The sequence below is a fragment of the Macaca nemestrina genome, chromosome 5 (assembly GCF_043159975.1).
Source record: "Macaca nemestrina isolate mMacNem1 chromosome 5, mMacNem.hap1, whole genome shotgun sequence".
Classification (NCBI taxonomy): Eukaryota; Metazoa; Chordata; class Mammalia; order Primates; family Cercopithecidae; genus Macaca; species Macaca nemestrina.
In genome coordinates this window covers 151785808-151907703 of record NC_092129.1, presented here as the reverse complement: position 1 = coordinate 151907703, position 121896 = coordinate 151785808, and the positions used below count along the sequence as shown (strand labels likewise).

The 121896-nt window shown below is 43.0% G+C and overlaps 1 protein-coding gene, 2 non-coding genes and 3 pseudogenes across 3 annotated transcripts; 3 read left to right on the top strand and 3 right to left on the bottom strand.

The window, feature by feature from the left end:
• Positions 1-6591: 6591 nt before the first annotated feature.
• LOC139363187 (dihydrofolate reductase-like) lies at positions 6592-7181 on the bottom strand (annotated as a pseudogene).
• Positions 7182-8990: 1809 nt separating this feature from the next.
• LOC139363529 (U6 spliceosomal RNA) lies at positions 8991-9097 on the top strand. The gene has a single exon (XR_011624147.1). It is a non-coding gene; the product is annotated as a U6 spliceosomal RNA (small nuclear RNA).
• Positions 9098-14870: 5773 nt separating this feature from the next.
• On the top strand, positions 14871-66052 carry LOC139363238 (uncharacterized; annotated as a pseudogene).
• A 1052-nt stretch (positions 66053-67104) lies between these two features.
• On the bottom strand, positions 67105-70410 carry MANE-B (class I histocompatibility antigen, Gogo-B*0101 alpha chain-like). The gene is given in 10 exon segments (XM_071097319.1): positions 67105-67521; positions 67687-67734; positions 67841-67873; positions 68313-68429; positions 68533-68808; positions 69382-69689; positions 69691-69811; positions 69814-69913; positions 69915-70171; positions 70301-70410. Coding segments are annotated over 9 exon segments (1329 nt in total). The 5' UTR covers positions 70374-70410; the 3' UTR covers positions 67105-67521; positions 67687-67690.
• A 15941-nt stretch (positions 70411-86351) lies between these two features.
• LOC139363186 (dihydrofolate reductase pseudogene) lies at positions 86352-86912 on the bottom strand (annotated as a pseudogene).
• Positions 86913-88721: 1809 nt separating this feature from the next.
• Positions 88722-88828, top strand: LOC139363528 (U6 spliceosomal RNA). The gene has a single exon (XR_011624146.1). It is a non-coding gene; the product is annotated as a U6 spliceosomal RNA (small nuclear RNA).
• Positions 88829-121896: the final 33068 nt, after the last annotated feature.

Genomic DNA, 121896 nt, shown 5'->3' with positions numbered 1-121896 from the left:
AGGGTTTGTTATTAATGAAGCCACTAGAAATAACTGCTTACAAGTGTGGCCTTACATTTTTATTTCTTTAGGATAAATACATATTTGTGGAATTGCTAGGTCATGTGGTAGTGGATGGGTAGCTGTATAAGAAATTGCCATACTACTTTACAAGTTGACTGCTACATTTTTTGCATTCCTACCAGCAATATCAGACATTCCTTTTTTTTTCCATATTCTTGACAGTATTTAGACTTATCATATGTCTTTTTAACTTTACCTATTCTAGGTGATGTGTGATGGCTTCTCATTGTGGTTTTAACTTGCACTTCTTAGATAACTAGTATTGTTTAGTATCTTTTCATGTTTGTCTAAGTGACTTATTACATATATTTTATGAACTATTTTGTAAATTCAATGATTAATTCCGGAGACTTTTTCAGAATCTCTTAGTGTTTTCTACATATGCAAGGAAGCTGGTGACAAAAAAAAGACTTTTGTTTCTTCCTTTCCTATCTATTGATCTTTTTTCTTTTAAAATTATTTTTATTTGGTAGACATGAGATCTCACTATCAGGCTGGTCTCCAACTCCTGAACTCAAGTGATCCTCCCACCTCAGCCTCCCAAATTGCAGTGATTACAGGCATGAGCCACCATGCCCTGTCCTTCTATTGGTCTCATTTCATTTTCTTGCCATGTGGCACTGGTTAGGATGTCTGTTAGGTGTTTAAACAAGAACGATGAGAGCTCACATGTTTGTTTACAAGGAACTTAAACAAATTTACAAGAAAAAAAACCAGCCCCATCAAAAATTGTCAAAAGATATGAGCAGACACTTCTCAGAAGAAGAAACATATGAAAAAAAGCTCAATATCAATGATCATTAGAGAAAAGCAAATCAAAACCACAATGATGTACTATCTCCTGCCAGTCAGAATGGCAATTATTAAAAAGTGAAGAAGCAATAGATGCTGGCGAGACTGTGGAGAAAAAGGAATGCTTTTCCACTGTTGGTGGGAATGTAAAATAGTTCAACCATTGTGGAGGATGGTGTGACCATTCCTCAAAGATCTAGAACCAGAAATACTATTTGACCCAGCAACCCCATTACTGGGTATACACCCAAAGGAATATGAATCATTCTACTATAAAGACACATGCACACGTATGTTTATTGAAGCACTGTATTCAATAGCAAAGACATGGAACCAACCCACATACCCATTAATGATAGTCTGGGTAAAGAAAATGTGGTAGATATACACCATGGAATACTACACAGCCATAAAAAGGAATGAGTTCATGTCCTTTGCAGAAACATGGATGAAGCTGGAAGTCATCTTCCTCAGCAAACTAACATGGGCACAGAAAACCTAACACTGCATGTTCTCACTCCTAAGTGGGAGCTGAACCATGAGAACACATGGACACAGTGAGAGGAGCAACACATACCAAGGCCTGTTGGGGAGTCAGGGGTGAGGGGAGGGAACTTAGAGGACGGGTGAATGGGTGCAGCAAACCACCGTGGCAGACTACACGTATGTAACAAACCTGCATGTTCTGCACATGTATCCTGGAACTTAAAGTAAAATAAGATAAATATAAAAAGAAAGTGCATGTCTTACATGTACACATATGTTTATTGAAGCACTATTCACAATAGCAAAGACTTGGAGTCAACCTAAATGCCTATAATGGTAGACTGGATAAAGAAACTGTGGCACATATACACTGTAGAATACTATACAGCCATAAAAAAGAATGAGATTATGTCCTTTGCAGGAACGTGGATGGAGTTGGAGGCCATTATTCTTAGCAAACTAACGCAGGAAGAGAAAACTATATATCACATGTTCTCACTTATAAGTGGGAGCTAAATGATGAGAATACATGGGCACGTAGCGGGGAACAACACACACTGGGGTCCACTTGAGGGTGGATGGTGGGAGGAGGGAGAGGATCAGGAAAAATAGCTATTGGGTACTAAGGCTTAATACTTGGGTGGGTACTAATGGGTATAGAAATAATCTGTACAACAAAACCCATGACACAAGTTTACCTATATAACAAACCTGCCCATATGCCCCTTAACTAAAAATAAAAGTTAAATTAAAACAAACACACAAAGTGCATGTCTGGAAAGAGCATATGGTTGGGTTCCGTGTTTTCTAAAACCAAGTCACACAATCTCTGCCCTTCATTAGAGTGGTTGATTCATATAGGTTTTTGTCATTATTGATAAGACAAGTTTTAGGTCTACCATGTTATTTTCCCAGTTCTGGTTTCTCTGTTTCTCTTGTCCTGATCCATGTCTTCTTATTAGAAACCATAGAAACAAAAGAAAGTAGAATAACATCTTTAAAGTGCTGGAGGACAAAAAGGTTAAGTAAGAATTCTATATCCAGCATAGATGTCCTTCAAGGATAGGCAAATAAGGAGATATTTCAGGTAAAAGAAAATTAAGAGAATTTCTCGCCAGCAGATCTGTACAATTACAACTGGTAAAGAAAATTCTTCAGACTAGAGACAAATGATACCAGGTGGAAAATGAGATTATCAGAAAAGATGAAGATGATCAAAAATGGTAAATATTGAGCTAAGTTCAAAGGCTATCTTGCTCCTGTCATTTACTCTTACTTTATATTCATAGAACTGTTTAAAGATAAGAAAAAAACTTTTCTCTGGGACTTATAACCTATATAGATATATTGCATATAATATCTATACTATAAAAGATGGATATTTTGCAGAGGATAAATGATTGCAATATTTCTATATTTATGGGTACTAGTACATTAATAACTGAAAGTAGACTGTGAAATGTTAAGAATGAGTTAAGTTCTGAAGGAAATTGCAACACTAAAAACCATTCGAAAGATCAACAAATCTTGGAGATGGTTTTTTGAAAACAAATCCCAGCCAGTCTTGAGTCTCATCATCCTACGATTTCAGAACTATTGTGAATACAAAAGTAATCACAGAACAGTCCTGCCCAGAAAGCGGAGTTATCCTTAAATATGGTGGCCCTGGGTCAGTTGGCCCTTCCTGCTGGACCTCTTCCACATGGGCACTTTCTGCAGTGACTTTGTTGTCCTGCTATTCCACTCTACCCAGTGTCCTGACCCAAGAGACAAGGGGCATCTGCTGCTGTGTCCACACTTGGAGAAGGAAACCTTGATGGTGTCAGTCAATTACAAGCCAGGCATGACAGCTCACCCCTGTAATCCCAGCAGTTCAGGATGCTAAGGCAAGAAGATTGCTTGAGATCAGAAGTTGGAGACCAGCTTGAACAACATTGTGACACGCTCATCTCTAAAAGATATAAAAATAAGTAAACTTAGCTGGGCCTAGTGGTGGGTGCTTGTATTCGCAGGTATTGGGAAGGCTGAGATGGGAGGATCCCTTGAACTTATGGGTTCAAGGCTGCAGTTAGCTGTGATCACACCACCGGACTCCAGCCCAGGCCACTGAGTGAGATCTTGACTCAAAAATATACATTGTAAACCTTTGCTCACTATGGGTTATTTTATTTATTATTTATTCAATATGTATTTTGATTTTATTTTACTGGCAGCACAATAAACCAGGATATACAGAAACTAGAAATCACATCCACTTTCCAGTGGTAAAAAGCCCAGTCCAGGGAGGTGAGAAGGAGACAGTCCTCATTAGCGCTGAGGATTCAGGGAGAATGAGATGGGCTGGGCAGGAAGGGTTTTTGTTTGTTTGTTTGTTTTCTGTGAATGAATGTAACTTTTTATTATGATAGAGTTGTTTTATTAAAGAAATAGATGAAAATGGTTAAGTAAAATCAAATGGCTCTAAAAGTCTTACAGTGAAAGCAACAGTCCTGCCATTTGTTCTTTCCAGAGACAAGCACTTTTCATTCTCTCAGTTTTTCCTTCTGGTCATTGTCTTCATGGGTTTTTCCAAATTATTACTTTTTCAGTTTTTCAAGTGGGTACATATATTAATACATGTAATTTTTAAAAGCCTCTTCAGTTTATAATGCATCCTAACCGTCCCCTGCCCCATCCCTCTGAATCCTCCAGAGCAATGACTTTTAACTGTTTTAGCAATGTCTTCTATTTTTTTCCTCACGTAACTACTTAGTCATTTCTTGATTATTTTATACATTCTATAGTGATTTCTTGATATGATAGATGAGGATTTAGCTCTTACACCATCACTATCTTCACTTTTCCTCCCATATTGTCCCAAAGTAGTTACCGGAGTTAGGGGCTAAGCAGTCACTGCATCATTATGACTAAGTACGTATTACTCATTGTTGAGAAGACAGAGTATTATGCTCTCACTTCCTATCCTGTACTTCCTTCTGCCCTAGAATTAATGATTGCCTAACCACCCTTCCCCCTTGTTTTTTTCACTTTTGCTTTATCGTCAACGAACTTCTTTCCAAATGCCCCAAATCTGGTAATAACTTATTATTATTTTCAAGAGAAGGGACCTCAGTATGGTGGCTAGGCTGGTCTGGAACTCTTGGACTCAAGCCAACATCTTGCTTTTAGCCTCCTGAGTAGTTGTGACTGCGGGCATGAGCCATTCCACCCAGCTAACCTACTAATATTTTTACTCTTTTTTTTTTTTTTTTTTTTAAAGCCAGCTCCTTAAGAGCTGGAATATTTCCTGTGTTGGATCCCATTTGCTGGATCCATGTCATTCTCTGGTTTGTCTACTCCTTCATTTTGCTGGAGTATTTTCTCCAATAGTTTCCCAAGAAAGGGTACATGGAGGCAACCCCTGAGTCTTTGCTTGCCTAAAAATGTATTATTTTACCTTCATCCTTGATTATTTGGCTGAATATAGACTTACCTGTTGAAAATAGCTTTCTTTCTAGAATTCTGAAGTCATGCTTCCATTGTTTTCAGCTTTCTTTTTGAGACGGGGTCTCTTCTGTCACCCAGGCTGGAGTGCAGTGGCGCAATCACAACTCCCTGCAGCCGTGACTGCGTGGGCTCAGTTCATCCACCTCAGCCCCTGAGCAGATGGGACTACAGGTGGGCGCCACAGGGCCCAGCCAACTTTTGTATTTTTTGTAGGGATGGGACCTCACCATGTTGCTCAAGCTGGTCTCAAGGGATCTGTCTGTCTCTGCCTCCCAAAATGCTGAGCCAATGTGTTACAGGCGTGAGCCACTGAGCCCGGCCAGTTTTTCTTGTATTCTCTCTCTTCTTCCTTCATTTCTTAAAGGCATCTCAAACTCAGTGGGCCCCAAACCAAAGTCAAACTCCATCCGAATATCCTGCTACTTCCAACCTTAAAATATATCTTAAATCACAGTTTTTTACTACATGCAACCTTCTGGTTCAAACTACCATGATCCCTCACTTGAATTTAGAATTGGTTTTACTGCTTCTGTATTTTTTAAAATCATAAAATATTTCAAATAAACCATGTGTGACTTTATACTTTTTACTACATAAAAAGAATAAAGATCTGCCAGGTGCGGTGGCTCACGCCTGTAATCCCAGCACTTTGGGAGGCTGAGGCAGGCGTATCACTTGAGGTCAGGAGTTTGAGACCAGCATGACCAACATGGTGAAACCTCGTCTGCACCAAAAACACAAAATTAGCCAGGTGTCGTGGTGCACGCCTGTAGTCCCAGCTACTTGAGAGCCTGAGGCAGGAGAATCGCTTGAAGCCGGGAAATTTGAGGTTGCAGTGAGCTGAGGTCGTGCCACTGTACTCCATCTGGGTAACAAGAACGAAACTCTGTCAAAAAAAAAAAAAAAAAAGATATGAAGAGGTTATATACTTAAACATGGAATTGCTTTAAGTGTTTGCCATTCACGGTTCCCATGCATGCCAGCAGCTTCTTACTGCAAACACCTGGGACTTGCTATAGAGCAGCTGGAGTACATTCCACCCACACACAGGATAGGGAGCTGACAACCAAGGAGTGGAGGATCAACACTCCAGCTTTCTCCCCTCTGTTTTCCTGTATCTCAGCAGTATGGAGCTTGTTACCGATGAGAACCTGCTCACTGACTTTAAACTGGTTTCCTTACCTTCTCAGTTCCATTTCTCCATACCTCAATTGATGATTTCTGGTAAGAGCTAGCAAATAAACTGCTTTCACTGAAATTTCAGTCTTGGAACCTGCTTTGGGTTCCCCAAAAGACCGAAATATATTAATTTTCCCATCACTGGACTTCCAGGTTGCTCTCAATTTTTCAATCTTACAAACAAGGCTGCAATATATGTCTACAAACCTCTAGATATACAGGTAGGAAGATTTCGGTATTTCCCACTAGTGAAACTGCTCAGTTGGAAAGTATGTGCATCTTCATCATAATAAATACTACTGACATTTGAAAAGCCTGACAATGTCAAGGACTGGCCAGAGTCCCATATGCGATGGGTGTGGAATGGCAGCTCACTGTAGCAGGTGCGGGATTTCAGTTGGGGTCTTGCAGAGGCACTTAGTTATAGCAAGAATATTTCATAAGTGGTATCTGATATATTCAAGACTAGTGCGGAATAAAAACACGTTGCTTAGAAATAATTATTCATAGATCCAAAGTCAACAAAAGTATTTTTCTTCTCATGTAAAAATATATCATTTTTTTTCCAGAGGGAGGGAGAACAACTTAAAATAAACCAGAAAATCCCTTCATATTAATCATTCTTCTCATATACTTCAAATTTGAGCTTAATGTCTTTCTCCTCCTGGACATCAGAGAGAACACCTGGGTATTCTGGCAGAAGTTTATATTTTTCCAAATCAATTTCTGGAAAAAAACGTGTCACTTTCAAAGTCCCACATGATCCTTGTCACAAATAGTTTAAGATGGCCTCGGTGATTCATGGCTTCCTTATAAACAGAACTGCCACCAACTATCCAAATCATCTCTACTTTATTTTCTAATTTTGGTTGTTCAGTAAGTTTTAAGATATCATCCAGATTTCTGGCAAGAAAATGAGCTCCTTGTGGAAGTTCCTTGAGTTCTCTGCTGAGAATTGAATTAATTCTATCCTTTAAAGATCGATTCTTCTCAGAAATGGAGAACCAGATCTTCCTACACATAACACCAGATTCTGTTTACCTTCTACTGAAGAGTCTGTGTCATTCTCTGGAAATACCTAAATTCACTCCTGAGTGGCGGCCAGGGCAGGTCCCGGTTCTTGCCAATGCCCGTGTCTGGGACACAGCGACGATGCAGTTTAGCAAACGAACCATGACAGGAGCGGTGAGCACCTCCGACCCCGCTCACTACACCAGAACGCGCGGCCGAGATTGGCCGGAAGGTTTTTACTCTGAACCTGGAGGATGAGCAATGACATCCCTGTCTCCACCTCAAAGCCCCTCCTGAGCATTCACCTCCTGGGAGCAGGAGCAGCGCAGCAGCGCCACCTGGTGGTCCATGCGCTTCCCTTTGCAGATCACTCGCAGCCCTGAGGTCCTCCTCTCCTTTCCATGCACCTGGGATTTCTTCACTGGACACCATCCTGGATCAAGTTTCCTGTAAAGCAAAAGAAGCGCACAGGGCTTGCTCATGGAGTCCCTGCACAAAGTGGCCGTGGGGGCTGCGATGGACACTGCATGGGTATTTCCGGCAGGCTGTCATTGGTGTACTTTGAAGTGGATGTTGTTTACCCGAGTATTCACTTTGTGAAAATCCACTGCTCACTTGTGGATTGTCCTCTTTTCTCCACGCATTCTGTCCTTCCCTCAAATATACATTGCTGGTGTTTTGAAGCAACTCTATGTACACTAAGAAGAAACACTCCTACTGCATAGCCTTGGAAATGCTGAATTGAAAAATTTAGTGCAATTGTTTTTAATTCCAGGAAATAAATACACGTAAACAGGAAAATCTACAACAACAGCAGTAGGCTTGGGAGCTGACACCAGAATAGCTTCGGAAATGGCTCTCAAGCCAGGAACTAGGAATCAAACCCAAACAAGCCCATGGGAGGTGTGGGGTGTGAAATGATGCCCAGTAGTGCATGATTGAATGAGTCATGGGCAGTGGCTCATGCCTTGGCTGGCTAGTCACGAAGTTGGGGAAAATAGAGTTGGAAAATTGGGAGGTAGAGGAGAGAGGTACACATAGACCTCTTGCTATAGGCCGATTGTGTGACGATAGTGGTTGTGTGTGGATGCCTACCAGAGGGTCTTTAGGGGGCTGGGGCTGCCTGTAATCAGGTGAGTGAGATGGCTTGATGGACGATGCCACTCAACCATACAGGGCTTGCTCATGGAGTCCCTGCACAAAGTGGCCATGGTGGCTGCGATGGACACTGCATGGGCACAGTGATTGAGTCGCCACTCACCAGGGCTGACCTGGCAGCTGCCACTGTTGAGGGCCCAGCTAACCAAAAGCAGCTGCTTTTTTTGGACGGAGAAATAAAACAGGTAATGTTAATTAAGAATAAAATACATTATGATAGATAAAAATGCCACTAAAAATATAGTACAGGTTTAAATAATTTTGAGACTATGAACAAGATTATGTCAATGGGGAGAACTTATTACAAGTATGTAAGTTAAAATGGTTGTAAAACTTTATTTCCCTTCAGGCATATCCAGACTGTTTTACAGATAAGTTCTACCAAAACTTCAAAGAAGGCTACTGAATTTATACATAATATTCAAGAGAATGAGGAAACATAGTGAAACCAGTAAACTCATTATTGTTTATGTATAAATAACATTGATTCTAAAGCCAGCTAGGGAATACATAAGAGAAAACATGATAGGATAATCACTTCGCAGCAATTAGAGGTAAAAATACTGAGAAAAACAGTACTAGACTGTGTCCACCAGTGAGCTATAAATAAATTAAATATCCTGCCCAGGTTATTCATCCCCTGGATACAAGAATATTTAAACTTTAAATCTGTAATGCATTTTACCACTTAATTAAAGAATAAAAGACAGAGATAATCACATTTTGTTAGATGCAGAAAATACTGCAGATGAAAGTCAACACTCGTTCTCACCCACAGTTCTTCACTTATCTCCACTTCTAAGAACTTGTGGTCAGTACTCGCTTTGGCAGCACATATATTAAAATTGGAAAGATACAGAGAAGATTAGCATGGCCCCTGCTCAAGGATGACATGCAAATTCATGAAGCATTCCATATTTTTAAACTCTCAGTAAACTAGATATTGAAGGAACATACCTCAAGATAATAAAAGTCATCTATGACAAACTCACAGCCAGTATCCTACTGAATGGACAAAAGCTGAAAACATTCCCTTTTAACACCAGCACAAGACAAGGCTGCCCTCTCTCACCAGTCCTACTCAACACAGTATTGGAAGTTCTGGTCAGGGCAATCAGGTAAGAGAAAGAAACGATATTCAAACAGGAAGAGAGGAAGTCAAATTGTCTTTGTTTGCAAATCACATGATCCTATATCTAGAAAACCCCATTGTTTCAGCTGAAAAGCTTCTTAAGCTGATAAGCAACTTCAGTAAAGTCTCAGGATACAAAATCAATGGCAGAAGTCACAAGCATTCCTATACAACAAGAGACAAGCAGAGAGTGAAATCGTGAATAAACTTCTATTCACAATTGCTACAAACAGAGTAAGATGCCTAGGAATACAGATCACAAAGGAATTGAAGAATCTCTTCAAGGAGAACTACAAATTGCTGCTCAAGTAAATCAGAGAGGACACAAACAAATGGAAAAACACTCCATGCTCATGGATAGAAAGAATCAATTTCGTGAAAATGGTCATATTGCCCAAAATAATTTATAGATTCAATGCTATTCTCATTAAACTACCATTGGTATTTTTCACAGAATTAGAAGAAATGATTTTAAAATTCATATAGAACCAAAAAGAGCTTTATGGTCAAGACAATTTTAAGCAAAAAGAACAAAGCTGGAGGCATCATGCTACTTGACTTCAAACTATACTACAAAGCTACAGTAACCAAAACAGCATGGTACTGGTACAAAAACAGATGCATAGACCAATGGAATAGAATAGAGAACTCGGATATAAGGCCACACATCTACAACTATGAGACTTCAGTGACCACACACAATAAAGAATACAATCTATACAAAAATAGTTTAGAAAATATAATTTTCACAGTTACCATTGACATTGAAAATGTCTAGTTTTCAACTTCAAAAAACATGAATTATGCATGTATGAAAGTATGGCTCATTCACAGGAAAAACAATGGAAAGAAATTGTTCCTGAAGAAGAATGGACTGACTTACTAGACAAAGACTTTGAATCAACCGTCTTAAACATAGTCAAAGAGCTAAAGGAAACCATGGACAAATAACTAAAGAAAATCAGGAGAACTACATTTCACTAAATAGCAGATCAATAAATAATTGTGAAAAGGAAACAAATGGAAATCTGGAGCTGAAATGTACAGGAAGTAAAATGGAAAATTCACTGGAGGGCTTCAAGAGCAGATTTTAGTTTGGAGAATGAAGAATCAGTAAACTCAAACATAGGCCAATTGAAATTGCCCATTCGAGGAGCAGAAGGGAAAAAGTATGAAGAAAAATGAACAGAAGAGATCTGAGAGACAACATCAAGTATATACATTTTGGGAGTCCCCAAAAGAGAGAAGGAAGAAGAGGGAAGAAAGAGTATTTAAAGAAATAATGACTCCAAACTTCGGAAATTTTATTAAAAACATGAATCTGGGTATCCAACACACTGAAACATTTAAAGTAGCAGCAATTCAAAGATGTCCACACTGAGAAACATTATAATGAAACTGTCAAAACACAAAGACAAACAGAGTATCTTGAAAACAACAAGAGAACGGACTCATCGAGTACAAGGATCCTCCATGAGATTAACCACCAAATCTTCTTCAGAAACTGTGGAGTTCAGAAGACATTGGCATGACAAACTTAAAGTTCAGACAGAAAAAAACAGCCTGTCTCAACTGACAGTTGCATATTTGACAAAACTCCCTGTCAGAAATAATGGAGAAATTCAGACATGCACAGGTAAATAAAAGCTGATGGCACTTGTCTCTGGTAAACCTATTCTACAATTAATGCTAAAAGGAATGCTTCACACTGAAATAAAAGGACATTAGATAGCAACTTGAAGCTATATGAAGCAAAGAAGTACACAACTAAAAGTAACTTCATAGGTAAATAGAAAAGCAAGTATTTTTGGGGGGGTGGTAATTTGTAACTCCTCTTTTGTTTTCTCTATTTAAAAGAAAATGCCCATCAACTGATGAATGGATAAACAACATGTAATCTATTCTGCAATGGAATATTATATTACCATAAAAGGAATAATGTACTCATACACGCTACAACTTGGATGAACCTTGAAAACATGTCAAATGAAAGAAGCCAGTCACAAAAGGCCATATATTGTATGATTCCATTTTAATAAAATATTCAGAAGAAGCAAATCTAGAGAGACAGAAACTGGGTTAATGGTGCCAGTGGCTGGTGGCAGGGGAGAGTGGAAGGTAACTGCTTAACAGGTACAGAGTTTCCTTCTACAGTGGTGAAAATGCTCTGGCACTTGATAGTGATGATGGCTGCATAACGTTCTGCATCTACTAAATGTTACTGCATTGTACACTTAGATGGTTACAATGGCAAATTTTGTGTTGATGTGTATTTTATCACAACTGAAAAGAGGCTGGCAAACATATTCCAAGTTTGCTTGGGAATCTGCCCATCTGTCTTTTCCCCTCACAATGTCATCTCCTATTCAGAGCTCACCCTTGCTCTTCTGCAAGTAGAAAGCTTCCTTTTCAGAACACGGTCCAAGATCAGCCAGGTCCAAACCCCAAAATGACTTTCTGTCTTGGATCCAAATGCTCAGATGCAACTCTGGGGCTAACTTCAGGGGAAGTCAGGAGATTATCCAAATAAGATGATTCACTGGGAGAAAGAAAGTTTGGCTATAATGTTAGGAAGTTATGTTTGCCTTTCTAAAAAGGATCCTGCTTACCAGTGAATATATGGTTTTTGTCTGTGCAGGATGGAGTTCTCAGCAGAGGAATGAAAGACAACCCTAGGAATATGATACACCTCGTGAGTAGCTGACTGACCCACCCATCTGCCACCCCCAGCTGAAGGAAACAGCTAGACTCTACCCTTCGCCCATCCTTCAGTTGTATTCCACTGGATATGGACCCTCTACAAGTGTGGACATTCCTGGATCTCAGTTGCTCTTCCTGCTGTTGAGGAGTCTCCACTGGTGCGGCTCATGCCTAGGTGGGCTCTGCAGGAGGCTGAATGTCTCCCAGTTCTCAAGGCTGACATTCAGTGAACCCAGAAAAAGCCTCAAAGATCACAGGGGCTCACATTTTCATCTATGAAATAGAAGAATACATCTCCCTCTTTCAGGTGTAGTGGTAATTATATATATATACACACACACACACACACGCATACATTTATACACAAACACATACACGACAATCAGTAATCTATATATTGATGGTGTTCTTAGTGTTGCCTTTGTTGCTCAGCTGAACTCTGTAACCAAAAATTGGATCATGGATTGTGAAGGAAGAACTCATTTCTTTTCTCTGGTGGAGCACTCAGTAGGCATTTCTGCCCTTTGGGTTCAAATGAGAAAGTAGCTTTAGCTTGAGGCAGAAAGAAGATTGTGAATACTATTATTATTATTATTATTATTATTATTATTATTATTATTATAGAGATAAGGTCTTGATATGTTGCCCAGGCTGGAGTGCAGTGACTATTCACAGCTGTGATCATAGTGTCCTACATTCTTGAACTTCTGGTTTCTATTAATGTTCCTGCCTAAGCCTCCTGAGTAGCTGGGACTACAGGTGCACGCCACCATATCTGGCCTCATTTCATTGTTATTTTACTTCAAATATTTTATTTTAAATGTTAAAATATATGTTTTTATATTGGAAAAGTGAAACCCTATTTGATCACAGAAGACTTTAAAATGCACAGACAGAAACATCACCTAGGCCTTTCTTTAAAAAATCACTGCTATCATATTGTTGAACCTTTGTAGACTGCAGTGCAAATGGTGGTCCCTGGAGCTGTTTTATGCAGTGGTGCTCATTTTCATTTTGTTATTTTCTCTCTATATATATTTATATATGCTATCATTTTACAAAGTTGCATTCATATGTTATGGGTTATCTTGGATGTTGCTTTTTGAATGTATTATTATACAAGTAGTTTTCCATGCTATAAACTTTGCCTAAAGTTTATACACTTTTACAAGCTGCATCCCACTTCAGATAAGATGTAACCCAACTTCTTTTGGATCCATCTGCTTTCATTTTGTCTTGTTGTAAATAATGTTTTGACAAGCATCTTTATATAGAGAGATTCTTCTATGTTTAGAATTTTAGAAAATTCATAAGCTACTCAAAGGATAAATATTAAGACACAGACTTTTAAACATTTTTAATTATTTTCATCACATTGTCACACTGCTTCTCTAAATCATCTTACTGACATATTCCACCACACCTTTCAGGACATGCTAGGACTCAAGGCTATTTATGGATCTGGAATCACAGAGGGGTGTTGGGGGTAAATGTGGAGTGGAATCACAGGGTCTTGAGGGCAACTGCCTCAAAGAAGACCATTTATTACCTTTTCATTAGGGAAAACTGGATTAACTTCGCCAAATGTGGTTGAATGTAACTGGAAAATAATTTTCAGAGGAATTTAGGAGTTCAGTGTCTTTAGTTTCATCAGGATCTGCCCAGATGTCCCCATTCTGATTTTCAGGATCCCATTTATTCCCAATCAATGACTTCACTTAAATAACAGATATTCTTTGAGTTTGGGATTTGTTTTGTGTTGCAATTTAGCCACCCACAGAATGAGATTCTGTGTTTATTTTTCAGAAAGTTCAGCCCTGCAGCTACAGGAGATTAGGATTTCATTCAAAGGAAACAGAAACTTTTAGGTGACTTACATGGCTCATGAGCTAGAAGTTTGCAGCCCTGAGTTCATCTTTTTTTCCCCATTTTGTCCAGCACAGTTGGCAAAAATCAGCCAATCACCTTATACTTGCTAGTTTAACAAAGTCTTCTAAGGTGTCAAATACATAGTCACCCAGATCTTATAAGTATTTGATTAGGTCTATCCAGTGGTGATATTCTGAGTATTCACACTCTCTGTACTACTGGAAATAGAGTCATTTGTGCCTTTAAATCCAAATGAATTAGAGAAACAAATCAAGAAATCCCCCCACCAAATTCAGTGAACTCATTCTTAAAATTCTGTTCCAGTGTCCCTGTGCCCCAGCAAGCTGGGCTGGTCATGGTCTGAGGCCTGGTGGGTCAAGGACAGCTGGCTCAGCTGGGGTGCACTGTGCCTTGGTGGGTCAGCAGCCCACAATGGTGCTGGGTTTATGGGCACCAAGCCCATTTGGGAGTTGCACACACTGAGTCAGGCTCCAGTGACCCCCAGGCTTCTAAGGGACACTCTCCTCCTGCTAGTGCCAAGCTAAACTGTGGGGAGCAGCACGCCTGTTCACACTGCCTGACAAACTGCAGCCCCAGCCCCTGTCACAGACACCCTGGCCTGTACCCTAGTGCTTTTCATGGCTGTGGCCATTCAGGCACTACTTCAGATCCCCTAGGACTGGGAGCAGCCTGTCTGGGGGAGACCAGCAGGATGTCTATGGAAGGCTGCTTCATGCTACAAGGGCAGAGGTAAGTCTTTGGTACAGAGACTGGTTGGCAAAGTTGAAAATGTTGCCCCAGGTCCTTTTGGGGATTATTTACCAGCCCCTGGTTTGAGTGTTGTCTGGCAGGACCCCAGGCTCTGGGAGCCGATCCTCCTTCACTCAAGACCTGCTGCAACCTCCCGCTGAGGTCTTGAAACCAGCAGGAGCAGTTGTTCTTTGGCATCAGGGACACCGCAGGGCTGAGTTGCTCCCTGCCTGGAGGTGGTCCCATGGGGCCTGCTGTCTGGGCCAAGGATGGTGCAGAGCTGGTGTCCTCAAAATGCATCCTGGTGGAGCCCCAGCAGCTGCAGGTGGTGACTGCCTCTCACGACGACCCTGGGGGCCTACAGCTGCAGCGACTCACCCAGCAGGAGTGGTGCCACTCAGTGTGCACATGACAGATGCTCCAGCCTCAGGAGATGACAAAGATGGGGAGCACAAGGCTGAAGACCCAGGTGCATAACCTCCTACTCACCTCATCTGGCACATTAGAAACCTGTCCTCGGCTCATGCACAAATCCACCTTTGGGTGGCCACAGGCTCCAGCTTACTACAAAGGCCATGTGTACTCCATGTCATCAACACACCCCAGCTTCTTCCCACCTCCAGTCATCTCACTGTATGTGACATGGTGCCAGCAGTGGGGGCCTGAGCCCTTGAGCAGACTGTCTCAGCTCAAATTTCAGCTCCACTACTTACTGCTGTGTGACCTTGACCAAATCACTTAACCTCTCTGTGCTTCACGAACTTCCATTGTAAATGTGTGTGTTCACATATGCCAAGTACCCAAAAAGATGCCTGGCACATGGCAGCACCCACCACAGAAGTGGTAGCTGCTATTATTGCCTTATTAAATCAGTGGAGATGTCACCCATCAGGGCTAGAGACAATTTGGGAAATCCTGATCTGCTTCTGGTTTCAGGTGGCGAATCCTGTAGGACCAGCAGGCACACGGCTGCCTCAGTGCAGCTGGCACAGGGCACCGCCAGCCCAGAGCAACTCAGAGCTCAGAACACTCTGGCGTCCGAAGTTCAAGTTTTTGTGGCTCAACTGTGGCGTCAGTCATAGAATGTGGACCCCTCCCTATGGAGTCTCCCAGGCTCAGAGTCTTCCCTCAACTCTGGAAATGCAAATCCAATATGGACCTCACGGAGAGGTTCTGAAGGTTAAGTAAGAGACACGTGAAAAGTGCCTGGTGGACACCAGGGATGCCAGTGTGGCTGGGGGACAATGGTGAGGCAGAGTGGAGGGGCAGGTGCCCCCTCCTCAGTATGTCTCCCCAGGCCCTGTGAGGACAGATGGAGGCCCTCTCCAGGCTCTCACCCGGCCCCGCCCCAGCATGTATGCAGGTTCCTCTCAGCCCCGGTTACCACCAGCCCTGCAGTCAATCCCTGAGCTGGGAAGGGGCCCTTGAATCCACCCTGTCCTGCATCACAGTGTCGTCCACTCGGGCTCACATTGCCACTAGGCCGCTTGGCAGCCACTTGGCAGCCAAGGGATGGGGCCACGTTTTGTACTTTCTGAAACACGGCTTCGCCTTCAAGTGCGGGTGATGACAGTGCCACACAGAACAAATGCTACTGCCTATCCTCATCGAGTGTAATTTTCCAGTTTTCCAACCCTCAATGAGCAAGAGAGCATGGCTTCCACCAGAGGGCATGAGGTTAGCAGTCACAGGGGCAACCAACAGGCAAAGACACCAGAAAACGATCCAGCAGGGAAGCGCAGGTCTTCACTGAGAGTGGGAACCCCACAGATCTGACCGTCTTCAAGCACATTAGAGAGATGCCATGAGTAGTGGCTGAGCCAGAGAGACTTATTTGCCTCCTCAAAAAGTGTAAAATTATAACACTTTAAAATTTTCTATCAACACAAAAGTAATCTGGGCGCTGTGACTTCTGGTGAGTCACTGGGACAGACAGCATTGTCAGGAAGGCTGGCTCTGTGGTGTCCCAACCTGCCAGAGCCCAGGATGGTGGTGGCCTCCCCAGAAGCACCTGGCAACTCACCTGCACAGGGTCAGGGTCCCAGCTCCCCACACCCCAGCCACCACTCCTTCTCCTGCTTCCTTCTTTTCTTTCTTTCTTTCTTTCTTTCTTTCTTTCTTTCTTTCTTTCTTTCTTTCTTTCTTTCTTTCTTTCTTTCTTTCTTTCTTTCTTTCTTTCTTTCTTTCTTTCTTTCTTCTGTCTCTCTTTTTTCTTTCTTTCTTTCTTTTTCTTTCTTTCTTTCTTTCTTCCTTTCTCTCTCTCTTCTTTCTTTCTTTTTTCTTTCTTTCTTTCTTTCTCTCTCTCTCTCTCTTCTTTTTTTTCTGTCACATCTCAAAGAGAAATACACAGTTGCAAGAGGGTGGAAGGTCCTGTTCATTCACATTGAAAAGCTCAGGTATTTCTATTAGAATCACATGTTTTAATTTAGGATGCTGACTCCTGTGTCCATCTCAGCCTGGGCATTGTGCTGCCACCTTCCAGAAGAGAAAAACTAGGTAGTGCCTTGTGAAGGGGCAGCGTTTCTCATTTCCGACAATGTCAGCCCTGTAGCCATCCAGATGAGAGATGGGGGACACAGGTGAGGACCCAGACCTGCCCTCCTCCCACAAGACTCAAGAATGTCTTGAGTCTTGGAAAGAGTTGTGAAAATGCCACAGGTACAAACACCTACGGGCCACTCTCACAGGGACAGCTCCATGAGGCACTGCCGCTCATTCCCAGAACCTCCTGCCACGGGCAGCACTTAGACAGTGACCCAAGGCCGACCAGGGAGGATGCCAGCCAGGATGTGTCATCTTCACCTCTTTAGGACATAATGCCAGCAGGGGCAAAGTGATCCCCAGCAACAAGACAGAGGAAGAAAGGAAAACGGAAGAAAGGACAATGTCACAGTAGCCACCAAGACCAAGAGAGATGGTTCCAGAACTGCAGGACGGCTTCACATGCAGATGCTGTGGCTGTGCAATTACACTCCGAGAGGGGAGTCCAGGCCACTTTCAGGGTGCTCGCTGCCCTCAGCTGGGGGCCTGCAGGGCATCAAGTCCTGAGAACGCCGTGTTCTAGTGGAGTAGAATGAACTGACAGATACACAGCAAAGCTCCACATACTTTTCCTTTTCTTTGTGCCTACAAAGTTCTTCTTCAGTGTCCTCTCTCTTTTCAGCTACTACCGCTGTGTTGGTTTAAAAAAACAGGACAATAGTAAAAATTGGAGACAAGTGTTTGACGATGAAGAAAAATACTGGCTATCTCCCGTATTTTCAAGCGTGGGTGATGGTTGCAGTTTTCCAGCTCACCTTGTAGGTGATGAATCCAGATAAAGCTTCTGTTACAAATTAAAACGGACATGCCAGAAGTATTAGCTCAAATCAACCTTGTCCTGTCAAATCACCTAGTGACTCAAAAGACCACCTGGACTGTTAATTTCAGTGGCCAGAGAGTGGAGCTGGAGAAGGAGTTGTTAGATCAGGGACAAATAACCATTTTATAGTGGCAACAGAAAATGGAACAAATGGTTGTTTGTTCAAAACCATTTGAATCACAGCAAGGTGTATAAACACATTATTGAATGACAGTTTCAGTTCTGTGCCCAAGAAAATGATCAGTGGAGTGAAGTGACTGAAGTACCACAGAAGATATGTTTGTATTTTTTCTTTTTTCAACTTTCAGTTTCAGGGAGTGTGTGTATATATAATATTTGTGTATATAAAATAAATATATATATAATTAAAGAAAGCCTTCGCACCATTTGCTGGAGCCACAGAAGCACCGCTCCAGAGCAGAACAATGCCTTACATCTTCAGTGTTCGTTTGTACAACATTCACTAGCAGCTACAAAAGTGACTTAATTTTCCTCTGGAAATAATGCTTGTCTGTTGTGAGATGTTGGAATATATATGAACCATTATCACATGTTAACACACCATAAGGAGTTTTTTGGGGTTTTTTTGCCCTTTCCCATCTTTTTTCTTTATTATTATTATTATTAATATTATTATTGTTATTATACTTTAAGTTCTAGGGTACATGCGCATAACGTGCAGGTTTGTTACATATGTATACTTGTGCCATGTTGGTGTGCTGCACCCATCAACTCGTCAGCACCCATCAACTCGTCATTTACATCAGGTATAACTCCCAATGCAATCTCTCCCCCCTCCCCCCTCCCCATGATAGGCCCCGGTGTGTGATGTTCCCCTTCCCGAGTCCAAGTGATCTCATTGTTCAGTTCCCACCTATGAGTGAGAACATGCGGTGTTTGGTTTTCTGTTCTTGCGATAGTTTGCTGAGAATGATGGTTTCCAGCTGCATCCATGTCCCTACAAAGGACACAAACTCATCCTTTTTTATGGCTGCATAAGGAATTTTTGATACCTGATTCACACTATTAGAGTGGCTTCTTAGTATCCATGTGAATTTTCACTTCAAAAACACAAGCCAGAAACTTAAGTGAAGGACACCTAGGGCAAATAGTGGCTGAAAGTGAGGAAGATCCAAATTAATGTAGCTTGTCCTGTATAAGGAAAACAAGACAATTCTTTTGTTATTTGCCAATTTAATTCGTAATTTGCTAATTACATTTATGCTTATATACATTTCAACATTTTAATACAGTATTTTTTATTGTTAGTTATAAAATTTTTGAAAGGATTCTGTTCCTCTAGAACCACTCTTCATACCACAGTCTCTATCAGTCTGGATTCTTCAGAGAAGCAGAACCAATAGGGTGTGTGTGTGTGTGTGTGTGTGTGTGTGTGTGTGTGTGTGTGTATTTGTATTCATATGATGCTATTTATTCATGTGATTATTAGGGAGAAAAGTCTGAAGATCTGCAGGATAAGCTAGCAGACTGAAAACGCAGAAAGATGTTCTAATCCTGAGGCAGAATTTCTTCTTCTCTGGGAAACCTCAGTTTCTGCTCACAGAGTCTTCCACTGATTGGATGAGGCCCGTTTACATTATTGATGGTCATTTTCTTTTATAAAGTCAGCTAATTCAGCATGGGGAAGGGGGTCATGGTGGACACGGGGGAGGGCTGGTCTTCCCACCTCCTCACGTTAGGCTAACAGGGTCCCAGACACATTCAGATGCCTTTGCAGAAAGAGAAGCCAGAGGCTCTTGAAGTCACAAAGGGGAAGCGTGAAGAAATCCTGCATCTCAGTCCCTCACAAGACAGCTGTCTCGTGCTGCAGAAAACAACAGTCATGAACAAATTCAGGTCAGTGGCTATAAAGGGTAATGCTCTGAACTCCCCACTACACACTCAACATGTCCCAAAGAATCACCATAATCCAGTCTTGTCCCCTCTACCCCATCCCCCTTCCACATGAGGCCCTCCAGGACATCACCTTTACAAGCTGTGAGAGACACATCACAGCCCTGGCCACTGTCAGGGCTGCCTGGGGTAGAACGAAAACAGGACCTGGTCAGAGCCTGAGGAGATGTGGGAGAGGAGGAGTTATGGCATAGGTGAGCTCCTCCACACCTGTCTCCCATACTTAACACAGCCTGAGCACCTCCTTCTCTACCCCTGGGAAGAAATCATCCTGTGAGGGGCCAGGGAAGAGACAGGGCCATGAGGTCCTAGAGGAACCCCCTAGTCTTGGACCCCAGAGAAGTTTCCAAAACTGTGACTGCAGACCCAGGGCAGGAAACACAAGGAAAGCAGGCGTGGGAACTGAACCAACTGCACAGTATATAAAGATATACTTGGTATAGAATAGACACAAAGTTAGGTTTGGTCTTTGGTGAATTCATGAATATGATTGTATTAAAATGTAATTGCATTGCATAAAAATGATAAAATGAAGAATACCAAAAAAATTAGGAAAGATTTTATTTTATGCAAGGAGTGTACATTTCAATTCATTAATTTATTCCAATAGAGAAAATGTTATATGCTTATCTGTTGAGCCTATGTATTAATTTTCTGTTGCTGCATAACATATGACCACTAACTCGGTGACTTTACACGGCACCCATTTATTTCTCCACATTTCCTTAATGAGAAATCCAGACCTGGCGTGAACCATTCTCAGTTCAGGATTTCACAAAGCTGTGTCCTCATCTTGAGGTTGGGGTCGTCCTTCAAGTTTACATGGAGCTTGGTGGCAAAATTCATTTTCCGGAAGTTGTAGGATTGTAGTCCTGGTTGCTTGGCAGCTGTCGGGTGGAGGTGGGTGGAGCTGCTCTCAGTTCCTGGAGCCCACCAGCATCCTTTGCCACATGGTCCCTCCACTTTCAAAGCTCGCAGTGGAGGAAGCCCCTCACATGGAATCTCGCTCACACTGTGAATCTCTTTGCTGAGGAAGAAACAAGTTGTTTTAAGACCTCACCTGATTAGGACAGTCCAAGCCAGGATAATCATGGCCTTAAAGTCAACTGATTTGGGACCTTCCTTATATCTGCAGAACCCTTCACAGTAGCACCTACAGTAGTGTTGATTGAGTAACCGGGGGAAGGTGAATAACCAGGGGTGGTTATTTGGAGGCCATCACTGAATCATCCTCGCATTGCCAGGATCTTCCTTTTGTGTTTAATTGGGTCACAGTAGGAAACTGAAGTTCAAATAAATAGATTGCTGGGAATGTTAATAAAATCCATCCTATTGATACATGGAAATACTGAAATCTTAAAACCAAATGACAGTGAATATCTTTTAGTTAATTTAGAGTAAATAAAAATTAAAGTGTAGTAATTCTTTTTCTCTTTTGAAGCTCTTTTAGTTGTCTATTGCTGTATAATAAATAACGTAAAGTTCGACAGCTGAAAACAACCAAGAGTTATCATCTCCCAGTTTCCAGTGGTCAGGAATCTGGGAGAGATTTCCTTGAGTGCTTCTGGGTCAGGGCCTCTCACAAAGTTCATTGGGGGACACACCTTTCATAGAATATGGGGAGGGAGCCAGAGAACACTGATAAAAGTGGCAGGCCCAGATGCAAGGCTGACTCCAGTGCTGGACAAAAGGAGAGAAGGTTTGTTAGATGAATCCTAGATCACAGGCAATCTAAGGAGAGTTGAGCAAGGCCATGGAGGAGTCCTCCGGCCACAGATGTCCAATAGAGGGGTCCCCTGTTGTCCAGGAATGGCCTGCCATAGTGTCCATGCAGTTACCTGTCAGTGGCTGGGAACAGCCTATGAGAAGCAAGGCCTCTGCACCAATGCTGCTGAGGATGTCAGAGCACAAGAGCGAGGCCTTGGGAAATTACCTGGGAGAGTGGCTCAAACCTTCCTCCTGAGGGGTCTGGGCCTTTGGAAATCAAACTCTCTCAGACTGGGTTGTTGGACGATTCTGTTCACATTTGCAATGGGACAAGGGGAACAAGGAAGCCCCCAAGTGAATCTGTGGATTCCACACAAACTCCTCCTGCCCCATATTGTGTAACAGCAACCCTGCCTCGTCCTGGGGATCGGGGTCCAGCACCTCTGCCTGGAGAGGAGAGGGGTGCTCTTCTCCTCTGCTCGTCTCTGGGCACATACTGTCCAGACTTCCCTGGAAGCAACTGCAATGTGTAGCTCAATGGGCTCTTGTTTGTCCCCTTGTCTGAGTGCCTCCCTGTGGAAAACCAGGACCTCCCATACTACAAAGCCCAGACTTGGGAGATAAGAAGTGCGAGTTCCACAGCGGGTGAATATAAGGGATGGGACATGGAGCCACGCCCTCTTCCATCCCTTGGTTTCTGAACCCAAGTTTCTTCCTACTGAGAATACAGCACTGTAGTGATGTCTCTGATTCAATAAATGCACTGTGTCCTGAAAGATGGACCCATTCCTCAGTGTTTCCTCCAGGCTGGTTCTGACTTGTGCCTGTTGAAGGCCTGTCCACGGTTCTGTGTGGCCTGCAGCCCCTGCATGGTGCAGATGGTGATAGGATCAGTGGATCCCCTGGTCACAGCCCATGCTGCCCCTACTTCCATTTCCCTGTGAGGTGGGTCCCCCAGGAAGACACTGTGCTGAGAGTAATTCCAAACCTGTGGACCAGGAATGTCAGCAGCTCCTGGATAGTGGTGCTGGCGGAGAGTGTGAGAATAGGGGGAAACAAGCCTACCCATGGAAGAAGTGTCTATCCTTCTGAGGACGAATCCCTGGTCCTTCCATGATGAGGCTCAATGTGGTCAATGTGTCACTTAGTGGCTATTTGGTCACCTAAAGAAATAGCGCCCTAGCAGGGCTCATCAGGGCCTATCATGGCCCTCTAATCCTGACAAGCTGCATATTCAGAGGCAGCAGCAGCTGGATCAGCCTTGTTTGGTGGTAGTCAGTGCTGTGCTGGGCCCATTGTAGCCTCCAAATATGAGGCTACCTATGGGTCCAGCAGCACTGACTTGCACCTGCCAAAGCAGTCGAATGACCTGGCAGGATGGGCACGTGAAGGGAGCTAGTGTGGTTCCTGCATGCACCCACCCATCCTGCCAGGTCTGAGCGACCCACAGTGAAGGCTGGCTAACTTGCATTTGTCCGCTTGGTTGTTCACTGACACCTCACGGGCAGGTATTTTCTGCGTGGATGGGGTGTTAACCTGGGGTTCAGGGTCAATCCACATGGACCATTTCCATGTCATGAAGGACACTGTTGGGCCCATCCAATCTATGACTCTTTAGATCACACAGAAGCCAATTCATATAAGCAGTTGAAATCACATGATTCTTGGTGTCCCACGGTCAAGAATTCTATCTGATCAGGGTCAGTAACACTAATGTTGCTTCTGGAAGGAGGCATATGTCTCTGCTGTGGATGACATGATCTTACTCCAGAATCCAAGGTCCTCCACTGTGACTTTCCCCCGATGCTTGGTTCAGCTCCATCCTGCATCTTTCCCCACCCCTGCCACCTCCAGCACCAGCGGGACTGAGGGACGGTGGCTGCCTGCGCCACAGCCTGGATCTGCTGCAGGGTCCTTTCCTGTGTGGGCCCTACTTGAAGCTGGCATCCTCGTATGTCACCAAAAGTGTGGCCAAAATGATATACCTAAATATGGAATGTAGTGTTGTCAGAACCTGAAGAGATTTACCAAGCAGTGTGCTTCTCTCTCTTTTTTTTTTTGGAAGATAAAAGATGCAACAGGCTGGTTTTTTTTGTTTTTTTTTTGTTTTTTCTATTTTGTTTTGTTTTCACTTGGAAAAAATTTCCCTGCATGCCCGTAGCCACCACACCCATAAAATTTCACTGCAGTGGCCACTCCTGAAGTTCTGTAAGATTTGTCCTCCTCTTCCTGGGGTGCATGTGTTTTACCAAGGCCTCCAGCATACTTTCCACCTTCTTTCTCATCCATCCCAATCTATGAATTTGCCAATGAAATGAACAGTAGAATGTTCATGGTCTCTTAAGGCTCTGTTATAGATGGCAGGAGAGTTCTAATAGCTCTCAGGGAAACTGTAAATAACTATGATATGAATGTGAGTAACTCCATATCCACTTTCTAATTGGAAAGGAAAGCACTCAGCAAATCCCCGGCTGCACACCATTGGCCTGCAGCCTTGTTAACCTCCGCTAGCAGTGATATCCAGCCGGCATGGCGGCTGCAATCAAGACTGCTACTCGGTCAAGTCTGAAGTAATCCTGTTCATTCTTTAGGCCCCATGAGGCTTCAGCAAGGACAGAATACACGGAGATAACAGGCAACTCCAACACCACCCCACTTCCTACAGCTCTCTACTGGTGGTGCTACCCCCACAATACCTGCAATAACCTCCACAAGACCTGCCCTGGGATGTGACATCACTTCTGATTCAGTTGAGAAGGGGGCAGTTTCAGAGGCTTCCCTTTGGCCTTCAGCCCAATAAGAGTCCTTACTCCACAGGCGAGGGACCCAGTGTGGGGGTGACTCCAGCTGCCAGTGCATCAAGACCAATTATGCACTCAGGAAATAAGGAAATAAACAGGGCTGGGACTACGGGATTATGAGCTATAATGTGTCCCGGTCTCTGAAAGCCCCTCTGTGATGGGACATGATGGTGCTGTGGGAATCTGGGCATCAATGTCAGCTCACACCCAATGTCAATCCTCCCCCAAATTCTGCCTATTTCCCTTGCCCAGTGTACAGTCTCCTGAGTAAATGGCTGTAGGTTCCTTTGCAGAAGAGCTCAGGGAATTGAGCCAGCATACACTTCCATGCTGTTCCAGGGTCTTCCTCCTACGGATATGGACTCCTCCTCTGTCACTGGGATCTGAATCTGAAAGTTGCCTGAGGTCTGGACATTGAGAATGGATTATGATTTTTTATTGTGTCAACCACCCTCAGCCTCCTGCTCCTCAATTCTTGCTTTCTTTCCATAGATATCAAGCAGCGCACTTGCTGGCTGTCCTTCTGTTCTGAATCTAAGACACTGCCCTCTATTAACCTTCCCCACACTCCCTGCAGGTCAACCACAACCTTGGCTGCTCTGTTGGGGTTGTCATGGTAACTGTACTCTCTGACTTTTGCAGGTCACTGCCACCACTTGATCTCTATCTTTTCAGGGCCACATCCTCAAACAGATAGTAACTAGCCCAACTCTGGGGCCACATTTCCTATCATCATCCCCATCCTACAGAGGACAGAACCCCGACACTTCTTATTGATGCAGATCTCTCTCACCAGCACGTTCATGAGGGCTCTGGTGCAAGGTGTGCCCTCTGGGCCTTCTGGTGGGACATGACCCTGATGGGCCTCTGGCCTCACATAATGGCTCCATCCACACCTCGACTTTCCTCAGGCTTCTTATTTCATCCTCTGCATGTTCCAGGGCAACTAAGATGTGGCTAACTTGTTGAGAGTTGGGCATTACTTTTTCCCATCTACATAGAGCCACCCAGCAGTGAGTGTGCCTCATGCCCTGGAGTCCCTGATAAACCCATGTCCTGAGAAACTGCCCTCAAGCCAAAAGATTTTTATTCATCCAGTCTGACATACTGATGCTTTGATCAAACACCCTCACATTCCAATCCCGGAAGTGCGCCGTGGGCTCCTACAAGGACATGCCGGCTGGTTCCTGCAGAGCTCCTGAGAGGGGTTCCCGCAGCATCACAGAGGGGAGGCTTCTGCAGCATCTTCCAGTATAGGAAGCGGGAACTATTACCAGAGAAAGGCGAGCCTCCCCTGCATGCCCAGAGGGTCCTGGAGGGCACCAATCAGATAACTCTGTTCCAGTTTGCAGAATCTCAGGTTTCCCCAGCAGGGCCCTGACTTTCCCACAACAGGCGTGCCTTGGCTGAGTGTCAAACACCTCTGAAGTGCTGTGACCCTCACAATGATGTCTTCAGCTGCTATTCCATGCTACCTGCCCTTCCTCTAGAGGAGATAAAGGACTGTCCATGAGACACTGCAGAGGCACTCACACATAGTCACCAACTGCTGTTAACAATCCTCAGATTCTCATTCTCCTTTTATAGGACACCAACACGGCCGAGTAGTATTCAGCCAACTCCACTGTCTCTGTAGGTTTCCCTCTCACCCTGTCGTTATTGTGCAGAGGCTTCTATTATCACACCCGCCAGAGTTTCCCCTAACCAGGGCATCTTCTCAGGTTAGCACTGGGTAGATCCACAGTTACTTGGTGGCACCTTGTGCTATGCACTTTCTGTGTCCTCCACCAACCCAGATGGCATCCTCTTGGCCAGCCAGGCAGTGGGTGAGCTCATCCCAAATCCTCATGCTTTTGCCTGTGTTCTTGGAACACCCCTGATACCACTCTTGTTAGCGTCCCCGGAGAAGACCCTAATATAGTATTAGATGTGCAAGAATTTATTAGGGGAAATGCTTGTGACAGAAATTAGGGAGGAAGATAGAAAACGCTGGGAGAGCCATCAGAGGGTGATGCAAGTCTAAACTCCAGTGAAGAAAAGAGGGAGGGAGAGGCAGCTAGAAGTGCCCTGGACCCACTGCAGGCTAAGGGAAGTTCAGTAAGGGGATCAGGGAGTCCTGGAGCTCAGTCGGCCTTCAGTGGAGGAAAGGTCCTGCCTTAATTTCCCTGCTGTTCTCAACCTTGTCTGGAGGAAGCCTATGGGAACATGGTTTCAGAGCAAATGTGGCGATAGGCTTCAGGCTAGAATAGCTGGGACCATCATCAGTTATACTTCCTCTAGCTGAGGGCCTCAGGTGTGCATTCCTGTGACTGCCACAGTGGTCCAGTAGAGAGAGAAAAAATGATGATGATGAAAGAGAAAACAATAATAGACTGATGAATTATTATCTTTAAGTAGATGAGATAGGATGCGGTTTGGACACCGGCAGAGGAACTGACTCTGGCTGGGACTAGGTTAACCTACAACAACTGTCTATGTGGTGGAAGGCCCATCTAGTGGCACAGCTGCAAATGCATGAGCTGATGGTGGTGGAATCTGTGAAATTGTCTTCTAATCCGTTCACTTCTCTCGGTGAGGTAGGAAGCAAGGTCATCAGTGGAAGTAAGAATGGGGAAGGAGGGTTGGATGTGTGAGCACAGAGAGAAGGTGTGTAAGAGTCACCCAGGCCAGGAGGAGGCTGAGGGTGAGCTATGCAGGGAGAGGGTGATTGCTGAACATGGTGGGGGCTCCCCAAGAGGTTTGGGTGGTGAAGGTAGAGAGAACAGTCAGTGTGCTGTGTGCTGCTCTCCAGCCTCCTGCACCTCATGGGGGCAGGTGAATGTAGGCAGAGGTGGAATTCACCAGCTGTATAGTGTTGCCAAGCAAGTGTGACAACGCAAGGGAGAGACAAGGGAGGGATGGAAATTATCTACCATAGAATTCAAAATGGGTGAGGAGGGAGGAGAGGACACCCAAGGCTCAGGGACAATGGGTAGATGGCAGGATCACTAGATTGAGAATCCCGTGGTCGGGGGTGCCGGGAGGGTCAAAGGACTGCTGAAATTGATGTACTATAGGGTGGACACCAAGCCTGAAAAACAGGTACATATAGAATGAATTATTTGCTGATATCAAATTACAACATATGATAAAATGATAGTATCTGTGTCCTCAGAGCCTGTGGCCACCCTGCAAGGGGATGAGTGGGAAGACGGTCAGAGAGCGGGAAGTGTGAGACTGAGAGTATTTAAGTGCTGGGGTTCTCGGCCATGATGAGGCCTAGATGACAAGGGCACAGGGCCCAGGCACAGCAGAGGAGAAGGTCATGGAGGAGAGGAGTTCTAGGATCTCAGATGCCAGGGAGTGAGGGCATCCTCTCTGCTGTATGGGTGTCTATTGCTGTCATAAAATTACCACAAGCCGAGTGGCTTTAAGCAGCGCCTCTTTGTCACGTCACAGATGTGTGGGTTGCAAGTCCAGTCTCATAGGGCTAAGATCAAGGTATGGGCAGGTCTGTGTTCCTTCCTGGAGACTCTGGGGAAAAATCCACTCCCAGGTTTATTCAGGCTGTTATCTGAATTCAGTTCCTTGCAGATAGGACTGAGGTCACTGTTTCTTTTCTGACTGTCATTTGAGAGCAACACTTAGCTCTTAGCGCCTTGTCTTGTGTCCTTACACGTGGCCCCTGTGGCACATCCAATGCCCCTGCTAGGAACCTGTGGCTTCCTCTCCTGTGTCTCCTCTTCCTCCCTCTTCTGCAACATCTCTGACTCCAGCCAGAGCAGACTCTGTGCTTTTAATGGCTCATGTGATTTGATTGGGCCCATGTAAATAGTCCAGGAGAATCTCCCTATTTTAAGGTCCTTAATCTTCATTACATGAGTAATGTCCCTTTTGCCATGTAACGCAAGCTCTTCACAGGTTCTAAGGATTGAGGCTGGACTACTTTGGGAACCATTACCCAGCCTACCGCATCTGCATATGTTGAAGTCATCAATATCAAGGAGACAGCACTGCTGGAGAGGGAGCCAGGGAACCAGGAGCTACAAGTCAGGATTGAGAGGAACGGCCTGGGGCCCACAGGGAATGGCTACAATGAAGGGAGTGGGGCCCTAATGTGATGACAGGTGAGGGAGGTTTGGGAGGAGGGAGGCAGAAAGATCTCAAAACCACAATGAGAAATGAGTCCAAAGGTACAGGGTGGGGTCAGAGGGGATGGGAGACGCCACATGAAGTGGGCAGTGCAGGGACAGGTTGTGGTGGGAATGAGGAGAATGTCAGGGTGGAAGGGAGCCCTGGAGATGAGCTTCCAGGGAGGGGAGCAGCTGTGCAGAGGTTCTGAGGTGTGGACACCTGGGCGTGCTGGATGAACGACGCCGTGGAGGGCCTCGATCTGGCCCCATTGCACAGCCACATCTAGGTAAACTGGGCGGTCACTGGAGGGGGCCCTGCCAATGAGAGGGATTTTTCATGTAACATGTTTTGAAAGATTCTTCAAAACATTCCAAAGGTATTGCAGTGGAAATTTTCCTCCATTCCCAGACCGCAGGTCCTCTGCCAGAAACGAGCACGTGACCAAGTCTCATGCATCCTTCCTGGAAAGCAGCTGTGCACCTGTTATTATTGTTACATGAAGAAGGAGCACTGAAAAGAAAGAAGCAGAGGAAGAAAATGTTTCTTCTCTTAGGTTTTCCAGAGTGTTGTTATGAAGGGCTGGAGAGAAGGTTTGCAGGGAGGAGACAGAAACCTCAGGGACGGCGCAAGGCTCCAGAGCTTCCCTCTCCTCTCATCGTTGTGGAGTCCCTTGCTGCCCAGAGGCTCCTTCACCCCCACTGATGCTCAGCCCCAGGTCAGCCATCTCTGCCTGACTTACAGCCCACTCTTCTCTTCCGCTCAGAGAATCTGAGAGCAGCGCGGCGGCGTCCCCGGTGTGGCCACAGGGCTAAAGACAGGCCCTGAGCTCCCACCTCACCTGCTCAGCCAAGACCTCTCGGTCTCCCTGGGCTCCAGCCAGCAGGACAGGGGTCTGAACACAAGAGGACGCACCTACCCTACGTCAGGGTTGGGATCAGCCGGGGTCTGTGTGGTTCTATTCATGTACGCTTTATTGTATTCCATTGATTGATGCCTATTTTATGCCAACATCACACTGCTTTTTGTTACTAGAATTTATAGTAAATATTGAAATCACCCACTATGCATCCTCCAAATTTCTTCATTTAAAAAATTATTTTGGCTATTCAAAGTTATTTTTATTTCCGTTGAAATGGTAGCTTCAGCTTGCCAATTTCTTTAAACACTTCTTTTAAAGCTCACCAGTGTTTTAATTCAAATTGCACTTAATTTAATAGTTCAGTCTTGGAGAATTAATAACATTGGAGATCCCAGTTCTTGAATACACTACTTCTCTGTTTATTTCGATCATCTTTACTTTCTGTCGGTGCTGTCATGTAGATCTTAGTGTACGAATCGCAAACACTATTAAAAAATTAATGTCTGAACATGGTATTACTTTAATAAATGTTTTATAAGTGGATTTTTAAATTTCTCGTTATTCTGATTTTACATTACTTATAGAGACTTCAGTTTTGTACAGGAGTTGCACCCTACAATTCTGATAAATTCACTTCTTACTTCTAGAAGTTTTATTTGCCTTAATATTTTCCACTTGCATAATATTGTCACCTGCAAACTAGGACATTTTACTTCTCTTTCATTTATAAGTCTTTCATTTCTTTTTCTTGGTTTAATGCTCTGGCCAGAACCTCCAGGACAATATCTTTGCCATTTTCTTGATCTTAGATAGAGAGTGATCTATTTTCATCATAAAATATGATGTGAGTTGTAGGTTTTACATAGAAGCCCTTTATCAAATTGAAGAACTTGACTACAATTCCTGTTTACTGACAAATTTTGTCACAAATGAGTGTTACATTCTATTTTTCATTATTATTTTTTAACTTTTAGGTTCTGTGGTACATGTGCAGGCCTATTATATATTTAAATTGCATGTCATGGGGGTTTGGTGTACACATTATTTCACAATGCAGGTTATAAGCATGGCACTTGATTGGAAGTTTTTTAATCTTCACTCTTCTCCCATCCTCCACCCTCCAGTAGGCCCTGGTATCTACTGTTCCCTTCTGTGAGTCCATGTGTACTCACTGTTGAGCTCTCCCTTATAAGCGAGAACTCATGGTGTTTGGTTTTCTGTTCCTGTGCTAGTTCTCAGGATAATGGCCTCTAGCTCCATCCATGTTGCTGCAAAGGACGTGACCTTGTTCTTTTTTATGGATGTGTAGTATTCCATGGTGTGTATGTACCACATTTTCCTTATCCAGTCTACCATTGATGGGCATTTAGGTTGATTCCATGTATTTGCTATTCTGAATAGCCCTGCAATGAACATACACATGCATGTGTCCTTATGATAGAATGATTTATATTCCTTTGGGGATATACCCAGTAAAGGGATTGCTGGGTCAAATGGTAATTCTAAGTTCTTTGAAAAATCGCCAAACTGCTTTCCATACTGTCCGAACTAATTAATTTACATTCCCACTAGCAGTGTATAAGCGTTCCCTGTTCCCTGCAACCTTGCCAGCATCTGTAACTTTTTGGCTTTGTGATAATATCCATTCTGATCGTGTGAGATGGTATCTCACTGTGGTTTGGGTTCATATTTCTGTAGTGATTAGTGATGTCGATCATCTTCTCATATGCTTGCTGGCCCTGGGTATGTCTTCTTTTGAAAAGTGTTTGTCCGTGTTTTTTGCCTACTTTTTTAACGCGATTGCTTGTTTTCTGCTTGTTAATGTCTTCACATTCCTCGTAGGTTCTGGATATTCGACCTTTGTCAGATGCATAGTTTGTGATATTTTTTCCCATTCTGTAGGCTGTTTATTCTGTTGACAGTTTATTTTGCTGTGCAGAAGCTCTTTAATTAGGTCCCATTTGTCAATTTTTGTTTTTGCTGCACTTGACTTTTGGCATCTTTGTTTGATACCTTTAAAAATGTTTTAAATGGTATTTAGTTTTTTTACTGTTTATCTTAGTTTCAGGTGTTAACACGTCAGCAGCTGAGGCAGCACAGCTGAGTGCAGGCACATCGGCTGGTGTGGTGTACCGCTGGGAGTGGGGCTGTGGTGTTCCTGTGCAACGCTTGTGCTAGCAGTGGTGGTGGCGTGGCAGAGGCGGAGCTGCTGGTGTCTGCTCTGGCACTCGCGCAGACAGCGGTGACAGCCAGGAAGATTGCTTGAATCTGAGAGTTTGAGGCTGCAGTTAGCTATGATCGTGCCATTGCACTCCGCCTTGGTAACAGAGTGAGACCTTGTTTCAAAACAGGGTTTTTTGAGACAGGGTCTCAGTGTGTCACCCAGGCTGGAGTGCAGTGGCGTGATGTTGGCTCACTGCAACCTCCGCCTCCTGGGTTCAAGAGATTCTCCTGCCTCACCTTTCTGAGAAGCTAGGATTATAGGCGTCCACCACCATGTCGGGCTAATTTTGTATTTTTAGTAGAGATGGAATTTCGCCATGTTGGCCAGGCTGGTCTGGAACTCCTGACCTCAAGTAACCTGCTGACCTCGGCCTCCCAAAGTGCTGGGATTACAGGCATGAGCCACTACACCCATCCTGTTTTTTATTGTATTGAGTGAGTTGTGTTATTTAATTTGCAGGTGTTGAACTAAACACTTCCCCATAAAAAAAAAACAATCTGGCATGACACTTTGTTCTTTTTATGTTTATTTGAATTTAATAAATTTTTGCAAAGAATTTGGGGTCTGTGCTCAAGAGAAATAGTTGTTCTTGATTCTTTTTTCTTGCGATTTTGTTGTCTGGGTTTTCTTCTTCTTTTTTAAATCTGAGTAATGTTTCCTTCATAAATTCACTTGAAAATGGTTGCCTCCTCTGATTTCTAAAAGGGTGTTTGAAAAATTGATGTTATTTCTCAACTATATGTTCCATATAATTCATCATTGAAGCCTTCTGGACCTGGAATTTCCTCTATGGGAAGGATTTCTATTACAAATTCAATTTCTGATATTTATATATAGCTGGTCACATTTTGTATTTCTTCTTGGGTCAATTTTCCTGAGTTTTCTCAAGGAAATTGTTCACTTGGTTGTCAAATGTATTGGCATGAAATTATTAATATTTCTTTTCAGGACCTGAAGACTGTGCACTGATGTTCTTTTCTTCTTGATTTTGTTAATTTGTGTCTTTTTGCCTTGATCAATTTGGCTAGGGGTTTATAAAATTTCCTGATTATTTTACCATACAACCAACTTTTGGATTTATTAATTTTTTTAAATCTTTCTGATTCATTGACTTCTGTTTCATTACTATTTCCTTCCTCTGCATGCTTTGGTTTAATTTGTTCTTTTTTGGTTTTTTATGGCAGAAGCTAAGTTGCTAATTTGAGACCTTCTTTTTTAATAGAGGCACTTAAAAATACCGATTTTTCTCTAGTACTGCAGCTACATGCCACAGATTTTGATTTATTGTACTTTTATATCCTTCAGTTTAGAAGACATCCTAATTTCTCTTGTGATGTCTTCGTTGACAAAATTGTCGATCAGAATTTTGATGTTTAATTTCCAGATACTTGGTATGTTTATGATCACGTATCTTAGTCCATTTGGGCTGTTGATACAGAACACCGTAGTCTGTGTGACTTATAAACAACAGAAATCTATTTCTCACAATTCTCACAATTCCAGAGCCTGGGAAGTCCAAGGTCAAGACAATGGCAGAGAGAGTGTGTGATGAAGGGTACATCCTGATTCACAGATGGTGTCTTTTCTTGGTGCCCTTACATGGTGGAAGGAGCACAGGAGCTCAATGAGGTCCCTTTTATAAGGGGACTAATCTCACCAATAAGGGCCCTGCCCTCGGGACTTAATCACCTCCTAAAGGCCCCACCTCCAAACACCATCACATTAGGGATTAGGTTTCAATATGTGAATTTAGGGGATGACAAATACATTCAGTCCACAGGATCATCTTATTGTTACTGATTTCTAACGTGTTTCCGTACGGTCAGAAAATACATCTTGTATGATTTCAATATTTTCAAATGTATTGTTTTATGGCCTGAAATACAGTTTCTCTTGGTAAATGTATCATTTGCACTTGAGACAATATGTACTTTTTCACTGATGTTCATATGTGTATAAATCAATAAAGACTGTGTGGCTAATGCTTTTTGGTTTTCTAGGTCTTTACTGAAATTTTCTGTAGTTTTAAAATTTATTGCTAAAGAGAAAGTTTTAACATGTCTAATGTTTAACGTTTAACATGTCTAACCCCTGCCTCCCTGGTTCCAGCAGTTCTCCTGCCTTAGCCTTCCTTGTAACTGAGATTACGGGCACCTGCCACTACACCCGGCTAATTTTTTTGTATTTTTAGTAGAGACGGGGTTTCATCTTGTTGGCCAGGCTGGTCTTGAATTCCTGACCTTGTGATCCGCCAGCCTCAGCCTCCCAAAGTGCTGGGATTACAAGTTCAAGCCACCGTGCCCAGCCAGATTCTTTTTATTCTATCCATTGTGATAATCTCTGAATTCTGATTGGAGAGTTTAATCCATTTACATTTAAAGTAATTACTGATAAGGAAGAATTTAGTTCTGTAATTGTGATGTTGGTTTTATGCATGTCTTATAGCTGTTTTGTCCCTCATCTCCTTCATTCCAACCTTCCTTTGTTTTTAGTCGATTTTTTTCTAGTGATATGTTTTCACTGCCTTTTCATTTTCTTTTGTGTATATTTTGTGTCTATTTCTTTGTGATTACTATGGTATTGCATATAACAATACAGTTATTAGAATCTTGAATTGAAGCCAATATGAAACTCTGCTTCTTTACATCTTTTCCCACCCCTCATTTTACATTATTGATCTCACAAGTTACACCTCCGCAGGCTGGCAGGCTGGAAATCACAATGTTGCAGGCTCAGTCTAAACTTTGTAGACCAGGCTGGGAGACTGGAAACCTAAACTGTAGTTGCTACTGTCATCTTCAGGCAGAACTTTTTCTTCTCTGGGAAGCCTCATATTTTGCCCAAAGGCCTTCAACTGATTCAAAAAGTCCCACCTAGATTATTGAGGGCAATTTCCTTTTCATAAAATCAATTGATACCAGATTTTAATCACAACTGCAAAACACTATCATAGCAACATATAAATTACTGTTTGATTAAATAACTAGGTACTATGGTTTAGTAAAATTGACACCTAAGACCCACCATCCCAGTCCATGCTGGTGAACTTGGCACCTCTTAACATTTTCTGAAACCTTACTTCATCTCCAAATAAAAACAAGTATAAGGCCCGGCACGGTGGTTCAAGCCTGTAATCCCAGCACTTTGGGAGGCCGAGATGGGTGGATCACGAGGTCGGGAGATCGAGACCATCCTGGCTAACACGGTGAAACCCCATCTCTACTAAAAAATACAAAAAACCAGCCGGGCAAGGTGGCGGGCCCCTGTAGTCCCAGCTACTCGGGAGGCTGAGGCAGGAGAATGGCGTGAACCTGGGAGGCGGAGCTTGCAGTGAGCTAAGATCCGGCCACTGCACTCCAGCCTGGGTGACAGAGCGAGACTCCGTCTCAAAAACAAAAAACAAAAAACAAAAAAAAAGTTAAAGTCATACTTTTGCCAAAGATGATACAATTAGCTTGCATCCAACTAAAAACACACTAACCCTTTCCTCAGAAAAAGATTGCAACTGAATGCATGATGTGTACTCTTCTCTTTGATGTACTGTAACCTAAATACCATGTGTAATAAAAGTTACACCATCATTAATAAAAGGGAACTATTGTTAGCACGTCTTACGTTTTATTACAAGATGATCAGGAAAAGATGAAAAGAAAGGTATTTGCTCAAAACATGTATGGATACATACATACAGACAGAAATATCATTATAAAAACATAAGGAAGTAATGCTGATAACATTTACCGTCCTTATTTCTGTAAGTGCTCACATGGTTACAGCTGGTTATTTATTTATTTATTTATTTACTTATTTATTTGAGACAGGGTCTTGTTCTGTTGCCCAGGCTGGAGTGCAGTGGCATTACCTCGGCTCACTACAACCTCCACCTCCTGGGCACAAGTGGTCCTCCTACCTCAATCTCCTAAGTAGCTGGGACTACAAGCACACCTCCAAGTCTGACTCATTTTTTGTATTTATTTTCAGTAGACATGGAGTTTCAGCATTTTGGTCAGGTTGGTCTCACATTCCTAGACTTAAGCAATCCACCTGCCTCAGCCTCCCAAAGTGCTGGGATTACAGGCATGAGCCACTGTGCCGGCCACAACTAGTATTTATAAATACTTTTGTTGTTTTTCACTAATCACCCCATATTCCCATTGCTTTCAGCAAGTCCATCAGCTGATCAGGTTTCTTTTCCTGCTTAGGTGACTCAAACCTTCATTTCTGAAGGTCATTTCTAGGTCATTAGAAGTCCTACCTGACTTGGGGTGTTGTAGTTTTTATTGACTTTAATTATAGGGCAGAGTATTACTAAGAGATGCTCTAAAAGAACTCCTGTTCCAGACATAGTTCTATTACTGCCATTGTGTAGTAACAGACCAATTCCCCGTGATGACCAGGACCAATCACCCCAGACGGTGCAGTCACTCCTTCCTTTGTTGATTCAGAATCATGAGGAGCTGAAGGCCCGGGTGTCTGTCTTAGCTTCCAGCTCAGTGGTTCATTTCTGTGACTCCTGAGGGAGCTTAATGTTTCATTTCTGTGTCTCCTCCTTTTGTAAACCTCTAGATCCTGATCCTGTTCCTCCTGACTGGGCAAGACCTCACAGCCAGTGTCTCCACCATCTCCTAGAGGTTTCAGTCTGGCAACAGGGCTATACTTTCCTGGAACACACCTCCCAGAGGAAGGGGCAGACTGCCATCTTTGCTGTTACATAACCTTCACTGGTGATACCTTCAGGTACTGGAAAATCCGAGGCAACTAGGGACTGTGGCAGACCCCAGCAAACTGTACAGCCCTACAGAAAAGTGGCCAGACTGTTAAAAGAGAAAACAAAAGAAGAGAAAAGAAAACCCACTCAAAGGTCAGCAACCTCAAAGATTTAGGGTAGATAAGCCCACAAAGGTGAGAAGAAATCAGCAAAAGAATCTGATAACCAACCTGACAGAGCTGAAAAACACACTAGAAGAATTTCACAGTGCACTCACAAGTATTAATAGCAGAACAGAGCAAGTGGAGAAAAGAATCTCAGTGCTTGAAGACTGGCTTTCTGAAATAAGACAAGAAGACAAGACTAAAGAAAAAAGAATGAAAAGGAATGAACAAAACATCTGAAAAACATGGGATTATGTAAAGAAACTGAATGTATGAATGATTGGTGTACCTGAAAGAGATGGGGAGAATGGAACCAATTTGGACAACATTTCAGGATATCATCCATGAGAACTTCCCCAACCTAGCTAGACAGGCCAACATTCAAATTCAGAAATGCAGAGGATCCCAGTAAGTTGCTCTATGAGAAGATCATCCATCATCCCCAAGACAAATAATCATCAGATGCTCCAAAGTTAAAATGAAAGAAAAAGATGTCAAGGGTAGCCAGAGAGAAAGGCCAGATCACCTACAAAGGGAAGCCCATCAGTCTAATAGTGGATCTCTCAGTGGAAATCCTACAAGCCAGAAGAGATTGAGGGCCAATACTCAACACTCTCAAAGAAAAGAGTTTCCAACCCAGAATTTCATATCCAACCAAACTAAGCTTCATAAGCAAAAGAGAAATCAGATTCTTTTCAGGCAAACAAATGCCAAGGGAATTCATTACCACCAGACCTGCATTACAAGAACTCCTGAAGGAGGCACTAAACATGGAAAGACAATTACCAGCCACTACAAAAACACAGTGAAGTACACAGACTAGTGACACAATAAAGCAACCACATAAGCAAGTCTGCAAAGTAACTAGCTAACATCATGATGATAGGATCAAATCCACACATATCAATACTAACCTTAAATGTAAACGGGGTAAATGCCCCATTTAAAAGACATAGAGTGGCAAGCTGGATAAAGAACCAAGGTCTATCGGTATGCTGTCTTCTATACACCCATTTCACATGCAATGACACACATAGTCTCAAAATAAAAAGAAGGAAGAAAATTTACCGAGCAAATGGAAAGCAGAAAAAAAGCCAGGGTTGCAATCCTTGTTTCTGACAAAACAGGTGTTAAACCAACAAAGATCAAAAAAGACAAAGAAGGGCATTACATAATGGTAAATGGTTCAATTCAACAAGGAGATCTGACTGAAATATATATGCATCCAACACAGGAACACCCAGATTCATAAAGTAGGTTCCTAGAGACCTTCTAAGAGACTTAGAATCTCACACAATAATAGTAAGAGATTTTAATAATACACTAACAATGTTAGACAGATCATCAGGATAGAAAATTAACAAAGATATCCAGGACTTGAACTCAGCCCTGGATCAAATGGACCTGATAAATATCTACAGAAGTCTTTACCCCAAAGCAAAAGAATACACATTTTTCGCATTGCCATGTGGTGCTTACTCTAAAATCGATCACACAATCGGAAGTAAAACACTCCTCAGCAAATGCAAAAGAACTGAAATCACAACAAATAGTCTCTTGGACCACAGTGTAATCAAATTCAAAATAAAGACTAAGAAATTCACTCAAACCATACAATTACATAGAAATTGAATAATCTGTTCTTGAACGACTTTTGGGTCAATAATGAAATTAAGGCACAAATAGGAAGTTCTTTGAAGATAATGAGAACAAAGATACAATGTATCAGAATCTCTGGGAAACAGCTAAGGCAGTGTTAAGAGAGAAATTTATAGCATTAAATGCCCACTTCAAAAAGTTAGAAAGATTTCAAGTTAACAACCTAAAATCACAACCAAAAGAACTTGAGAACAAAGAGCAAACATATCCCAAAGCTAGCAGAAGACAAGACATAATTTAAAAAATTAACAAAGGCATTGTCTCCTGAAGGAGGCAGAGACACGAAAAACCACTCAAAAGATCAACGAATTCAGGAGGGGTTTTTTTGTTTGTTTTTTGTTTTTTTTTTTTGAGATGGAGTTTCACTCTTGTTACCCAGGCTGAAGTGCAGTAGCGTGATCTTGACTCACTGTAACGGCCGCCTCCCGAGTTCAAGCGATTCTCCTGCCTCAGTCTTTCAAGTAGCTGGGATTATAGGCATATGTCACCATGCCTCATTAATTTTTTGTATTTTTAAGAGAGATGGAGTTTATCTATGTTGGTCAGGCTGGTCTTGAACTCCTGACCTCAGGTGATCTACCTGCTTCAGCCTCCCAAAGTGCTGGGATTACAGGGGTGAGGCCATCGCTCCTGGCCTAGGTTTTTTTTTTTTTTTAATTAATAAAATCAATAGACCCCTAGCTAGGCTAGTAAAGAAGAAAAGAGAGAAGATTTCAATAAACACAATTAGAAACAATAAGAGGGATAATACCATTGACCACACAGAAATTCAAGCAACCACCAGAAAATACTATGAACACCTCTATGCAAATAAAGTGGAAAATCTAGAAGACAAGGATCAATTTCCTAAACATACAACTGCCCCCTCCAAGACTGAACCAGGAAGAAATTGAATCACTGAACAGACTAAAAATGAGTTCTGAAATTAAGGCAGTAATAAACAGCCTACCAACCAAAAACAGCCCAGGACCAGATGATTGACAGGCAACTTCTATTAGATGTACAAAGAAGAGCTGGTACTATTACTACTGAAACTATTCCAAAAAACAAAAAATAAAAAAATGAGGAGGAGAGACTTCTCCCTAACTCATTCTATTAGGCCAGCATCATCCTGATACCAAAATGTGGCAGAGATACAACAACAACAAAAAAGAAAACTTCAAGCCAATATTCTTGATGAACATTGATGCAAAAATCTTTGACAACATGCTGGCAAGCCAAATCCAGCAGCACATCAAAAAGCTTATCCACCACAATCAAGTAGACTTCATCCCCAGTATGCAACATTTGCTCAACATATGTAAATTAATAAATGTGCCTCATTATATAAACAGAACTAAAGACAAAAAACCACATGATTATCTCAGTAGATGCAGAAGGGACTTTTGATAAAATTCAGCATCTATTCATGTTTAAAACTCTCAATAATAGTTTAGTGAAGGAATAGACTCCCAAAGTGCTGGGATTACAGGTGTGAGCCACCACGCCCGGCCACTACCACTGATATTCTTCACAGAACTAGAAAAAACTATTTTAAAATTCACCTGGAACCAAAAAAGAGCCTGAATAGCCAAGGCAATCCTAAACACAAGGAACAAAGCTGGAGGCATTACACTACCTGATTTTTTTTTTTTTTTTTGATTGAGACAGAGTCTCACCGTGTCATCCAGGCTGGGTGCAATGGTGAGATCTCGGCTCACTGCAACCTCCACCTCTTGAGTTCAAGTGATTCTCCTTTTCTCAGCCTCCCAAGTAGCTGGGATTACAGGCACGTGCCACCACACCCAGCTAATTTTTTGTATCTTTAGTAGAGATGGGGTTTCACCTTATTGACCAGACTGGTCTCAAACTCCTGACCTCGTGAGCACACCTGCCTCTGCCTCCCCAAGTGCTGGGATTACAGGTGTGAGCCACCATGTCCAGCGAATGCTACCTGATTTCAACTACATTTCGAGTCTACAGTAACCAAAACAGCATAGTACTGGTACAAAAACAGACAAAAAGACCAAAGGGACAGAATAGAGGACCTAGAAATAAGACCACACACCTACAACTATGATTGTTGACAAGCCTGACAAAAACAAGCATTGGGGAAAGGACTCCCTACTCATAAATGGTGCTGGGATAACTGGCTAGCCATATGCAGAAGATTAAAACTGAACCCCTTTCTTACACCATATACCAAAATCACCTCAAAATGGATTAAAGACTTACATTTAAGATCCAAAACTGTAAAAACTCTAACACAACCTAGGCAATACCATTTAGGACATTGGCATGGGCAACGATTTCACGACAAAGATGCCAAAAGCAAGTGCAACAAAAGCAAAAATTGTCAAATGGGATCTAATTCAACTAAAGAGCTCTGCACAGGAAAAGAAACTATCAACAGAGTAAACAATCTACAGAATGGGGGAAGATTTTTTGCAAACTATGCATCTGACAAAAGTGTAATATCTATAAGGAAGTTAAACAAATTTACAAGAAAAAACAAAACAACTGCATTAAAAAGTGGGCAAAGCATATGAACAGACACTTCTCAAAAGAAGGCATACATGCAGCCAACAAACATGAAAAAATGCTCAACATCACTGATCATTAGAGAAATGCAAATCGAAACCACAGTGAGATGCCATTTCACACCAGTCAGAATGGCCATTATGAAAAAGTCAAAAAACAGATGCTGGCAAAGTTGTAGAGAAAAAGGAATACGTATACACTGTTGGTGGGAGTGCAAATTAGGTCAGCCATTGTGGAAGAGAGTGTGATGATTTCTCAAAGACCTACAGACAGAAATATCATTATACCCAAAGGAAGACACATCATTCTATTATAAAGACATAGGCACACATATGTTCATTGCAGAACTATTCACAATAGCAAAGATATGGAATCAACTTAAATGCCCATCAATTATAGACTGGATAAAAAAATGTCATACATAGATACCATGGAATACTGTGCAGCCAGACAAAGGAACACAATCATGTCCTTTGCAGAGACATGGATGGAGCTGGAAGCCATTTTCCTTAGCAAACTAATGCAAAAACAGAAAACCAAATACTGCATGTTCTCACTTCTAAGTGGGAGCTAAATGATGAGAATGCATAGAGACATAGAGGGGAATAGCACACACTGGTGCCTTTCAGAAAGTGGAGGGGGGGAGGAAGAAGAGGATCAGGGAAAATAAAGAATGCATACTAGGCTTAAAACCTGGGTGATTACATAATCTGTGCACCAAAGTCCCATAACGCAAGTTTACCTGTAAAACAGCCTGCACTTGTATCCCTGAACTGAAAATAAAAGTTAAAAAAAGGAACTGATCTGTGGATTTTGCCTGTTGCTGAGTACGTCTATTTCGATTATGCAAACCAGCACTGAGGAAATAATCACAGGGTGGTCAGGGACCCACTGGACCTGCTGTGAGAATGGTTTATGGATGTTAGGGCTTCAGGTTTTCTATTCTTCCTAATTTAATCTTGGTAGGTTGTTTGTTTCCAGGAATTTATCCATTTCCTTCAGGTTTTCCAGTTTGTCAGTACAGAATTGTTCATAATAGTCTCTGATGGTCTTTTGTATTTTTGCAATATCAGTTGTAATGTTTCTCTTTTCTTTCCTGATTTTGTTTGAGTCTGTTAGAAATAAAGCTCAAAGTCACAAAGGAAATGAGCACTTGAACAAAGGATTTCTCAGCAAGGCAATTTTTACTTCTGCAGAAGGGTGCTACCCGTAAGCCTAATTGCCACGAGAGCACCCAGAACAAGGGAAAGCAGGGGTTTTTATTCCTAACGCAAGTTGTTTCTACTATTGTGTCCTGTCACCATTGGCTGGAGCTAGGCCACACAATCTAAACTGATCTCAGTTGGCTAAAAATGTTAACTTTCCTAAATAAGGTAAAGGTGCAATGGGGAACAAAGGAATTGAGGGGGTCACTTATGGGAAACCAGGAAGACAATAATATTTCCAAATATGGCAACAGCATAGGCTGCAAGTTGGGACATGTCTGGGCATGTCTGGTCAGATCCAGGCAGACTAGGAGTTAGGCCTTGGTTCAAGTACAAGAACATAGAATGTGTTTGTTTCTTTACTGTTGTAACAACTACTTGAAGCATAATAAAGAGTCATTTGTAAATTAGAAGATTTGTTAGTATGAAGAGCAAGGGAAACTTAAAGAAAGCTTTTAAGGGGAACTATCTTCTTAACACTGATCATGCTAAACCAAAAAGGAAAACTTTGGAGAGGAACTTTTATTCTTTACAGTTTCCCCCTCTTGATTTTACAATTTTTCCTCTTCAAATCTCCTTACCATATCTTGACTTTGTTGCTCTTCTTGATCAGTTAGAAGGAACAACTTATCTGAGTAAGGGGGAGGAGAATTGAAAGGGATTTTGGTAAGAGCCTTTTCTATAAGCCTTTGCAGTAATCCACGAATGCAAGGTATAACACAACATTCTACAAGGATAAGTACACTGATTATGAGAGTCAGTGAGGTGAGAATTGAGGACACAAGTCCTTTCCACTTACCAAACCACCTTTCCATTAAGCTAGTGAAAGGATCATTTATTCCAGAGTTTTTAACTAGTTCATTTGATAAAGCAGTAAGACCTTGTAGTGCTTTTGTTATAGCTCCATCAGGGGCAGTATTATTATAGATAAAAGTACAACATTGAGTTCCAATCATAACACAAACCCTGCCTTTTTCTGCTAGTATCATGTCTAGTGCTATTCTATTTTCCCAAGTCATCTGACTGGTGGGTTCTAGTTGGACACCTATTCACTCATAGTATCCCTTGTACAATTAATGAATCATTGCTGATTGTAGTAAATATAATTTATCCAATCTACATTTTTTTTTCAAGATGGACTCTCAGTCTGTCTCCCAGGCTGGAGTGCAGTGGTGTGATCTTGGCTCACTGCCACCTCTGCCTCCCAGGTTCAAGCAACTCTCTCCTGAGTAGCTGGGATTACAGGTGCATGCCACCATGCCCAGCTAATTTTTGTATTTTTAGTAGAGACAGGGTTTCACTGTGTTGGTCAGGCTGGTATCAAACTCCTGACCTCGTGATCCACCGACCTTGTCCTCCTAAAGTGCTGGGATTACAGACGTGAGCCGCTGCGTCCGGCTATCCAATCTACATTTTTATTGATAAGCACCCACCTGAATAATGATTTAAATCCTGCAGTTATTTGGTTTCAAGCTTTAAATTCATCTGGTACTCCAGTAGCATATGTATAAATGTTGGGATCAAAAGACTCACAGGAACACTTTTTGTACTACGATGCCTTTTTAAAATTTTAACAAAAATGCCATTTAAAAAATTTTTTTTGGTGAATGAAATGCCAGGGTGAAAGAGCTAGCCAATTGAATTACAGCACAAGTACCACTCCTTTTATTTGGCAGAGTATTCCACAAAGGTCCACCACAATGCCACCATACATCTGCTTGGGGATGGATAAGGGCGGACTGATGGGTTAGCTCTTGGAAGTGCTTGACTTTACTGCGTCCCGTCAGGTTTCCAAGGAAAGCCAAATTTTCTCCCTGTTGTGAGAGACACAAAGCAAATTTGGTCCAGGAAGATGGAGGCTGAATGGTCTTTGGGGGCTGACCTGCAGGGTGCTAGACCTCAGAAAATAGTAGAGAAACGGTTCGACATGATTTATTGCCCCAGGCTGTGGGGTCTTGGAGCAGAGCTACCATGCAGTCCATTTCTGGTCTATTACAAGACCATTTGAATGGAAAGGGGACATTTTGGGCCTCTGGTCTGCCGTGCGCACAAGTATAACTATCATTCTTATTTTGGCTGTGGATGGAATATTTAATCCATTCCAGCCAGGCATTTGCATCCTTAGACCCTGTTTCAATGGCTAGAGTTTGCCTCAGGTCTTTTACTTCTACTCTCACTACTTTGGTTTTGTCACTGGGTACAGGTGGGTTGATGGTTTGAGGAAGATGTGATAGAGAGGTGGAAGGGGCAATAAAGCAGATTTCAAAAATTCCCCTAGGATCCTTTCCTGAGATGTTGGTCCATATGCCATAAATACGACTTAATGAAGGGGAAGAGTTTTGGGATGTTGCAATAGTAATAGTAAGCTGAATAGGATTCCATTGGTTATATGGACAATGAGAAGAGACATTCACTTTTGTAAAATGGATATATGGCTTTAAGGACTGGCAGACTGGTGGGAGCAGTCCAGCCTGGAGCTTTGGTGTTCCACAGGACATCAGACCATAGCATAGGGACTCTGTTTTAAGGGGACAAGAGTCCCATTCCCAGCAGTTAATACAACTACTATTTTATCATGATCTTTACAGGAATTTGCTATATCTTTCCAATCTGAGGAAGTCCAAGAGGGACAAAGATATTTATCTGAGGCAGTAAGCTGTCTTTGGTCCTGTAAATTTCCACAAGACATGACTAGACACACATCAAAGGTAATAATTTTGGGCAAACTTGATCTAGTTACATTAATGATGAGATGGGGGCAGTTAAGGGAAAGAAAAGAAGAAAAAGAGATACACAGATTACGTTTTTCTTTTTATTGTCACTCTGGTGGGAGTCGACGGAGTAACAGTCCATGTCTCTGGAGACGGTGATGCCTTCTTGACTGGAGTATAATGGGTCCACCCTTTCTCAGTTGTCTGAACTGCTGTTTCAGTTGTTGTGAGGCACCAGATAGGGTCTTTCCCAGGTATGCTCGAACTTTCCCTCTTTCAGCCTTTGATAAGGGCATGATCCCTGGGTTGACGCTGGTGGGCCAGGAATTCAAGGGGTGGAGTCTGTTCTAGGAGACCTTGAGTCCTGAAGGAAGAAAGAGTGGAAGACAGACCAAATACATAATTTCTAAGGAACTGATCTTTTGTTTTGTTCGTAGGAAGGTCAGTAGTAGTGTTTAGATAAGGTAACCCATAAAGTATTTCATAAGGCGACAGGCCAAGATCCCTCTGAGGGGCAGTTTGGATTCTTAGTAAAGCAATGGGATGACATTTTGTCCATGGTATCCGAGTTTCTAAAATTAATTTGGTTAGATGATTCTTTAAAGTTTGATTGATTCTTTCTACTCTCCTTGATGAAGACAGAGGCCAAGAAGTATGATATTCCAATTTTATCCCTAATACTTGGATTAGTCCTTTAATAATGTGTGCAGTAAAGTGGGTCTCATTATCTGAATCAATATTCTCTATTATTCCAAACCCGGGTATGATGTGTTCTAACAGGGCTTTGACCACATTACTGGCTGTTGCACTTGGAAAAGGGATGGCTTCTATCCAGTGGGTGGATAGATGGGTGGGTAAGATGATCTACCATTACCAGTAAATACTTAAGGTGGCCTATTGGGCACATTTCAATATAGTCGACTTGGACACTTTGAAATGGCCTTAACCCAGGATTTCTCCCTCTGGGAGGTTGTCTTTTTAGGGTCTGCTTATGAGATTTTCTGCACACTATACAACTTCCCACTACTTGCTTGGTGAGGGTGTATATTCCTATGCACCCATAAACCCTAAGGACTACATCACACACGGTTTGAGGACCCCAGTGAGATCCTTGATGAAGCTGTGACAATATTTCCCTCATAAGAGGTTTGGATAACATTTCCCTTCCATCTGGTAATAACCACTTTCCTTTTGAGTTTCCTCAGTTCCTAATTTTTTTAATTTTTTTCTGATCTACTTGAGAGAAGATAGGGAGTGCAGCTGGAGATGGAAGACAAGGGGTTAGTCGAAAAATGGATTCTGCTGGAGAAGAGGCAGCTTACTTAGCTATTTGGTCAGTGAGATTATATCCCTGGCCTTAAAATGAAGGATTCCTTTGATGTCCCAGGACATGTACAACAGCTATTGTTTTTGATAATTGTAAATTTTCCAGTACTTGTATTATTAGGTCCCTATGGAGTAAATTTTGACCTTAGCTGTTAATGAGGCCCCGCTCAGTCCAAAGTTTTCCAAAAGTATGGGCTACTGCAAATGCATAGTTGGAGTCTGTATAGATTGTTCCTTCTTGATTTGCAGAAATTTTAGGGCCTGATTTATTTATTTTTTTTTTATTGGAATGGAGTTTCACTCTGTTATCCAGGCTGGAGTGCAGTGGCACCATCTCGTTTCACTGCAAGCTCCTCCTCCCAGGTTCACGCCATTCTCCTGCCTCAGCTTCCGGAGTAGCTGGGACTACAGGCGCCCGACACCACGCCCAGGTAATTTTTTTTTGTATTTTTAGGAGAGATGGGGTTTCACCGTGTTAGCCAGGATGGTCTTGATCTCCTGACCTCGTGATCTGCCCACCTCGGCCTCCCAAAGTGCTGGGATTACAGGCGTGAGCCACCGTGCCCAACCTAAGGCCTGATTTAATGTGAACAACTCACATGTTTGTGCAGACCAATCATTTGGTAACCTTTCAGACTCTGTTTCTGTGAGGGTATCTCCATCTATCATTGAATACTCGTTATGCCTTTTTCCTTTGATTATTTGGGAGGAACCATCTACAAACAGGTGTTTCCCAGTCTGAAAGGGTGTTTCATTTAGATCAGGTCTAACTTTTCTTTGATAACTAATTAAATCTAAACATCTGTGTTCTGGGCAAAGATCAGGGGTCTGTGGGTTGGGGTTTCCTGTTAAGAAAGCAGCTGGATTAATTGAGTCATCAGTGGTTAAGGTTAGATCATCTCTTTCTAACAAGGTGGCTTCATATTTAAAAATTCTTGAATCAGTAAGCCAGCTTCCCAGCCTTCTGATTGGCAAGTGTTCTCACTTCGTGAGAAGAACTAATGATAAGTTTCCCCAGAGGTTAATTTTCTGCTCTCCTCTGTGACCAAGGCTGTTGCTGCCACTGATTGGACATATTTGGGCCATCCATGGGCTACTGGGTCAAGAATTTTTGAGAGGAAGGCTATGGGTTGCCAATGGCCTCCATGTGTTTGAGTAAGTACCCCTAAGGCTACTTCATTACCTACATTAGCAAAAAGATGAAAGGGCAATTCTAAAGAGGGTAAGGCTAGAACATGGGCTGTCACTAGTAACTCTTTTAATTTTTTTGTCTGATGCATTTCTGGTAAAAACCATATAAGGGGGTCCGATTCATCCTGTGTAAGTTCTTTTATATAGAGGTTTGGTTACTAAAGGATGAGTCTATCCATAAGCGACAATACCCTACTAACCCTAAAAACTTTCTAAGTTCCTTCTTCGTCTCAGGCGAGGTAAGGATATGATGCCTTCAATCCATTCAAATCCAATTCTCCATTTGCCGTTACTGATTAAGTGCCCTAAATACTTGACTTCAGGTTCTACAAACCAAAGTTTGCTTTTTTGACACTTGTAATCCCTCCAATTGTAAATTATTTTAAAAACCGATTGAAAATCCTTCTACTTCTTGTCTATCCTCCCTTGAAATAAGGATATTGTCCATGTATTGGAGCAGGCATATATATGGCAGTCTGTAAAACTTTTCTATGATCCGTTGTAGTATTTGACCAAACAACTTTGGAGATTCTGTAAATCCCTGGGGAAAACTGTCAATGGATACTGTTATTTTCTGCTGGAGTGAGGGTCCTCCCATTCAAAGGCAAACAGGTCTCGGCTATCTTCTGCTAGTGGGCAAGCCCAGAAGGCATCCTTTAGATCTATTACTGTGAACCACTCATGGTTGTATGGAATTTTACTAACAATAGTGTAAGGATTAGGAACAACAGGGTGAGTCGTTTGAACTATTTGGTTAACAGCTCGAAGATCTTGCACTAGGGGATATGACCCATCTTGCTTTTTCACAGGCAGTATCGGAGTGTTATAGGGAGACATACAGGGTTCAATGAGTCTCTCACGAGGCTTTCTATTATGGGCTTTAAATTGATCTTAGCTTCTAAGGGAATTGGATATTGTTTTCTTTTTACCTCTTCCCCTGGGTTTTTCAATTTAACTTGGATTGGGGAAATTCGTAATTTTCTTCAGTTTTCTTTCTCTGACCATACATCCGGATAGATGTGTCCCTCATTTAGAGTAACAAGCAAATTTAAGGAGGGGAGGAGTTTTCCTTGACTAACAAAAAGGCCTAGGTTGAATTTTAGCATTAAATCTCTTCCTAGTAGGTTTTTTCCTGCCTCTGGGATTAACAGAAGTTTAATATTTACTGAGTGATTCTGATATTTAATTTTTGTTTCTTCTAAGACTTTTGCTTTAAATCCCTCTCCTTTTGCTCCCAAAATAAAAAGTTCTTCTTGTGACCAAGTTACACTAGGGGGAAGATAACAAACTGAGGAATGAGCACCTCCTGAGTCAATTAAAAAGGTGATATTCTCAGGTTTGGGTCCCACCTCTAAATTTATCAGGGGCTTTTGGTGAGACCCGAGGTAAAAAGATTAGAGCCCCTGGCCCCCCATTCCTCCTCAAAGATCATAAGTGGGGTGATTTCTTTTTCTTTTTTCCATTCAGGTCATTCTCTTATGAAGTGACCTTCCTTCCCACATTTGAAACATTTCTTCTGCACTATTCCTCTTTTTACACCCTTGTTCCCTGGTTTGATTCCTTTACCTCTGTGATAGGGTCTGGCAGTCGGGTACCTAAAGATTTACCAGCAACATTTCTTTGAACTGCCTGTTGGGGAGTTCCCTGCTGTGAGGACAGCAGAATCTTTGCTTTGTGCTTTTGCTTTTCTTCATCCATCTGTACATACACCATTTGGGCCTCCCTTAAGAGTTCCCCTATGGGATGGTCCTTCCAATTTTCTATCTTTTGTAATTTCTTGGTAATGTCTGGCCAGCTATTTGTGACAAAGTGAAGCTTTAACATTCCATGTCCAAGTGGGTCTCCTCCACCCAAACCAGCATATTTCCTCATTTGTTCCTTAAGCCTATTAAAACATTCCATAGGCCCCTCATCCTTTTCTTGCTGTATATTAAAAGCTTTGGTCATATTCTGGCTACAGGGTACCAATTCTCTAATTCCTTTTATTATCATTTTTTGCATGTCTCTCATATTCCTCCTATGAGCTATGTTGTTATTATCCCACTGGGGATCTTGAGCAGAAAATTTCTGTTTGGCTGCAAGGACGTTTTGACTGGGAGGATGCTCACGCTCCCAAATGGTCATAGCGGCCCTATGCATCCTGCTCCTTTCTTCCCCTGAAAAAAGGATGCCTATGATGGACATTAACTCAGCCCCAGTATACAACTGGGGTCTTAAAAATTGATCAATTTGATCTGCCACTCCATAGGGATCGTCTAAGAGTGGCTTGAGTTCCCTCTTCAGGCTCTGGACTTCTGAACTGGTCAGGGAGCATTTACAAAGCCAATGCCCCCTCCTCCTAGAGGCATTTCCCTCAATGGGAAGAAGTTTGTAGCCAAACCCCTAGAGGAAGAGGGAAAAGGGATGTTTTGGATATCCTTTTTACATTGTTCTGACTCATGTTGAAGTCTTTCTGAGGGAGGGCATTCAAACTGGGGATGACCCCAAGAATCAAGTGTTATAAGGAGGGAAAAAAATCTGAGTAGGGGAAAGATCTGGGACTGTTACATCTACTGGAGGGGGAGCTGGGGGATGTTGGTCTACTGGGAGGGGAGAAGAATGTTTGGTGGTGGAAGATGGTCTAAGGGGTCCCACGTGTTGGTGGGGTTCTTGGAGTAAGGGGTATTAATTTCATGAGAAGTACTTTCTGGCTTGTCTCCTTTAGTTTTCAGATGACAAAGGAGGATGGGCCCTTGCCGCCAACACAGAACATAATGTATTTCCTCCTGGGAAACAGGACTCTTATTTATATATTCTATTAAAAGCTGGCAAGTCCAATCCTCATTTGACCCGAATTTTGGCCAGAAAGGTGAAAGCTTTAGAATAGGTTCGTTGGTCCAAATGAAACAATAATACTTTATCATCTGTTGCTTTTTCTTATGTTTAGTCCTCTTGTATCCTTCCAATATTTTAACATGAGTCCTAAAGGACTATCAGAGGTGATTTCACTGTCTGCCCTTTCCTTTTTACCTTCTCTGTTACTCAGGGTATTTCCCATGTTGAATACTGGTTAGGCTCAGTCCCTTGAACTAGAGATTTCTCACCTATCCTTCCTTGGAGGTTTAATCCCTACCCTGGAGCTTCCTTGCCCTCCTCTCCTTTTGCTTTGTCCACTCTGGCTGCTTTCCCAGAGGAAATTAGGCTCCTCTTAGCATCAGTGGGACTGCCTAAACCCCAACATCAGTATCCCTACAAGAGGTCCACTATAAGCTGTATGAGGTGACCACGGAACCACAGATTGGACTCACTCACTCTGCACAGCAGTAGTGCTTGTTACCTTTCACGCCCTTTAACCTCCAGAATATCCTCACCACCAAGGAAATACTGTTGTCCTTGCGACTTTTTTACCTTGGTCTCTGCACAGAGTTACCTGGTCATTGTGGTACTTGCAGGCCTTCTCCTTCCACAATGCTGAGAGCCTGGATTTGTTCGTCACGATGGGTAGTCTCAATCTCCCATCCCTGGGGCCACCGCTGTGGGGCAGTGAGGTGTGCCTCCCCTAGATGAGGCGACGAAAGACCCCTTCCCAAAGGAGAATGGGAATCCTGGATGAGCCCCCAGAAAATTGTTAGAAATAAAGCTTGGAGTCACAAAGAAAATGAACACTTGAACAACGATTTCTCAGCAAGGCAATTTTTGCTTCTGCAGAAAGGTGCCACCCATAAGCCTGATTGCCACGAGAGCACCCAGAACAGAGGAAAGCAGGGCTTTTATTGCTAATGCAAGTTGTTTCTACTATTGTGTCCTGTCTCCATTGGCTGGAACTGGACCACACAATATAAACTGATCCCAATTGGCTAAAAACTTAAACTTTCCCAAATACGGTAAAGGCGCAATGGGGAATGAAGGAAAGAAGGGGGTCACTTATGGGAAACCAGGAAGACAATAATATTTCCAAATAAGGAAAGAACATAGACTTCAAGCAGGGACATGTCTGGGCATGTCTAGGCAGATCCAGGCAGACTAGAGAGCAAAGGAGTTAAACCTTGGTTCAAGTACAAGAACATAAAATGTGTTTATTTCCTTACTGTATGCAACAACTACTTGAGGGCACCACAAGGAGTCATTAGTAAAATAGAAGATTTGTTAGTATGAAGAGTGACGGAAACTTAAAGGAAGCTTTTAAGAGGAACTATCTTCTTAACACATCATTCTAAACCAAAAAGGAAAACTTTGTAGAGGAACTTTTATTCTTAACAAATTTTCTCTCTTTTGTTCTAGGTTTGTTTAGCTAGTGGTTTTCCAATTTTGCTTATGTTTTTGAAGAACAAACTTTTCACTTTGTTGATCATTTACATGGTTTTTAAAGTTTTTATTTAATTCTAGTATGATCTTTATTATTTCTTTTCTGCTAATTTTGGATGAAATTTTCTTGCTTTTCTAGTTCCTTGAGGTTCATTATTATATTGTTAATTTGTAATGTTTCTACTTTTCTTAGGTAGGTATTTATTGCTATAAACCTCCCTTTTAGCCCTGTAATGTTTCTACTTTCCTTAGGTAGGTATTTATTGCTACAAACATCCCTTTTAGCCCTGTCTAACTGTATCCTACAGGTTTTGGTATGTTGTGTTTCCATTTTCATTTGTTTCAAGAAACTTTTTGATTTACATCTTAATATCTCTGTTTACTCAATGGTAATTCAGGAGCATGTTGTTTAATTTCCATGTATCTGTCTTGTTGCCAACATTTCTCTTGGTGTATATTTCTAGTATTTTTCCATTGTGGCCAGAGAAGATACTTAATATGATTTCAATTTTTGAAAATGTGTTGAGACTTGTTTTGTGGGTTAACATAGGCTCTCTCCCAGAAAATGATCCATGTGTTCCTGAAAAGAGTGTATATTCTGTAGTGTTAGATAGAATGCTGTGTAAATATCTGTTAGCTTTATTTGGTGTAAAATTCAGTTTAAATCCACTGTTTCTTGATTTTCTGTGTAGATGATCTGTCTCATGCCGAGGTTGGGAAGTTGAAACTCCCCTCTCTTATTGTATTGGAGTCTATCTCTCTTGTTAGATGTAGTAATATTTGTTTTATGAATCTAGATGCTCCAGTGTTTAGTGCATATATATTTAGAATTGTTCTATTCTCTTCTTGGATGGATCTCTTTATGATTATGTGATGGCCTTCCTTATATTTTAAAAAAATTGTTCTTGACTTACAGTTTATTTTATCTGCTATAAGTATAGCTACTCCTGCTCACTTTTGGTTTCCATTTGCATAGATAACCTCTTGCCATTCTTTTACCTTCTCTCTCTACGAATTGTGGTGAGGTGGTGTTACCGGTGAGTTTTTTTGTAAGCAGAATATAGTTAGATCATGTTTTCTACTCATTCAGTCATTCTAAATCTTGTAAGTGGAGAATTAAATCTGTTTACATTCCAGATTTTTATTAATATGTGAGGCTTTCTGCTGAGACCAGCTCAGTCAGGGAGACCCTAACCCAGTGGCGCTAGAGGAATTAAAGGCAGACACACAGAAATATAGAGGTGCGAAGTGGGAAATCAGGGGTCTCACAGCCTTCAGAGCAGACAGCCTCAAACAGAGATTTTCCCACGTATTTATTAACTCAAGCCAGTGATAAGCATTGTTTCTATAGATTATAGATTAACTAAAAGTATTCCTTATGGGAAACAAAGGAATGGGCCAAAATAAAGGAATGCGTTTGGCTAGTTATCTGCAGCAGGAGCATGTCCTTAAGGCACAGATCGCTCATGCTATTGTTTGTGGTTTAAGAACAACTTTAAGCAGTTTTTCACCCCGGGTGGGCCAGGTGTTCCTTGCCCTCATTCCGGTAAACCCACAACCTTCCAGCGTGGGCGTCATGGCCATCATGAACATGTCACAGTGCTCCAGAGATTTTGTTTATGGCCAGTTTTGGGGCCAGTTTATGGCCAGATTTTGGGGGGCCTGTTCCCAACAGCTTTGTTCCTGTCACATTGTTGTTTTCTGGTTGTTTTGTATGTCCTTTGTCTTTTTCTCTTATTGCTTGTCATTATGGTTTAGTGGATTTCTGTAGTAGGACCATTTGAGAACTTTCTCTTCCTCTTTTGTGTGATTGCTTTGCCAGTGAGTTTTATACTTGTGTATGTTTTCTTGGTAATAATGTGGAAATGTTGAAAGCATTGTCCTTTCAATTCCAGGTTTAGGACTTTCTTGAGCATTTCCTGTATGCCCTGTCTAGTGGTAATGAAACCTTTCAGCATTTGCTTGTCTTGGAAAGATAATTTCTTTATCAGTTATGAAGAATAATTATGCTTGGTTTATTACTCTTGGCTTGGCAGTTCTTTTCTTTCAGGACTTTGATTATACTATCCTATTCTCTTCTGGCCTGTAAGATTTCTGCTAAGAAATCTGCTGTTAGAGCTGGGCGCGATGGCTCACACCTGTAATCCCAGCATTTTGGGAGGCTGAGGTGGGGGGATCATGAGGTCAAGAGATCGAGACCATCCTGGCCAACATGGTGAAATCCTGTCTCTACTAAAAATACACACACACACACACAAAATTAGCTGGATGTGGTGGCGTGTGCCTGTCTTATTGGCATTGCTTTTGACATTGCTTAACTTATTGAATTATTTCACAATATATATCTTCAAGATTTGAAATTATTCCTTCTGCCTGACCTAGTGTATTGTTGAAACTTTCAAATGTATTTGGAATTCCATGTCATGAATTCTTTAATTCCAGAATTTCTGTTTGTTTTTTTTTTTAATCTATATCTTTTGTAAACTTCTTATTCATATCCTGAATTATTTGTATGTTTTCTTTGTATTTTTTTTTCAGAATTCTTTTGTATCTCACTGAACTTCTGTAAAATGAATGTTTTGAATCGTTTATCTGGAATCTTGAAAATTTCTTTTTGATTAAGATCTATTGTGTTCCTTTGGGTTTTTTTTTTTTCTTTTTTGCTTTATCGTGTTTCTTTGTCCTAATGTTAATATTTTTGCATCTGATATAACAGTCAGTTCTTCCTATTTTTGAATTTTGTTTCATAGTAGAGAACTTTTTCCTGAAGATGAGTCTATGGTGTTGGTTGTGTGGGGTACTTTGTATTTGATTCTGGGTGTAGTACGTAGTAGAGTATTATGGCATCTGTATAATTTCTTTGGCTGTAGACAGTGTTAATGGTATCTGTGATTTCTTCTGTGCATTAAGGTGTGGTTATTAGTGAGGCTGTGGTGAAGATGTGCTGCGGCCTGGGATGCCACATGAAACAGTCTTCAGGCTCCAGTGGTGGCAGTGGTGTGCTGAGTGTTCCTATCTTTGTGCCCCAATGTGGTGTATACTGGCATTTGTGTTGGTGGTTACTGGAGGGCTGATTCCTGGGCCTCTGGGTGGCTTGCTTGGATGCCAGTAGTGGCAGTGGTTGACTGGGTGGGTGGGTGGTTGGGGTCTTTGGCTCCTGGGTAGCTAGCTTGGCAGTGGCGATGGTGGGCTGATTCTCTGGGTCCCAAGCAGTGTGCGTTGTTAGCAGCAGCTGTGATAGTTTAGGTGAGATGCCCATAGGTGGTGTTTGTATGTAGGTGACAGCTAAGGTGATTGAACCCAACCTCAGGTACCCAGGAGCAGTACGCAGGTGCCCAAGGTGGTGGATTGGGTAAAGGAATTCCCAGGCCCTGGGGCTGTGTTCTCTGTCTCAGTGAGAGGGGTCAATGAAACTGTCTCTTCATCATTAAATGCTGTGCCAACTAGTCCCTTAATTTTGTTTTTGCCTAGAGGACTGAAACATTTATTATACTTTAGGTCTGCTGGTTATTTTTTCACTCCCTATATGTCTAAAATCCCTTAGTGTGTTTGTTTATTTTTGAGACAGAGTCTCATTCTGTTGCCCAGGCTGGAGTGCAATGATGTGATCTTGGCTCTCTGCAACCTCTACCTCCCGTGTTCAAGTGATTCTCCTGCCTCAGCCTCCTGAGTAGCTGGGATTACAGGTGCGTGCCACCATGCCTAGCTAATTTTTGTATTTTTAGTAGAGATGAGGTTTCACCGTTTTGGTCAGGCTGGTCTTGAACTCCTGACTTCGTGATCTGCCCACCTCGGCCTCTCAAAGTGTTGGAATGACAGGCATGAGCCACAGTGCCTGGCCTAAAATCCCTTTATTTTTTGATGGCTATATTGAAGGTGTGTTAGCTTAATTTAATCATTACACATGGTATACATATATCAATACATCAAGCAATATCTCCCAGATGTATTATAATTTGTCAATTAAAATTATACATATCTATTTGAAAAAGGTATTGTTTTCTGGGAATAGAATCTATTTTCACAATATTTTCCTTTTAGGACCTTAAGATGTTGCTCATCTGTCTCCTCATTTGCATTGTTTCCAATGAAATACCTGCTGTCATCTTTATTATTATTATTATTTTCACTTTCTGCTTTTTCAATGTTCTCTTCTTTGTGGTTTTCAACAAATACATGGATTTTTTTTTTAACCCAGAATTATAGAGTGAACTTGAGAAACAATGTATAGGGAGGGCTTTTTGGCTACTGGTTGTAAATTATTAGAAACAGTTGTTTGCTACTTATTTTATTAGGTCACAGGCTAATTTCCTCAGAGTATTCTTATATTGAAGAATGTCATAATTCATTTTATTGGTCATCCCTAAAGCCATAAAAACCCTAGAAATAAACCTAGGCAATACCATTCAGGCCGTAGGCATGGTCAAGGACTTCATGACTAAAACACCAAAAGCAATGACAACAAAAGCCAAAACTGACGAATGGGATCTAATTAAACTAAAGAGCTTCTGCACCACAAAAGAAACCACCATCAGAGTGAACAGGCAACCTATAGAATGGGAGAAAATTTTTACAATCTACTCATCTGACAAAGGGCTAATATCCAGAATCTACAAAGAACTTAAACAAATTTACAAGAAAAAAATCAAACACAACGTGGGTAAAGGATATGAACAGACATTTCTCAAAAGAAAACATTTATGTAGCCAACAGACGCATGAAAAAATGCTCATCATCACTGGCCATCAGAGAAATGCAAATCAAAACCACAATGAGATACCATCTCACACCAGTTAGAATGGCAATCATTAGACAGTCAGGAAACAACAGGTGCTGGAGAGGATGTGGAGAAATAGGAACACTTTGACACTGTTGGTGGGACTGTAAACTAGTTCAACCATTGTGGAAGACAGTGTGGTGATTCCTCAAGGATCTAGAACTAGAAATACCATTTGACACAGTGATCCTATTACTGGGTATATACCCAAAGGATTATAAATCATGTTGCTATAAAGACACATGCACATGTATGTTTATTGTGGCAGTATTCACAATAGCAATGACTTGGAAGCAACCCAAATGTCCTTTGTAGGGACATGGATGAAGCTGGAAACCATTATTCTGAGCAAACTATCACAAAGACAGAAAACCAGACACTGCATGTTCTCATTCATAGGTGGGAATTGAACAGTGAGAACACTTGGACACAGGGTGGGGAACATGACACACCAAGGTCTGTTATGAGGTGGGGGCAGTGGGGAGGGATAGCATTAGGAGACGTACCTAATGTAAATGACGAGTTAATGGGTGCAGCACACCAACATGGCACATGTATACATATGTAACAAACCTGCACGTTGTGCACATGTACCCTAGAACCTGAAGTATAATTATAAAAAAAAAATTGGTCATCTTGGCTAAAGCATGGTGCCTAGAGAAGTGGTCAAGCATTATTCTGGATGATTTGTGAGGATGTTTGTTGGATGAGATTAACACATAAGTAGCTAGACTTTGAATAAAGTAGATTGATGTCTATCATGTGGGTGGGCTTCATTCAATTCATTGAAGGTGTAAATTAAAGAAAACACTGACCTTCCTCGAGCAAGATGGAACTCTGCAGCAGACAGCGCTGGGATTTGAACTACAGTATCAGTCACCTGACCCACAAACAGCTGGTTGGTTTGTGTCCAGCGTTTACAAGATGAATGGACAACATCCTGTTTGGAAGTCCACCTCTTTTATCACAGAAGGTAAAAACAGAAGAGCTCTTGTGGACTTAATTGCATGGTGTTTTCTTAGCAGTGGTGGAAGAATTGAACAATGATAAAGTTCCTATGTTTTAGTTTTTACTGACTTACAGGGAGTGACTAATGGCCTGGCTGTATAATTAATCAGGAGAGCAATGGGAAAGTTACCTATGAAAAGAATGCCCATATGAGGCAAGTCCTATGGAAGTCACTATGGTAATTACAGGGGTTCATTAATGTAAGATCTGTTAATTCCTGATAAAGATTGGATGTTGTTCTTTTGCAGATCTCATGTCACGATGTGATCCCAACATTATAGGTGAGACCTGCAGGGAGGGAGGTGGTTGGATCATGAGGTCAGTTTCTCATGAATCATTTAGCACCGTCCTCTCAGTGCTGTTCAGTGTCCCTCAGAATAACTCCCTTCCAGGTTTGGAAGGTGATTGAAATCAACAAGAATTTATCTCCAAGTGTTTTCCAGGTGCCCCTGAAATTCCAGCTATGAGAGCGGCTTAGGCAGAAGGATATCTTGAGTCCAGGAGTTAGATTTTAGCCTGAGCAACATTTGAGACCAATCGGAGAAACATATCAAGATTACATCTCAAAAACAACAACAACAGAAAATCCACATTTGCTTGTGGTGATCACCTAGTCTGTGAAATAAGTAGACACTGGGGCCTTAGCAATGCAGAGATAGGTGGAATCAAGACATATTTCTCTTGCATTCCACACATCACAGGCACAAAATACACATAAGAAGGGCTTTCTTTAACAAGAAAGAGAGATAACATATGGCTATGTAGCAGATTCTTTTATGGGAAGGCCTTGAAAGTACATAGCTGGCAAGTTAGACTGATACCATTATCCCCAGGAAGCAGCAAATGGGTCTTGACAGGAATAGATCCTCACCCTGGAGTGGGCTTTGTTCAGCTGGTGGTAGGTGTGTTACCAAACTAAACTGCGGTCCACTCACCTGGGGCAGTAAAAGCAAACATCCACACTGAGATTATAGTGGGAGAAAGGAGGACATTTGTGTGTAGGGAGCCAAACAAGGTGAATCGGGCAGCTCATGCTTAAGACCCAACCTTTTTGATGTCTCACAAGCAAGGATTTTTAAAGGCGGGGGCAAATTTCAGGAAAGCAGAGTTACAGGTAACATCATAAATCAATGCCTAGAAGTGATGCACTGCTTTGGCCTTAAAAGGTGGAAAATCCTGATGAGGGAGCTTATAGGTCTTAGGTAGATTTAAAGATTCTCTGATTTGTGATAGATAAGGAAGCAAAGCTTCCTCACACAGCTTCCTTACACAGTTGTGGGGAGTAGAGAGGAATGTTCAGGCCTGGTCTGCGGTCTTGACTCTCTCCAGCTCCTCAGGAAGAAATTTAGAACAAAGAACGGCAGTCTGAGTTCAGTCCTCAGTTTCCCCTTTATAAGGTCTCTCTGTCAGTGGATCTATTAGGTGGAAATCTATATTTCTGAAAAACAACTGAGGGACATATGTTAAGATGTTATTTTTAGTTTCTGTAGAGAATCAAAGATGTTGTGACTCTAACTTCCTTGGTATTGTTTTAAGCTATCATTACCTTCTTGTTTATAAGGTCACTCACTTACTTTTTAGGGCTGACCCGGTGCCTGGAATTTCTCTTGAAGGAACTGAAGGTTTTTCTTTATTTCCAGGTTGAGAGGCCCTGGCAGGCTTCTAAGAGAGGTCCCTGCTTCATCTCAGATGCAAATGCTCGGAATGCTACAAAGAACTGAATGGGAGGTACTGCAACCATGTGGACCACTGAGTCATATTTCTTTACACTGGAAAATGCACCTGCTCAAAATGTCCAACAATGGTCAGAGAGACATCCTCCTCAAAGGAAGAGTTCCATAGAGAATTACAATAGCCAATTGAAACATTGGGTGTATAAAGCAAGAGTGGGGAAACAAGAACGAAGGGTGGCCTTATACACCTTCATGAGGGTGCTCATACTTGACGTGAGAATATCCTCTCTTTTCCTGGTGGATCAGGGGAAAGTGCTGGTGTGATCTACATATATTCCTTCCCATGGTGGGAGGACACTGGAATGATAACTGTAATTCACCTCAACTTACTTTTCTCATACCTGATGCAGTGGTCCCAGGACTAAGGATGCAAATAGAGTCCAGAAACAGGAATTATTCCTAAGCAAGAAACTGTAAATATATTTTATGTCCTTTGTGTAATGATTCCTAAGGGCCTGGAGAAGTAGGTTCTGCCTTCACTGCATCTGGCAAAGTTGGGGCTAACACTGAATGCAGCTGTATTGCCTGTGATCAGATAGTCACCCAGTTCTCTACCTGCATAACCCTACCCTCTATGAACTGGAATGGATGACGGGAGACACTTGCTAGAACAGTATTGGTTCCTTCAGTCCAAGCCAGCACAGCAGCAGAACCTAATGTTCCTTCCAAAATGGTAAATGTTTAGTATAAATGAAGAGAAGGAGAAATAGTAGCTGAGGGTAAATGAATGAACACATGGGTTATGTAGTGAGGAAAATCCAATGTTATATGAACTACTCGAAAGAGGTATAAACAAGAGATAGTATTGTCTCTTAGCTCGATTTCTCCAGATGCCTGAAAGGGTGCAGCCATATGTTGCTGAGACTATTCCTATTTTTGGACTGCACTGGGATAATTGTTAATGACCAAAGAGGATTCTGGTAATGTGCCAGGATCTTTTCACTGTTATGATTCTTCTGGTGTAGGAGATCTGTGATTGGCCAGACACAGTGGCTCATGCTTTTAATTCCGTCAGTTTGGGAGGCAATGGTAGTAACATTGTTTAAGGCCAGGAGTTTGAGACCAGCCTGGGCAAAATAGTGAGACCCATTCCTATAAAATATTTAAAAATTAGTTGGACATGGTGGTGTGCACCTGTAATGCTATCTACTCAGGAGGCCGAGGCAGAAGGATCACTTGAGTCCAGGAATTCGAGGTTACAGTGAGTTATGATTGTGCCACTGCATTCTACCCTGGGCAACAGAGCAAGAGATTAACTCTGAAATAAAATAATAAATATTATAAGAAGAGATAATGTGGTCAAAACCAGGATGTGATCTGTGTCCAATAAAAGTATTTGATCATTGTCCCTGTTTCCTGACAACCGGGTTCTAGAACATTTGCAGTCTCCTCAGTGATAAATATGACTTCAATATGGCAATGAGATGACTATGGGGTGAGGGGCTCCTAGATAGCTTCAGAATGGGGGCTGGTTGCCAGAAACACGAAGCTGTGATTAGAGGATTGGAACTTTTAGCCCCATCCCTAAAGTCTAGGAAGGAAAGAGAGGCTCCAGGTTGAGTTCAGTCACACAATGGCTGGCGATTTAATTAATCTTGCCAAACAATGAAATTTACATAGAAACCTCTAGAGATTGGGTTTCGGAGAGCTTCCCAGGTGGTGAGCACATCCGTGTGTCCACGTGCTGGGAGGGTGGTGAACTCCATCTCCATGGGGACAGAGGCTCCTGTGCTCAGAACCCTTCCAGACCTCACCCTATGCACCTCTTCATCTGGCTGCTTATTTGTATCCTTTATAACTACTGTTGTTTGAATGTTTCCCCAAAAAAGCCTGTGTTGGATATATCATCCTGAATGCAACATTTTTAAGAAATGGGACCTTTGAGAGGTGATTGGACCATCAGAGCTCTGCCTTCATTAAAGGGTTAAGGCTCATCATAAAAGGACCTGAGGCTCTCAGTTTGACCTCCTTTTCCCCCTGCCTCTCACCCTCTCTTGCCCTTTTGTTTTCTACCAGATATAGTCCCTTGATCTGGGAATTCCCATCCTCCACACCATGAATGAAACAAATTTCTGTTTGTTATAAGTGATCCAGTCTCAGGTGTTCTGCTATAGTGGCATAATTTAAACCAGGGGTCCCGAACCCCCGGGCTGCGGACTGGTAGAAGTTCCTGGCCTGGTAGGAACCAGACCACACAGCAGGAGTTGATTGATGGGAGAGAGAGCATGAGCATGACCACCAGAGTTCCGCCTCCTGTCAGATCAGTGGTGGAATTAGATTCTTATAGAAGCACGAACCCTATTGTGAGCTCTGCATGCGAGAGATCCAGGTTGCATGCTCCTTATGAAACACTAATGCCTGGTCATCTGAGGTGCAACAGTTTCATCCAAAACCATTTCTCTCTGCTTTCCGCCACCTGCACTGGTCCATGGAAAAACTGTCTTCCATGAAACCGGTCCCGGGTGCCAAAAAGGTGGGGATTTAAACCATAACAATAAAAAAAAACTGCAATACTGAGTGTGAAAGGAAAGTAACATTTCAGGACTCCAAATTCACTATACCAAAGGGAAAAGTTAAGTTTGGAGACTGAATGATGGAAAAACTGCCTTTCTTTTGTTCCTAAACAAATAACTGCAAAGATAGAAGACCCTATATCTCCCCAGGTGGCCTCCCTCACGAACTGCTCACAAGATAATTCCTTGTGGACCCCAACATGTTTACTCTAAAATGGAGTTTTGTTGACTTTCCCCCAACAATGTAAATTAACAGCTTATCTTCACAGGCACAAGACAAAGACAAGACTAGACATCATCCCTTCACCCAGCTGGAGTCAAACGCATATTTGAGTTTTCTACCCAGCGTTTACTTTATCTTATATAAAATGCAGATTTACTGAGCATGAGATGAATGCATAGTTGATTGTTTTTTTCTTCTCCTGGCTGCTCTTTCCCCTATAAATATTGAAGTCCTCAAAATCCTATTAGGAAAAAGCACAGGCCACAGATGCTACAGTGATTTGTGTCTCTGTTTCTGCATCTTCAGCTTGGCAAAATAAACTTCTAAACTGACTGAGACCTGTCACAGACGTTTTTTGGTTTACGTGACTATAGCAACTTCCTGAGTTCTTTGAGTTAATTTAAGAATTCTCAAACCTTGGGAGGTGAGAGACCCCTGACTTTGCAGCCACGATAAACAGAAGTGCAGGTAACCTGGGACCCGGTACTTGTGACTTGCATCTGAAGTGAGGACAGTCTTGTGGGACTGAGCCCTTAAACCTGTGGAGCCTGAGGTGAACTCCAGGTAGTTAGTGTCAGAATTGAGTCGAATTGTAGGACTCCCAGCTGCTGTCAGAGAATCAGAAAGTTATTTGGTTGGAGGAAAACCCCATCACCATCCCACAGAGAGAAACTTAGAGTAAGAGTAAGCAAGCACACCTCTATCTTTTTGGTCCCAGAGGAAAAGATAAACAAAATGTAAGCATTTATTTCATGTCCCTAATCTACTAAACACAGGTTGCTACCAGCTGCTCATTGTCCAGATGTGGAGTGGCCCTACCTCTAACCTAGAAGTTAGGATTTTTTAGGCCTTTGAGGGTGTCACATAAAAACTAATAAATGTTAGAGATTCTCTCCCCAGAAATATTTCCACACACAAGAAAATATAAATATTAATATAAAACATCGGTGTGGACCCAGATCCTTGGAGATCTTACAATCCTGGGTGTTTTAATCCTACTAAGAGACAAAGCCGAGGGAAGCTGTTTGAATAATCATTTCACTATCTCAGAATGCCACTCCAATAATCTAGAGTGTGAACTGGGGTAGACCAAAACTTGATGTAATAACCTATCCTCAATGGAATGGGTGGAAACATGTTATTTATTAGTCACTGGTTCATTCAGACACTCTGCGTGCCTGCCAGGTACCAGATAAAGTTCTCGTCCTGGATCACTGCTCCAAGAATTAAAATTTGTCACTTTTCCCCACCCCCACACTCCAGCACTTGAACCCTCTTATTACATCAGAATTCCACACTGTCAATGAAAAGAGTCAAACTCGGTAACATATTGAAGAGATTTATTCTGAGCCAAAAATGAGTGACCACATCCTATGACACCGCCCTCAGGAGACCCTGAGAACATGTGCTCAAGGTGGTTGTGGCACGGGTTGGTTTTATACATTTTAGGAAGATATGCGACATCAATGAAATATATTTAAGCTATACATTGGCTCAGTTCAGAAAGTTGGAACAATTTGAAGCAGGCAAGGTTTGCGGGGTAGTGTTTCCGGGTTATAAGTAGATTTTTAAATTTTCTGATTGGCAGTTGGTTGAGTTACTATCAATAGAAAGGAAATATCTGGGTTATGATAAGAGGTTGTGGAGTCCCAAATTTTCTCATGCAGATGACGCCTCCAGGTGCCAGGCTTCAGAGAGAATAGACTGTAAATATTTCTGATCAGATTTAAGGTCTGTGTTGATGGTAAATGCTGGTCTGCTTTTCCTGAATTCCCAAAGGGAAGACGGCATAATCATGGTGGCTTGAGCCAGTCTTTCAGGTTAACTTTTGAGCACACTGGCTGAGGGTGTCCATTAAGATGGTTAGGAGGGGGTGGCTTTGATGTTTATTTTTGGTTTACAACATGTAAAACGTTGAGAGGAGACAGAAACCACCTCCCTCCCTGGAAGAGGACAACACTCCCATCACCCTGCCGTTGATCATGGACATGCGTCTTAAGCTCCACCAGTCCGATGACCACCTGCTGAAGAGGTGTCGTTGTCTCAGGTAAATACTAAGGGTTTGTCATCTCATGCCAAGAAGATGAAGGACACTGACATATGAGGAGTGAGTTTAGGAGCAAAGGGTTGAATAGGTAAAAGAAACACAAAGGGGAACAGCTCTCTTCTTGTGAGAGAGAGGGGCACCCAAAAGGGAATTCCGGCCTGAAATGGGAGTGCATGGGATTTTACAGGCAGGCTTGAGGAGACGGTGTCTGATTTATGTAGGGCCCACAGGTTGGTTGGACCAGGTGTGATATTTACACAGTGCGTGTGGAAGGCTGTTCACCCCACCCTCATCCTATTATGCAAATGGGCTTTCCACTTGGCCGGCGCCATGTTGTCTGCTCCTTACTGTAAATGTGCCTGGCAAAGAGAAGGGAAGATGGAGTTGCCATTGTGAACATGCCCAGTCCCAGGTGTCCTATTCCTATTGGTATAGCTGCCGGCATTCACCCGTGCAAGCTTCCAGCTTACTTGTCTATGTCTGAAGCTTGATATTACAGGCTGCTCCTTGTTAGAAAAGAAAATAGTCTGGAGCCTGCTTTTCATTAAAAGTCTTCCGTACCCTCACTACCTGTCTAAATAATTTCTTCTTAACTGCAATATCACTGCCAGACTGAGCCAGAATGAGGTGACAGAGAGGCTGGGACTGTGCAGAATGCATTTTAGTAAAGATGGCTGAGTGACAGTAGTGATGTCCAATTTCCAAGTGCAGCAGTGACATCTCTCCTGGCCTCGGGGCCCAGTGTCCAGCACCAGGTGTCAGAGGTGTGAGCAGTGGCGTCTGTGCTCAGCAGCAGGGGCAGTTGTTCCTAGGAGGGACTTGATCCAGGGTGGGCTGTGGATTCTGTTCCTGGACGTGTAGTTTCAAGCCTGCTTCTGTGGCCTTCCCCACAATAAAACTAGCCCCCAATACAGATATATGACTTAATGTGTACATTACAGAAATTTGTTTTCCATAGTTTGCTCCAAGAAGTGAGTGGGAAATGAGTCTGTGGGCGGGTGTCAGAGAGCGGCATTCACAGGTGTTCATTGTGTGAGAGCCACATCCTGAATTCTCTACGTGGCCTCTACCCCACTGTGGGGAGAACAACAGGGAATATCACATCTCATAACTGATGATACACATCCTCCCTTTTCTTTCTGTGAGAAAAATCCTCTTTTAAACAGAGTTTGAAAACCCACCCCACCCACCCACCCTGGGCACTCTCTGATCTCTGATCTCAGTGGTTCCTGATCTGGCTGAGCAACAGGATTGCTGGCGGGAGCTTAGAAAATACTCAGGCCACTCCCCAGAACCCTTGTCTCAGAGTTTTATGCACAAGACCAAGGATTCGTTTATATAACACGCCCTAGAGGTGAGGCTGATGCTCAGACATGTGGCATCCTGGTGTTCTTGCTACTCCAAGTGTGATCTGGAGACCAGCAACATGAGCTCCAGCCTTGTTATAAATCCAGAATCTCTTGCTTGACTCCAGACTTCCTGGATCTCAGCACCACGTCTGGGTGATCCCTGTACACACGGGAGTTCCTTGTCTAAGTGTCCTCTAGACTTGGGGTCAGAACTGTGCAGTCTGCTCTGGGTGTGATCTGATCACATTCCTTACAACTGGAGGTCCAGGGTTCAGTCCGTGTCCTCATTCTTTTCCACAGTCAATCACTCCCTTGGTGCTCTCATCCATGCTTGAGGTTTTAAGTATCGTTTATATGGTATGAGCTCCTAAATCTATTTCTCCTGCCCAGTCTATTTCTCCTTTCCTATAAAGTCTGGAGTTGTCTGTCCAAATTCCACCCCAGCTCCCCCACCTGCATTCCTAGTAGACATCTCCACTGAGTGCCTGTGATGCCCCCTCCTCAGTATGCTCCTGCCAGAGTCTCCCCATCTCCACTGACAGCAGCTCCACCCTTCCTTCTACTCACTCATTTTACAACTATGGGTGTCCTTGATTCATCTTTCTCACACCACAGATACAATCCATTGACAAATGCTGTGAGTTCATCTTCAAATGCATCCAGAATCCCCTCACGTCCCACTATTTCCCCTGCTCACACCCCAGTCAAGGTCACTGACATCTCCAGCCTGGAATACTGCACTCGCTTTCTACTGTTTTCCCTTCTGCCTCCCTCGTCCCTCACCTCTCAATTCTGTTGTCAGCACAGCAATCAGAGAGATCCTTTTAAAAGAGAAGTTATATCATGGCCCTCTTCTGCTCAAAACTGTCCTCTAACTCTTCATCCCACTCAGAGCAAAGGTCAGATCCAACCCCATTCCCCTCAAGCCCACCTGCTCTGGCCGCACCTCTGACCTCACCTCAGTTTCTCTCTGTCCAGCCCTCCTGGCCTCCTTGCTCTTCTGGGAACACAGACACCTTCCTGCCATAGTGCATTTGGACTGGAGGTTCCTCTGTCTGGAAAGAACTTCCCCAGAAATCCTCATGTCCCTCAAATCCTTCCTCAGAAGTCACCTTTGCAACAAGGCACACACTGACTACCCAGCACAACAGCCACCTTCCCTGTCCCCACTGTCCACATCCTGGCTTACCTGCCTCACAGCACTTACCACCTTCTAGCACTTTCTTTCCTTACTCTGGTTATAGCGTATCTAACGTCTGCCTCTTTCCACTGGAACATATGCTACAAAAGGTCAGAGATTTTTCTGATTTTACTTCAGTGGTGTTCCCAGATGCAGAACCATTCTGTCCTATGTCTGGTCAATGACAAAGGTCAGTTGAATGAATGATCCCTGTAGAGCACCTCCCTATTCTAAAGGCAGTGTCTTTATTAACATAGCCTCAGGCCAAATGCTGTTTTGTGGCAGGTACAGCACAAGGGCCCCTCACACTGAGATAGAGGCCGCCTATGTTTTTCTCAGCAGTGTTGCTTGTGTGCCCTCCCTCCCTGATCCCTCTTTCTACAGCAACGCCCCCCGCACCCCCCACTACAGCACATTGCAGCACAGAATCAGGTTCTCTCTTCAGGAAAGAACAGTCCTTTAAGATAGGTCCAATTTCACAGACAAATGTAAGTCTAAATTAGACTCTGCTTTATAGATTCATGAGTTGAGGTTGGATTCAGCACCAAGATCACAAGAACCAGGGCAGGGAGAGAGGACAGGAGAGCAGAGCAGAACAGAAGCTCTAGAAGCAGGGCAGGAGGTGAATGGCTCTGAAAATTTTTCTCAGAATACACAGAGACCCCGTGTGCAGGGGCTGCCTTGGGCGATGTCTGAGCCTCTGTGGTCACAGCTCCTGCTGGACAAGTTTCCACTGAAGGGACAAGGACGACGGAGCAGTGAAGGTGACCCAGCTGAGAACTGACCACCTAAATCTCATGAAGAACTGAACAGCAACTAGGCACAGGCCCAGTCCACACTGGGCTCCTCACATCCTTCTCCACCCCCACCTGTAACAGACTCAGCACAGCAAACATGTGGATTCTGGAAGGTTCTCAGGTCTTTATTTGCTCTCTCAAATTCTAGGAATTGACTTATTTAATTCATCCATCAACCTCTCATAGCAGATATTTGAGAAAACAAATTTATATTAGATTCTTATTTTCAGTAGGGAAGTAAGAAGTTGCAGCTCAGTGTACATAAAGTTGAGACTGAGATGGAGACATCCAGCCCCACCTCTCTGGAACAGGAAAGATGACTGGGGAGGAAACACTGGTCAGCGTGGGAAAAGGGGTCACGGTGGACACAGGGATGGGCTGTCTCTCCACCTCCTCACATTATGCTAACAGGGACGCAGACACATTCAGATGCCTTTGCAGAAAGAGTTGCCAGAGTGTCTTCAAAAGGGAGGCGTGAAGAAATCCTGCTTCTCAGTTCCACACAAGACAGTTGTCTCAGGCTACAGAAAACAAGTCATGAACAAAAAATTCAAGTCAGTCATGGTAAGTGATGACACTCTGAACAGCCCACCACACACTCGAAACGTTACAATCAAAGAATCTCCATTACCCAGGCCTTTTCCCTCTGCCCCCCCGTCCCCCACTCTAGACCCCAAGAATCTCACCTTTTCAAGCCGTGAGAGACACATCAGAGCCCTGGGCACTGTCGTTGGCTGGGGTAGAACAAAAACAGGACATGGTCAGAGCCCACAGGAGACACAGGACAAGAGGAAGTACAGGGTTGCTGAGCTCCTCCACACTCCCACCCCCACCACTTACACACAGCCTGAGAGTAGCTCCCTCCTTTTCCACCTGTGGGAAGAAAATGTCCTGTGAGGAGGCTGGGAGGAAGCAGGGCCATAAGATCTTAGAGGAACCTCCTAGTCTTGGACCCAAGATAAATTTCCAGAACTATGACTACAGACCCAGGGCAGGATCAGGGATCAGGAGGAAAGCAGCTGTGTGTCCTAGACCAACTACCCTCCCGAGGTCTGTCCTTAGCAGGGACCTTCCCCTGACTCGTGAATGCTGGAATCAGGACCCAATACCATAATCAGCAAGGTGATACATCTGTCCTTCATTGTCACATTGCTACACAAAAGAGTAAGTGCTGGCACACAGGGTCCCAGGCTGGGTTAGCCCCTGTGTGGATGCTGCTTCCCAGGAATGAGGCAGGGAACACTTCTACCTGGGGCTTGAAACCCCCAGTGGGACAAGAAAACCCAGACCCCACCCCTCACCCCTTCCCTACCTGAGCTCTTCCTCCTCCACATCACAGCAGCGACCACAGCTCCGGTGACTACAACTGCTAGGACAGCCAGGCCAACAACAATGCCCACGATGGGGATGGTGGACTGGGAAGATGGCTCTGGGAAAGGAGGGGAAGATGAGGGGCCCTGACCCTGCTGAAGGGCTCCAGAAGGGCTCCTGCTTTCCCGAGAAGAGACATGACCCCTCATCCCCCTCCTTACCCCATCTCAGGGTGAGGGGCTCCGGCAGCCCCTCGTGCTGCACATGGCACGTGTATCTCTGCTCTTCTCCAGAAGGCACCACCACAGCTCCCCACTTCTGGAAGGTTCCATCTCCTCCTGGCCTGGTCTCCACAAGCTCGGTGTCCTGAGTTTGCTCCTCCCCATCCCGCTGCCAGGTCAGTGTGATCTCCGCAGGGTAGAAGCCCAGGACCCAGCACCTCAGGGTGGCCTCATGGTCAGAGATGGGGTGGTGGGTCACATGTGTCTTTGGGGGATCTGATGGGAAGAGTCAGAAAATTCAGGCGCTTTCCATCTCTCATGGGACACCCCAGCAGCACCCATGTGACTACCCTGAGAATGAACAGGACACCTGGGGTGGGGAGGGAGCACAGAACCCAGACACCAGCCTGGACACAGGCATCTGGGATAATCTCCTATTCCTTGGAGAGTTCTAGTCTCTGAGGGAGGAACAGGGACTTCTGGTCCTGACCTGAGAGGAGGCCGAGGGACTCAGAAAAGCTGGAATCAGACCTTCAAACACATTTAGTGCGAGGCAGAGAACCAAGCCTGAGAGAAAAATTCACGGTGCCCAAGGCTGCTGCAAGGGTTAAAGGGGACCCCTGATCTGTATTCTAGGGACTGTCTTCCCGTCCATGTCCTCAGAGACGTCATCCCTTAATTGTCCTAGAGAGCAGAGGGGGCCCTCAGAGGAAATCAGGGAAACTCACGCCATTCTCCATTCAAGGGAGGGGACATTCTAGCGCTGATCCCATTTTCCTCCCCTCCTCATGGGAGGCCATCCCGGACGATCTAGAGGTGATGGGGAAGGCTCCCCACTGCCCCTGGTACCCGCGCGCTGCAGCGTCTCCTTCCCGTTCTCCAAGTATCTGCGGAGCCACTCCGGGCACTCGCCCTCCAGGTAGGCTCTGAACCGCTCCGCATAACGGGCCGCCTCCCACTTGCGCTGGGTGTTCTGAGCCGCCATGTCCGCGGCGGTCCAGGAGCGCAGGTCCTCGTTTAGGGCGATGTAATCCTTGCCGTCGTAGGCGGACTGGTGATACCCGCCGAGGAGCCGCCCGTCGGGCCCCAGGTCGCAGCCAAGCATCCACTGGTAGGTGTGAGACCCTGGCCCCGTCCCCGCGGTCAGCCCGTCCCCAGAGCCCCGCCCCGCCCTGACCAACCCGCGGGGATTTTGGCCGCAACTGAAAATGAAGCCGGGAAAAGACGCCTGGGGCTCTCCCCGGTCGAGGGTCTGGGCGGGTCCCGCGGCCTCGGGGCGGATCTCGGACCAGGAGACTCTGGGCGACCCGGGCAGTCCGTGGGGGATGGGGAGGCGTCGTGACCTGCGCCCCGGGCCGGGGCCACTCACTCCCCTGGCTCTGGTTGTAGTAGCGGAGCGCGGTCCCCAGGTCCACTCGGTCAGTCTGTGCGCGGGCCTTGGCGAGCCCTGTCTGCTCCTCCCAATACTCCGGCCCCTCCTGCTCCATCCACGGCGCCCGCGGCTCCGCCCTCGGACTCTCAGCGTCGCTGTCGAACCGCGCGAACTGCGTGTCGTCCACGTAGCCCACGTAGATGAAGCGGGGCTCCCCGCGGCCGGGCCGGGACACGGCGGTGCCGAAATACCTCAAGGAGTGCGAGCCTGGGGGCGAGGAGAGGCTGAGACCCGCCCGACCCTCCTCCCCGCGCGGCTCCCCGGGTCCTGCGCCCCCGCCTGCGGTCCCCTCGCTCCTCCCCGCAGAGGCCGTTTCCCTCCCGACCCCGCACTCACCGGCCCAGGTCTCGGTCAGGGCCAGGGCCCCCGAGAGCAGCAGCAGGAGGGTTTCGGGCGCCATGACCCGCATCTCGGCGTCTGAGGAGACTGAGTCCGGATGGGCGGGTGGGGACTTTAGAACTGAGACCGCGGCGACGCTGCTTGGCTTCTCTAGACATCCGACACCCAATGAGAGTGGGAACTGGGGACGCGTCACGAGTATCCTGGAGGAAGAACCCGACACAGGTTGGGAGAAGAAGTGAAACTAGGGGAGTGGGGAATCCCCAACTCTGCACCTCCCGAATGCAGACAAGGCTCTCGGAGCCTGAGACCCTGAGAGCCACGCCCGGGACCTGGGACTTCGTCTTGATCCCTCTTGTCCTACACCAAGCCTCTTTGTCACACTGTCTGCCTGAGTCCTGGACAAGGATCTGTCTGTGGAAACCAGGGAGAGAGCCCCCAGGCTGCGCCCAGATCGTTCCCCTTCCCAACTCGTCCTGGAATCCCCGTCCCTGAACTGGACTCCCTGCCTCCCACTCCCTCTCCCGTTGGACCTTTGTACAGGGAAACTCACCACGGGGAACTTCATGCCAGAGAGTGAGCTCGCCCTGGGAATGGAGGTGTAGAGACAACGGTTTTCTCTCTAAACCTGGTGAAGTTTTGTCTAAAGGCACCACGTAGAGATTCTCATAGAGTCGAAGTTTCCTTTTTGTTTATTAATACAGTAGGTAGCACAATATTGGTAATCCCTGAATGATTAGAATTCCAATTTGTAAAAGACCTGTGTCAAAACAGCATTACAAAGCTCTTAAGTTTTACTTTCCCAGACTATGGATCTGTGGCTCTGGGTTGTTGCATTTAAAATTACCTTCATTCCTTAGCCCGAGTTTCCCAGTGTGAGTCCAGAACGTCTCCTGAATATAAAGAAGCAGAGTTTGTTATTGTCTGTTGCAACCGGCAGCTGTAGTCATCACCTCAAAGTTGCTAGTGCTCCATGCAGTCCCAATGCTCTTCAGGGACTCTCAAGCACTGCCTGTTTTCCTGAACTCTGCACATCTAAGCAGCGTGCATAATTTATCTGGACACTTGGCATTTTTGTAACTGTTTTTTTTTTTTTTTAATCGTAAGGAGCCAATTAGTTTTTAGGCAGTCCAACAAAATGTGTTGAATACCGAATGCAAAGAACCCGCTGCTAGGCTCTTCCACTGCTTTAGAATTCTTTCCTCTGCTCCTTTCCCTCACCTCCTGCTTCTCCAGCCCTTCTCTCTGCCCCTCTCATCCCTCACATCCCCCCTTCCCCTAAGTCCCCGCTACCCTGTCACTCCTGAATTGTGGCACTAACACTGTCCCTCACCTCCTGCCCATGTCTGTTCTCCCCACAGTGCTCAGCAGTCCTGCTAATGTGAGCAAAGTCCTGTTATTTCTTCACTTACTATGGCTGGATTCTGGTCTACAATTTGCTATATGTTTTCAATTCGTCTCATATCTTTTTGTTTCTATTCCTCCTCTACTACTTCCTTATGTGTCAAATAAACATTTTGTAGTTTATGATTTTAATTCTCCTAGTGGCTTTTGGCTATATTTCTTTACACTAATTTTTTACTGTTGTAAGAATGGAAACCCAATTCCTTGGCTTTTCACAGTGAAGTTCAGGTTCTATTAAACGACACCCGGCAAAATAGAGGGCACTTGTAACAGTGTAGCTTCATTTAACCTAACACTATGCTATTATTGTTTTATATATTACATCAATATATATTATAAACTCAATGATACAGTGTAATACTTTTTGTTTTAGACAAGCAACCACATGTCTTCAGGAAATTAAGAAAATGAGTGTGAATGTGACATGTGAATGTGACATGTGTATGTGCATCATTCCTTATCCCGGCCCGCGGGATAGTCAGAGCAGGCCCTGGAGGAGGGGGTGGGAATTTGGGGAATAAGAGACACGAGAAATGGAGACAAGACAGTGCTCTGATCAAGTCTCGTTTAATGGCGGTAATGCACTGCCTTATATACACTTGGAAGGGAAGGGGTTGGGCTAAGGCAGAAATGATCTCATTGCCGAGGGCGTGGCCAGGTTAGTTTCGGTTTCTCCGGTGGGACGTCATGTTGCGCTTGCGCTACTAAGTAACAATTTTCCCGGGTGCGGGAAAAGTGAGTGAAGAAGAAGCAGGAAGAGCGCCATCTTTAATGAGGTATTAGTACAGGGGAAAAAAGGCAAAGATAGGGAGAAGGTGTGGGGTGGAAATGAATATAGCTCAGGCGTTTAATCCTCAATTATTATTCGCTATGGCCGGGGCCTGCAGCTCCGGACAGGTCCCCCTTTTTATATTTTTATGATAAGAAAACCCCTCGGGAACTGCGCCTGTCTTAGGTTGGGTCAACTCACCCCCACCTTCTAGGCCCGTCATGGGATAAGGCAGCAGCAAGGGCGGCCCTCCTGTCTTAGGCTCCGATGGAGATAGTGTCCTCTTACCCGTCATTGACTGTCCAGTTCAGCACACAGGGGAGGTGGTCTTATTAAGGTAAATAAGACTCACCATTTTCAGCCATCTCAAGGTGATGATAATGGACCTGTATAGGTTTGGCCTGGAAGGCCTCAATTTGTTGTCTGACAAATGCCATAAGCTTATTAAGGATTATAGGCCTGGGAGTGAGGAAGAGTAGAAGAGTGAGTAAAGGACCAAGAAATGGCAGGAGATAGGGGAGAAGTCCATCGAGTCCAGTCCATAGTGGATTGGCGGCCAAGCCTTTTCTGCGCTTTTCTAGTTCTTCTTGCAAAGTTTTTATCTTATCTCTGACGATTCCGGATTTGTTGGCATAAAAACAGCACTTTTCCTGTAAGGCCAAACATATCCCTCCCTGTTCTGCCGTTAACAAATCTAGACCTCTTCTATTCTGGAGAACTACTTAAGCTAACGAGTCTACTTGGTCTTGTAAATCTTGTATAGTACTGGATAAGGTCTGTACATCTGAGATTAATTGATTGGATAATTTAGTATATTGGGTTAGTGAGACTCCTAGGCCTGTGGCTCCTGTAGTAAAAGCAGTGGTGATTCCTAGTCCAGCCAACAAGGGAATAAATTGTATGGCTCGTTTCGGTCTATAAATAAAATGTTCAATAGCGGGGATGGGGATAGGTTCATCTCCAGGGATGATATCAATGTCGGGGAGAAGAGTGGCCAGAACACAAAGCCCTGTCCAATTTGTAGGTAGATACGTATATGCCATGTTGTTTCCACAAACGAAAACCGAGCCATTTATAGCACACAAAGGGTTGGTGGCATTGATTATGGAAGTACAGTTGCCAAACACAACATAGCCTAAATCAATTTCTTTAGTGTTATTATATGATGGTGAAAAGAGGCAAGAGGAATTAGAAAACGTCATCGGTTGAACTAAGGGGGGGGGTAATAGGACAGGAATTATTTACTAAGGATTCATTTGAGTAATTGACATAGGGCAATGAAAGGTTAGGTATGGCTAGAGGAATAGGGGGGCCCATTTTAAGACAAAGCCAACAATCGTGGGCCAGGCTTGTATTGGACATTTGAAGTAAATTGTAAGTAGCATTGAGGATATCAAAGGTTTGGGCATCGAGCTTAAAATTACCTCTAAGCTCAGGCAGGGCTAAAGGGTGATATTGAAGTTCAGGATAAGAAGCTTTATGAATTTCTTCTAATTTTTTCTGGATGGTTTTAATTCTTGTAATATCTAATGGGCCTCCTCCATCAGAAATGTGAATGGGGGCGGTAGTGCTCCAACAAACAGGCTTTCCTTTTTGGCCGTTACAAGGAGATTGTACAAGTTTATTAGTGGATCCTAATACTTGTACGTCATTAATGCCTCCAGTTTGTGTTTTTAGTAACGTGGCCGTATAATATGTTCTATTGCCTGATTTGCATTGTTGATAGGATGTATAACAGGAACTATGTACAGAAGATTGGAAAGAGCTACAAGGGCATTCTAGGAGCGGCCCGTTAGGTGAGGTATCTCTTGGGGTAGACTTACATTTCCATAACTGGTTTGGCATTAGGTAAGCTGTTTTGCCCGTGCAGGTCACCTGGGTGATTCTATCTGACGGAGGTTCAGATATTTGTCCCCCTCTGCAGTCACAAGGCTGGCCGTATTGTTTTCGTAATAATTCTCTTGCCTTACGAGGGTCACCAAAACCTGCATAGACTGTCACTATGTTATATAGAGCGATTATTCCCCAAAGGAATTTCATGTTAGGCTTCATTTTCTGCAAAACAAGAAGGAAAGAACTTCTCAGGGAGATTTATCTTCCCTGGACTGACAATGGTTATGATTTATTTGTCTTACCAATCTTTCAGGCAGCCATCTGGCTGCATCATTTTTTTGTGAGAAGATGCATACTGAGCCTCTTCCCCAAATTAAAACTGGATCGGGGCCATGCCATGAACTATCAAGTGGATCTTTCCATTTTACCATTGCAAACTGTTTTTGAGATTCAGGATGCCAGAAACGGTCGGCAGCCGATTTTCCATGACTGTCCAAATTTTAAAAATTAAGGATAAACAGGGCATGATTGAGTATGTTTCTGGGGGATTTTGGATTAGAGTCTCCTTTTAATATATCGAAAAGAGGTTTTAACTCTCCTGTGGTGAGCTTTAAGTACGGTCGAAGCCAATTTATGTCTCCCAGTAATTTTTGGAAATCATTTAAAGTTTTTAAATGATCACGACGTATAACGGCCTTTTGATTAATGATTTTGGGTACATTAATCTGGAAACCAAGATAAGTGTATGGATCTTGTAATTGTACCTTTTCTGGGGCTATTTGTAGTCCGGCTGCTGTTAACTCTTGTTTGAGTTGGGCGAAGCACTGTAAGACTTGTTCGCCAATTTCTCCTGCTATTAAAATATCATCCATATAATGTATAATATACATTTGTGCCCATGTTTTTCTGACTGGCTCTATAGCGGCAGCTACATATTTTTGACACAAGGTAGGACTATTGGCCATACCCTGAGGTAAGACTTTCCATTGATAGCGCTTCATTGGTTGTTTAAAATTTGTAGATGGAAGACTAAAGGCAAATCTTTTCTGGTCAGCAGGGTGAAGGGGAATTGTAAAAAAGCAATCTTTAAGGTCAATAACGATTTTAAAATATTTTTGAGGAATCGCAACCGGTGAAGGCAATCCTGGTTGTAAGGCACCCATAAGGATCATAGTGATATTTACTGCTCTTAAATCTTGTAAGAGTCTCCATTTACCAGACTTCTTTTTAATAACAAAAATAGGTGTATTCCAAGGGGAATTACTTTCCTCAATATGTCCTGCTGCTAGTTGTTCCTGCACTAACTGTTGGGCAGCACTTAGTTTATCATTGAGTAAAGGCCACTGATCAACCCAAATGGGCTCATCTGACTTCCAAGTAATGGGGTCAGCGCACCTTTGGGGTGCAGGTATGTCAGTGGCCTGAGCTAAAAATTTCCAAACCCCTTTTTATCAAGCTGTCCTGAAACCAGTATAGGCTGTGGGATACCGTTCTCTCCTTTTCCAAGACCTTTACCAGGGGTGTATCCTTGAGTTAACATTTGTGCAGTAACTATATCATTTGGACTACACATTATAATTTTCATTTGAGAGAGTAGATCTCGCCCCCAAAGGTTAACAGGTAGGTAAGGGATGACAAATGGCTTAATGAGGCCTGAATTGTTTTCTTTATCTGTCCATGTTAGGTATTTAGAACTTTGTTTAGGATTACTGCTTTGTCTAATTCCTCTCAAGTGAGTTAAAGTTTCTGTGGTAGACCAATGAGAGGGCCAATCTTCCTGTTTAATGATAGTTACATCAGCCCCTGTGTCTATTAGTCCAGTGAATGCCTTCCCGTCTAACCATAAAGTTAGAGAGGGTTTTTGATTTGTAATTGGTTGCACCCAATATATATCTGATGATCCGAAACCTTTTATATTTCTATTAGAGTATTGGATATTATTATCTGTTTTAACCAAAGGTAGCAGGAGTAACTGAGCTATTCTAACTCCTTGAGGGACAGTAATAATACTATCAATAGCTCTGGCCATAATTTTAATTTCTCCTTCATAATCATTATCGATAACTCCAGGGAGGACTTGTAAGCCTCTCATGGTGACACTACTTCTTCCTAAAAGTAGCCCAAAAGTGTTAGGTGGTAAGGGTCCATATATTCCGGTATTTAAGGTTTGCGGTCCCATTTCAGGTGTTAGTATTGTGTGGGAGGTGGAACTGAGGTCCAATCCTGCACTTCCTGGGGTTGCTCTACTAAGTTTCGAAATGGATTGCTGTTGCTGGCTGGAACAAAGCTGACTGCCCCATATGCTTGTTTCGGAGCCTGAGGCTGGCCCCTCATCCCGTTTCCCTGCCTGGGGGGTAAAGGATTTCCTTGACTGTCAGTTTTAGATTTACATTCGTTTGCCCAGTGCCTTCCTCTTTTACACCTTGGGCAAAGGCCTGGGATTTTTGCTTCTGGGCTCTTATTTTGGTTTTCACAGCAATCTTTTGCAAAGTGTCCCCTTTTACCGCATCTAAAACATCCCCCTTTATCTTTACCTTTGTTAATGAGGAAATCTCTTACTGTTTGGCGGCTAAAAGCGGCGGCCATTGCTAGGCCTTGTTGATACGAGGGCCCAATATCTGAACAAAGGCGAATGTATCCTGTTAAATTTGTTTTCTTTCGATAAGGTCTGATTGCCGCTTGGCAGGCGGGGTTAGCATTTTCATAAGCTAACTGTTTAACATAATCTACACCCGTTTCTGCATTTCCAAAGATTCTACCTGCCGTGGTCATAAGTCTATGCACAAAGTCTGAAAATGGCTCATCGGGTCCTTGTTTAACCGCTGTGAGCGAGGCCCCTGGATCTCCTTTAACGGGAAGTTTTCTCCAGGCCTTTGTAGCAGCAGCCTGGATTTGTGAGAACAGTCCAGGGTCATATTGCATTTGGGCCTGAGTGTCTGCTTAATTACCTGAACCTGTTAACATATCAAAATCCCAACCGTTTCCTGCATGTTGATTTCTTTTAGCTGTATCTCTACAATTTTCAAAGAACTCTGACTTCCAAATTAAATGGTCTCCCCCAGAAAGAACTGCCCTGACTAAGGTATTCCAGTCTGTAGGAGTGAGCCAATTCTCAGCTACAGATTCCACTATAGCAAGAGTATATGGAGCAGTAGCCCCATACTGAGAGGCAGCAGTCTTTAACTCTTTTATAATAGTAAAATCAAATCCAGTATGATGCCTCCAAGCCTGTCCCTGTTCATCTATGGTTTCCGTGACTGGAAAAACATCTTTGGGGGAGGAGTCTTCTCTATGTCGGCTAGCAACTAACCCCCCTCTTGGAACATGTTGTCCAGGCCGCTGAAGTGCGCGCAAGGAACCCTCCATAGCGTCTGAGTTAGGTATTTTTTCATTTCCTGTTTTTAGCTTTTGGAGCCTAATTATCAATGATTGATGTAACTCTTCAAGTTTAATCTGTTCTTCTAGTTGAGCAATTTTTTGCTTTAATTCTTCTTTGGGATCTATTGCTGCCATAACAATGGGCGCAGAAGCCTCATTATGTGTCTTATTATATGGGGGTGGGTATGAAGTAAAGGGAGGCAAATCAGGGTTGTGATATTTAGCCGCCTCTTCCTCTAAATCATCCCAATTTATATCCAATTGATTAGGCTTATTAATTTCCTCCTCCTTTTGAAGCATCTGTAAAATTGGGTATTTTTTTTTTGGTTTGTTTTCATGTGGTATTTCTTTATCTATTACAGAAGGAGACTTAATTTCCTCATGATCACTTTCGAGGGAAATGAGATCTTCCTCTGTATCTTGAGGAGGCTTTGTGAGGTTAGAGCGGGAGCTAACCTTTAAAATATGCTCTGTCTGAGCGACCGCAGCCATGACTTGCGGATCGGCCTCCTTCTTATCTATTAAATCTCTAATGAGGTTCCAATAAGAGAAGGCGGTTACAGGAATTTTTTCTGGCCCAAAAGTATTATAATAGTCCTGCAAACAATCCCCTACTCTACGCCATCTTTTAATATCAATAGTTCCTTCCTGTGGGAACCAAGGGCAAGTATCTTTTACAAAATCAAAAAATTTAAACAAATCATTACCTTTAACCTTTACTCCTCGTATCTTTAAAGCCTCTTTTAATTGTCCTACATATATTTGATGTTGGCTTAATTCTTGTCCCATTTCGGACGCGTCACTTACCTTCGATCCTGACGCGGCAGGTTCCCGCGGTGATCGGAAGAGTTTGACTCCTTTTGTCTTCGTTAGCGGTCGACCGTCCTTTGGCGTCCTCTTCCTCACGGAGTCCCTCGTTTCCAGGTCCCTGTTCGGGCGCCACGTATCCCGGCCCACGGGATAGTCAGAGCAGGCCCTGGAGGAGGGGGTGGGAATTTGGGGAACAAGAGACACGAGAAATGGAGACAAGACAGTGCTCTGATCAAGTCTCGTTTAATGGCGGTAATGCACTGCCTTATATACACTTGGAAGGGAAGGGGTTGGGCTAAGGCAGAAATGATCTCATTGCCGAGGGTGTGGCCAGGTTAGTTTCGGTTTCTCCGGTGGGACGTCATGTTGCGCTTGCGCTACTAAGTAACAATTTTCCCGGGTGCGGGAAAAGTGAGTGAAGAAGAAGCAGGAAGAGCGCCATCTTTAATGAGGTATTAGTACAGGGGAAAAAAGGCAAAGATAGGGAGAAGGTGTGGGGTGGAAATGAATATAGCTCAGGCATTTAATCCTCAATTATTATTCGCTATGGCCGGGGCGTGCAGCTCCGGACAATTCCTGTTGTTAATTGTTCCTTTCTGTGCATCTGGGTCACCATCTAGTATCATTTCCCTTCAGCCTGAAGAATTTCCTTTAAAATTGCATGTGGTACAGGAGCCCTAGGAAATGAATTTTATGGCTTTGATGATCTAAAAATGTCTTTATTTTTGCTTCCCCTCCCCCCCCTTTTTTTTTGCTAATTGGGGCATTTACGTGTAATAAAATTCACCAGTTTTAGCTGTGCTTCTTGGTGAATATTGGTAATTATTTATAGTCGTGTAACTACCACACTGCCCAGTAGAGAAACACCGAAAGCAGAGAGCCCCCTGCTAGGCTCCTCCACTGCTTTGGAGTCCTTTCCCCTGCTCCTTGTCCTCACCTCCACTTTCCCCAGCCCTTCTCTCTGCCCTCATCCCTCACACCCTCCTCTCCCCTTAGTTTAATCCTTGCCTCCCACCCTCACCCCTTCCCTTCACTCAACCACCGCTCTGTTTTCTGTCACTGCAATAGTGAAATTTCTAGAATTTAATGGACATGCAATCGTACATTGTGTAGTCCTTTGTTTGGTCTCTCCCTTAGCATAACGGTGTTTGAGATGATGCCATTCACTCATTTTTGTTGCTGAGCGGCTGCTGAGTATTGCTGGAATCCCAGTTTATTCATTGGTTTCTCTATTCTCTAGTTGATTGACATGTGGATTACTCCAGCTAGGGTTTGTTATTAATGAAACCACTAGAAATAACTGCTTACAAGTGTGGTCTTACATTTTTATTTCTTTAGGATAAATACATATTTGTGGAATTGCTGGGTCATGTGGTAATGGATGGGTAGCTGTGTAAGAAATTGCCATACTGTTTTACAAGTCGACTGCCACAATTTTTGCATTCCTACCAGCAATATCAGACATTCCTATTTTTTCCATATTCTTGACAGTATTTAGACTTATCAAATGTCTTTTTAACTTTACCTATTCTAGGTGATGTGTGATGGCTTCTCATTGTGGTTTTAACTTGCACTTCTTAGATGACTAGTATTGTTTACTATCTTTTCATGTTCATCTAAGTGACTTATTACATATATTTTATGAACTATTTTGCAAATTCAATGATTAATTCTAGAGACTTTTTCAGAATCTCTTAGTGTTTTCTACGTATGTAATGAAGCTGGTGACAAAGAAAGACTTTTGTTTCTTCGTTTCCTATCTATTGATCTTTTTTCTTTTAAAATTATTTTTATTTGGTAGACATGAGGTCTCACTATCAGGCTGGTCTCCAACTCCTGAACTCAAGTGATCCTCCCACCTCAGCCTCCCAAAATGCAGGGATTACAGGCATGAGCCACCGTGCCCTGTCCTTTATTGGTCTCATTTCATTTTCTTGCCATGTTGCACTGGTTAGGATGCCTGTTAGGTGTTTAAGCAAGAATGATGAGAGCTCACATGTTTGTTTACAAAGAACTTAAACAAATTTACAAGAAGAAAAAAAAACAGCCCCATCAAAAATTGGCAAAGGATATGAACAGACACTTCTCAGAAGAAGAAACAAACGAAAAAAAAAACCAATATCAATGATCATTAGAGAAAAGCAAATCAAAACCACAATATACTATCTCCTGCCAGTCAGAATGGCAATTATTAAAAAGTGAAGAAGCAATAGATGCTGGCGAGACTGTGGAGAAAAAGGAATGCTTTTCCACTGTTGGTGGGAATGTAAAATGGTTCAACCATTGTGGAGGATGATGTGACCATTCCTCAAAGATCTAGAACCAGAAATACTATTTGACCCAGCAACCTCATTACTGGGTATACATCCAAAGGAATATGAATCATTCTACTATAAAGACACATGCACACGTATGTTTATTGAAGCACTGTATTCAATAGCAAAGACATGGAACCAACCCACATACCCATAAATGATAGTCTGGATAAAGAAAATGTGGTAGATATACACCATGGAATACTACACAGCCATAAAAAGGAATGAGTTCATGTCCCTTGCAGAAACATGGATGAAGCTGGAAGTCATCATCCTCAGCAAACTAACATGGGAACAGAAAACCTAACACTGCATGTTCTCACTCCTAAGTGGGAGTTGAACAATGAGAACACATGGACACAGTGAGAGGAACAACACACACCAAGGCCCGTTGGAGAGTCAGGGGTGAGGGGAGGGAACTTAGAGGATGGGTGAATGGGTGCAGCAAACCGCCATGGCAGACTACACATATGTAACAAACCTGCATGTTCTGCACATGTATCCTGGAACTTAAAGTAAAATAAGTTAAATAAAAAAAGAAAGTGCATGTCTTACATGTACACATATGTTTATTGAACCACTATTCACAATAGCAAAGACTTGGAGTCAACCTAAATGACCATCAATGGTGGACTGGATAAAGAAAATGTGGCACATACACACCATAGAATACTATACAGCCATAAAAAGAATGAGATTATGTCCTTTGCAGGAACATGGATGGAGTTGGAGGCCATTATTCTTAGCAAACTAACGCAGGAACAGAAAACTATATATCACATGTTCTCGCTTATAAGTGGGAGCTAAATGATCATGGTCATGTAGAGGGGAAAAACACACACTGGGGTCTACTTGAGGGTGGAGGGTGGGAGGAGGGAGAGGATCAGGAAAAATAGCTAATGGCTACTAAGGCTTAATACTTGGGTGGATACTAATGGGTATAGAAATAATCTGTACAACAAAATCCCATGACACAAGTATATCTATATAACAAACCTGCACATATGCCCCTTAACTAAAAATAACAGTTAAATTAAAACAAACAAACAAAGTGCATGTCTGGAAAGAGCATATGGTTGGGTTCCGTGTTTTTTTAAACCAAGTCACACAATCTCTGCTCTTCATTAGAGTGTTGATTCATATAGGTTTTTGTCATTATTGATATGGTAAGTTTTAGGTCTACCATGTTATTTTCCCAGTTTTGGTTTCTCTGTTCCTCTTGTCCTGACCCATGTCTTCTTATTAGAAACCATAGAAACAAAAGAAAGTAGAATAACATCTTTAAAGTGCTGGAGGACAAAAAGGTTAAGTAAGAATTCTATATCCAGCATAGATGTCGTTCAAGGATAGGCAAATAAGGAGATATTTCAGATAAAAGAAAATTAAGAGAATTTCTCGCCAACAGATCTGTACAATAACAACTGGTAAAGAAAATTCTTCAGACTAGAGACAAATGATATCAGGTGGAAAATGAGATTATCAGAAAAGATGAAGATGATCAAAAATGGTAAATACTGAGCAAAAGGCTATCTTGCTCCCCTCATTTATTCTTACTTTACATGCACAGAACTGTTTAAAGATAAGAAAAAGTTTTTTATCGTGGGACTTACAACCTATGTAGATATATTCCATATAATATCTATACCATAAAAAATGGACATTTTGCAGAGGATAAATGATTATAATACTTCTATATTTATGGGTACTAGTACATTAATAACTGAAAGTAGACTGTGAAATGTTAAGAATGAGTTAAGTTCTGAAGGAAATTGCAACACTAAAAACCATTCAAAAGATCAACAAATCTTGGAGATGGTTTTTTGAAAACAAATCCCAGCCAGTCTTGAGTCTCATCATCCTACGATTTCAGAACTATTGTGAATACACAAGTAATCACAGAACAGTCCTGCCCAGAAAAGGAGTTATCCCTAAATATGGTGGCCCTGGGTCAGTTGGCCCTTCCTGCTGGACCTCTTCCACATGGGCACTTTCTGCAGGGACTTTGTTGTCCTGCTATTCCACTCCACCCAGTGTCCTGACCCAAGAGACAAGGGGCGTCTGCTGCTGTGTCCACACTTGGAGAAGGAAACCTTGATGGTGTTAGTCAATTACAAGCCAGGCATGACAGCTCACCCCTGTAATCCCAGCAGTTCAGGATGCTAAGGCAAGAGGATTGCTTGAGATCAGAAGTTGGAGACCAGCTTGGACAACATTGTGACACGCTCATCTCTAAAAGATATGAAAATAAGTAAACTTAGGTGGGCCTGGTGGTCGACGCTTGTATTCACAGCTATTGGGAAGGCTGAGATGGGAAGATCCCTTGAGCTTATGGGTTCAAGGCTGCAGTGAGCTATGATCGCACCACTAGTCTCCAGTCCAGGCCACAGAATGAGATCTTGACTCCAAAAAATACATTGTAAACCTTTGCTCACTATGGGTTATTTTATTTATTATTTATTCAATATGTATTTTGATTTTATTTTACTGGCAGCACAATAAACCAGGACATGCAGAAACTAGAAATCACATCCACTTTCCAGTGTTAAAAAGTCCAGTCCAGGGAGGTGAGAAGGAGACAGTCCTCATTAGCGCTGAGGATTCCTGGAGAATGAGATGGGCCGGGCAGGAAAGGTTTTTGTTTGTTTGTTTGTTTTCTATGAATGAATGTAACTTTTTATTATGATAGAGTTGTTTTATTAAAGAAATAGATGAAAATAGTTAAGTAAAATCAAATGGCTCTAAAAGTCTTACAATGAAAGCAACAGTCCTGCCAGTTGTTCTTTCCAGAGACAAGCACTTTTCATTCTCTCAGTTTTTCCTTCTGGTAGTTGCCTTCATGGATTTTTCCAAATTATTATTTTTTCAGTTTTTCAAGTGGGTGCATATATTAATACATGTAATTTTAAAAAGCCTCTTCAGTCTATAATGCATCCTAACCGTCCCCTGCCCCATCCCTCCTGATCCTCCAGAGCAAAGACTTTCAACTCTTTTAGCAACGTCTTCTGTTCTTCTCCTCACATAACTGCTTAGTCATTTCTTGATTATTTTACACATTTTAAGTGATTTCTGGAATGACAGATGAGGATTTAGCTCTTACACCATCACTATCTTCACTTTTCCTCCCATATTGTCCCAAAGTAGTCACCAGAGTTAGGGGCTAAGCAGTCACCACATCATTATGGCTATGTATATATTGCTCATTGTTGAGAATAACAGAGTATTATGCTCTTACTTCCTCTCCTGTACTTCCTTCTGCCCTAGAATTAATGATTGCCTAACCAGCCTTCCCTCTTGTTTTTTTCACTTTTGCTTTATCTTCAATGAATTTCTTTCCAAATGTCCCAAATCTGGCAATAACCTATTATTGTTTTTAAGAGAAGGGAATCTCACTATGGTGGCCAGGCTGGTCTGGAAATGTTGGACTCAAGCCAACCTCTTGCTTTTAGCCTCCTGAGTAGCTGGGACTGCAGGCATGAGCCATTCCACCCAGCTAACCTATTAATATTTCTACTTTTGTTTGTTTGTTTGTTTTAAGCCAGCTCCATAGCTGGAATATTTCCTGTGTTGGATCCTATTTGCTGGATCCATGTAATTCTCCGGTTTGTCTACTTCTTCATTTTGCGGGAGTATTTTCTCCAATAGCTTCCCAAGAAAGGGTCCATGGAGGTAACCCCTGAGTCTTTGCTTGCCTAAAAATATATTATTTTACTTTCACCCTTGATTATTTGGCTGAATATAGATTTATCTGTTGAAAATAACTTTCTCTCTAGAATTCTGAAGGCATGCTTCCATTGTTTTCAGCTTTCTTTTTGAGACGGGGTCTCTTCTGTCACCCAGGCTGCAGTGCAGTGGCACAATCACAACTCACTGCAGCTGTGACTGTGTGGGCTCAATTCATCCACCTCAGCCCCTGAGCAGATGGGACTACAGGTGGGCGCCACAACGCCCAGCCGATTTTTGTGTTTTTTGGAGAGATGGGGCTTCACCATGTTGCCCAAGCTGGTCTCAAGGGATCTGTCTGTCTAGGCCTCCCAAGATGCTGAGCCAATGTGTTACAGGGGTGAGCCACTGTGCCTGGCCAGTTTTTCTTTTATTCCCTCTCTTCTTCCTTCATTTCTCAAAGGCATCTCAAACTCAGTGGGCCCCAAACCAAAGTCAAACTCCATCAGAATAACCTGCTACTTCCAACGTTAAAATATATCTTAAATCACAGTTTCTTACTACATGCAACCTTCTGGTTCAAACTACCACGATCCCTCACTTGAACTTAGAATTGGTTTTCCTGCTTCTGTATTTTTTTAAATCACAAAATATTTCAAATAAACCATGTGTGACTTTATACTTTTTACTACATAAAAAGAATAAAGATCTGCCAGGTGTGGTGGCTCACACCTGTAATCCCAGCACTTTGGGAGGCTGAGGCGGGCATATCACTTGAGGTCAGGAGTTTGAGACCAGCATGACCAACATGGTGAAACCTAGTCTGCACCAAAAACACAAAATTAGCCAGGTGTCGTGGTGCACACCTGTAGTCCCAGCTACTTGAGAGCCTGAGGCAGGAGAATCGCTTGAAGCCGGGAAGTTGGAGGTTGCAGTGAGCAGAGGTCGCGCCACTGTACTCCATCTGGGTAACAAGAACGAAACTCTGTCAAAAAAAAAAAAAGATATGAAGAGGTTATATACTTAAACATGGAATTGCTTTAAGTGTTTGCCATTCACGGTTCCCATCCATGCCAGCAGCTTCTTACTGCAAACACCTGGGACTTGCTATAGGGCAGCTGGAGTACGTTCCACCCACACACAGAACAGGGAGCTGACAACCAAGGAGTGGAGGATCAATACTCCAGCTTTCTCCCCTCTGTTTCCCCGTATCTCAGCAGTATGGAGCTTGTTACCGATGAGAACCTGCTCACTGACTTTAAACTGGTTTCCTTACCTTCTCAGTTCCATTTCTCCATACCACAATTGATGCTTTCTGGTAAGACCTAGCAAATAAACTGCTTTCACTGTAATTTCAGTCTTGGAACCTGCTTTGGGTTCCCCAAAAGACCGAAATATATTAATTTTCCCATCACTGGACTTCCAGGTTGCTTTCAATTTTTCACTGTTACAACAAGGCTGCAATATATGTCTACAAACCTCTAGATATACAGGTAGGAAGATTTCAGTATTTCCCACTAGTGAAACTGCTCAGTTGGAAGGTATGTGCATCTTCATCTTAATAAATACTACTGACATTTGAAAAGCCCGACAATGTCAAGGACTGGCCAGAGTGCCATATGCGATGGGTGTGGAATGGCAGCTCACTGTAGCAGGTGCAGGATTTCAGTTGGGGTCTTGCAGAGGCACTTAGTTATAGCAAGAATATTTCATAAGTGGTATCTGATATATTCAAGACTAGTGCGGAATAAAAACACGTTGCTTAGAAATAATTATTCATGGATCCAAAGTCAACAAAAGTCTTTTTCTTCTCATGTAAAAATATATCATTTTTTTTCCAGAGGGAGGGAAATAAAATAAACCAGAAAACACCTTCATATTAATCATTCTTCTCATATACTTCAAATTTGAACTTCATGTCTTTCTCCTCCTGGACATCAGAGAGAACACCTGGGTATTCTGGCAGAAGTTTATATTTTTCCAAATCAATTTCTGGAAAAAACGTGTCACTTTCAAAGTCCCGCATGATCCTTGTCACAAATACTTTAAGATGGCTTGGGTGATTCATGGCTTCCTTGTAAACAGAACTGCCATCAACTATCCAAATAATCTCTACTTTATTGGCTAATTCTGGTTGTTCAGTAAGTTTTAAGATATCATCCAGATTTCTGGCAAGAAAATGAGCTCCTTGTGGAAGTTCCTTGAGTTCTCTGCTGAGAATTGAATTAATTCTATCCTTTAAAGATCGATTCTTCTCAGAAATAGAGAACCAGATCTTCCTACACATAACACCAGATTCTGTTTACCTTCTACTGAAGAGTCTGTGTCATTCTCTGGAAATACCTAAATTCATTCCTTAGTGGTGGCCAGTGCAGGTCCCGGTTCTTGCCAACGCCCGTGTCTGGGACACAGCGACGATGCAGTTTAGCAAACGAACCATGACAGGAGCGGTGAGCACCTCCGACCCCGCTCACTACACCAGAACGCGCGGCCAAGATTGGCCGGAAGGTTTTTACTCTGAACCTGGAGGATGAGCAATGACATCCCTGTCTCCACCTCAAAGCCCTTCCTGAGCATTCACCTCCTGGGAGCAGGAGCAGCGCAGCAGCGCCACCTGGTGGTCCATGCGCTTCCCTTTGCAGATCACTCGCAGCCCTGAGGTCCTCCTCTCCTTTCCATGCACCTGGGATTTCTTCACTGGACACCATCCTGGGTCAAGTTTCCTGTAAAGCAAAAGAAGCGCACAGGGCTTGCTCATGGAGTCCCTGCACAAAGTGGCCGTGGGGGCTGCGATGGACACTGCATGGGTATTTCCGGCAGGCTGTCATTGGTGTACTTTGAAGTGGATGTTGTTTACCCGAGTGTTCACTTTGTGAAAATCCACTGCCCACTTGTGGATTGTCCTCTTTTCTCCATGCATGCTGTCCTTCCCTCAAATATACATTGCTGGTGTTTTGAAGCAATTCTATGTACACTAAGAAGAATCACTCCTACTGCATAGCCTTGGAAATGCTGAATTGAAAAATTTAGTGCAATTGTTTTTAATTCCAGGAAATAAATACACATAAACAGGAAAATCTACAACAACAGCAGTAGGCTTGGGAGCTGACACCAGAATAGCTTTGGAAGTGGCTCTCAAGCCAGGAACTAGGAATCAAACCCAAACAAGCCCATGGGAGGTGTGGGGTGTGAAATGATGCCCAGTAGTGCATGATTGAATGAGTCATGGGCAGTGGCTCATGCCTTGGCTGGCCAGTCACGAACTTGGGGAAAATAGATTTGGAAAATTGGGAGGTAGAAGAGAGAGGTACACATAGACCTCTTGCTATAGGCCGATTGTGTGACGATAGTGGTTGTGTGTGAATGCCTACCAGAGGGTCTTTAGGGGGCTGGGGCTGCCTGTAATCAGGTGAGTGAGATGGCTTGATGGACGATGCCACTCAACCGTACAGGGCTTGCTCATGGAGTCCCTGCACAAAGTGGCCATGGTGGCTGCGATGGACACTGCATGGGCACAGCGATTGAGTTGCCACTCACCAGGGCTGACCTGGCAGCTGCCACTGCTGAGGGCCCAGCCAACCAAAAGCAGCTGCTTTTTTTGGACGCAGAAATAAAACAGGCAATGGTAATTAAGAATAAAATAACATTACTATAGATAAAAATGCCACTAAAAATATAGTAAAGGTTTAAATAATTTTGAGACTATGAACAAGATTATGTCAATGGGGAGAACTTATTACAAGTAAAGAAGTTAAAATGGTTGTAAAACTTTATTTCCCTTCAGGCATATCCAGACTGCTTTACAGATAAGTTCTACCAAAACTTCGAAGAGGCTACTGAATTTATACATAATATTCAAGAGAATGAGGAAACATAGTGAAACCAGTAAACTCATTATTGTTTATGTATAAATAACATTGATTCTAAAGCCAGCTAGGGAATACATAAGAGAAAACATGATAGGATAATCACTTCGAAGCAATTAGAGGTAAAAACACTGAGAAAAACAGTACTAGACTGTGTCCACCAGTGAGCTATAAATAAATTAAATATCCTGCCCAGGTTATTCATCCCCTGGATACAAGAATATTTAAACTTTAAATCTGTAATGCATTTTACCACTTAATTAAAGAATAAAAGACAGAGATAATCACATTTTGTTAGATGCAGAAAATACTGCAGATGAAAGTCAACACTCGTTCTCACCCACAGTTCTTCACTTATCTCCACTTCTAAGAACTTGTGGTCAGTACTCGCTTTGGCAGCACATATATTAAAATTGGAAAGATACAGAGAAGATTAGCATGGCCCCTGCTCAAGGATGACATGCAAATTCATGAAGCATTCCATATTTTTAAACTCTCAGTAAACTAGATATTGAAGGAACATACCTCAAGATAATAAAAGTCATCTATGACAAACTCACAGCCAGTATCCTACTGAATGGGCAAAAGCTGAAAACATTCCCTTTTAACACCAGCACAAGACAAGGATGCCCTTTCTCACCAGTCCTACTCAACACAGTATTGGAAGTTCTGGTCAGGGCAATCAGGTAAGAGAAAGAAACGATATTCAAACAGGAAGAGAGGAAGTCAAATTGTCTTTGTTTGCAAATCACATGATCCTATATCTAGAAAACCCCATTGTTTCAGCTGAAAAGCTTCTTAAGCTGATAAGCAACTTCAGTAAAGTCTCAGGATACAAAATCAATGGCAGAAGTCACAAGCATTCCTATACAACAATAGACAAGCAGAGAGTCAAATCGTGAATAAACTTCTATTCACAATTGTTACAAACAGAATAAGATGCCTAGGAACACAGCTCACAAAGGAATTGAAGAATCTCTTCAAGGAGAGCTACAAATTGCTGCTCAAGTAAATCAGAGAGGACACAAACAAATGGAAAAACACTCCATGCTCATGGATAGAAAGAATCAATTTCGTGAAAATGGTCATATTGCCCAAAATAATTTATAGATTCAATGCTATTCTCATTAAACTACCATTGGTATTTTTCACAGAATTAGAAGAAATGATTTAAAAATTCATATAGAACCAAAAAGAGCTTTATAGTCAAGACAATTTTAAGCAAAAAGAACAAAGGTGGAGGCGTCATGCTACTTGACTTCAAACTATACTACAAGGCTACAGTAACCAAAACAGCATGGTACTGGTACAAAAACAGATGCATAGACCAATGGAATAGAATAGAGAACTCAGAAATAAGGCCACGCATCTACAACTATGAGACTTCAGTGACCGCATACAATAAAGAATACAATCTATACAAAAGTAGTTTAGAAAATGTAATTTTCACAGTTACCACATCATAATATTGAATATGTCTAGTTTCAAACTTCAAAAAACATGAGTTATGCATGTATGAAAGTGTGACTCATTCACAGGAAAAACAATGGAAAGTAATTGTTCCTGAAGAAGAGTGGACTGACTTACTAGACAAAGACTTTGAATCAACTGTCTTAAACATAGTCAAAGAGCTAAAGGAAACCATGGACAAATAACTAAAGAAAATCAAGAGAACTGCGTTTCACTAAATAGCAGAAATCAATAAATAATTGTGAAAAGGAAGCAAATGGAAATCTGGAGCTGAAAGGTACAGGAAGTAAAATGGAAAATTCACTGGAGCGCTTCAAGAGCAGATTTTAGTTTGCAGAATGAAGAATCAGTAAACTCAAACATAGGACAATGGAAATTGCCCATTTGAAGAGCAGAATGGAAAAATATGAAGAAAAATGAACAGAAGAGATCTGAGAGACAACATCAAGTATATGCATTTTGGGAGTCCCCGAAAGAGAGAAGGAAGAAGAGGGAAGAGAGAGTATTTAAAGAAATAATGACCCCAAACTTCGGAAATTTTATTAAAAACATGAATCTGGGTATCCAACACACTGAAACATTTAAAGTAGCAGCAATTCAAAGATGTCCACACTGAGAGACATTATAATGAAACTGTCAAAAGTCAAAGACAAAATTGAAAACAACAAGAGAAGGGACTCATTGAGTACAAGGATCCTCCATGAGATTAACTACCAAATCTTCAGAAACTATGGAGTTCAGAAGACATTGACATGACAATCTAAAAGTTCAGAAAGAATAAAACAACCTGTCTCAACTGACAGTTGCATATTTGGCAAAATTCTCTGTCAGAAATAACGGAGAAATTCAGACATGCACAGGTAAATAAAAGCTGATGGCACTTGTCTCTGGTAAACCTATTCTACAATTAATGCTAAAAGGAATGCTTCACACTGAAATAAAAGGACATTAGATAGCAACTTGAAGCCATATGAAGCAAAGAAGTACACAACTAAAAGTAACTTCATAGGTAAATAGAAAAGCAAGTATTTTTGGGGGGGTGGTAATTTGTAACTCCTCTTTTGTTTTCTCTATTTAATTTAAAAGAAAATGTCCATCAACTGATGAATGGATAAACAACATGGAATCTATTCTGCAATGGAATGTTATATTACCATAAAAGGAATAATGTACTCATACATGCTACAACTTGGATGAACCTTGAAAACATGTCAAATGAAAGAAGCCAGTCACAAAAGGCCATATATTGTATGATTCCATTTTAATAAAATATTCAGAAGAAGCAAATCTAGAGAGACAGAAACTGGGTTAATGGTGCCAGGGGCTGGTGGCAGGGGAGAGTGGAAGGTAACTGCTTAACAGGTACAGAGTTTCCTTCTAGGGTGGTGAAAATGCTCTGGAACTTGATAGTGATGATGGCTGCATAACGTTGTGCACCTACTAAATGTTACTGCATTGTACACTTAAATGGTTACAATGGCAAATTTTGTGTTGATGTGTATTTTATCACAACTGAAAAGAGGCTGGCAAATATATTCCAAGTTTGCTTGGGAATCTGCCCATCTGTCTTTTCCCCTCATGATTTCATCTCCTATTCAGAGCTCACCCTTGCTCTTCTGCAAGTAGAAAGCTTCATATTAAGAACATGGTCCAAGATCAGCCAGGTCCAAACCCCAAAATGACTTTCTGTCTTGGATCCAAACGCTCAGATGCAACTCTGGGGCTAACTTCAGGGGAAGTTAGGAGATTATCCAAATAAGATGATTCACTGAGAGAAAGAATCTTTGGCTTTAATGTTAGGGAAATTATGTTTGCGTTTCTAAAAAGGATCCTGCTTACCAGTGAATATATGGTTTTTGTCTGTGCAGGATGGAGTTCTCAGCAGAGGAATGAAAGACAGCCCTAGGAATATGATACACCTCATGGGTAGCTGACTGATCCACACATCTGCCACCCCCAGCTGAAGGAAGCGGCTAGACTCTACCCTTCGCCCATCCTTCAGTTGTATTCCGCTGGACATGGACCCTCTACAAGTGTGGACATTCCTGGATCTCACTTGCTCTTCCTGCTGTTGAGTAGTCTCCACTGGTGTGGCTCATGCCTAGGTGGGCTCTGCAGGAGGCTGAATGTCCCCCAATTCTCAAGGCTGACATTCAGTGAACCCAGAAAAAGCCTCGAAGTTCACAGGGGCTCACATTTTCATCTATGAAATGGAAGAATCCATCTCCCTTTTTCAAGTGTAGTGGTAATTATATATATATATATATAGACACATACATTTATACACAAACACATACATGACAATCAGTAATCTATATATTGATGGTGTTCTTAGTGTTGCCTTTATTGCTCAGCTGAACTCTGTAACCAAAAATTGGATCATGGATTGTGAAGGAAGAACTCATTTCTTTTCTGTGGTGGAGCACTCAGTAGGCATTTCTGCCCTTTGGGTTCAAATGAGAAAGTAGTTTTAGCTTGAGGCAGAAAGAAGATTGTGAATATTATTATTACTATTATTATAGAGATAAGGTCTTGATATGTTGCCCAGGCTGGAGTGCCGTGACTATTCACAGCTGTGATCATAGTGTCCTACATCCTTGAACTTCTGGGCTCTATCAATGTTCCTGCCTCAGCCTCCTGAGTAGCTGGGACTACAGGTGCATGCCACCATGTCTGGCCTCATTTCATTGTTGTTTTACTTCAAGTGCTTTATTTTAAATGTTAAAAGTATATGATTTTATATTGGAAAAGTGAAACCCTATTTGATCACAGAGGACTTTAAAACGCACAGACAGAAACATCACCTAGGCCTTTCTTTAAAAAATCACTGTTATTATATTGTTGAACCTTTGTAGACTGAAGTGCAAATGGTGGTCCGCAGAGCTGTCTTGCACAGTGGTGCTCATTTTCATTTTGTTATTTTCTATATATATGTGTATATATGCCGTCATTTTACAAAGTTGCATTCATATGTTATGGGTTATCTTGGATGTTGCTTTTTGAATGTATTATTATACAAGTAGTTTTCCATGTTATAAACTTTGCATAAAGTTTATACACTTTTACAAGCCGCATCCCACTTCAGATAAGATGTAACCCAACTTCTTTTGGATCCATCTGCTTTCATTTTGTCTTGTTGTAAATAATGCTTTGACAAGCATCTTTATATAGAGAGATTCTTCTATGTTTAGAATTTTAGAAAATTCATAAGCTACTCAAAGGATAAATATTAAGACACAGAGTTTTAAACATTTTTAATTATTTTCATCACATTGTCACATTGCTTCTCTAAATCATCTTACTGACATATTCCACCACACCTTTCAGGACATGCTAGGACTCAAGGCTATTTATGGATCTGGAATCACAGAGGGGTGTTGGGGGTAAATGTGGAGTGGAATCACAGGGTCTTGAGGGCAACTGCCTCAAAGAAGACCATTTATTACCTTTTCATTAGGGAAAACTGGATTAACTTCGCCAAATGTGGTTGAATGTAACTGGCAAATAATTTTCAGAGGAATTTAGGAGTTCAGTGTCTTTAGTTTCATCAGGATCTGCCCAGATGTCCCCATTCTGATTTTCAGGATCCCATTTATTCCCAATCAATGACTTCACTTAAATAACAGATATTCTTTGAGTTTGGGATTTGTTTTGTGTTGTAATTTAGCCACCCACAGAATGAGACTCTGTGTTTATTTTTCATAAATTTCAGCCCTGCAGCTACAGGAGATTAGGATTTCATTCAAAGGAAACAGAAACTTTTAGGTGACTTATGTGGCTCGTGAGCTAGAAGTTTGCAGCCCTGAGTTCATCTTTTTTTCCCCATTTTGTCCAGCACAATTGGCAAAAATCAGCCAATCACCTTATACTTGCTAGTTTAACAAAGTCTTCTAAGGTGCCAAATACATGGTCACCCAGATCTTATAAGTATTTGATTAGGTCTATCCAGTGTTGATATTCTGAGTATTCACACTCTCTGTACTACTGGAAATAGAGTCATTTGTGCCTTTAAATCCAAATAGATTAGAGAAACAATTCAAGAAATCCCCCCACCAAATTCAGTGAACTCATTCTTAAAATTCTGTTCCAGTGTCCCTGTGCCCCAGCAAGCTGGGCTGGTCATGGTCTGAGGCCTGGTGGGTCAAGGACAGCTGGCTCAGCTGGGGTGCACTGTGCCTTGGTGGGTCAGCAGCCCACAGTGGTGCTGGGTTTATAGGCACCAAGCCCATTCGGGAGTTGCACACACTGAGTCGGGCTCCAGTGGCCCCCAGGCTTCTAAGGGACACTCTCCTCCTGCTAGTGCCAAGCTAAGCTGTGGGGAGCAGCATGCCTGTTCACGCTGCCTGACAAACTGCAGCCCCAGCCCCTGCCACAGACACCCTGGCCTGTACCCTAGTGCTTTTCATGGCTGTGGCCATTCAGGCGCTACTTCAGATCCCCTAGGACTGGGAGCAGCCTGTCTGGGGGAGACCAGCAGGATGTCTATGGAAGGCTGCTTCATGCTACAAGGGCAGAGTTAAGTCTTTGGTACAGAGACTGGTTGGCAAAGTTGAAAATGTTGCCCCAAGCTCTTTTGGGGATTATTTACCAGCCCCTGGTTTGAGTGTTGTCTGGCAGGACCCCAGGCTCTGGGAGTCGATCCTCCCTCACTCAAGGCCTGCTGCAGCCTCCCGCTGAGGTCTTGAAACCAGCAGGAGCAGTTGTTCTTTGGCATCAGGGACACCGCAGGGCTGAGTTGCTCCCTGCCTGGAGGTGGTCCCATGGGGCCCGCTGTCTGGGCCAAGGATGGTGCAAAGCTGGTGTCTTCAAAATGCATCCTGGTGGAGTCCCAGCAGCTGCAGGTGCTGACTGTCTCTCACGACGACCCTGGGGACCTGCAGCTGCAGCGACTCACCCAGCAGGAGTGGTGCCACTCAGTGTGCACATGACAGATGCCCCATCCTCAGGAGATGACAAAGACGGGGAGGACAAGGCTGAAGACACAGGTGTATAATCTTTTCAGCTACTACTGCTGTGTTGGTTTAAAAAAACAGGACAATAGTAAATATTGGAGACAAGTGTTTGGCCATGAAGAGAAATACTGGCTATCTCCCATATTTTCAAGCGTGGGTGATGGTTACAGTTTTCCAGCTAACCTTGTAGGTGATGAATCCAGAAAAAGCTTCTGTTACAAATCAAAATGGACATGCCAGAAGTATTAGCTCAAATCAACCTTGTCCTGTCAAACCACCTAGTGACTCAAAAGACCACCTGGACTGTTAATGTCAGTGGCCAGAGAGTGGAGCTGGAGAAGGTGTTGTTAGATCAGGGACAAATAACCATGTTCTAGTGGCAACAGAAAATGGAACAAATGGTTATTTGTTTATTACCATTTGAATCACAGCAAGGTGTATAAACACATTATTGAGTGATAGTTTCAGTTCTGTGCCCAAGAAAATGATCAGTGGAGTGAAGTAACTGAAGTATCACAGAAGATATATTTGTATTTTTTCTTTTTTCAACTTTCAGTTTCAGGGGGTGTGTATATATATTATATTTGTGTATATAAAATTAAAAAATATATATAATTAAAGAAAGCCTTTGCACCGTTTGCTGGAGCCACAGAAGCACCACTCCAGAGCAGAACAATGCCTTACATCTTCAGTGTTCATTTGTACAACATTCACTAGCAGCTACAAAAGTGACTTAATTTTCCTCTGGAAATAATGCTTGCCTGTTGTGAGATGTTGGAATATATATGAACCATCATCATGTGTTAACAGGCCATAAGGAGTTTTTGATACCTGATTCACATTATGAGAGTTGCTTCTTAGTATTCAGGTGACTTTTCACTCCAAAAACACAAGCCAGAAACTTAAGTGAAGGACACCTAGGGCAAATGGTGGCTGAAAGTGAGGAAGATCCAAATTACTGTTGCTTGTCCTGTATAAGGAAAAGAAAACAATTCTTTTCTTATTTGCCAATTTAATTCTTAATTTGCTAATTATAATTATGCTTACATATATTTCAACATTTTATAAAGTATTTTTTATGGTTAGTTATAACATTTTTAAAAGGATTCTGTTCCTCTAGAACCACTCTTCATACCACAGTCTCTATCAGTCTGGATTCTTCAGAGAAGCTTAACCAATAGGGGGGGTGTGTGTGTGTGTGTATGTGTGTATGTGTGTGTCTGAGTGTGTGTGTATTTGTATTCATATGATGCTATTTATTCATGTGATTATTAGGGAGGTAAGTCTGAAGATTTGCAGGATAAACTAGCAGGCTGAAATCGCAGAAAGAAGATGTTCTAATTCTGAGGCAGAATTTCTTCTCTGGGAAACCTCAGTTTCTGCTCACAGAGTCTTCCACTGATTGGATGAGGCGCATTCACATTATTGATGGTCATTTTCTTTTTGTAAAGTCAGCTAATTCAGCGTGGGGAAGGGGGTCATGGTAGACACTGGGGAAGGCTGGTCTTCCCACCTCTTCATGTTAGGCTAACAGGGACGCATTCAGATGCCTTTGCAGAAAGAGAAGCCAGAGGCTCTTGAAGTCACAAAGGGGAAGCGTGAAGAAATCCTGCATCTCAGTCCCTCACAAGACAGCTGTCTCACGCTACAGAAAACAATAGTCATGAACAAATTTAGGTCAGTGGCTATAAAGGGTAATGCTCTAAACTCCCCACTACACACTCAACATGTCCCAAAGAATCACCATAATCCAGTCTTGTCCCCTCTACCCCATCCCCCTTCCACATGAGGCCCTCCAGGACATCACCTTTACAAGCTGTGAGAGACACATCACAGCCCTGGCCACTGTCAGGGCTGCCTGGGGTAGAACGAAAACAGGACCTGGTCAGAGCCTGAGGAGATGTGGGAGAGGAGGAGTTATGGCATAGGTGAGCTCCTCCACACTTGTCTCCCACACTTAACACAGCCTGAGCACCCCCTTCTCTACCCATGCGAAGAAATCATCCTGTGAGGGGCCAGGGAAGAGACAGGGCCATGAGGTCCTAGAGGAACCCCCTAGTCTTGGACCCCGGAGAAGTTTCCAAAACTGTGACTGCAGACCCAGGGCAGGAAACACGAGGAAAGCAGGTGTGGGAACTGAACCAACTGCACAGTATATAAAGACATACTTGGTATAGAATAGACACAGAGTTAGGTTTGGTCTTTGGTGAATTCATGAATATGATTGTATTAAAATGTAATTGCATTGCATAAAAATGATAAAATGAAGAATACCAAAAAAATTAGGAAAGATTTTATTTTATGCAAGGAGTGTACATTTCAATTCATTAATTTATTCCAATAAAGAAAATGTTACATGCTTATCTGTTGAGCCTATGTATTAATTTTCTGTTACTGCATAACATATGACAGTAACTCAGAGACTTTACACGGCACCCATTTAGTTCTCTACATTTCCTTAATGAGAAATCCAGACCTGGCGTGAACGATTCTCAGTTCAGGATTTCACAAAGCTGTGTCCTCATCTTGAGGTTGGGGTCGTCCTTCAAGTTCACATGGAGCTTGGTGGCAGAATTCAGTTTCCGGCAGTTGTAGGATTGTAGTCCTGGTTCCTTGCAGCTGTCGGGTGGAGGTGGGGTGGAGCTGCTCTCAGTTCCTGGAGCCCACCAGCATCCTTTGCCACACGGCCCCTCCACTTTCAAAGCTCGCAGTGGAGGAAGCCCCTCACATGGAATCTCGCTCACACTGTGAATCTCTTTGCTGAGGAAGAAACAAGTTGTTTTAAGACCTCACCTGATTAGGACAGTCCAAGCCAGGATAATCATGGCCTTAAAGTCAACTGATTTGGGACCTTCCTTATATCTGCAGAACCCTTCACAGTAGCACCTACAGTAGTGTTGATTGAGTAACTGGGGGAAGGTGAATAACCAGGGGTGGTTATTTGGAGGCCATCACTGAATCATCCTCACATAGCCAGGATCTTCCTTTTGTGTTTAATTGGGTCACAGTAGGAAACTGAAGTTCAAATAAATAGATTGTTGTGAATGTTAATAAAATACATCCTATTGATCCATGGAAATACTGAAATCTTAAAACCAAATAACTGAATATCTTTTAGTTAATTTAGAGTAAATAAAAATTAAAGTGTAGTAATTCTTTCTCTCTTTTGAAGCTCTTTTAGTTGTCTATTCCTGTGTAATAAATAACGTAAAGTTTGACAGCCCAAAACAACAAATAGTTATCATCTCCCACAGTTTCCAGTGGTCAGGAATCTGGGAAAGATTTCCTTGAGTGCTTCTGGCTCAGGGCCTCTCACAAGTTTATTGGGGGACACACCTTTCATAGAAAATGGGGAGGGATTCAGAGAACCCTGAGAAAAGTGGCAGGCCCAGATGCAAGGCTGACTCCAGTGCTGGACAAAAGGAGAGAAGGTTCGTTGGACACATCCTAGACCGCAGGCAATCTAAGGAGAGTTGAGCAAGGCCATGGAGGAGTCCTCCGGCTACAGATGGCCAATACAGGAGTCCCCTGTTGCCCAGGAATGGCCTGCCATAGTGTCCATGCTGTTACCTGTCAGTGACTGGAACAGCCTATGAGAAGCAGGGCCTCTGCACCAATGCTGCTGAGGATGTCAGAGCACAAGAGCGAGGCCTTGGGAAATTACCTGGGAGAGTGGCTCAAACCTTCCTCCTGAGGGGTCTGGGCCTTTGGAAATCAAACTCCCTCAGACTGGGTTGTTGGATGATTCTGGTCACATTTGCAATGGGACAAGGGGAATAAGGAAGCCCCCAAGTGAATCTGTGGATTCCACACAAACTCCTCCTGCCCCATATTGTGTAACAGCAGCCCTGCTTCGTCCTGGGGATCAGGGAACAGCACCTCTGCCTGGAGAGGAGAGGGGTGCTCTTCTCCTCTGCTTGTCTCTGGGTCCACACTGTCCAGACTTCCCTGGAAGCAACTACAACGTGTAGCTCAATGGGCTCTTGTTTGTGCCCTTGTCCGAGTGCCTCCCTGTGGAAAACCAGGACCTCCCATACTACAAAGCCCAGACTTGGGAGATGAGAAGTGCAAATTCCACAGTGGGTGAATATAAGGGATGGGACATGGAGCCACGCCCTCTTCCATCCCTTGGTGTCTGAACCGACGTTCCTTCCTACTGAGAATACAGCACCGTAGTGATGTCTCTGATTCAATCAATGCACTGTGTCCTGAAAGATGGCCCCATTCCTCAGTGTTTCCTCCAGGCTGGTTCTGAGTTGTGCCTGTTGAAGGCCTGTCCATGGTTCTGTGTGGCCTGCAGCCCCTGCATTGTGCAGATGGTGATAGGATCAGTGGATCCCCTGGTCATGGCCCATGCTGCACCTACTTCCACTTCCCTGCGAGGTGGGTCCCCCAGGAAGACACTGTGCTGGCAGTAATTCCAAACCTGTGGATGAGGAATGTCCGCAGCTCCTGGATAGTGGTGCTGGCGGAGAGTCTGAGAAGAGGGGAAAACAAGCCTACCCATGGAGGAAGTGTCTATCCCTGTGAGGATGAACCCCTGGCCCTTCCATGATGAGGCTCAATGTGGTCAATGTGTCACTTAGTGGCTATTTGAACACCTAAAGAAATAGCGTCCTAGCAGTGCTCATCAGGGCCTATCATGGCCCTCTAATCCTGACAAGCTGCATATTCAGAGGCAGCAGCAGCTGGATCAGCCTTGGTTGGTGGGAGTCAGTGCTGTGCTGGGCCCATTGTAGCCTCCAAATATGAGGCTACCTATGGATTCAGCAGTACTGACTTGCACCTGCCAAGGAAGTCGAATGACCTGGCAGGATGGGCAAGTGAAGGGAGCTAGTGTGGTTCCTGTATGCACGCACCCATCCTGCCAGGTCTGAGCGACCCACAGTGAAGGCTGGCTAACTTCCATTTGTCTGCTTGGTTGCTCACTGACACCTCATGGGCAGGTATTTTCTGCGTGGATGGGGTGTTAACTTGGGGTTCAGGGTCAATCCACATGGACCATTTCCATCTCATGATGGACACTGTTGGGCCCATCCAATCTATGACTCTGTAGATCACACAGAAGCCAATTCATATAAGCAGCTGGAATCACATGATTCTTGGTGTCCCACAGGCAAGAATTCTATCTGATCAGGGTCAGTAACACTAATGTGTTTCTAGAAGGAGGCATATGTCTCTGCTGTGGATGACACGATCTTACTCCAGAATCCAAGGCCTTCCACTGTGACTTTCCCCCGATGCTTGGTTCAGCTCCATCCCACATCTTTCCCCACCCCTGCCACCTCCAGCACCAGCGGGACTGAGGGACGGTGGCTGCCTGCACCACAGCCTGGATCTGTTGCAGGGTCCTTTCCTGTGTGGGCCCTACTTGAAGCTGGCATCCTCGTATGTCACCAAAAATGTGGCCAAAATGATATACCTAGATATGGAATGTAGTGTTGTCAGAACCTGAAGAGATTCACCAGGCAGTGTGCTTCTCTCTTTTTTTTTTTTTCAGTGAAGATGAAAGACGCAACGGGTTTGTTTTTTTTTTTTTCTGTTTTGTTTTGTTTTCACTTGGAAGAAATTTCGCTGCATGCCCCTAGCCACCACACCCATAAAATTTCACTGTAGTGGCCACTCCAGAAGTTCTGTCAGATTTGTCCTCCTCTTTCTGGGGAGCATGTGTTTTACCAAGGCCTCCAGCATAGTTTCCACCTTCTTTCTCATCCATCCCAATCTATGATGTTGCCAATGAAATGAACAGATGGAATATTCTGTAGAATGTTCGGAATCTCTGAAGACTCTGTTATAGATGGCGGGAGAGTTCTAATAGCTCTCAGGGAAACTGTAAATAAATGTGGTATGAATGTGAATAACTCCATATCCACTTTCTAATTGGAAAGGAAAGCACTCAGCAAATCCCCGGCTGCACACCATTGGCCTGCAGCCTTGTTAACCTCCGCTAGCAGTGATATCCAGCCGGCATGGCGGCTGCAATCAAGACTGCCACTAGCTCAAGTCTGAAGTAATCCTGTGCATTCTTTAGTCCCCATCAGGCTTCAGCAAGGACAGAATACACGGAGATAACAGGCAACCCCAACACCACCCCACTTCCTACAGCTCTCTACTGGTGGTGCTACCCCCACAATACCTGCAATAACCTCCACAAGACCTGCCCTGGGATGTGATATCACTTCCGATTCAGTTGAGAAGGGAGCAGTTTCAGAGGCTTCCCTTTGGCCTTCAGCCCAATAAGAGTCCTTACTCCACAGGCGAGGGATCCAGTGTGGGGGTGACTCCAGCTGCCAGTGCATCAAGACCAATTATGCACTCAGGAAATAAGGAAATAAACAGGGCTGGGACTATGGGATTATGAGCTATAATGTGTCCCGGCCTCTGGAAGCCCCTCTGTGACGGGACATGATGGTGCTGTGGGAATCTGGGCATCAATGTCAGCTCACACCCAATGTCAATCCTCTCCCAAATTCTGCCTATTTCCCTGGCCCAGTGTACAGTCTCCTGAGTAAATGGCTGTAGGTTCCTTTGCAGAAGAGCTCAGGGAATTGAGCCAGCAAACACTTCCATGCTGTTCCAAGGTCTTCCTCCTATGGATATGGACTGCTCCTCTGTCACTGGGATCTGAATCTGAAAGTTGGCTGAGGTCTGGGCATTGAGAATGGATTATGATTTTGTATTGTGTCAACCACCCTCAGCCTCCTGCTCCTCAACTCTTGCTTTCCTTCCATAGATATCAAGCAGCACCCTTGCTGGCTGCCCTTCTGTTCTGAACCTGAGACACTGCCCTCTATTAACCTTCCCCACACTCCCTGCAGGTCAAGCACAACCTTGGCTGCTCTGTTGGAGTTGTCATGGTAACTGTGCCCTCTGACTTTTGCATGTCACTGCCACCACTTGATCTCTATCTTTTCAGGGCCACACCCTCCCAACAGATAGTAATTAGCCCAACTCTGGGGCCACGTTTCCTATCATCATCCCCATCCTACAGAGGACAGAACCCAGACGCTTTTTAGTGATGCAGGTCTCTCTCACCAGCACGTTCATGAGGGCTCTGGTACAAGGTGTGTCCTCTGGGCCTTCTGGTGGGACATGACCCTGATGGGCCTCTGGCCTCACATAATGGCTCCATCCACACTCCACTTTCCTCAGGCTTCTTATTTCATCCTCTGCATGTTCCAGGGCAACTAAGTTTGGTTAACTTGTTGAGAGTTGCGCATTACTTTTTCCAGTCTACATAGAGCCACCCAGTAGTGAGTGTGCCTCATGCCCTGGAGTCCCGGATAAACCCATGTCCTGAGAAACTACCCTCAAGACAAAGGATTTTTATTCATCCAGCCTGACATTCTGATGCTTTGATCAAACACCCTCACATTCCAATCCCGGAAGTGCTCCGTGGGCTCCTACAAGACCATGCCGGCTGGTTCCTGCAAAGCTCCTGAGAGGGATTCCCGCTGCATCACAGGGGGGAGGCTTCTGCAGCATCTTCCAGTACAGGAAGCGGGAACTATTACCAGAGAAAGGCGAGCCTCCCCTGCATGCCCAGAGGGTCCTGGAGGGCACTCACTGGATAACTCTGTCCGTTTGCAGGATCTCAGGTTTCCCCAGCAGGGTCCTGACTTTCCCACAACAGGCGTGCCTTGGCTGAGTGTCAAACATCTCTGGAGTGCCGTGACCCTCACAATGATATCTTCAGCTGCTGTTCCATGCTACCTGCCCTTCCTCTAGAGGAGATAAAGGACTGTCCATGAGACACTGCAGAGGCACTCACACATAGCCACCGACTGCTGTTAACAATCCTCAGATTCTCATTCTCCTTTTATAGGACATCAACACAGCCGATTAGTATTCAGCCAACTCCACTGTCTCTGTAGGTTTCCCTCTCACCCTGTCATTATTGTGCAGAGGCTTCTATCATCACACCCGCCAGAGCTTCCCCTAACCAGGGCATCTTCTCAGGTCAGCACTGGGCACATCCACAGTTGCTTGGCGGCACCTTGTGCTATGCACTTTCTGTGTCCTCTATCAACCCAGATGGCATCGTCTTAGCCAGTCAGGCAGTGGGTGAGCTCATCCCAAATCCCCATGCTTTTGCCTGTGTTCTTGGAACACTCCTGATACCACTCTTGTTAGCGTCCGTGGAGAAGACCCTAATATAGTATTAGATGTGCAAGAATTTATTAGGGGAAATGCTTGTGACAGAAATTAGGGAGGAAGATAGAAAATGCTGGGAGAGTCATCAGGGGGTGATGCAAGTCTAAACTCCAGTGAAGGAGAGAGGGAGGGAGAGTCAGCTGGAAGCGCCCTGGACCCACTGCAGGCTAAGGGAAGTTCAGTAAGGGGATCAGTGAGTCCTGGAGCTCAGGACTTCAATGGAGGAAAGGTCCTGCCTTAATTTCCTTGCTGTTCTCAACCTTGTCCGGAGGAAGCCTATGGGAATATGGTTTCAGAGCAAATGTGGTGATAGGCTTCAGGCTAGAATAGCTGGGCCATCATCAGTTATACTTCCTCTAGCTGAGGGCCTCATATATGCATTCCTGTGACTGCCACAGTGGTCCAGTAGAGAGAGAAAAAATGATGATGATGAAAGAGAAAAAAAGAATGGACTGATGAATTATTATCTTTAGTAGATGAGATAGGATGCGGTTTGGACACCAGCAGACAAACTGGCTCTGGCTGGGACTAGGTTAACCTACAACAACTGTCTATGTGGTGGAAGGCCCATCAAGTGGTACAGCTGCAAATGCATGAGCTGATGGTGGTGGAATCTGTGAAATTGTCTTCTAATGTGTTCACTTCTCTCAGTGAGGTAGGAAGCAAGGTCATCAGCGGAAGTAAGAATGGGGAAGGAGGGTTGGATGTGTGAGCACAGAGAGAAGGTGTGTAAGAGTCACCCAGGCCAGGAGGAGGCTGAGGGTGAGCTATGCAGGGAGAGGGTGATTGCTGAACGTGGTGGGGGCTCCCGAAGAGGTTTGGGTCGTGAAGGTAGAGAGAACAGTCAGTGTGCTGTGTGCTGCTCTCCAGCCTCCTGCATCTCCTGGGGGCAGGTGAATGTAGGCAGAGGTGGAATTCACCAGCTGTGTAGTTTTGCCAAGCAAATGTGATAATGCAAGGGAGAGACAAGGAAGGGATGGAAATTATCTACCATAGAATTCAAAATGGGTGAGGAGGGAGAGGAGGACACCCAAGGCTCAGGGACAATGGGTAGATGGCAGGATCACTAGATTGAGAATCCCGGTGTGGGGGGTGCCGGGGGATCAAAGGATTGCTGAAATTGATGTACTACAGGGTGGACACCAAGCCTGAAAAACAGGTACATATAGAAAGAATTAATTGCTGATATCAAATTACAACATATGATAAAATGATAGTATCTGTGTCCTCAGAGCCTGTGGCCACCCTGCAAGGGGATGAGTGGGAAGACAGTTTGGGAGGAGGGAGGCAGAAAGGTCTCAAAACCACAATGAGAAGTGAGTCCAAAGGTAGAAGTCCCTGGGGAAAGTCCCCATGCGGGAGGACTTCTGAAGGGTCTGTGTCCTTCGGGAAACTCAGGTTCCTGCTGGAGCTGCGAGATCAGGAACATCCTGAGAGAGGATGTGGAGGTTTCACTGATCAAGGACTGAGAATTCCAGGGGGTGCAGTGGGGAGATTTCTGGAGTTGGGGTGGGAGGATAAGGGGGACAGAAGAGGCGTGTGCAGAGCCTTTTGAGGATGCGAGTGCAGGGTGTTTGGGGGACCCAGTGTGACTGACACAAACAGGGAAAGGGCATGAGGAGCTCAGTCCTGGTGGACTCGAGGCAGACGATGGTGCTGAGGCTGTGGGAGACGAGGGAGGAGGAGCGGGGTGGCTCTCACCTGGGCTCTGTCCATGGAGGTGAGGACGGTGGAGTGGTTGGGTCTTAGTGCTGTCTGGACCTTTCTTGACCCCCTGATGACAGAATGGAGTACCTGAGGCAGGGGGATTCTTAAAGGATTGACCCTTGAATGTGAGAAAGGGAAGTGAGCTCATTCCAGGTCTCAGGTCTACCCTGACACCTTCTGCAGGTGGTGTCACTTCTGGGTCCCACGTCTGACACCAGCACAGGGGCCCTATTCTTCCCTGCTGAGGACATGGAGGCCCAGGGGAGCTGTGCTCAGATTTGATAATGCCAACATGCATGTTCACATCTTAGAATACTATGTGGACATGGAGGTGTTGTTTCCAAATAAAAGAAAACTGAGTAAATGGGAGTTTTAAGAAACCTGAGCAATGGAGAGTAGAAGAAAATGTTTCTACTTTTTAGTTTCCCCAAATGTTGCTGTCAAGGGGCTGGAGAGAGAAGTTGCAGGGAAAACAGAAACCTCAGAGAGGGTTGGAGCTCCTGAGCTCTGCTCACCTCCACAAGAAAGATGTTTGGGAAATTATTAAGACAATTTGACATTACTTGGAAATTTCATAATATTAAGGAATTGTAGCAACTCTCTTCAGTGTAATAATATTATTGTTGGAAAAATGTTATTTTTTAAGAGTTGAGTACTGAAGTATTTAGGAATGAGGGTCATGATGTTGGCAAGTGATTGTTAAATGTTTCAGCACAAATTATAGAAACATAATTTATTACATACACAAAGGAAATAATTAGATCTATGGTGAGCATTGTAGTCTTTCAAACTTTTGGACTCTTTGCAATTTTGTGTAATGATTTGGAGAAAAAAGTAAAGGTAAAAATACATGATCACATGAGAAATGTCACCACATCATGTGGGTTGGAAATTAAGCTTCGAGAGCAGATGAGGTGGCTCATGCCCATAATCCCACAGCTTTGAGAGTCTGAGGTGGGAGGATCACTTTAGGCCAGGAGTTCAAGAGCAGCCTGGGATACATAGGAAGACCCCATCTCTACAAAACACTAAACAATTAATTGAATCTGGTGGCGGATATACCTGTGGTTCTAGCTACTTGGGAAGCTGAGGTGGAGGATTGCTTAAGCCTAGGAGTTCAAGGTTATAGTGAGCTATGATCATGCCACTGCCTTGGTGTCAGAGTGAGGCCCTGTCTCAAAAAGAAATTAAAAATAAAGAAAAAAAGAATATTAAGCTTTAAGAGCATTCAAGAGCATGTGTGTGAGAAGGTGTCAGTGTGTGCCAGTCATGTGTATTTTGTGTGTGATTGTGTCATTGTGTGGAGAGTATCTGAGTAAGAACATATGTCAATCTGTGTGGCGGCATGTTTGTGTCTGTGTGTGTTGGTGTGTGAGTCTATGTGTGCATTCATTCATTCATTCACTCACTCAACTGGTATATTTAAAGTAACAATCAGGCACTATTCAAGGCAAGGGAAATACAGCTGTGAACAATCGAAATCACTGTCCTTGTCCTCATGAAGCTTGTATTCCAGAGGAGAGAGAGACTATAAGCAATTAAAATAAACACATCTGTAGCTGGGCACAGTGACTCATGCCTGTAATTCCAGCACTTTGGGAGGCTGAAGTGGGAGGACCCCTTGAGGCCAGGAGTTTGAGACCAGCCTGGGAAACATAGCAAGACTCCATGTGTACCAAAAAGAAATACAAAATAGCTGAGTGTGGTGGCACACGCCTGTAGTCCCCAGCTACTTGGGAGGCTGAGGTGGGAGGATCACTTGAGTCCAAGAGTTTGAGGCTACAGTGAGCCAAGACTGCACTACTGCACTCCAGCCTAGGTGACAGAGCACAACCTGGTCTCTGAAAATAAATACATCAGTAAATAATTCTTAAATGTTAGTAAAAGTGTTGTGAACAAAAACAAAACAGGGTGGGGTCAGAGGGGATGGAAGATGCCACATGAAGTGGGCAGTGCAGGGACGGGTTGTGGTGGGAATGAGGAGAATGTCAGGGTAGAAGGGAGCCCTGGAGATGAGCTTCCAGGCAGGGGAGCAGCTGTGCAGAGGTTCTGAGGTGTGGACACCTGGGCGTGCTGGATGAACGACGCCGTGGAGGGCCTCAACCTGGCCCCATTGCACAGCCACATCTGGGTAAACTGGGCGGTCACTGGAGAGGGCCTTGCCAATGAGAGGGATTTTTCACGTAACATGCTTTGAAAAGATTCTTCAAAACATTCCAAAGGTATTACAGGGGACATTTTCCTCCGTTCCCAGACCCCAGGTCCTCTGCCAGAAACGAGCACGCGACCATGTCTCATGCATCCTTCCTGGAAAGCAGCTGTGCACGTGTTATTGTTGTTACATGAAGAAGGAGCACTGAAAAGAAAGAAGCAGAGGAAGAAAATGCTTCTTCTCTTTGGTTTTCCGCAGTGTTGTCATGAAGGGCTGGAGAGAGGGTTTGCAGGGAGGAGACAGAAGCCTCAGGGACGGCACAAGGCTCCAGAGCTTCCCTCTCCTCTCATCGTTGTGGAGTCCCTTGCTGCCCAGAGGCTCCTTCACCGCCACTGATGCTCAGCCCCGGGTCAGCCATCTCTGCCTGACTTACAGCCCACTCGTCTCTTCAGCTCAGAGAATCTGAGAGCAGCGCGGCGGCGCCCCCCGTGTGGCCATAGGGCTAAGGATGGTAGCCCTGAGATCCTACCTCACCTGTTCAGCCAAGACCTCTGGGTCTCCCTGGGCTCCAGGCAGCAGGACAGGGGTCTGAACACAAGAGGGCGCGCCTACCCCAGGTCGGGGTTGGGATCAGCTGGGGTCTGTGTGGTTCTACTCATGTACGTTTTATTGTATTCCATTGATTTATGCCTATTTTATGCCAATATCACACTGCTTTTTATTACTAGAATTTATAGTAAATATTGAAATCACCCAATAGCGTCCTCCAAATTTCTTCATTTTAAAAATTATTTTGCCTATTCAAAGTTATTTTTATTTCCGTTGAAATGGTAGCTTTAGCTTGCCAATTTCTTTAAACATTTCTTTTAAAGGTCACCAGTGTTTTAATTCAAATTGCACTTAATTTAATAGTTCAGTCTTGGAGAATTAATAACATTGGAGATCCCAGTTCTGGAATACACTACTTCTCTGTTTATTTTGATCATTTTTACTTTCTGTCGGTGCTGCCATGTAGATCTTATTGTACAAATCACAAACACTATTAAAAAATTAATGTCTGAACATGGTATTACTTTAATAAATGTTTTATAAGTGGATTTTTAAACTTTTCGTTATTCTGATTTTACATTACTTATAGAGACTTTACTTTTGTAAAGGAGTTGTACCCTAAAATTTTGACAAATTCACTTATTACTTCTAGAAGTTTTATTTGCCTTAATATTTTCCACTTGCATAATATTGTCACCTGCAAACTAGGACATTTTACTTCTCTTTCATTTATAAGTCTTTCATTTCTTTTTCTTGGCTTAATGCTCTGGCCAGGACCTCCAGGACAATATCTTTGCCATTTTCTTGATCTTAGGTAGAGAGTAATCTATTTTCATCCTAAAATATGTGAGTTGTATGTTTTACATAGAAGCCCTTTATCGAACTGAAGAACTTGACTACGATTCCTATTTACTGACAAATTTTGCCACAAATGAGTATTACATTCTATTTTTCATTATTATTTTTTAACTTTTAGGTTCTGTGGTACATGCGCAGGCCTGTTATATATTTAAATTCCATGTCATGGGGGTTTGTTGTACAGATTATTTCACAATGCAGGTTATAAGCATGGTACTTGATTGGAAGTTTTTAAATCTTCACTCTTCTCTCATCCTCCACCTCCAGTAGGCCCTGGTGTCTAGTGTTCCCTTCTTTGAGTCCATGTGTACTCACTGTTGAGCTCTCACTTATAAGCTCTCACTTCAACTCCCTGTTGAGCTTCTCACTTATAAGCGAGAACTCGTGGTGTTTGGTTTTCTGTTCCTGTGGTAGTTCTCAGGATAATGGCCTCTAGCTCCATCCATGTTGCTGCAAAGGACATGACCTTGTTCTTTTTTATGGATGTGTAGTATTCCATGGTGTGTACGTACCACACTTTCCTTATCCAGTCTACCATTGATGGGCATTTAGGTTGATTCCATGTCTTTGCTGTTCTGAATAGCCCTGCAATGAACATACACATGCATGTGTCCTTATGATAGAATGATTTATATTCCTTTGGGGATATACCCAATAAAAGGATTGCTGGGTCAAATGGTAATTCTAAGTTATTTGAAAAATTGCCAAACTGCTTTCCATACTGGTCAAACTAATTAATTTACATTCCCACTGGCAGTGTATAAGCGTTCCTTGTTCCCTGCAACCTTGCCAGCATCTGTAACTTTTTGGCTTTGTGATAATATCCATTCTGACCATGTGAGATGGTATCTCAATGTGGTTTGGGTTCATATTTCTGTAGTGATTAGTGATGTCAATCATCTTCTCATATGCTTGCTGGCCCTGTGTATGTCTTCTTTTGAAAAGTGTTTGTCCATGTATTTTGCCTACTTTTTTAACGCGATTGCTTGTTTTCTGCTTGTTAATGTCTTCACATTCCTCATAGGTTCTGGATATTCGACCTTTGTCAGATGCATAGTTGGTGATATTTTCTCCCATTCTGTAGGCTGTTTATTCTGTTGACAGTTTATTTTGCTGTGCAGAAGCTCTTTAATTAGGTCCCATTTGTCAATTTTTGTTTTTGCTGCACTTAACTTTTGGCATCTTTGTTTGATAACTTTAAAAAAAAGTTTTAAATGGTATTTAGTTTTTTTACTGTTTATTTTAGTTTCAGGTGTTAACACGTCAGCAGCTGAGGCAGCACAGCGGAGTGCAGGCACATCGGCTGGTGTGGGGTATCGCTGGGAGTGGGGCTGTGGTGTTCCTGTGCAACACTTGTGCTAGCAGTGGTGGTGGCGTGACAGAGGCGGAGCTGCTGGTGACTGCTCTGGCACTCGCGCAGACAGCTGTGACAGCCAGAAAAATTGCTTGAATCTGAGAGTTCGAGGCTGCAGTTAGCTATGATCGTGCCATCGCACTCCGCCTTGGTAACAGAGTGAGACCTTGTCTCAAAACAAAAAAGGTTTTTTTGAGACAGGGTCTCAGTGTGTCACCCAGGCTGGAGTGAAGTGGCGTGATGTTGGCTCACTGCAACCTCTGCCTCCTGGGTTCAAGAGATTCTCCTGCCTCACCCTTCTGAGTAGCTAGGATTATAGGCATCCACCACCATGTCGGGCTAATTTTGTATTTTTAGTAGAGATGGAATTTCGCCATGTTGGCCAGGCTGGTCTGGAACTCCTGACCTCAAGTGACCCGCTGATCTCGGCCTCCCAATGTGCTGGGATTACAGGCGCGAGCCACTGCACCCAGCCTGTTTTTTATTGTATTAATTGAGTGAGTTGTATTATTTAATTTGCAGGTATTGAACCAAACACTTCCCCATAAAAAAACCAATCTGGCATGACACATTGTTCTTTTTATGTTTATTTGAATTTAATAACTTTTTGCACACAATCTGTGGTCTGTGCTCAAGAGAAATAGTTGTTCTTGATTCTTTTTTCTTGCGATTTTGTTGTCTGGGTTTTCTTCTTCTTTTTTAAATCTGAGTAATGTTTCCCTCATAAATTCACTTGAAAATGGTTGCCTCCTCTAATTTCTAAAAGGGTGTTTGAAAAATTGATGTTATTTCTCAACTATATGTTCCATACAATTCATCATTGAAGACTTCTGGACCTGGAATTTCCTCTATGGGAAGGATTTCAATTACAAATTCAATTTCTGATATTTATATATAGCTGGTCACATTTTCTATTTCTTCTTGGGTCAATTTTCCTGAGTTTTCTCTCTCAAGGAAATTGTTCACTTGGTTGTCAAACGTATTGGCATGAAATTATTATTTCTTTTCAGGAGCTGAAGACTGTGCACTGATGTTCTTTTCTTCCTGATATTGTTAATTTGTGTCTTTTTGCCTTCATCAATCTAGCTAGGGGTTTATAAAATTTACTGATTATTTTCCCATACAACCAACTTTTGGATTTATTAATTTTTTTTTTATCTTTCTGATTCATTGACTTCTGTTTCATTATTATTTCCTTCCTCTGCATGCTTTGGTTTAATTTGTTCTTTTTTTGTTTTTTTATGGCAGAAGCCAAGTTGCTAATTTGAGACCTTCTTTTTTAATAGAGGCACTTAAAAATACCGATTTTTCTCTAGTACTGCAGCTACATCCCACAGATTTTGATTTATTGTACTTTCATATCCTTCAGTTTAGAAGACGTCCTAATTTCTCTTGTGATTTCTTCGTTGACAAAATTGTCGATCAGAATTTTGATGTTTAATTTCCAGATACTTGCTATTTTTACGGTCACATATCTTAGTCCATTTGGGCTGTTGAAACAGAACACCATAGTCTGTGTGGCTTATAAACAACAGAAATCTATTTCTCACAATTCTCACAATTCCAGAGCCTGGGAAGTCCAAGGTCAAGACAATGGCAGAGAGAGTGTGTGATGAAGGGTGCATCCTGAATCACAGATGTTGTCTTTTCTTGGTGTCTTTACATGGTGGAAGGAGCAAAGGAGCTCAATGAGGTCCCTTTTATAAGGGGACTAATCTCACTAATAAGGGCTCTGCCCTCAGGCCCTAATCACCTCCTAAAGGCCCCACCTCCAAACACCATCACATTAGGGATTAGGTTTCAATATGTGAATTCAGGGGATGACAAAAACATTCAGTCCATAGGATCATGTTATTGTTACTGATTTCTAATGTGTTTCCATATGGTCAGAAAATATATCTTGTATGATTTCAATATTTTCAAATGTATTGTTTTATGGTCTGAAATACAGTTTCTCTTGGTAAATGTATCATTTGCACTTGAGACAATATGTATTTTTTCACTGATGTTCATATGTGTATAAATCAATAAAGACTGTGTGGCTAATGCTTTTTGGTTTTCTAGGTCTTTGCTGGAATTTTCTATAGTTTTAAAATTTATTGCTAAAGAGAAAGTTTTAACATGTCTAATGTTTAACATGTTTAACATGTCTAACCCCTGCCTCCCTGGTTCCAGCAATTCTCCTGCCTTAGCCTTCCTTGTAACTGAGATTACGGGCACCTGCCACTACACCCGGCTAATTTTTTTGTATTTTTAGTAGAGACGGAGTTTCATCTTGTTGGCCAGGCTGGTCTTGAACTCCTGACCTTGTGATCCGCCAGCCTCAGCCTCCCAAAGTGCTGGGATTACAAGTGCGAGCCACCGTGCCCAGCCAGATTCTTTTTATTCTATCCATTATGATAATCTCTGAATTCTGATTTCGGAGTTTAATCCATTTACATTTAAAGTAATTACTGATAAGGAAGGATTTAGTTCTGTAATTGTGATGTTGGTTTTATGCATGTCTTATAGCTGTTTTGTCCCTCATCTCCTTCATTCCAACCTTCCTTTGTTTTTAGTCAATTTTTTTCTAGTGATATGTTTTCATTGCCTTCTCATTTTCTTTTGTGTATAGTTTATGTCTATTTCTTTGTGATTACTATGGTATTGCACATAACAATACAGTTATGACAATCTTGAATTGAAGCCAATATGAAACTCTGCTTCTTTACATCTTTTCCCACCCCTCATTTTACATTATCGATGTCACAAGTTACACCTCGGCAGGCTGGCAGGCTGGAAAGTCACAGTGTTGCAGGCTTCAGTCTGAAATTTGTAGACCAGGCTGGGAGACTGGAAGCCTAAACTGTTGTTGCTACTGTCAAACTCAGGCAGAATTTTTTCTTCTCTGGGAAGCCTCATATTTTGCCCAAAGGCCTTCAACTGACTCAAAAAGTCCCACCCAGATTTTTGAGGATAATTTCCTTTTCATAAAATCAACTGATACCAGATTTTAATCACAACTGCAATACACCATCATAGCAACATATAAATTTAGTGTCTGATTAAATAACTAGGTGCTCTGGTTTAGTCAAACTGACACATAAGACCCATCATCCCAGTCCATGCTTGTGAACTTGGCACCCATTAACATTTTCTTAAACCTTACTTCGTCTCCAAATAAAAACAAGTATAAAGTCATACTTTTGCCAAAGATGATACAATTAGCTTGCATCCAACTAAAAACACACTAACCCTTTCCTCAGAAAAAGATTCAAACTGAATGCATGATATGCATTCTTCTCTTTGATGTACTGTGACCTAAATACCATGTGTAATAACAGTTACACCATCATTAATAAAAGGGAACTATTGTTAGCACATCTTATGTTTTATTACAAGATGATCAGGAAAAGATGAAAAGAAAGGTATTTGCTCAAAACATGTCTGGATACATACACACAGACAGAAATATCATTATAAAAACATAAGGAAGTAATGCTGATAACATTTACTGTCTTTATTTCTGTAAGTGCTCACATGGTGAGAAAAATACTACCACTTTTACACACCAACAACCGGCAAACTGAGAGCTAAATCAGGAATGAACTCCCATTCACAAATGCCACAAAAAGAATACAATACCTAGGAACACAGCTAACTTGGGAGGTAAAAGGTCCCTACAAGGAGAACTATAGACCACTGTTCAAAGAAATCAGAGATTATGCAAACAAATGGAAAAACTTCCTATGCTCATGGATAGAAAGAATCTATATTGTGAAAATGGCCATACCGCCCAAAGCAATGTATAGATTCAATGCTATTCCTATCAAACTGCCACTGACATTCTTTTTTTTTTTTTTTTTTGAGACAGAGTATTGCTTTGTCACCCAGGCTGGAGTGCAGTGGCGCTATCTCAGCTCACCGTAAGCTCCACCTCCTGGGTTCACGCCATTCTCCTGCCTCAGCCTCCTGAGTAGCTGGGATTACAGGCGTCTGCCACCACACCTGGCTAATGTTTTGTACTTTTAGTAGAGACGGGGTTTCACCCTGTTAGCGAGGATGGCCTTGATCTCCTGACCTCGTGATCCACTGCCTCAGCCTCCCAAAGTGCTGGGATTACAGGCGAGAGCCACCGCGCCAGGCCACTACCACTGACACTCTTCACAGAACTAGAAAAAACTATTTTAAAATTCACCTGGAACCAAAAAAGAGCCTGAACAGCCAAGGCAATCCTAAACGAAAGGAACAAAGCTGGAGGCATTACGCTACCTGATTTTTTTTTTTTTTCTTTTGAGACGGAGTCTCACCCTGTCGTCCAGGCTGGGATGCAATGGTGAGATCTCGGCTCACTGCAACCTCCGCCTCCTGGGTTCAAGTGATTCTCCTTTTCTCAGCCTCCTGAGTAGCTGGGATTACAGGCACGTGCCACCACACACAGCTAACTTTTTGTGGGGAAAAGAAAGAAAGATCAGACTGTTGCTGTGTCTGAAAGAAGTAGACATAAGAGACTCCATTTTGTTCTGTATTGAGATGCTGTTAATCTGTGATCCTACCCCCAACCTTGTCCTTGCAAGAGACATGTGCTGTGGTGACTCAAGGCTTAATGGATTTTGGGCTGTGCAGGATGTGCTTTGTTAAACAAGTGTCTGAAGGCAGCTTGCTGGTTAAAAGTCATCACCATTCTCTTAATCTCAAGTACCCAGGGACACGGACATGGCTAAAGGTCGCAGGGACCTCTGCGTAGGAAAGCTAGGTATTGTCAAAGGTTTCTCCCCATGTGATAGTCTGAAATAGGGCCTCGTGGGAAGAGAAGGACCTGATTGTCCCCCAGCCCGACACCCATGAATGGTCTGTGCTGAGGAGGACTAGTACAAGAGGAAAGAAGGTCTTTTGGCGGATGTTGGCAGTTAAGATAGAGAAAAGCATCTGTCTCCTGCCTGTCCCTGGGCAAAGGAACATCTCGGTGTGAGACCCGATTGTATGCTCTGTTTACTGAGATAGGAGAAAACCGCCTTACGGAAAAGGTGGGACTTGCTGGCGCAATGCTGCTAAAAGGTTTATGGAGATGTTTGCACATGGATATCAAGGCACAGCATTTTCCTTTGAACTTATTCATGTCACAGAGATCTTTATCCATATGTCTTACTGCTAATTTTCTCCCTACAATGATGCTATTGTCCTGCCACTTCCTTATCTTTAAGATGGTAAAGATAATTATCAATAAATACTAAGGGAACTCAGAGATTGGTGCTGGCATGGGTCCTCTGTATGCTGAGCGCCGGTCCCGTGGGCCCACTTTTTCTTTCTCTATTCTTTGTCTCTTTGTCTCATTTATTTTCTCAAGTCTCTTGTTCCACCTAATGAGAAACGCCCACAGGTGTGGAGGGGTAGGTCACCCCTTCACTTTTTGTATCTTTAGTAAAGATGGGGTTTCACCTTGTTGACCAGACTGGTCTCAAACTCCTGACCTCATGATCCACCTGCCTCTGCCTCCCAAAGTACTGGGATTATAGGTGTGAGCCACCATGTCCAGCGTATGCTACCTGATTCCAGCTATACTTCAAGGCTACAGTAACCAAAACAGCATGGTACTGGTACAAAAACAGATATATAGACCAATGCAACAGAATAGAGAACCCAGACATAAGACCACACACCTAAAACTATGATCGTTGACAAACCTGACAAAAACAAGCAATGGGGAAAGGATTCTTTATTCATAAATGGTGCTGGGATAACAGGCTAGCCATATGCAGAAGATTAAAACTGAACCCCTTTCTTATACCATATATCAAAATCACCTCAAAATGGATTAAAGATTTAAATTTAAGATCCAAAACTGTAAAAACCCTAACACAACCTAGGCAATACCATTTAGGACATTGGCATGGGTAACGATTTCACGACAAAGATGCCAAAAGCAAGTGCAACAAAAGCAAAAATTGTCAAATGGGATCTAATTCAACTAAAGAGCTCCACAGAGCAAAAGAAACTATCAACAGAGTAAACAACCTACAGAATGGGGGAAGATTTTTTGCAAACTATGCATCCAATGAAAGTCTAATATCGATAAGGAAATTAAACAAATTTACAAGAAAAAACAAAAGAACCCCATTAAAAAGTGGGCAAAGCATATGAACAGACACTTCTCAAAAGAAGGCATACATGCAACCAACAAACATGAAAAAATGCTCAACATCACTGATCATTAGAGAAATGCAAATCAAAACCACAGTGAGATAACATTTCACACCAGTCAGAATGGCTATTATGAAAAAGTCAAAAAATAACAGATGCTTGCAAAGTTGTAGAGGAAAAGGAATAAATATACACTGTTGGTGGGAGTGCAAATTAGGTCAGCCATTGTGGAAGACAGGTTGTGGTGATTTCTCAAAGACCTAAAGACAGAAATACCTTTATACCCAAAGGAATATAAATCATTCTATTATAAAGACATAGGTACACATATGTTCATTGCAGCACTATTCACAATAGCAAAGACATGGAATCAACTTAAATGCCCATCAATTATAGACTGGATAAAGAACATGTGATACATAGACACCATGGAATACTATGCAGCCAGAAAAAGGAATGTGATCATGCCCTTTGCAGGGACATGGGTGGAGCTGGAAGCCTTTATCCTTAGCAAACTAATGCAAAAACAGAAAACCAAATACTGCATGTTCTCACTTATAAGTGGGAGCTAAATGATGAGAATGCATAGAGACATAGAGGGGAAAAGCACACACTGGGGCCTTTCAGAAGGTGGAGGGTTGGAGGAAGAAGAGGATCAGCGAAAATAACTAATGGGTACTAGGCTTAAAACCTGGGTGATTAAATAATCTGTGTGCCAAACTCCCACAACACAAGTTTATCTGTAAAACAGCCTGCACTTGTATCCCTGAACTGAAAATAAAAGTTAAAAAAAGGAACTGATCTGTGGATTTTGCCTGTTGTTGAGTAGGTCTATTTTGATTATCCAAACCAGCACTGAGGAAATAATCACAGGGTGGTCAGGGGCCCACTGGACCCACTATGAGAATAGTCCATGGATGTTAGGGCTTCAGGTTTTCTCTTCTTCCAAATTTAATCTTGGTAGGTTGTTTGTTTCCAGGAATTTATCCATTTCCTCCAGGTTTTCCAGTTTGTCAGTACAGAATTGTTCATAATAGTCTCTGATGATCTTTTGTATTTTTGCAGTATCAGTTATAATGTTTCTCTTTTCTTTTCTGATTTTGTTTGAGTCTGTTAGAAATAAAGCTCGAAGTCACAAAGAAAATGAGCACTTGAACAAAGGATTTCTCAGCAAGGCAATTTTTACTTCTGCAGAAGGGTGCTACCCGTAAGCCTGATTGCCATGAGAGCACCCAGAACAAGGGAAAGCAGGGGTTTTTATTCCTAACACAAGTTGTTTCTACTATTGTGTCCTGTCTCCATTGGCTGGAGCTGGACCACACAATCTAAACTGATCCCAGTTAGCTAAAAACATTAACTTTCCTAAATAAGGTAAAGGTGCAATGGGAAACAAAGGAAAGGAGGGGGTCGCTTATGGAAAACCAGGAAGACAATAATATTTCCAAATAAGGCAATAGCATAGGCTGCAAGCTGGGATATGTATGGGCATGTCTGGTCAGATCCAGGCAGACTAGGAGTTAGGCCTTGGTTCAAGTACAAGAACACAGAATGTGTTTATTTCTTTACTGTATGTAACAACTACTTGGAGCACAATAAAGAGTCATTCATAAATTAGAAGATTTGTTAGTATGAAGAGCAAGGGAAACTTACAGAAAGCTTTTAAGAGGAACTATCTTCTTAACACTGATCATGCTAAACCAAAAACGAAAACTTCGGAGAGGAACTTTTATTCTTTACAGTTTCTCCCTCTTGATTTTACAGTTCTTCCTCTTCAAATCTCCTTAACATATCTTGACTTTGCTGCTCTTCTTGACCAGTTAGAAGGAACAACTTATCTGAGTAAGGGGAAGGAGAATTGAAAGGGGTTTTTGTAAGAGCCTTTTCTATAAGCCTTTGCACTAATCCACGAATGCAAGGTATAACACAACATTCTACAAGGATAAGTACACTGATTATGAGAGCCAGTGAGGTGAGAATTGAGGACATGAGTCCTTTCCACTTACCAAACCACCTTTCCATTAAGCTAGTGAAAGGATCATTTATTCCAGAGTTTTTAGCTAGTTCATTTGATAAAGCAGTAAGACCTTGCAGTGCTTTTGTTATAGTTCCATCAGGGGCACTATTATTACAGATAAAAGTACAACATTGAGTTCCAATCATAACACAAACCCTGCCTTTTTCTGCTAGTATCATGTCTAGTGCTATTCTATTTTCCCAAGTCATCTGACTGGTGGGTCCTAGTTGCACAGCTATTCACTCATAGTATCCCTTGTGCAATTAATGGATCATTGCTGATTGTAGTAAATATAATTTATCCAATCTACATTCTTTTTTCTGAGATGGAGTCTCAGTCTGTCACCTAGTCTGGAGTGCAGTGGTGTGATCTTGGCTCACTGCAACCTCCGCCTCCCAGGTTCAAGTGACTCTCTCATGAGTAGCTGGGATTACAGGTGCGTGCCACCATGCCTGGCTAATTTTTGTATTTTTAGTAGAGACAGGGTTTCACTTGTTGGTCAGGCTGGTCTCAAACTCCTGAGCTTGTGATTCACCTGCCTTGGCCTCCTAAAGTACTGGAATTACAGATGTGAGCCACTGCACCCGGCTATCCAATCTACATTTTTATTGATAGTCACCCCACACCTGAATAATGACTTAAATCCTGCAGCTATTTGGTTTCCAGCTTTAAATTCATCTGGTACTCCAATAGCACCTATATAAACGTTGGGATCAAAAGATTCATAGGAACACTTTTTGTATTATGACGCCTGGTTGTTAATTTTTTTGGTGAATGAAATGCCAGGGCGAAAGAGATAGCCAATTGAATTAGAGCACAAGTACCACTCCTGTTATTTGGCAGAGTATCCCACAAAGGTCCACCACAATGCCACCATACATCTGCTTGGGGATGGATAAGGGCGGACTGATGGGTTAGCTCTTGGAAGTGCTTGACCTCACTACATCCCATCAGGTTTCCAAGGAAAGCCAAATTTTCTCCCTGTTGTGAGAGACACGAAGCAAATTTGGTCCCAGAAGACGGAGGCTGAATGGCCTTTGGGGGCTGACCCACAGGGTGCTGGACTTCAGGGAATAGCAGAGAAACTGTTTGACATGATTTATTGCCCCAGGCCGTGGGATCTTGGAGCAGGGCTACCACAGAGTCCATATCTGGTCTATTACAAGACCATCTGAGTGGAAAGGGGACAATTTGAGCCTCCGGTCTGCCGTGTGCCCAAGCATAACAATCATTCTTATTTTGACTGTGGATGAAATATTTAATCCATTCCAGCCAGACATTCGCATCCTTAGACCCTGTTTCAATGGCTAGAGTTTGTCTCAGGTCTTTTACTTGTCCTATCGCTACTTTGGTTTTGTCACTGGGTATAGGTGGGGTGATGGTTTGAGGAAGATGCGATAGAGAGATGGAAGGGGCAATAAAGCAGATTTCAAAAATTCCCCTAGGATCCTTTCCTGAGATGTTGGCCTGTATGCCATAAATACGACTTAATGAAGGAAAAAGTTTTGGGATGTTGCAATAGTAATAGTAAGCTGAATGGGATTACATTGGTTACATGGACAATTAGAAGAGGCATTCCCTTTTGTCAAATGGATATATGACTTTAAGGACTGGCAAAGACAGGTAGGAGCGTCCAGCCCGGACCTTTGGTGTTCCATAGGACATTAGACCAAGTATAACATAGGGACTCTGTTTTAAGGGGACGAGAGTCCCATTCCCACCAGTTAATACAACTACTATTTTTGGGGTTATCATGATCTTTACAAGAATTTGCTATATCTTTCCAATCTGAGGAAGTCCAAGAGGGACAAAGATATTTACCTGAGGCAGTAAGCTGTCTTTGGTCCTGTAAATCTCCACAAGACACGACTAGACAAGCATCAAAGGTAATAATTTTGGGCAAACTTGATCTAGTTACATTAATGATGAGATGGGCATAGTTAAGGGAAAGAAAAGAAGAAAAAGAGATACATAGATTACGTTTTTCTTTTTATCGTTACTCTGGTGGGAGTCGACGGAATAACGGTCCATGTCTCCGGAGAAGGTGACACCTTCTTGACTGGAGTATAATGGGTCCACCCTTTCTCAGTGGTCTGAACTGCTGTTTCAGTTGTTGTGAGCACCAGATAGGATCCTTCCCAGGTATGCTCAAACTTTCCCTCTTTTCAGCCTTTGATAAGGACATGTTCTCTGGGTTGATGCTCGTGGGCCAGGAATTCAAGGGGTGGAATCTGTGCTAGGAGACCTTGAGTCCTGTGGGAAGAAAGTGTAGAAGACAGACCAATTACATAATTTCTAAGGAATTAATCTTTTGTTTTGTTCGTAGGAAGGTCAGTAGTAGTGTTTAGATAAAATAATGCATAAAGCATTTCATAAGAAGACAGGCCAAGATCCCTTTGAGGGGCAGTTTGGATTCTTAGTAAAGCAATGGGATGACATTTTGTCCATGGTAACCGAGTTTCTAAAATTAATTTGGTTAGATGATTCTTTAAGTTTGATTCATTCTTTCTACTCTCCCTGATGAAGGCAGAGGCCAGGAAGTATGATATTCCATTTTATCCCTAATACTTGGATTAGTCCTTTACTAATGTGTGTGATAAAGTGGGTCCCATTGTCTGAATTAATATTCTCTATTATTCCAAACCCTGGTATGCTATGTTCTAACAGGGCTTTGACCACATTACTGGCTGTTGCACTTGGAAAAGGGATGGCTTCTATCCAGTGGGTGGATAGATGGGTGGGTAAGATCATCTACTATTACCAGTAAATACTTAAGGTGGCCTATTGGGGGCATTTCAGTATAGTCGGCTTGGTCACATTGAAATGACCTTAACCCAAGATTTCTCCCTCTGGGAGGTTGTCTTTTTAGGGTCTGCTTATGAGATTTTCTGCACACTATACAACTTCCCACTACTTGCTTGGTGAGGGTGTATATTCCTATGCACCCATAAACCCTAAGGACTACATCACACATGGTTTGAAGACCCCAGTGAGATCCTTGATGAAGCTGTGACAATATTAACCTCGTAAGAGGTTTGGATAACCTTTCCCTCCCATCTGGTAATAACCACTTTCCTTTTGAGTTTCCTCAGCTCCTAATTTTCTAAGTTTTTTCTGATCTACTTGAGAGAAGATAGGGAGTGCAGCTGGAGATGGAAGACAAGGGGTTAGTCGAAAAATGGGTTCTGCTGGAGAAGAGGCAGCTTACTTAGCTATTTGGTCAGTGAGATTATTTCCCTGGCCTTCAAATGGAGGATTCCTTTGATGTCCTGGGACATGTACAACACCTATTGCTTTTGACAATTGTACATTTTCCAGTATTTGTATTATTAGGTCCCTATGGAGTAAATTTTGACCTTTACTCTTAATGAGGTCCTGCTCAGTCCAAATTCCCCCAAAAGTGTGGACTACTCCAAAGGCATAGTTGGATTCTGTATAGATTGTTCCTTTTTGATTTACTGAAATTTTAAGGCCTGAATTTTTTTTTATTTTTTTTTATTTTTTATTTTTTTTTTTTTTTTTTGAGATGGAGTTTCACTCTGTCACCTAGGCTGGATTGCAGTGGCACCATCTCGGCTCACTGCAAGCTCCTCCTCCCAGGTTCACGCCATTTTCCTGCCTCAGCCTCTGGAGTAGCTGGGACTACAGGTGCCCGCCACCATGCCCGGTTAATTTTTTTTTGTATTTTTAGGAGAGACGGGGTTTCACCGTGTTAGCCAGGATGGTCTCGATCTCCTGACTTCGTGAACCACACCCCCTCGGCCTCCCAAAGTGCTGGGATTACAGGTGTGAGCCACCGTGCTCAGCCTTACGCCTGATTTAATGTGAACAACTCACATGTTTGTGCAGACCAGTCATTTGGTAATCTTTCAGACTCTGTTTCTGTGAGAGTATCTCCATCTATCATTGAATACTCGTTATGACTTTTTCCTTTGATTACTTGGGAGGAACCATCTACAAACAGGTGTTTCCCAGTCTGAAATGGTGTTTCCTTTAGATCAGGTCTAATTTTTGTTTGATAACTAATTAAATCTAAACATCTGTGTTCTGAGCAAAGCTCAGGGGTCTGTGGGTTGGGGTTTCCTGTTAAGAAAGCAGCTGGATTAATTGAGTCATCAGTGGTTAAGGTTAAATCATCTCTTTCTAACAAGGTGGCTTCATACTTAAAAATCTTTGAATCAGTAAGCCACCTCCCCACCTTCTGATTGAGAATTGTTCTCACCTGGTG